The following is a 117012-nucleotide window of genomic DNA, read 5'->3' as shown; positions in this document are numbered from 1 at the left end:
CAAAGTGCTGGGATTACAGGTGTGAGCCACCGTGCCCGGCCCTAATTTTTATTTTTAAAATAGCTTTATTGAGGTGTAATTCATATATAATAAGCTGCACATATCTAATGTATACGATTTGCTGAGTTTGAACATATGCATACACCCCGAAATCGTCACTGCAATCACAGTAATAAACATATTCATCCCCTCCAAAAGCTTCCCCCTGCTCCCATGTGTGTGTGCCAGGGGCTAGTGGTGGGGGTCGCTGGTAAGACCCCCACCTTGACATCTGCTCTCTTACATTTTTTAGTGTACAATACAGTATTATCAGCTATAGGCACTACGTTGTCTTTTCTTTTTTTTAAGACAGGGTCTCACTCCATCACCCAGGCTAGAGTGCAGTGGTGTGATCATATCACCCAGGCTAGAGTGCAGTGGTGTGATCGTATCACCCAGGCTAGAGTGCAGTGGTGTGATCGTATCACCCAGGCTAGAGTGCAGTGGTGTGATCGTATCACCCAGGCTAGAGTGCAGTGGTGTGATCGTATCACCCAGGCTAGAGTGCAGTGGTGTGATCGTATCACCCAGGCTAGAGTGCAGTGGTGTGATCGTATCACCCAGGCTAGAGTGCAGTGGTGTGATCGTATCACCCAGGCTAGAGTGCAGTGGTGTGATCGTATCACCCAGGCTAGAGTGCAGTGGTGTGATCGTATCACCCAGGCTAGAGTGCAGTGGTGTGATCGTATCACCCAGGCTAGAGTGCAGTGGTGTGATCGTATCACCCAGGCTAGAGTGCAGTGGTGTGATCGTATCACCCAGGCTAGAGTGCAGTGGTGTGATCGTATCACCCAGGCTAGAGTGCAGTGGTGTGATCGTATCACCCAGGCTAGAGTGCAGTGGTGTGATCATGGCTCAATGCAGCCTTGACCTTCCGGGCCCAAGACATCTTCCAGTCTCAGCCTCCTGAGTAGCTGTGACCACAGGTACATGCCACCACACCCGGCTAATTTTTAAACTTATTCTTGTAGTGTTGGGGTCTCCCTGTTTTACTTAGGCTGGTCTCAAACTCCTGGCCTCAAGTGATCGTGCTGCTTCAGCCTCCCAAAGTACTGGGATTACAGGCATGAACCATCATGTCTGGCAAAAGTTTTGTTTTGTTTCATTTTGTTTTTAAGACAGGGTCGGGCTCTGTCACGAAGGCTGGTGAGCGGTGGTGCCATCATAGCCCATTGCAGCCTCCAGCTCCTGCTTTCCATGGAATTTCGAGGGAAAAACCCTCTCATTCCTGTTGTCTAGTTGGGCAGGATGTCCTTTTGTTCCCCAGAGCTCTCTTAGAGGGGGTGCTCAGAGCCCCCCCACCACACAGTGGGGAACTGCACTTTTACAGCCGCAGATTTTTATGGGGGGAGGATAGATTTCAAAAACTTTTTTTTTTTTTTTGAGATGGAGTTTCGCTCTCGTCGCCCAGGCTGGAGTGCAATGGCCCGATCTTGGCTCACCACAACCTCCACCTCCCGAGTTCAAGCGATTCTCCTGCCTCAGCCTCCTGAGTAGCTGGGACTACAGGCACACGCCACCACGCCTGGCTAATTTTTGTATCTTTAGTAGAGACGGGGTTTCACCATGTTGGCCAGGCTGGTCTCCATCTCTTGACCTTGTGATCTGCCCGCCTCGGCCTCCCAAAGTGCTGGGATTACAGGCGTGAGCCTTGGCGCTCAGCTGAGATTGTGTTTTTTTCTTGCCTTTTTGCATGCCTTGCAATTTTTTGTTGAAATCTAGACATACAGTATCAGATAACAGGAACTAAGGTCAAGAGGCCTTTAGTGTGAGGAGGGTATATTTCATTGTACATTTATTGATTTATTTTAAAGGCTTGTTTTATTTTAATGGCTGATCCATGTAATAACGGAGGCCACTATATACAGACAAAGGGGGAGCTTTTATTTCTTGGCCTTTTCCTCCTGGGACAAAGTCTTGATGATCTCCTCCTTCTTGGTCTGGAGGTGCTCTTCACCGAGCTTGCATGCTTCCTTGGTCTTAGACCTGTGGGCCTCAGCCTGGTCAGCCAGGGGCTTCTTGCGGGCTTTGTCTGCCTTCAGCTTGCGGCTGTGTTCCATGAGAATCCGCTTGTGTTTGAACACATTCCCCTTCAACTTCGGGTACAGGCTGTGATACATGTGGCGATCAATCTTCTTAGATTCTGAGCAGCTGGCACAGAATCCTCATTCTCCTCATCCACGTGACCTTCTTTGGCATTCAGGGATTGGCTGTACCCCTCTGCTTACCTATGCCCAAGTGCCTGCCCTTCCGGCGGGCCAAGGTGCTTTTCCAGCATTGAGCTTGGGAATGGACCGTCACAGGCTTGCGGTGATGCAAGATCAGCCCATCTTTGATCAGCTTCCAGATCTGCTGACGGGAGTTGGCACTGGGGATTTCATTGGTCTCATCGGGTCCAACCAGACCTTCTTCTTGCCACAGTGGAGGATACTAGAGACGAGCCTCTTCTGAAGTGTGAGCATACTCATGGCTGCAGCTGCAGCAGCAAAAAGAAAGTGCTCGATCGCATTTTATATTTATTTATTTAAATTTTTTGAGATAGGGTCTTGCTGTGTTGCCCAGGCTGGGGTGCAGTGGCATGATCAAGGCTCACTGTAACCTCTAACTCCCAGAATCAGGTGATCCTCCTACCTCACCCTTCTGAGTAGCTGGGACTACAGGCAAGTGCTACCAAACTCAGCTAATTTTTTTGTAGTTTTTGTGGAGATGGGGTTTCACCATGTTGCCCAGGCTGGTCTTGAACTCCTAGACTCAAGCGACCACCCACCTCGGCCTCCCACAGTGCTACGATTACAGGCGTGAGCCACTGCATCCGGCCGAGGCTGTATTATCCTCTTTCTAGGAGCTGGATAGTGTTAGGTGTTTGCTGCGGCTGCAGTTGCCAGAGGCTCCACGTCTTCTACTGTCCTCATTGTTGGGAGGTCTGAGCCTTGAGTTCTGCCGCCTGTGACTCCCATGATTGTACCCCAGCTGTGGGTGTGGTGAGGTGTGGGAGAGAGGGAACATTCTGTCGTCAGTCCTATCTTGGGCCTGGGTCTTGGGGCTGTGACATTCACAAGTATCCCTGCAGGGGTGTCACTTTTCCCGCCTGCCACTTACTACCTTCTCTGGCTCAGGTTCCTTCCCGACCTAATTCCTTGCAGCCTGGCTCCTGAGCACTGTGCTTGTTCTTTGCGAAGCCTGGAGGGGGATGGAGGGCGCTAGAAGGAGAATTCCCTTCCCCCACCTGGGATAGGCTTTGGCAAATCTCTTCCCCCTGGAATGGGGCCTTGGCTAGAAGGCTTTGAGTGTTTCACAAGGATCTCTACCCCCACCCCAGCCAGAGCCTGTGGGATTTTTTTTTTTTGACACAGAGTCTCGCTGTCTCCAGGCTGGAGTGATCTCGGCTCACTGCAAGCTCCGCCTCCCGGGTTCAAGTGATTCTCCTGCCTCAGCCTCCCGAGTAGCTGGGACTACAGGCGCACACCACCATGCCCAGGTAATTTTTGTATTTTTAGTAGAGACGGGGTTTTCACCATGTTGGCCAGGATGGTCTCGATGTCTTGACCTCGTGATCCGCCCGCCTCGGCCTCCCAAAGTGCTGGGCTTACATGCGTGAGCCACCGCGCCTGGCCCGGGATCTTTCTTCGACAGAATCAAGTGGGATTCCTGGAGGGAAACCCATGAAAGTGTGGGGGACCCCCTAGATTGAAGACTCTAGGACTTTGTCCCTGTGATGCCAGTCCACACTCAGCCTCTAGCAATTAATCCGAGTTCCCATCTGTGTTCCCAGTTAGGGCTCCTGTGGCTTCTGCTCCGGGTCCACAGATGTCGCTGGGATTCTCCAGGTTCTCCTGTCTCTCCTGACTCGGGTGGAGCTTTGCCTTTGCAAACTCAGTTTTCTGAAACCTCAGAGAACGTCAAGAAAAGTTTCAACTGCAAGAAAAGTCATCAATTTTCAGTTTGTCCAAGTTTTTTTTTTTTTTTTTGAGACCGAGTATCGCTCTGTCACCCAGGCTGGAGTGCAGTGGCACAATCTTGGCTCACTGCAAGCTCTGCCTCCTGGGTTCACGCCATTCTCCTGCCTCAGCCTCCCGAGTAGCTGGGACTACAGGCGCCAGCCAGCATCCCTGGCTAATTTTTTTTGTATTTTTAGTAGAGACGGGGTTTCACCGTGTTACCCAGGATGGTCTCAATCTCCTGACCTCGTGATCCGCCCACCTTGGCCTCCCAAAGTGCTGGGATTACAGGCGTGAGCCACCGCGCCTGGCCATTTTTTTTTTTTAATTTTAATAACAAAATAATGAGAGAGGTGACTTTCAAGTTTTTTTTGTTTGTTTTTGTTTTTTTTTCAGGCTGGAGTACAGCGGCACGATCTCGACTTATTGCAACCTTGGCCTCCCAGGCTCAAGCAATCCTCCTACTTTAGCCTCCCAAGTGTTTGGGACTGCAAGCACGTGCCACCATGCCTGGCTAATTTTGTAGTACTTTTTGTAGAGATGGGGTTTCGCCATGTTGCCCATTGCACTACAGCCTGGGTGACAGAGCAAGACTCTGCCTTACAAAAACAAAAAAATTAATGACAGGCAAATAACCACAGGTCCAGGAAACTCAGAGAACACCAATCTGGATAACTAGCAACAAATCATCACAACAAAAATACCAGAAACAGAAACACACACACACACACACACACAAGCAAAACAAATAAAAAACACACACAGAATCCACACCCAGCCACAATATATTCAAACTGCAGAAAGCCAAAGAGAACGGATACAAGTCCAAGTGGCATTTATTTCTTCTTTTTTTTTCTTTTTGGATGGAGTCTTGCTCAGTTCACCCGGGCTAGAGTGCAGTGGCATGATCTCGGCTCACTGCAACCTCCACCTCCTGTGTTCAAGTGATTCTCCCACCTCAGCCTCCTGAGTAGCCGGGACTACAGGTTCGTGCCCCCACGCCTGGCTAATTTTTGTAGGTTTTTGTTTTTTTTTTTTGAGACAGAGTTTCACTCTGTTGCCCAGACTGGAGTGCAGTGGCGCTATCTCGGCTCACTGCAACCTCCGCCTCCCATGTTCAAGTGATTCTCCTGCCACAGTCTCCTGAGTAGCTGGGATTACAGGTATCCTCCACCACGCCCAGCTAATTTCTGTATTTTTAGTATAGACGAGGTTTCATCATGTTGGCCAGGCCGGTCTCAAACTCTTGACCTCAAGTGATCTGCCTGCCTCGGCCTCCCAAAGTGCTGGGAGTACAGGCATGAGCCACCATGCCCGGCCTCACACCCTGCTAATTTCTGTATTTTTAGTAGAGACAAGGTTTCACCATGTTGGCCAGGCTGATCTCAAACTCCTGAGCTCAAGTGATCCTCCTGCCTCAGCCTCCCAAAGTGCTGGGATTACAGGTGTGGGCCACTGTGCCCAGCCTGAACCAGTTTTATTACAGCATATCCAAAACAACAAGGTAAGCAGTTCAAAAACTGTCATCATTGACAACTGCTTATTTGTTTGAATCAGGATCACAAGGTCAAGAGATCGAGACCATCCTGGCCAACATGGTGAAACCCTGTCTCTACTAAAAATACAAAATTGGCTGGACATGGTGGCATGTGCCTGTAGTCCCAGCTACTCGGGAGGCTGAGACAAGAGAATTGCTTGAACCTGGGAGGCAGAGGTTGCAGTGAGCCAAGATGGCACCACTGCACTCCAGCCTGGGTGACAGAGTGAGACTCCTTAATAAAATAAGATAAATAAAATAAAATAAAATAAAATGGTTCAGAAGATTTTAAAAAAAAGTGTAGGAGGAATTTTTTGTCTCAAAGTTGAATTGCTAGGTGGGGCATAGTAGCTTACACCTGTAATACCAGCTCTTTTGTAGGCCAAGATGGGAAGATCGCTTGAGACCAGGAGTTCAAGACTAGCTTGGGTAACATGGCGAGACCTCGTCTCTACAAAAAAAAAAAAAAAAATAGCTGGGTGTGATACACCTGTAGTTCCAGCCACTGGGAGGCTGAGGCAGGAGGATCACTAAAAAATAAAACTAAAAAAATATAAAGTTGAATTGCTAACTAACCATTGCCAGATATAAACAAGTATAAACAAGTGCCTCTCCTAGACAAGCTCCATGCAGGGAGAAGTGACTTTGCCCCATCCCCCAGGGCTGAGCACAATGCCTTGGGTACAGCTGGTGCCTCAACACTATTAGTTGGATTTTATTTTATTTTTTATTATTTTTTTTTATTTTTTGAGACGGAGTTTCGCTCTTGATGCCCAGGCTGGAGTCCAATGGTGCGATCTTGGCTCACCACAACTTCCGCCTTCCAGGTTCAAGCGATTCTCCTGCCTCAGCCTCCTGAGTAACTGGGATTACAGGCACCTGCCACCACGCCTGTCTAATTCTGTATTTTTAGTAGCTCAGGCTGGAGTGCAGGGGATCGGTCTTGGCTTACTGCAACCTCCACCTCCCAGGTTCAAGTGATTCTCCTGCCTCAGCCTCCCGTGTAGCTGGGACTACAGGTGTGTGCCACCATGACGGGCTAATTTTTTTGTTTTTTGTTTTGTATTTTTAGTAGAGATGGGGTTTCACCATATTGGCTAGGCTGGTCTCGAACTCTTGACCTCAGGTGATCCGTCGACCTCGACCTTCCAAAGTGCTGGGATTACAGGTGTGAGCCACCGCACCTGGCCTAGTTGTGGGTTTTAACTGCACAAGAACCATCATTGGCCATGGCGAGACCATCTATTTGCTGAACCTTGCCTGGCATCTGAGCATGGAATTCCGTAATGAACTGAGAAATGAACTTTTGGGCACAAGAGCAGATGCCCACAGGCATGACTTCAAAGACCAGTGTTAGAACATTCCGCAATGGCAATGTGCGCAATGAGGACGCACCTGCTCAGAAATGAGTTAAGGTAGTAGCACAAGTTGACCTGTTATGCATCTTCGATGGTGATATGGTTTGGATTTTTGTCCTGGCCAAATCTCATGTTGAATTTGAGGAGGGGCCTGGTGGGAGATGACTGGATCATGGGGGAGGATTTCCCCTTGCTGTTCTCATCATAGTGAGCGAGTTCTCATGATATCTGATGGTTTGAAAGTGTGTGGCATTTGGGCAGGGCACGGTGGCTCACACCTGTAATCCCAGCACTTTGGGAGACCGAGGTGGGCAGATCATGAGGTCAGGAGTTCGAGACCAGCCTGACCAACATGGTGAAACCCCGTCTCTACTAAAAATACAAAAATTAGCCAGGCGTGGTGGCTCATGCCTGTAATCCCAGCACTTTGGGAGGCCGAGGCGGGTGGATCACCTGAGGTCGGGAGTTCGAGACCAGCCTGGCCAACATGGAGAAACCCCGTCTCTACTAAAAATACAAAAATTAGCCAGACATGGTGGCACATACCTGTAATCCCAGCTACTTGGGAGGCTGAGGCAGGATAAACGCTTGAACCTGGGAGGCGGAGGTTGCGGTGAGCCAAGATTGCGCCACTGCACTCCAGCCTGGGCAACAAGAGCAAAACCCCATCTCAAAAAAACAAAAAACAAAAACAAAAACAAAAACAAGAAAGTGTGTGGCACTTCCTGCCTTGCTCTGTCTCTCCTGTTCTGCCATGCTAAGATGTGCCTGCTTCCCCTTTGCCTTCCGCCATGATTATAAATTTCCTGAGGCTTCCCAGTCATGCTTCCTGTATAGCCTGCAGAACTGTGAGTCAATTAAACCTCTCTTCTTCATAGATTACCCAGTCTCAGGTAGTTCTTTATGGCAGTGTGATTGATTAAATGTGATATAAATTACAGACCAATGGTTTTCATGAATGTATATGCAACAATCTTAATAAAAAAGTAAACCAAACCAATTATATATAGATAATATGTATATCTATATCAACTGTATCTATCTACCTATCATCTATCTATCATCTATCTATCTATCATCTATCTATCTATCCATGTATCTATCTATAAAATAGATAATCCATTACAACCATTATGAGGTTTATTCTAGGAATGCAAGGCTGGTTTAACATTTGAAAATCAATCAGTGTAATTCATTACATTGAAGTGAAAAAGGAGATAAATCATAGATGATCTCTACAGATGCAGAAGAAAGCATTGAAACAATTCAACACCTATTCATGACAAAACTCTCGGCAAACTAGAAACAGAAGAAAACCTCCTTATCAGATAAAATGTATGCCAAACATACACTCTGAGGCTACAAACAAGACCAGAATGACAACTCTCATGGCTTTCCATCAACAAGATACTGGAGGTGTTGGCCAGAGTAGTCAAGCAATACAAAGAACAAATGGCATAAGGATTGGGAAGGAAAAAAATAACACCATCATTATTCATAAATGATCTGACTGTGAACACAGGAAATCCAAAAGAATCTACAACATTGTTAGGTTGTCAATTCTTCCCAAATTGATCTATAGATTCATTGCAATCCCAGTAGAAATCCCAGCAAATTTAAAATATTTTTATGGGGGTTGGGAGATCGACAAGTTGATTCTAAAATTTGTATAGAAATGCAAAGTGCTGGGAGTAGCCAAGACAATCTTGAAGAACAACAAAGCTGAAGGATTTACTGTAAAGGTACAATAATTAAGACAGTTTTGTTGGGAGGCCGAGGTGGGCGGATCACAAGGTCAGGAGATCAAGACCATCCTGGCTAACATGGTGAAACCCGGTCTCTACTAAAAATACAAAAAATTAGCCGGGTGTGGTGGCGGGCGTCTGTAGTCCCAGCAACTCGGGAGGCTAAGGCAGAAGAATGGCATGAACCCGGGGGGTGGAGCTTGCAGTGAGTCGAGATCGTGCCACTGCACTTCAGCCTGGGCAACAGAGTGAGACTCCATCTCAAAAAATAAATAAATAAATAAATAAATAAATAAAATAATAATACAGCTTTGGCCAGGTGCGGTGACTCAAGCTTGTAATCAAAGCACTTTGGGAGGCCGAGGTGGACGGATCACGAGGTCAGGAGTTCGAGGCCAACCAGTTTGAGACCAGCCTGGCCAACCCCGTCTCTACTAAAAATACAAAAATTAGCCCAGCATAGTGGTGGGCACCTGTAATTCCAGCTACTCAGGAGGCTGAGGCAAGAGAATTGCTTGAACCTGGGAGGCAAAGGTTGCAGTGAGCCGAGATTATGCCACAGCACTCCAGCCTGGATGACAGAGAGAGACTCCCTCTCAAAAAAAATTTAAAAAAAAGGAAGGAAAAAAGAAAATGCAGCATATAATGTACTTGAGTGCATGGTGTTTTTAAAAAACATTATGGTTACAAATTGTTTTTAAAAATGTTTAAGGCCGAGTGCAGTGGCTCACGCCTGTAATCCCAGCACTTTGGGAGGCTGAGGCAGGCAGATCACCTAAGGTCAGGAGTTCGAGACCAGCCTGGCCAATTCTGCTAAAAATACAAAAATTAGCCAGTGTGGTGGCACACGCCTGTAGTCCCAGCTACTCGAGAGGCTGAGGTAGGAGAATCGCTTGATCCTGGAAGGCGGAGTTTGCAGTGAGCCGAGATCACACCACTGTACTCCAGCCTGGGCAACAGAGTGAGACTCTGTCTCAAAACAAAACAAAACAAAACAAAACAAAAAGTTTAAATGCATTTAATATTTAACATGTTTTATTGAAATGTGAACCAAACAACCATGAAATCCTTGACACCAACCTACCATAATTTGGAAACCACTTGTGTGGTCCAATTCCAAGGAAAGAAAACAGATCAACAGAGCTGATCTACGCAAGTCACAGAAAGTCATCTGTCCAAGTTGGGAACAAAAGCGAGGTCTGTGGGTTCCCTTTGCCTGAAGGAAATTGTTGATCGTTCTCTCCCCTTGACTGAAGAAGTGGAGTTAGGGAAGAACCTTTCTTTCCTTTCTTTTCTTTTCTTTTCTCTCTTTTTTTTTTTTTTTTTTTGAGGCGGAGTCTTGCTCTGTTGGCTGGAGTGCAGTGGTGCCATCGCTGCTCACTGCAAGCTCCGCCTCCCAGGTTCACGCATTCTCCTGCTTCAGCCTCCCAGTAGCTGGGACTACAGGCGCCCGCCACCAAGCTCGGCTAATTTTTTGTATTTTTAGTAGAGACAGAGCTTCACCATATTAGCCAGGATGGTCTCCATCTCCTGACCTCGTGATCCACCCGCTTCGGCCTCCCAAAGTGCTGGGATTACAGGCGTGAGCCACCGCGCCCGGCCTCTTTTTTTTTTTTTTTGAGACAGAGTCTAGCTCTGTCACCCAGGCTGGAGTGCAGTGGTGCGATCTCGGCTCACTGCAGCCTCTGCCTCCTGGATTCAAGTGATTCTTTTGCCCAGACTCTCTCTAGTAGCTGGGATTACAGGTGCCTGCCACCACACCCGGCACGTTTTTTGTACTTTTGGTAGAGACAGGGTTTCACTATGTTGACCAGGCTGGTCTCAAACTCCTGACCTTAGGTGATCCACCCACCTTGGCCTCCCAAAGTGCTGGGATTACAGGCAAGAGCCACTGCACCCAGCTTTTTTTGGTTTGTTTGTTGAGACAGTGTCTTTCTCTGTCACCCAGGCTGGAGTGCAGTGGCATGATTACAGCTCACTGCAGCCTCGACTTCCTGGACTCAAGGGATCCTCTCACCTTGGCCTCCCAAGTAGTTGGGACTACAGGCATGCGCCATCATGCCTGGCTAATTATAAATTTTTTTTTTTTTTTATAGAGATGGGGTCTCACTCCGTTGCCCAGGCTGGCCTCAAACTCTTGGCTCAAGCGGTCCTCCCGCCTCGGTCTCCCAAAGTGCTGGGATTACAGATGTGAGCCACCGCACCAGGCTGGTTGCCAGTTTTTGAGTGCTCATTAAGAACCAGGTGTGAAGCGCTTTACTTGTGTGCCATTGACTCCTATCATAGCCCCACAGGAGGGCAGGTGGCTACCAGCCCCACACTTAGGATACCAGAGGTTAGGTCATATGAGGTGCAGGCAGGACTCAGACCCAAGTTTAAGCGTCCACACATTCATGCCTCACACCCTGCTGCCTTAGGTAGGCTGAACTCGCCAGGCGCCACTAGAACCACGTTAGGCATTCCTTGCACATGTGCCTAGCTCTGCTCATGTGTGGGTGTGGCAAGGCAGGCCCGTGTTGCAGCCAGGCTAAGGTTTGAGGAGGCCTCAGCAAGAGTGTAGCTCTCCACTGAAACCCCAGCAGAGTGTAGCACGAACTTGGCATGGAACCGGCCCCTCTGTGCCTGTGTGAGTAAAGACAGGTTCCAGCCTCTCTGAGCCCTCATCTGTAAAATGGGGAGCATAGTCCTGGTTACCTCTCAGGTCACATGTGCACAACCATGGTATGACTCTGATCAGAACCTATTTAAACCTGTTTCCTTGGCCGAGCGCGGTGGCTCACGCCTGTAATCCCCGCACTTTGGGAGGCTGAGGTGGGTGGATCATGAGGTCAGGAGTTCGAGACCAGCCTGGCCAACATGGTGAAACCCTGTCTCTACTAAAAATACAAAATTTCGCTGGGTGTGGTGGCGGGTGCCTGTAATCCCAGCTACTCAGGAGGCTGAGGCAGGAGAATTGCTTGAACCCGGGAGACAGAGGTTGCAGTGAGCCGAGATTGCGCCACTGCTCTCCAGCCTGGGTGACAGAGCGAGACTCCATCTCAGAAAAAACGAACAAACAAACAAACAAAACCCTATTTCCTCATCTCCAAAATGGGATAAGAGTCGGATTTTCCTTATAGGAAAGTAAGAGCCAGTGGATTCTAGTTGTTCATGGTAGTGATATATAAACTCTCTGCAAACACTGAATCATCAAATACTAAACCCTTGTTCCTAAGGGAAATACAAGGCAAGGTTCCTGCAAGCCAGTGTCCACACCAATCCATAGATAACCTTTTATATTTTATTTTGTTTTTTTTTTTTAATTATTCTTATTTTTTCAGACGGAATCTTGCTCTGTCGCCCAGGCTGGAGTGCAGTGGTGCAATCTCGGCTCACTGCAACCTCTGTCTCCTGGGTTCAAGCAATTCTCCTGCCTCAGCCTCCTGAGTAGCTGGGATTACAGGCGTGCGCCACCATACCCAGCTAATTTTTGTCTTTTTAGTAGAGACGGGATTTCACCATTTTGGCCAGGCTGGTCTCAAACTCCTGATCTCAGACAACCTGCCCACCTCAGTCTCCCAAAGTGCTGAGATTACAGGCATGAGCCACTGCGCCCAGCCTCTTTTTTATTTTTTTAAGAGATGGGGTCTTGCTATGTTGCTCAGGCTGGAATGCAGTGGCTATTCCCAGGCACGGACATAGCTCACTACAGCCTCGAACTCCTGGGCTCAAGTGATCCTCCTCCCTCAGCCTCCCTAGTAGCTGGAACTACAGGCATGCATCAGCACTCCATAATCTTGTTTTATGTGCGTTTCTGTTTAAAGACCCCTTATTGGCCGGGCACGGTGGCTCACGCCTGTAATCCCAGCTGTTTGGGAGGCCCAGATGGGTGGATCATTTGAGGTCAGGAGTCTGAAACCAGTCTGACCACGCTGAAACCCCATCTCTACAAAAAATACAAAGAAATTAGCTAGGCATGTTGGTGGGTGCCTGTAATCCCAGCTACTCGGGAGTCTGAGGCAGGAGAATTGCTTGAACCTGGGAGGCGGAGGTTACAGTCAGCCGAGATCGTGCCACTGCACTCCAGCCTGGGTGACAGAGCAAGACTCCATCTCAATAAATAAATAAATAAATAATATAAAAAATAAAAAGAAATACTCCTGACTTAATATGTATATTGTTCACCTATTAACATTGAACTCGTGGCCAACAGAACTGTAACTCAGGCCTGCAAGAAGCAGAATGCATGTTTTGTCTCCATCAGCTACACCTCAGCCTTCCTATGCTTAGGAATGCTAGATGGCCCTTTAGTGCCATGCTTGGGGGCCACTTTAGACAGTAAAACTGTCAAAAAAGAAAAAAAAAGGCACAAAATGCAAAAACTGTGGCACTAAGTAGACTGCAAGGAAAAGTGATTACTTATGGCACGAGAGCTGAAACCAGAAGGCAGAGTGTCGCCTTTTCCACCTCAGCTAGGAACACGTGCATCCAGTAACTCACGTTTTTCACCTTGAATGACCCGCAAATGCTCTAGTTGGGGTAGATTTGGGGGTTGCAAATACATTTTGGTGAGTAGGTGAATTTGCAAATATGGAATTGAAAATGATGATTGACTGTAGTGCACTTTCAGGGCTGGCCATGTTGATACTCAACCCTAACTTTTAAGACCTTCTCCCATCCTGCCAACCATCTCCCTTGGTGGTGACTACAAAAGACAGTGCGCCCCCAGGAGGCAGTGGTCACGCTCTCCTCTGAAGCCCCAGCCAGAGTGCAGCATAGAAACTGGCACAGAACTGGCCCCTCCATGCCCGTGTGAATAAAGGCAGGTCTCAGCCTTTGACTCTGAGCCCTCTTCTGTGAAATGGGGAGATTAGGCCTTTCTACCTCCCAGGGTGCAGAGACCACCTTGGAAGCAGGTACCTGGAAAGGGCCAGGACCCCCTTGGTAGATGCTACAGAAACACCTTCAAGACAAAGGACAGCCAAGATGACCATTGTTTCAAGGGCGGTGAGGGTTGTCTTTGCTTCCCCTTCCACCCTACCCAAGATACAGACCCAGGGCCGGCAGCCCCCTGCGGAATTGAGTGTCAAGCCACTTTCTGGCCATTAATCTCTAAGCATCTATCAGGCCCATTTGCTTCAGCCCATCTTAAAAAACCCCAGCTGGGCCCTAGTGGACCAGAAGTGGGGCTGGGAGACAGTGGGGCTGTAGCCAGCTAGAAGCTGCGGCTCTGGGGTGACCCATGTTCTCATGGACCAGGCACTGCACTGTGCCATCTGTGCCCCAGCTGACCCTACTATGGGGGCTCTGGAACATCATGGGTGGTCACCACTTTCGAGTGATCCCGGAAAGATGGTGCCTCCTACCTGATGAGAGGCCAGGGGTACTGATTGAGGCCCACTGGCTGAGAACTCCTCAACCCCAGCCCAAACTTCTGGGTGGGGCTGGGATCGGCTCGGCAGGGTCCTTGATGAATCCTGAACTTGGGAGGCTGGCAGAGACCCAGTAGGCATGGGCGGTGGGGGGTGGGGGTGGGGCATGCATTCAGAAGACAGACTGGGCAACCGACCGCCCCGCCTCCCCGACCCCAACCGCCCTTACAGTGATGACCATGCATCTTTCTTAATGGAACACAACCGCTGAACTTGGTACATTTCAAGTACTTTAGCCTTCCAGTACACCAGACTGCTGATGAAAATCATCTTCCTTGGGCGCCATGTTAATGAGAGGCCAAATTTCATATGCTTGCAAACTTTCCCCCCTGCCTCCTGTCGTACTACACCCCCTCCCCCCAATAAAAGATTGCATCAGAGAGAAAGAGAGATTTCCATAATTTATAGTATGGGCATTTCACTGGGGACAAGCGCTAATCTGTACTTACCGATACATTTAAGAAAATGCATCCTCCGCAAGCCTGCACCATTTATGACTCTTGGCACAAACCACAATGCTCAGTCTTCAATTAAGGGACACCTTAGGGTTCATTATCACACAATCGCTCCCTGTGAACCATGCCAAATGCTGTTTTGGCACAGAGCTTGGAAGATGAATTAGAAGGAAGTCTTCTCTGTAATGCCCTCTCCCGAATTCCCATTACCGTCATCAGCGTTTACGCCCTCCTCCCACTCAGCCCCCTCCCCCCACTTTCCAAGTGCCTTTTACTATTCAATTTCTCAACGTCAAACTGGATTCTCTAGAGGTGCAGTTAAAAATGCCACATCTCCTTTTTGTCTTCCGGCTCTCAACAGGCCTGCCATGGCCGCAGATGGGCTGCCCTCCACACCCCTTTTCGGCCTGAAGGAGCCACAGATGCTTTTTTCCCCTCCTGTCAGAAGCTTGGAGTACAGACAAGGGGCCAGTATTGGCCAGGCACACCCCAGCAAGCCCTGTTCAGGATCGAAACAGGTCTCTGCATCTAAGTAGAGGAGACCCGCACAGAAAGACTTGAGGGCAAAGGCAGGGCCCGCTCAGACATGAAAGCAGACACTGCTCAATGCCAGTCACCCCAACCAACAGGACAGAAGGAAAAAAAAGGCGAGGGCTGATGCTCTCTATTCCTTAATGCCCTTCCAAGTCTGAGGCCCACACTGTCGCCACGAGTCCTAAGACCACAGGACTGTAACTTAACACCTCTGGGGAAGGACACCCCGTTTGTTTCTTCATGAAGGGACAGGACATAATGAGGACGTGTGCTGACGCTTCCCCGCCCTCCTGGCAATCTGGCGTCCCACCGTGGGCACGGGGCTAAGAGCGAGAAAGCCCCACCACCAGAGCCACAGGTGAGGCTGGGGACAAGGAGGCGGGGGATGCAGGCGGCAGCAGTCAGGGAAACCACGCCGCGCCTAGGGCAGCCCACCTACATTTGTAGGCGAACGTGTGTGCATGGCACACAGGGAAGGGGAGCGGGCGGAGGGCAAGGGGCTGCCCAGTCAGTCGCAGAAGCCTGCTGACCCACCGCACACCCTTCAATGCATCTCCCAGCTCCATCCGATGACACTCCCGTACTGACTTCTCACTTAGAGACGCCTGGCTGTGACAGGGAAGGGGAGCTGAGCCCAACCACGGCTCTCAAGTCAAGCTGTCAAATCATACAGAGCCATTAAAATAAAATTAGCTTAACCGAACTAGCTAGACATCTAGGCTGTGCACCAACGAAGGCGGGCAGACGCAGTGCAAGATGACGGGCGAGGCCCGCAGGAATCCTCTTTCCCTCTCGGGTGGCCTCGGGCAGGGGCAGAGGGATGAACCGGCGAATGGAAAGCAAACAGGCCAGAAAGACTTTGCCCACAAGATGCCTTGTGGAGATTTTATTATATAGAGTGTAAAATGAATTGTCAGTCAAATAAAAAGAACGCTTTGTTTTCTTAAAAACCCCATGCATAACATTTTCCAATTGTCTTTTTTAATAGTTAGACATTTCAAGCATTATAAGAAAAATGAGGAGAAAAAACCAGAAACTGTAACTTCAGTACATTTCAAACGGAATGTCCCTCAGGTCAATTAGAAATGCAAGAAAAAATAGCTTCAATTCCGTTTTTTTTCCTTTAAAAATACATGTTATCTGTACAAGATACACTACAGTAAACACTGGAAATCATATTATCCCTTTCATTAAATCAAAATTATTTAATTCATAATGTGGTTAATACTAGATTTATTTATTCATCTAGTTAATCTGACAAAATATTAAGAAAATATTTAAAAGAAAAAAGCAAACAACACCTTGGAATTAAAAATAGTTATAACTACATTTTTATACGGTTTAATGTTCCACAGTGTGTTAAAAGTTATATTGAATTTCTTAATATTAAAAATAACAGTATTTATATTTCTGAGAGAATAGAGAAAGGTTTTTTGTTTTGTTTTAAAAACAAGCTTGGAGGTCTTAGATACACAATTGCAACTGGTAATGGAGACATAAAAAAAGTATGCTAAACACATGAACACATTTTTATATTACCCCTTTCGAACTCTAGAAATTATACAAACCCTACAAAATGCCCCTCCCAACCCCTGTTGGACAGCAATACAATTATCTGTCTCAATTCAGAATTCACATCATTCATTACAATACATAATAGTTCAGTTTTTTTAAAAATGCAATAAAACCAGACAGCCAAGATACGAGAAATTAGAAGTAAAACATTAAATGAATTTACACGTTTAAGAATACTTAAATACTGCTTTAAAATTTTTAAAAAGAATTTGTTACATACCACCTAAGACTTCCAAGCCACTTTCTGTTGCAACAGAAAAAACTGCAAATAAAAAGGACACGAAACAAAACAAAACAAAACCAAAACCATCATGTTGAAATGTCACAGCTCTGAGGCACATTCTGGTGCCTGACTTTGTAGGTATTGCTCCAAAAAGAATCCCAGAGCTTATACATTTGAAATAACAAAAATAATGAAACAAAAATGATCAGCAATTTTTAGTAACTAATTTTCCCGATTTTTAGAAAAATTCCGTTAATCTAAATATAGTGTTTCACAGAACAAAACAACGGTTCTTCATCAAAAGATTTGCAAATGTAAAAACCTCTGTTACAAATAGGTTTTCTTTGACAATGATTTTGAGGGGAGAGTTGGGACGAGGACACTGTCCTACTGCTCCTGTGGGCGGAAGGGAAGAAGAATTAGTCCGTGGTGGCAGGTTCTCAGGTCTGTGTGCCAGTAAGGAGGTGACAGGTCACCCTCTCCCCTCTGGCGCCACGCCGGCACCGACACACACAGACAGGGCCGTGTCCCAGCACCTCCCCGGGGTCTCGCGTCACGGGAGCTGGGCCAGACAAAACCTCTGCTGAAGAGGAGGTCTTGGGCTTCTCTCTCCACTAGGGACTTGGGGCAGGGAAGAGCGGACAGTGGGAGCCACGCTTCTCCTCCGTCGCCACCAGCCCTGACACCTGTTTCCCCAGGACCAGACCCAGACGGCCAATTTGGCAGTGAGAGGCCCAACCAGCTGAGTCCTGGGCCAGGAGGTAACTGAAATGCTATCCATGAGGACCTGACTGGCATCAGGTGGGAAATGCGCCCTGTGGGAACATTTGGACGTCTTCCCTTCTTTAATAAGAAATCCGTTTTTGGCCTCTGAACAGAACCCTCTAGGTTGTGCACAGGAGAGGAAAGCTGGGCTCTCCCCCCCCTGCCCTCTCACTGCCTCCTGCTGCTGCCCGGGCATGGCTGACGGCCTGGCCACTCCACCCTCCTCGAGAGCAGGCGCTGGAGCGCACCCTCTGCACTTGCTCCTTTACAGTTAGGGAAAGTGAGGCTTAGAGGAAGAGAGAGACTACTAATCAGCCCTGAGGTCTGGGGCCTGGACTTGAGGAAAGATCAGGCACTTCCTTGTAGGGGCTGCACCCCCAATCCTGCCACTTGGCCTAAACTTTTTTTCTCCGGAGCGAGGAGGGACAGAGGGGCTGGAGCCGGGCTCTCAGCAGATGCAGCCTCGCTGAGGAGCTATGGGGCCCAGAGGTTCCTCCTAGCCCAGCGCTCTCATCCTGGGGTCAGGAAACACAGGAGGCTTGGGAGCAGGGGCTTGGGGCTAGGGAGTGGCGGCAGTGCTGGTGATTAGCTACAGACCTGGCTGTGGGCCTGCGCCTGCCCTAACGTCTGTCCGTAGAAAGCGACCTGCTGTCTGTAATATTCTGCCCAGGCCATTGTGTAGTCCGGTGGGGAGCTGGCCTGAGGAGCAGCGCTGGCGGCGTGACCTGGTTGACAAAGGAGGAAACACAGGTTATCGGGAGCGGAGGTGCACTGGGCAGGACCCTTCCCAAAGGCCCTAGGCATCTGCTCTCCCTCCGGACAGCTGGAAGGCAGGGAGGTCTGGGAGGCGGGGCGGTGAGGCTGGTGCTGCAGGAGCGCTTGCTACAAAAGGTGCTGTTAGCCTCTTGTTGCCCGGCCCCTGCTATGCCTGTGAAGACCAATCCTCACGCCTGCCTTCTCTCTGCGGAAGCGCATTCTCTGCATCTGCCTGCCTGCCCCTTCAGCTCCCAGGGCCCTGTGACAGACAGAGAAGCGGGGATCCTGGGGTGGGGGTTGGGGAGAACGGGAGTGCCCAGCTTGGGTGCCTGTGATAGTGTCCAAATCCTGTGAACAGCTTCAACACAGGCCCAGGGGTCTGGGAATTGGGATTTGGGGAAGACTGGGCAGCTGAACTTATAGCAGGTCCTCTGGTGACCATGACTCAACACCCCCACCTCCAACCCCTAGAAGAGCCATGAACCTGGCGATGATGCCAACACCAGGGGGACCATTTCTCTGGTGGCCTTCAACCCGATCTCTTCCAACCAGCAAGAAACATCCTCCAAACACAAGGCACATGAGAAACCTCTTTAAACAAGCCCCCAGTCCTCCGGTCTAGTAATCGTGGGATATATCCCGAGAGTCTGGTCCTGATTTTATGTGACTCCCCAAAGACCTTTTGCTTGTTGGGTCCCTCGCCCTGCTCTGAAGGCTGGTTTCATTTCTGGTAGTTAGAAAACGGGCCTACTTAAGAGGAGAAACTAAACACCCAGCTCCAATGCCCAGGTAAGGCCTTCTTCCCTGAATCTCACCACCTCTCCTCATCTGCCCTGAAGCACCAAGACAGAGAACAAGATGCCTGGTTGGTCTGTTTGCCAGCCAGGTGGCACCCAGCTGGAATCTTTCGGTCCCTAAGGAGACCAGACGCCAGCTGAGCCCACACTTCCAGGTGCCACGCCCACCTCAAGTCCTTTGGAGCCCAGCAGGCGGAGAATAAAGAGGAGGGGATGGCAGGCCTGTGCCGAGTCGCAGGGCAGCCTGTGGTCACTGACTGACTATGCCCAGACCCTGACAGAGAGAAGCAGGCAGGTACGGGGTGGAGGACGGAGGCAAATAATGAGATCAAGCCACACAGGGAAGGCATTAGGGAAAAAAGAGGTGACAGTGAGCCTTGGACTCTGAAGTCTCTGGGCTGGAGGGGACTGTGCTGCCGGGAGCCACAGGTTAGGAGGGCCGGGCACTCACTCTGTTTTTTGTAATAGTCTTCCCAGGCCTTGCTGTAGTTGGGCTGGCTGCTCTGCGGCTGGCTCTGCTGGCCTGTGCAAAGAACATAAAAGCAGTCAGGCCTTGCGGGCTCCTCACAGCCTCGGCCCCAGCCCGCCAGCTGCAGGCCCTGCCCTGCACTCCTCCACTTCGCTCCTGGCCACACACGGCTCCGCAGCCCTGCCTGGGAAGGAGATGGCAGCTGGCAGGGCTGGGAGGAGAGGTGTAACTAAGATCACTGTAAGGGTGGGGCTGGGCACACGGGGCAACTAGCAAGGCTACCCTGACTCTCTTCAGATGGGGACGTGAGCTGTGGGTCCACAGATGGGGGGCTTGAGGGCCACAGCCACTTCTGTTCTGAGGCTCCCCAATCAGCCTTCCAAAGGACAGAGACTCCAGAGGCTGCTGACCACTCTCTTCGCGTGGCCCTCTGTTGAAGGCCCGGGGGCTGTGCCTCTGGACCAGCGGAAGTGGAGGGGCCATGTGGACCAGGGGTAGGCAGCACCAGTGGGCTCCTGGACGCTGTCCAGCCTCAGGCCGGCTGGGGTAGGGCAGAGGGAAAGGGGGTGCATGTGTTAGGGTGGTCCAGCCCTTCTCTTTTATGCAGGACCCTGGGTTCACCCTCTAGGCTATGTGGGCAGTGAAGACTGGGGGAGGCGGAGAAACAGCCAACATGGGGGAACAGAGCCTCAGCACCCTGCCACGCACAAGAGGGGGTTCAAAGACTTGACCACAGTGGCGGGTCAGGACCTCTCCTTCTGCCCAGGCTGGGGCTGGCTCAGGTGTCCACCTGCCAAGGCCCACAAAAGACCCCCTCACTGTCTTGTCTCCTGTAAGGATTGCAGCCTGAAGCAGGGAGGAAGGGCGAACCACTGCAGAGAGCACGCAGCCAAATGCTTTCGCCACTAGTTCACTTTGCTGCAGACTGAGGAGCAGTGTGGGGGAAGAAGCAAGCAGCCGGAGGAAGGAGGGAAGGAGACGCCCCGCTTCCTCCCACAGGGGCAGGGCAAAAGCGGGACACAGGCAGCAAACACTCTTCCCTCAGATGCGGAGGGTGCCGGCAAGCAGGACTTCGCTGCCAAACAATATTTCACCAACCCAAACCGGTTCTCAACTGCAAAACCCCTGAATAAACAAAAAAAGCCAAGCTCCACAACATGAGATGAAGGCTGCCCAAGGGCGGCAAGACCACTGGGTGCCTCCTGCGCTCTCCCTTCCTTAGCCCACAGGCCTCTGCCAGTTCCACCCGCCAGGGGGCCGTTTCCCCTGAAGGCCTCCCAGGCCTCAGTGTCCCCAGAGTCAATCCTGGCCACCTTGCTGCCTGGAGGATTCTCTCAGACTAGAACAGCAGGTGAGGAGCCGAGGAAAGGAAACAGGGTCAGCCCCCGTGGCCAAGCGAGCAGAGGGAAAGGGGATGGCTGGTGGGATCTGGGTGCCGTGTGGGTGCTCACCGCAAAGTGTTCTAAGATATTTGAAAGGTTTCATAATAAGATACTGGGGAAAAAAGGGAAGAAACACAACTATACAACTTCAGAGCATGCAAGTACTTTAGAATTCAAACCCAAACCCTTGATTTTACACGTGGCAGAAGTGGAGCTCCAGAGAAGGCAGGGCGTGCCTAAGGCCACACAGCACTGGCCTCAGGACTCTGTGTAAAGCTGAAGTGGCAGAACCCCAGAAAGGGGGCTCAGGCCCTCCGAGCCAGGCTGTGAGGCAGGGCCTGTGGCCTGGGTGCTGTGAGAATCTGCAGACACTGAAGAAAGCCTTTCCAAACACAGGACAGAAACTCCAGATGGGTCAAAAGAACCTGGATCGTACTAAGGTTAAGGGTTCTGCTCTGCTTTGTGAAGGCCACGCCAGAGGGGCTAGACCAGCTCTGAAACCCAACAGTGGTTCCTGAAGCGGCTGTGGGGACAGAGTGGGCGGCGGCTTTGATTCCCACCAGGACTTTCTCCTTCACAAGCAGTCTCCCTGGAGAGGCGGGATGCAGCAGAAGTCATTCCCTAGCTGTTTGCTTCTGAAAAGTTCAGGAGATGGAAGCCTGAGAGGGGAGAGGAAGGCAGCCACCCAAGGCAGGGGGAGGGAGTTGGGGGGCCAGGAGCCAGCCCCCCAGGGGGTGGAGAAGAGGAGGAGCAGAAGCTGGCTCAACCCATCCCCACCCATGCATGGGGAACAAAAGTGACAGAGGCCCAGAGCTCTGAGGACAGGTGGGCCAAGAGAGGGCCAGCCCAGAGTCCTTTCTCTGAGCATGCGCAACCCCTGGTACAGGCCTGCAGGAGGGCCCAAGCCCCACCCAGAGGGCTCCTTGTCATTTGGGGAGGGGTATCCTGGGCCTGCTGGCTGAGTTGAGCGAGGGCGTTTTGGCCCCAGGACTTCTGTGGGCCGCAGCCTTTCTGGAGGGCATGCACTCCCCGCCCCGAGTCACTTACTTGGGACCTGCTGTGTGGGCTGCTGCCACGCCTGGTAGGTGCTGCCCCAGCCCTGGGTCAGAAAGGCCGGAGGACCACTGTGGATGACAAGAGAGTCACTCGTTCCTATAGGGGGCAAGTCACCCCTGTCGTCTCCCTCTTCACTGCTCACCTCCCTCATCCCAGCCAAGCATCACCGGACCCTTGCCTGTCGGCAATAGCCAAGTGACCACCCTAGTCCTGTCTGTCCCAAACTGAGTCACAGCAGGTCACCTACCTCACCGGGGTGCTGTGGGGGTTCCCGTTCACCTTGGCAGCCATGTTTGGGAAGCACCCGGAGCTCCTTGGAGGAAAGGTACTGGGAAAAGGTGAAAGAAACAACAGACTGAGCGCCTCACAACAGATGGCTCGTCCCCTCCCCGCAGCCCCAGGGCACTGAGGGGGCGGTCGGGACAGAAGACCCTCTGCCCTCTGAGAGGCTCCCACCCCATCGCTGAGGTCAGTGAGTGACAGGCCGGAGGGACCGCTGGTGAGAGGAAAAGAAACAAGTCCTGCCCATGCCCAGAACTTCAGGCCTTGGCTGGCACTCCCTAGAAGTAGCTGGAAAGGACAGGGGATCTCTTGGGAGCGAGTGAATTCTCCCAGGCAAGACTGATGCAAAAGACTCACTTTTGATGAGGTGGGGCAGGTGGCTGGCTGAATGGACTCTGTCCAAAGGCTCCAGGTGCTCCGAGATTGGTCCCCTGTGGGGGCACAGAGGGAGCTCTCAGCCGCTGTTGGCTGCACACCTCTTTCCTCTGCCCAGGCCCACCCCGAGGGAAAGCCCAGCTTTTGGGGGGATGGAGTCGAGTGAAGTAAGGACACCTACACACTCACACTAGCCTTCCTTCCCACAGCAGGCTGCGCTGCAGAAATGGCTTCTGCCCTCCAGCGACCAATACCACCACACAGCCAGTCCTGGCACCACCACAACTGCCCTGGTATCACCCTGGGGGTAGGGACCAACCTGCTTGACTCTCCCGTCAACTTAGGCTGGCCCAAGGCTCTTTCTGCCATTCTACGTCCCCATTGAGGTGAGCAGTGGCCCATCTGTCCTCCATCAACACTCCCTTTCTTTATCTGCCTTGAGGTGCCTGAAACTAAAGCCAGAGTCAATGAAAGCTGCCTGCTGGGCTGGCCGCCAGGGCAATGCCAGCAGAGTCCCGGGGCAGCGTGGGGGGAGGCTGCCGCCCCAGCCGCTCATCTAAGCCCACAGGGGAACGGCTCTGGGGCCTCGGCTGCTGCGGCCTTGGTGAGTCCTGCCAGGCTTCCTTCATTGCTTCTGGGCCTGGCTCTGGCACTCCCTGGGTCTCCGACCCTCCCCTTCGGCAAAGCAGGAGGGGGCTTGCCCTCATGTGATGTGAGAACCCACAGGCACAAGAAGCACAAGGTGGCGGTTAAAGCTGGTACCTTGGACATCCAAAAGAAAACAGCTATGAGTAAGCCAGGTGGGGGAAGGGCCCTGTACGTACGCCAACTTTCTCATCTATGAGCTGCCTGGCCACCTCGATCTGCTGGGGAACCCCCCTGATGGTGAATCTCCGCAGGTTGGGGTCGCTGTTGGGAGGGGGGTTCCTCTGAAGCTCCACGTGCGCCCCTGACTGCTGGTTGATGCTTTTGATGTTCTCACCCCCTGTGGACAGCAGAACACAGGCAGAAGAATAAGCAACTACTGTGGCGACCCCTGAGGCTCTGGGACACTTGGCTCCAGAAGACGACTCGGGGGGATTTTGTGCACGTCAGCACTTGCCCTGACAGTAGAGAAGTACTCTCTATTTACTCCAAAGTGGTTCCAACTAAACCCAGGGCTCTCTCACTTGCAAAACTAGCTGTTTGGAGTGAAGCTGGACTTTCTCTCAAGGCCAAGCTGAGGCCACAGATGCCATGTGAAACCTCCATGTGAAGGTCCTGAGTGGCCCAGTGACCAGGTCTGGGCTGAGGCCTGTGGGTCTACACCATGGAGCTCATCCTTGGGGGCCAGCTGTGGGGCTCCCGCCCAGCCAGGGATGGCACTGCCCTTAGCACAAGAATGGTGAGCGAAGGTCCCCTCCATGACAATGGGGCCGTCAGCCTGGCTGTAGGCAACATTCTCCATAGGCCAAACAGATGACCACAGGCCCAACCATGCCTGGAGCCCACTCAGGCCTTCAGTATCCCACCCTGTCACTTCTCAAGTCCCTGCCTCCTCCATGGGGTGACGGTCTAGACAGGCAGTGCAAGGATGGGGTGGAGGTCACAGAGGCCTGGGTGGAGCAGGGCTAACGAAAATTTAGTTGGTCTCTTTCAAAAACCTGCAAGAGAGTCTCAGTCTCTTAATGAAATTTGCGTAATAAAAGCTCCAGCAGCGTAACAATAGTTGGATTCTTCTTCTGAAATTCACAGAACTTGCGGATCTGCTCTGCTCAACTCCGCGGGGGATGGAGTGTTGCTAGGAGGAGCCAGAATACAAGGATAACTTGGAGCACAGTTTGGAAAAGTGGAGAAAAAGGTAATCTGCTCCAAAGCTGGTATAGGGCAGCAGTGAGCCCGGGCGATCAAAAGCAAAGGCCAAGGGCCAGTGTCGGCCCCTCCGCCATGCCCACCGTAAAAAAAACAGGCCCTAAATGCCATGTGGCACCTCACCAAGATACCGTCCACAATCCTCCAAACACTCCAAGCTCCCCTCTACCTACTGCCAGAAAAGCCCTGTCTCAACAGCCTGTCAGGCCAGTCGGGAGGGGACGCTAAAGGCAGACACAAGAGCGTCTTGCCAGGACTCTACAGAGGTCAAGGAATGAAAAAGGCAGGTGGTCCTTCCTGAAGGCAGCAGGGGCAGCCCTTACAGGGGAGAAAAGACGCCAGGAGACATGGCATGCAGATAAGGTCGCATGCAGAAGAGGCTGGTTAAGTTTAGGGTGGTTTTAAATGTAAAAAACAACCAACAAAACCAAATGTTGTGCTTGTGATTTCCTTAAGGTACTGCTGGAGTTTCAGAGAAGCATCCCTGCATTTTCCACCCTGGCCAGACCCGCCTGTCTGGGGACACACCGGGCCAATGCCCACAGCTCTGATTTCCTCTGGGCTGGTGCAAGCCCCTCCTAGGGGACCTTTACCTCTGCCCTTTACTTGGAGGCCATGGATTTTATCTTCTCTGCGCCATGAAAAGCAGGCTCCTAGGCAATGTTTTTTGGGGAGCAATAAAGAATAGAGACTTGGCCAGGCGCGGTGGCTCACGCCTGTAATCCCAGCACTTTGGGAGGCCAAGGCGAGCAGATCACCTGAGGTTGGGAGTTCGAGACCAGCCTGACCAACAGGGAGAAACCCCGTCTCAATTAAAAATACAAAATTAGCCGGGTGTGGTGGCGCATGCCTGTAATCCAAGCTATTCGGGAGGCTGAGGCAGGAGAATCCCTTGAACCCCAGAGGCAGAGGTTGCAGTGAGCCAAGATCACACCACTGCACTCCAGCCTGGGCAACAAAAGCGAAACTCCATCTCAAAAAAATAAAAAAGAATAGAAACCAAAATGGAGACCATTTCCATAGGCACACCTAAGACTCGAGGGAACCCTACCAGCCTCCACCCAGATCCACTTGGTCTGGAGGCAAAAGCACAAGTACACGAGTGTCTGCGACTGAGAATCCTGTGGTCCCCAGACAGCCGAGGCCCCGGCCCTCCCCACTGTGCCCTGGGACCCTCATCCCCAGGCCTTGGGCACATGCTAATAAGATGAGGAGGCGCCACAAAACCTTGTGGGGCCGGAAGGAGTTAATTTAAGTTCATCTTCCTTCAAAATGAGGTCACTAGCTTGGCACATGGTGGCTGTCTATAGACTAATTCAGCAGCCCACTCCATTCTTCTACCTGATGGGGGGCAGAAGTGCCCCACCAGTGGCCCCCCAGCTGGACGTGAAATCGTAAAGCAATTAATCAAACCTGCTAAAAGGCCTGGCTGACAAGAGCAGGCTGGCTATGCTATCTGTCAATGTTGCTGTGTTTATCATGGAAATCCAGCAGGGGCCAGGGAGGCTCTGCGTCTGTCCAGGCCAGAGGCCAAGGAAAGCTGGGCCTGACTGCGTGGGGCTCCTCTCTCTTGCCCAGGCGCCCATCTCAAGGAAAAGAGATGTCTCACATGGGCACTGAGCGGGTGTGTGTGTGTGTGTGTGTGTGTGTGTGTGTGTGTATGTGTGTGACATAGAAAGACCCTCCCGTATCCGAGACGCTAATTAGGCTTCTTTAGGCTGCTACTCAAGCATGGGACACAGACCAGTTACTGCTTCGTTCTCATCACTGTTTTCTAGGAATCACTCAGGATGACTTTGTGGAGGACCAACTACGAGGGGCTGCTCTGTGAGCACCAAGGGTTCACTATGAGAACCTGTCATGGTGAGGCAACAACGCTCAGTCAGGGTTTAGAGACACAAGCAAATGAAAACTTCGCTGACAAAATGGTTTGCAAAAGGCCAAGAAATCTAGATCTAGCTAATCGTCAACCTACAGGCATCAACTAGCTGCAGTCTCACAGCGGTCAGGCTGACGGCCTGGGTAGTGTGGGACTTCTGGCAGCATCTGGCGCAGGCTGCAATATCCCCAAACACTCACCAGCCTGCACACCTGCCGGCAAATGAACACGAACCCATATTGTTCCTACCCAACTCTGAGTGGTTCAGCATCTAAAAGACAACACAGTTTCTTGCATTTTGCAAGAGCATAAGCCCACAGTGCCTGTGAGCAGGGACGAGCGCAGCTCCTGGGAGGTGAGTGTGGAGGGGCTCCCACCTGCCCAGCTCTGGAGGTCTCTGCTAGTGAAGCATCCCCAAGTCCTGCCTATCCAATACGAGTGCCCCTCAAGCAGCTAAGAGGTATTTGGTGATCAAAGAAATTTAAGAAACTCTGGAGAGACGACTGTTTTCCCCACATGCTGTCAAATACCTCATGAAGGCAAATACGAAACCCAGTGACAACAGGAGCCCCCGCTGGCAGTGAGGCCTGGCTCAGAGCCCCACGGAAGCCGAGCCCTGCTGCCACACTGGGAAAGGCCCCACAGCCTCGGCCCTGGTCTCAGTAGCCTTTCTGGGTCCCAGGGCTAGCTAAGATGAACTGCTGCCAATGGCTGAGAAATGTGGCTGCTCTCTCCTGGTTCTCAGTGAAGGACAGGAAGGAGCTACAGTAGCCATGAATGAGGGTTTCTTCCTAATGTTCTCCAAAATGCCCAGAAAAAACTAACAAATCAATGTTTATTTCCCTCCACAGAGAGTCCGTGACTCACGGTAAATATGCAGAAAGGATGAAAACCATTTTCACATGTTATGCGGATCAAGACCAAATACTCAAACCTGGTAAGGGAAAGAAGTGACACACTGTCGAGAAGGAATTTTCACTGAGGATACTGTCTCAACTGTCCCTCTAAGTTCCTTAGAGGTGAGTTAATTGCCAATCAGTCGACTGACAAAGGCCCCCCATCTTGCACAAGGTATCTTTTCACCAAGCTAAGCTGCCCTCAACAGGCAGGGAGTTTACTGCTGTCTCTTCATACTCACCAGAAAAAATACACTTTGCTCCTCACAACAGGCCCGTCAGCAGCCTCAGAGAACCATGCCAAGCAGGGTTTCAGCAGAAGGTGGCTACTGCCTCCAAACCGGGCAGCCCCAGCCTGCAGCAGCAAAGGGACTTCACCAAAGGTTCTGGAGGTCCTGTGACCTGCCTTCCCTCAAGCCAAACAGCTGAGGGGGGATGTGAAACCCCAGCTGCCTCTTACCTTTGCCTATGACGAGGCCACACTTATCGGCTGGCACTGTGTATGTTATCTCCTGGACGCCACCAGGGGCTCCCACGCTCCAGTCGCCACGGCCACGACCTCTTCCTCTGGCTGCTGCCAGGCCTCCAAAGCCGTCTCTTTCCTGGAAAGATCACAGGGCTCTAGTGACCTCTGCCACTGCCACAGCACCACTGCTCCTCTCTTTTCCAGGGAGGAGGTTAAGTGACAGGATGTAATCAATGCCACCCATTAGAACCTAGCACCTTTCCACACTTCCCATTCTGAAGGGCTCTTTCAAGCCAGAATTAACACCCATCACAAGTGTACCTGGGGAGGACCTGTGCAGATGAACACACGCCGTTACATAAACAGCTCAAATGTATCCAACAGAAACAGGCAGACACAAACTCCAAGGCCGAAGCCCAGCGGCCTTTCTCCCTGGAGCTTTCCTCACTGGACCCCGATCTACAGGCATCAAGAGCTGGTCTCTCCCTTGCAGCTGAGGCCCCCCTTTCCTGCGGCGGACACATACTGGGCCTATGGGAAGCCAGATGTGCACAGCCTGCTGACCCTCCCCGACCAGGCACTGCTATGAGTCACAACACCTGGCACTCCAATCAGCAAGAAGGATAAACGGATTTTACTCAGTTTCAGAAAACTCCTTGGCTGTTGTGCCCCCAAGCAGCAGCAGCAGCAACAGGTTCAAGAGTGACCATTCAGGGCTACTTCAGAAGGGAGGAACAGAGGGAACCTGCCAGGGCCTCCTTCCCATGCGGGGCTGGAGAAGTCTCTGAATCATTCTCCCACTGTTCACCCAGCAGAGAGAAAAACCTAAATCTAACAGCTGACAGAGGAAGAGCCCTTTCATTGAGACGGCAGCAAGTCTCATTCCAGCCGCTGTCCGCTGAGTCATTTTGGAGCTGCAGTATTTAAACTCTCTTAAATATGGAGGGTGAACCTGGTCAAGCTAAGAGCTATTTCATGGAAGGGAGAAGCTGTACAGACTTTTCAACACACTGAAGAAATGCTGGGCAAAACCTGCTCATGTTGATTCAGAGTAAACTGAACGTTTAACCCAGAATGTAAACCAGTAGAAAGCTGAGACAACTGGAGTGCTTTTCCCCCACACTCTGCTTTTATGAGAGGCAACTGCCAAGTAAACACGGCAATTTTAGAATTGATGTTCACACATGCACACGAGGCACAGTCAACTTTCTGGGTATGCCACAGATCTCGAAGAAAAGGTTTTCTCCCAAACATCTCACAGCCTCTGCAGCGCAAGGTTCATAAACTTTTTTTGTTTTTTTTTTTTTTTTTAAGACAGAGTTTTTTCTCGCTGCCCAGGCTGGAATGCAACGGCGGGATCCTGGCTCACTGCAACCTCTGCTTCCTGGGTTCAAGCAATTCTCCTGCCTCACTCAGCCTCCTGAGTAGCTGAAACTATAGGTATGCGCCACCACGCCCGGCTAATTTTGTATTTTTAGTAGGCACGGGTCTCACCATGTTGGTCTTGAACGCCTGACCTCAGGTGATCCACCCGCCTTGGCCTCCCAAAGTGCTAGGATTACAGGCGTGAGCCACCACGTCCAGCCAATTTTGTATTTTCAGCAGGGATAGGGTTTCACCATGTTGGTCAGGCTGGTCTCGAACTCCTGACCTCAGGGGATCCGCTTGCCTCGGCCTCCCAAAATGCTGGGATTACAAGAGTGAGCCACTGTGCCTGGCCAAAGTTCATAAACTCTTGCTACAAAAAAAAGGATGTTAGAGATCATTTAGAGCAGGGGTGTTCAATCTTTTGGCTTCCCTGGGCCACACTGGAAGAAGAATTGCCTTGGGCCACCCATAAAATACACTAACACTAATGATAGCTGATGAGCTTAAAAAAAAAAAAAAAACCACACACACACACGAAATCGCGTAGCATTTTAAGAAAGTTTATGAATTTGTGTTGGGCTGCATTCAATGCTGTTCCTGGGCTGCGTGCAGCCCACAGGCTGAACGAGCTTGATTCAGTGGCTGTTTTATAAACTTGTCTAATCTTAAGAACTGCCTGGGTCTCTAGTGAAGACCCAAGACCCTCCCTTGGAAATGCTGATTCAGTAGATCTGGAGTGGGGACCTACACATTTGTAATTTGAGTAAGAACCACCAGATGGCTCTTAGGGGATCACATGGAGAGCACTGCCTCGTGCAAAGCACCCTGAGTCTGCTGCTGGGAACACCAGACCCAGAGGTTCAAAGGCTGCTCCAAGGTCACATGACTGATGGCAGAGCTGGGACTATAATTTCCAATCTCTCGATTATTCTTCTGTTCTGGTCATTCTCAAATGTATCCTCAGTCCTACCATCAGTTACAGGGGTTCCTAGCACTGTCACACAAGCTGGCTCACAGTCCAAAGATGTGCATGAAATCAAGTGCATGAAGGCAGCTTTAGGACTCTGGAGGACCCTGAAGTGCCTTCTACCACTAAGACTGGATTTCACTAACACAGATTAACATTAAATACACTTGATTATTTGAAACTTGGCGACCAATCTCCATGGTATTTCCCCACATGGTTTAAATAGCCAGAAACTTACTGTGTAAAGGCAATCTAGATGGTGAGGTAAATAAAGGCAGAATAATTAATGAGCAGAAAAAAATACCAAGAAGGCAGGAAAGAGGCTGATGTAGAGAAACTGATGGTTTCCCATAATGTGACTTGAGACGCCTCAGGGTGACAGCTCTATGGTGCTGCACCGAGAGCCCCGGGTAGCACTTTCCACTTCTGCAGCCCAAACACTCACACTCCGCAGAGGTGGACCCACCTGGGCTGTAAGAATCAGCTCGCTGATGATATGCGCTGCATGCTGACACCGATCCGGAGGGCCCATGACCTGGGCAGCTCTTTCTGGACTAATCCCATCATCTGAGATGTCAGGTGAGACGCAGGATTAGAAAAAAGCCCAACGTTAGAAGCAAACAAGGATTAATCTGATTCCCAATCAATATTCTTACCCATGGTGCCAAAAGGGGCAACAGGAATACTGCCAGCTGCAGGGACTCTTTCGGAGTGATGTGGGTGATAGGAAAATGTGTGTAATTATATTGTTTCGCACGTTTCAGTTCAATGCTCAATTCTTATGCAATTATAGCCATTTAAAAAATGTATCATTAAAGAACTAAAACAAAACTTGACTTTAAAAAAGCCAAGGGAGTCAGAGCAGAGCTATGGCAACAGCTTCCAGAGAAGAGCCTGTCATGTTTTCCTCTTTTCAGACCACATCGAAAATTTTGCTCATTAAGGCAAATTTATAAAATTTAAAAATTTGTCCTTTATTCTAAGATGTTTTGTCTTTGTATGTGGTTTTAAATTATCTCCCATTTAATAAAATCAAAATAATATATATATTTTTTAAAATTTTACTTGGCAAAATCAAAAGCTGACATACTATGCATTTATGACATACTATGCATACACTCCAAGGAGAAAAAAGAAAAAAGGCCTGGAAATCAAAGGTGACCGACATGTATCCGGGGAGGGAAAAGAAGGCTGGGAGAAGAAACTGAGATTGGTAATCTGGTAGCAGAATGTTGCAAGGATGAGAAAGGTGAAGTATACATGAACCAATAGCCAAGCCCTTGTTTTGTAAGGTGTTTTATCATCCTTTTAACACTAAGGATTTTTGAATCATCAAACCCACCTGGTTTAAACTGAATCCTCACACCAGCATCATTCTGGATCTTTTTGATCATTTCCCCGTTTCTTCCTATTACAATCCCCACAGCAAACCTAGGCACAGATACCTAGGCACAGAGAAACCAAACCACATCAGAACTTTTCACAAACCTGTCTTTTTAAAGGGCACCTTTTTTTTTTCTTTTTGAGTCTGAGTCTCGCTCTGTTGCCCAGGCTGGAGTGCAGTGGCACAATCTCAGCTCACTGCAGCCTCCGCCTCCCGGGTTCCAATGATTCTCCCACCTCAGCCTCCGAGTAGCTGAGAAAACAGGCGCAGGCAACTATGCTCGGCGAATTTTTGTATTTTTAGCAGAGATGGGGTTTCACCTTGTTGGCCAGGCTGGTCTTGAACTCCTGACCTCAGGTGATCCGCCCACCTCGGCCTCCCAAAGGGCTGGGATTACAGGTGTGAGCCACTGTGTCTGGCCAGGACACTTTTTTTTTTCTTGGAGATGATTTGTGGAGTCTTGCTCTGTTGCCCAGCCTGCAGTGGCACGATCTTGGCTCACTGCAACCTCCACCCCCGGGGTTCAAGCAGTTCTTCCTGCCTCAGCCTCCTGAGTAGCTAGGATTACAGGCATCCGCCACCATGCCCAGCTTATTTTTGTATTTTTTAGTAGAGATGGGGTTTCACCATGTTTGCCAGGCTGGTCTTGAATTCCTGACCTCAAGTGATCTGCCTGTCTTAGCCTCCCAAAGTGCTGGGATTACAGGCACGAGCCACCACGTCCGGCCCAGGAAACTTTGTTTTAACACGTAACTTAGTTTTTTGTTTTTTTGTGTTTTTTTTGAGACGGAGTCTCGCTCTGTCTCCCAGGCTGGAATGCAGTGGCGCGATCTCAGCTCACTGCAAGCTCCGACTCCTGGGTTCACGCCATTCTCCCGCCTCAGCCTCCCGAGTAGCTGGGACTGCAGGGGCCCGCCACCATGCCTGGCTAATTTTTTTATTTTTAGTAGAGACGGGGTTTCACTGTGTTAGCCAGGATGGTCTCAATCTCCTGACCTCGTGATCCACCCGCCTCGGCCTCCCAAAGTGCTGGGATTACAGGCGTGAGCCACCACGCCTGGCCGCAACTTAGTTTTTATTATAGTGCATTCCTGGAAATGATATAATAAAGGACATTTTTCCCTTTTAGGAATAATATTGTGGTTGAACTGCATTCTTTTTTTTTTCCTTTTTTCTTTTTTTCTGAGATGGAGTCGCCCAGCTCTGTCACCCAGGCTGGAGTGCAGTGGCGCCATCTACGCTCACCGCAAGCACCGCCTCCCAGGTTCACGCCATTCTCCTGCCTCAGCCTCCCGAGTAGCTGGGACTACAGGCGCGCGTCACCACACCCAGCTAATTTTTGTATTTTTAGTAGAGACAGGGTTTCACCACATTGGCCAGGCTGGTCTCGAACTCCTGACCTTGTGATCCACCTGCCTCTGCCTCCCAAAGTGCTGGGATTACAGGCATGAGCCACCACGCCTGGCCTGAACTGCATTCTTAACTGTTAAATGCATCCAATTTGAGATTTGATCAAAATGGTTATAAAAATGAATAAGCCTTATAGATAAAAGATGAAAAATAGTAATTTTGCCTTCCAATAAACACACCATACACACTGTTACCCAGGCTGGACTTGTTACCCAGGCTGGATTACAGTGGCGTAACTGTAGCGCACTACAGCCTCGATCTCCTGGGAGGAGTAAGCCTCCCTCCTTAGCCTCTAGAACAGCTGGGACTATAGCAGTGTGCCACACTGGGCTAATTAAAAATTTTTTTTTTGTTGTTTTGGTAGAGGTGGTGTCTGGCTATATTGCCCAGACAGATCTCAACCTCCTGGCCTCAAGTAGTACTCCTGCCTAAGCCTCTCAAACCACTGGGATTACAGGCGTGAACCACCATGCGTAGCCCTAGTGGTACTTTAAAATGTATTTTTTTCCTTCATTTTTCTTTTATTGTGGCTAAAATATACATAATATTTATCATTTAACCACCTGTAAGTACACAATTCAATGACATTACATACATCCACAATGTTGTATAACCATCACCACCATCCATATCCAAAACATTTCATCATCCCCAACAACTCTGTATCCATTAAACAACGACTCCTCCTTCCCCCAGCATCCGACAGCTTCTACTACTTTCTGCCTCTGCATCTGCCTCTTCTAGGTGCCTCAGATAAGTGGAATCGTACAATATCTGTTCTGTATCTGTCTTATTGCACTAAGCATACTGTTTGTAAGGTTCATCCATGTTGTCGCATACAACAAAATTTCATTCTCTAGGATAGATTCTGACCCCATTGCAACCTCATCAATAAATACAGGCTGCCGAGTTTGATAGAATCATGAGATACATCACCAAGAAAACCTGAACTTTGGTTTTTACCTGGGCAACTGGTTAACCTCTAAAGCAAAGCTTCACAACCAAGCGAAACGGCCCCATGGCCTGAAGTGCAGCAGCTCCCCTCACTGCAGGCTCTGCTGCTCCCGCCCACCCTCACACCCACCCTAAGAAGCCAGAGAATTCTTAAGGTTTTGAGACAAAAGTTAACTAACTTGCTCAGGGTCAAAGAGCTAACAAAAGTGTGACCTACAACTTTAGTCCTCATCTCATTTGCCTACTAACCTGTAATTTAAGCATACCTCTATACTGCCTCCTCCCATTCGAGAGTTGAAATCACCACGTACACCCCGAAAGTCAGCTTGGTCTTTTTCTCGGATAATCTCTAGTACCATTTCTCTTGCTTGCTGCATAAACACAAACAAAAAGCATTATGAGAAAAAATTCCTGAAAAAAGATACATCACCAGGTGAAATTTCAAGATCAAACCCTCTTAACTTGGGTTTAAAGGCACTCAGCTGTAGGACAATTCACTTATTGCTTATGGGACATGTAGGGGATGTGTGTATCGTATCTTAAGTGATGTGTTCTTTCCACTGCCCAAATGTCCACACAGGCAAGGGTCCACCTTCTATAAAAAGCCTCAGTTGGGTGAGCACATCTGCGTGTGGTCAGAAATGGATTCCTATCACCCCTAGGTGTTTTTAAATTTTTAAATCTTTTTCTTTCGGATCAATGAAGTGGATTGACCTAGGTGTTTCTTGATGCCATTTCTTTCTAGCAGGAAGGGGTGTCTAAGAGCGCCCACTGAAGGCAGGTCCATGAGACAGAGAACTTTGCCCAGGCTTTACAACACAGAGGCACTCCAGTAAGTTAAAAAGAAAAGGCTGAAAGCCAAATACATTGCTTGAAACAAACAACAACAACGACAAAAAAAGGGCAAGCCTATCTTATTTCTATAACCTACTCGTGAGACTTCCTTGTGGACGTCACTATATCCCAGGCAGATTCAAGTGTCCTTCTCCCCAAAACACACACTTGGCAAGTCTATCGCTGCATGTTGGCCAACCCGTGCCAATACCAGCCACACAGGAATCTGCGCTAAAGACCTACTGTACCTTACAACTCAAGGGAATGTGAGAACTGTGTCTAGGAAGAAACAAAACAAACCCGTCAGCAATTTAAATCTTAGGACAATCTTAGGACATTTGGAGAAATCTGGACATGTACTGGATACCAGATAATGTTTCAGAAGTACAGTTTTCTTAGGCCTGGTTATTCTTAGGAGACACATGCTTAAGGATTTAGGGGTAGTGTTATAACATCTGCCACTTCAATGGTAAAGAAACACACACACATACACACACATATAGCAAAATGTTAGGCAGGTTGAAGAGATATATAGGTGCCCTAAGTACAGCAGGCTCCATCTCCTAAATGAAAAAAAAAAAATGAAATACACAGTTTTAAAATTTAAAAATCACTAAAACCCGTTAAGTTAAAATTATTTTCCTGCAAATTTATGGGACATTAATGATGTATTCTTTGCTTGGGGTTTTTCCCTACAAAAGACACCATCAAAGGCTGTGACAGAAAAAGAAGGCCTCTGAGGGAGGGCAGCCAAGAGGCAGGCACTCTGTGGCCCCCCCCCACAGGCCTGGATCCAACACCATCACAGTACTGGAGCCCACGGCCGGACGCTGAGCAGGGTGGGGAAAGGCGAGAGGCAATCTGGTTCCTTAAATGCCCAACTGTTCACACTGAGAGAAGGCTGGGAGCTCTGGAGGAGGCAGCGTGTGGGGACTCTGGCCCAATGGAAGTGAACGACCGTATCACTGACTGGAGGAGTCCCCAGGCAGAACCATGCCCACCACTGCCCTCACTCCTGTTCTAAAACTGTTATTGTACAGGTGTGCCTTGACCAGCTTAGCTGAAGGATAGGGTTCAGAATTGGTGGCAATATTTTGCCAGGGACTGGAAACTTTCACTGATCAAAACCCAGTGCTCCCAGAGAAGACCCATTCTTGATGGTGGCCTGGCTCACCAAGGAGCATCACCCCGGAGCTACTCTGAATGTGGCAATGCCAAGACAGGCTGCAGGTGGCAGAAAAAAGTACATCTGTGTTTCACTGAGGACAGACAAAAACCCTACACCCTCCGCCCACTTGAATTCCTGCTACTAGCAAGAGTTGGAAGGACAGAACTACCCCAGGGGATAGAAAACCAAGTCCCTTACTGCTTCCAGCCAGCGGGGCTGTCCCGCCTGGCAGCTCGGGGCGCAGGACTCTTGCTCGAGGGTGCCCAGGCACTTGGGTGGCTCTGGTGCTCACCCTGTGCTCACCTCCAACCTTAGCTGAAGGGCTTGCAAAATAAATCCAGAAGAGAACAAGCAAGTAAACGCCAAGCAGAGCCTGCATCTCAGCTGACCCCAGGTCAGCAAATCAAAACTGCACCTGGAAGGATGACGTGGGGGAAACAAAACAAAAAACCAACTGTCCCTGAGCCGTGCCATCAGCAAAAGCTCGGAAATGTTCTGCACACGCACAGTCCAAAACAGTCACCACCAGCCTCAGGTGTTACTGGGCATTTGAGATATGGCCAGTATAAATGAGGAGCTCAGTTTTTATTTAATTTGAGTGAATTTAAATAGCCACAAGTAGCTAAGGACTCTGGTTTTGTGCAGCACAAACCTAGATTCTTTCCATCACCAAACTTTGTTAAGGAGAACAGTTTACCTTCAATAACAGAGCAGCCAGTTTCATAATTCCTTGAGGAAGATAAAAGCTCTAGGGTACCACCAAGTGATAGCCCCACAGCAGGACTCACCTACCCATGGCTCTTTCCTACCTGTACTTTAAATGCATCTCCAGTGATACGAAGAGGCTTGTCTGCTCCCGTGGGCAATGGGCCATCCTGGATCATGACCATCTTCACCCCTGTCCGCTCCTGTGGGGAACACACACCGGCACAGCCCTCATGAATAATGCAGGGAAGCACAAAATCGGACCCAGTCACACCCACAATAAGTCCACATCCCACCTACCACCAGGGACTGCCTTCCAACCTGGGCCATGAAGCTGGCTTCTGTGACAGCAGACATATAGGTCGGGTAAGACCATGTCCAAATGCGAGATGTAAAACCATCTCCTAAAATGATTCCGGTCCCTGGAGCATCTAAGCACTAAGGAGCTACTTTTACTGAATGCCAGGCACTTGGCACACACTCCATTTATGTGATTAGAACTTCTGCGGAACTGACAGTCAAGTCCTGCCATCTTTCTACTTTAGCACATACGGCCCTAGGTCTAGAGCTAATGAGTGGGGGACCAAAACTGGGAGGCTGGGATCCCAAATGATAAACTCCCTGAGTCTACATTAGGACACCATCCTTACAACCAGGACCCAAGGACCGGGTTATGAGATGGCACGCAAGGGAAGCCACAATCCTTTACTCGCAACTGCAAAATCCCTTTTCTGAAAGAAAGTTTACTTATAATTCATTTGGCAGCAAAACTGAACTCATGTCAGTGTATTTTTTGCCTTTTCCTGAGTGTGAGTATTATTCTATTTAGCTACAGAAATATGCATTTGATTTCAGGGTACAACCCCAGAACTTGCTGGGAGTGTCAAATTCTGAAACCTGTTTGGTCCCGAGAGTCTCAGATGAGGGATTCTGGCACTAACATCAGCTAATGCTCATGGAACATTCACTCAGTAACAGGCTCTTATATAAAAAGAAAAGAACGGCTATTATTTTAGCTCCATCACAACAGTGAAGCCTGCACTTGCCCCTTTTGACACACAAAGACCCTGAACCTTCAAAAAGTAAATGAACACATTTAAGATCAATCAATTAGTGAGGAAGAATGCTGGGTCAGAGCCTCTGACTCCAAATACTGCACTTTTATCTGAGATGCTGTCCTATGATGATAAAAGCAGCCCTCACAGAGCTCACTGCCAAAAAGGCTGCTCAAAGTTCACAGGGGCCCCTGATAGGGCACACCTGCCCCAGTACTTGGCATCATATTTGGCATCAGGCGTGGCCGTGGTGTATGTTCAGAAGCTGTCTGTCAAATGGAGGAAGGAAGCCTCAGCACAATGCTGCGCAAAGGCAGCCCAGCCAGGGAATGCCAGCCGTGAGCAGATCTCCTGGGCCAGGAAGCTGAAGACCTGCTGCGAGCGGCCGCTGTGCTCCGTGCTCCGGGCTCACACACCTGCAACTGCTTGATTGTTTCCCCTCCTCTGCCGATGACCAGACCCACTTTAGATGCGGGAATGAGAATCTCCTGGATTGTGCTGTTGCTGTCTATGTCATTATGAAAGCCAGGTCCATTTCGACAGCGGTCCACAATCTGTCCCAGGAGCCGTTTGGCTTGTCTTTGGGAGGGAAAAGAACCACAAGAGAACCAGCATTAAATGGAGGCTCTAAGTGTGCAAGACAGGGAAATAGCACTGAGGGAAAAACCTGCGGGAGTCAGGGCAGCCCTCCATCCAGCTCCAGCTCCTGCCCCCACAACCCGGAGGTCTCTCTGCCATCTGCCACGCTACCGGGCTGGAATTTAAAAGCAACACACACCACAGTACCAACGCTGCGACACAGAGCCTTGCCTCCCCTTTCAAGCCTGCCCTCTGCTCATGCTTGTGTCTCCACAAAGGTGTCGTCTCCTATTAGGATGCCGGCTGCTCTGGAGGCAGAGACCATCTTTCATCCCTTCACATCTCTCTGTTCCCCCATCCAGCATGACCCTTCTCACAGAGTATACTCAATATACATTTGTTAAATAAATGCAGGCAGGAGAGAGCGCCAGCAATGAGAAAGATGGGAAGAAAGCAAGCAAGGATTAGTACTCACTGTCTGAACTCCCATACTCCACGCTGCTTCTTCATAACCAACAACACTGCTCTATGACTTTTAAGCTAAGGCTATGAATCCCAGTTTGGTTCCAAGAGGTGGGAAAGGGGGAGGCGGTGCTGGATGCAGCTGTGCACTCACAGACACCTGCTTTGGGCTTTCCATGGCAGCCAAGTTGGGACCCTGCGTGTCACGTGTCCTGCTATTTGTGTTGATTTCTTGGGCAGCGGGGGAGGGCAACTGCAATGTTGTGACAGCACAGCCCAGACCACCAAAGTCATCTGCTGTGCCAATTTCCTTTTCTGCACCAGAATTTCTCCTGGTTGTTATTTCTCGTATTGATTCTCTAAATTGCCACACACAATCTGCTTTTTGGTTTCTCTAATGGAGAAGAATTCAGCTACTAAACAGGCTGGCTGTGCTGCTCATTGAAGACAATGAAATTTGTTTCCTCCTAAAGTTATAATCCCACTGCCTCTGCTCCTTGGGTAGACAGGAAGCAGGAATGGTTAGAAGAGTAGGAAGAAAGAAGAGAAAGGCAGGAAATAGATGTTGCCTTTTGTAGTCTTGAGCCTTTGTGTACAGAATCAGCTTTGTGTATCTTCCCAGTTACAGCAGCTTTTTAATATTTTGCTTGTGTACTAGATTAACCTGTGTTGGAAGAAAAATGCTTTGACTCCAGCAAACCATCCAGCTTGCCCTGTAATGCACACCTGCCAGCGATATTTATTATGGTTCACTGCTTGCAATGTGATGGCAGAACAAGAGAATTTAAGCTCATCTAGACTCCCTGAGAAATGGAAACAATAAAACAACCCTACCTATTGAGTCAGATATAATCTTAGCACCCTTGTCCCCAAATGCAGAACTGCTCCGTAGATTGAAGGACAGCGAGCAGGCTCTAAGTCAGTATGTTTCCCTTTCCCAGGAGATTCTTGGATTTATGACACCTGCACCTGGTATAAGGTTCTGAGTATGTGAGTAACAGGGTAGGAAAGCAATGTTAGTCTTAAGGCTGTTGCAAGGGCGCCAAAAGTCAAGACATCCTCTGGCCAGTCCGTACGGCCCTCTGAGTAGAGCAAAGGTCACGAAGAGTTGATTCATTTGGTTCACAAATATCAGAAGGGTAACGGGATCAGCCTCCAGCCAAAAGACCTGGTACCAGGATTCTCAGTGGCTCACCAAGTGACTGGCTTACTAATCCAGACCTGCTCAGGTAAAGGAGGTGTTAACAAGGAAGAAGTAAGTTGATTAGAGCATTCAGGTGGGGTGAATGTACACTCCTGAGACCCTGGTTTGAAGTAGATGTTATGACAGCTGTGGGGTTTAGAACAAAGGTGATATCTCGTGTATTTAAGGTAACAAAAACCCCTGGCACAGTAACCTCCCAGATTTTTTTCCTGTGGAATTATCTACCTGTGTGGCCAGACTGCAGCACAGACTCACAGTGTTCAGTAACAGTGTTGCCCTTCCATTTCTCCCCATTTGGGGAAGGAGGAAGAAGAGTGAAAGAAAAAGTAAATAAAATAAACTTACTCAATACTTTCTGGGGTTCCGGTAAGTACACAGGGCCTCTCTGGAATCCCAGAACTCTCTATAAGAAGAATCAAGAAGATGAGGGGTGTTGGTGGGCACCGGGCACATGCACCTCTGCCTCTGTAAGGCTCTCTCTAGGGCTGCTTCCTACGCCAGCCCCGCAGAGGCCCAGGCTCCCAGAAAAAGACAGTTTGCTTCCACTTGTGGACAGAACATGAAGCTGGTAGCTCCACCCTAGATTCTCGAAGTAGAAACAAGTCCCACAGGGGAAGCTAGAAGGACATGACAGAGGTCTGTGAGTTGGTCCTGATTACCCATCTCAGCTTCACTTCTGACCCACTCACATGCTAGTAATTGTTTCAGTCACTTTATCGTGCTATTCCTCAGTTTCTCCATTTGTAGTTTAATGGTCATTTGTCTGCACACGGCAAATAAGCTAGTACTCTAGGAAGGAACTTCATGACATGCACATCAGGACCATACCACTTATTGCATGAATGTCCCAAGAGATCAGTGACATCTATGTGGAACTGGGCCATTTAGAGAAACACATTACTTTCTAACACCACACGTGATGCCTCATTTTGTTCCTAAAAAAATTTGCTTCTTAAAATCCTTCCTCAAAAAAATGAAAGAGAAATAGCTAACAGGAGTTACTGCCTTCAAGACACTGTAATAAGTATCTTTTAAAAGGACAAACATTTTTCTAGTCAAATGTCCTTCAAACCCCTTCCTTTGCAATGGAAAGAGGTCAAGCTCAAATTAGATGACAAAACCATAAATAAAAAATTGTTCTTCACTCCATCTCTCTCCATGTTGCATGGTCAAAAGGGACCCAGCTAGGAAAGGTCATAAGACATGTTCAGTGAGTGCTAATTCAGCCAGGACCCCCAGCTATCCTCTTCCCACAAAGGGAAGGGACAGTCTCATCCACGGGAGCCTCCCCTGATGCACGCAGTCAAGGAGTGACCCCAAAGCCATAGGATTCCTACAGGCCCCACTATGCCACTATGTCTGGCATAACATTCTGGTGCAGAAAACATAGGTCCTAGAGTGGCAGGTGTTTGGGAAGGGGCCATGTCTGGCCACAGAGCTGAGGGAGGGTTTACCCCAGAAGCCAGATAGGAGGCCTTATCTCCGGGCCCACCTTTGCTCTGATCCTTCTGGTTCTCATTTAGGAGTCCAACTCCCAAAGTGCAAGGAAAACACCAATCGCATATACTTACCCAAGCAACAAGCAAAGTACTGAATCTGGAAAGTTTTGCAAAATACTGATTTCTATAAAATTGATATCTATTTTTAAAAAGCCCTTACCTGAAGCAATCTGAATTTTGCAACCAGATTCTGCTTGAATCCGTGAAATCTGCTCACCTCCCCTGCCGATAACTGAAACAAATTGAACAGGGTCAGAATACACGCCCCTATTCCATATTTCACTATGCATGAATGACTGAATTAATTCCACAAACTGTGACCCTTGGCTCACAATACTACACATCGAGTTGGCCCCCGTGAGCGCATCTCCACTCTTTGGGCATGATGGCAGCAGAAAGCCCGTGTGAAACAGCCTACAGGCAGAGGGGATTCGAGCTGAGGTGAGGAGAGGTGGGGAAGGGGGGGACATCCACGGCCCAGTGCTCTGGTTTCTCCCTCAGCCTGAAGAGACCTGCAGCATTTCAGAGCTGTGGGGAATGGCATGTGCAAAGCATTCTACTACAGTTGATACTCACAAGAGAGATTAAAACAAAAAGAACATCCTGGCAAAGCAGCTCAGAAAAAAAGAGAGAGAAAAAGAAGAGACAGGAATCAGGGAAAAAGTAGACAACATGGATACTTACTAAATCCAACCATTTTGTCAGGCACTTTGAATTCTTCCGTTATTACCGTCCTAAAAACAAAGAACATTTTGGAAAAAATACAGAATACAGACTCTTGCAGCCATTTTAGGTCCCCAAACTGCCCATACTGGCAATGTTGCAAGATAAAAGCTTAAAATACATCAGGCCAATTTGGCCAACAAATCCACCACCATCTACAAAGAGTGTCACATAGTGAACCCTCTGGTCAATCACTCCTCCCAAAGATCTAAGCCTTTCATCTCCTTGTGTCAGAGGAAGAAACCTCCGGGTTTTCATGAAACCATCACCTCCTCTAACAGCTGCCTTTTCTTCATACAGCACCTCTCAGTGTTGCCTCATTCTGCCTGGTTAGTTGCTCTCTAACCAACGGGTCATCAATCCCAGGTCACTGAAAGGTCCTCTGGGGTTTTGGGAGATGTTTAGACTTCTATTGTGGAGTCCTTTCTAGATGAAGAGATATCCAACTTTTCTTCAACATTCCTTGTTTCCCAATCTTTTTATTGTTTTCTGGCCTCCCTTCTAATTTATGGATGTTTTTTACGGTGAGACGCCCCAAATGGAACCAGTATCTGATGGAGGCGTAATCAGTGTTGACCAGAACAGAATAATTACCTCACTTACTCTGCAAGGTACTTCTGTTAAATGCTATCCCATCCATTATATGCCTTTTTTTTTTTTTTTTTTTAAACTACTACTGCACTGGCTTTTTTCAATAAACCTTCAAATCTGCCATACAGTGTATTGTGGACAATGTCCAATTTGCCCAACACCCCAGAAAGCAATTAAATCTCAACATTTACCTTGGGAGGATGCTAAATGCAAGTAGTTAAAAAAAAAAAAAAAAAAGGCAAGCATTTTTAAACATCTCTCACACAGCTGGATTTTTACCCATCACAGAAAGGACTGAATAAATGCATATTTTTAGGGAAAGTGCATCATTTAAAAGAAATGCAATAGCATAAATAGCACTTGCCACTGTATCATTTTCATGGGAACAGTCTTCTCCCTCCCTCCTTGAGGGAGTTTACACCCTCAAGCTTATGAACAAGACGGGATTCTCTCCACCTCTTGGGATATATGTGTTCTCCCCAAATCAGGCAATTCATTCCCAGCTTCCTAATCAGTAACACCATGGATGTGAATGCCAAGCCCTGATGTCCCAACGCGTCCTGCAGCAGAAACCAGGTCCCTGTCAGGATGTGCTTCCTGACCCTGTTATGAGGGATGACAGGGCTCTGGTACGTGTGGCCAGGAGGCTGCTGCTCACACCATGTGTAGCATGATCTGTCTATTCTGTCTACTCTCAGAAAATATTACCTGGGAATTGACTAGAGGGGCTTCAACACTACTGCAATACAAAACGTCACGAAGCCCAGGCAGCCCTTGGCCCTAAGGAACAACTTTAGCCAACTCTGAGGAAGAAACATTCCAAGACGAACTGCTCTGGGTTTCCAGGAAGAAAACATTCTAATCTAAATGCAAGGCTGAAACTTGTCCAAGGTACAAAATATAAACACCTTGGAAAAGAAAATCCTGACTAGTTATGGCTTTATAGGAAAGTCAGCATTTGATACTAATGATCATCTCATTTAAATTTTTCAATTCATCAACAAACAAAACAAAACAAACAAAGAAACAATAATAACAACAACAAAAAAACCTGGGATAAAACTTTTGTTTAACTGATGACTGGTGATTTCTAGAAACTTCCAAAATCTAGGCAGAATACAAGATGACAGAATTGTTTTGCTGATAGAAGCTTAAGGATATGTTACAGCAACAGATACATAGCACAAAATTCATCCTTCCAGAAGAGAAACTGTGGCAGTTTCTTGTATATTTTTTCCTGTTTGAAGGGTGATACACTATGACCACACATACCCCATCTTACGATTGGCCTTTGTAAAACTCAGGGCTCTTTCTGTATCTCTCTAAATCCTCTATGTTTGACAGAAGGCTATGAGGGGACACAGAAACAGAGAATGAGCTGGGCTGAGGCTCTCTGGCAAGTCCCTACCACTTTGGAAGGATGGAACTCTGGCTTCTGGCCTCCTTGCCACGCACTAGCCACCCGCCCATACTCCCTGGGCACCCAAAGCATTCTCTTGTGAGTGTCTGACCCTCACACTTCGAGGTGTCTCTTCTCAGGTGAAGGGGCTGAGGATTAATAAAATACTGGCAACACCACAAAATCAGGTGGGAAAATCTCATTCTCTCCTTTTAAATTAAATGTACATTGGTAGAAAGAGCAACTCCAATCTTCTACAAGTATTTTAAGTTACTGCAATAATGGCTGATTGTATTAGTTTATCCCTGAGCTGACACTATCTTGGAAATGGCTAGCAAAAAACTCGAGTCTTAAAGAAGCCTAACCCATGCTTTTTCACACTCTCAACCTCTGACTTTCTAGCACTCTAGTACAGATGGTGGATCAATAAACAATTAGAAATGATCAATAAATAATAAAACGTAACCCACTGCTTACCTTTGATGTACCAAGGCCCCTAACTGGTTACCTACTGTGGCAAAGAGAAAGAGAAAAAAAAAATCAAAGCATTAGCACGGATAAACTAACTTCATCCTTACCATTCTTACCATTTCGGGGGCGGGGGGAAGAAAGGCAGAAAGAAAGCAAACAGTAATTTAGGCTCAGTGGCTGAAATGAATGCGTTATATGATATGAAACAGGAGGGGACATCTTGATCAACACAGTCTGTAACCCAGTGTCCAGCTGAACACAGGATAAGAAATTGATCTGTGTGTCCACATGCTGTGAGGCCTGGGAGAAAATCCTGCTAGCCTAAATCCCTCTAACTTCCTACCTCCCTCCTGCTCTGGATCCAAACTCAATGTAAAGATGGAAAGAGATCCTTCTTTCTCTTTTAAAAACAAATGAGAAGATTTACCCTCCTTGGATGCATTGTTAAGGACTGCTCCACAGCAGCTGTAGTCATGAGGAACATGCACATATGCTCCTCCCGGCCACGGGGGAGGAGACGCCCCCTGGTGCCCCCCTCCCCGGCCCCCCCACCCCCAAAAGCATAAGCATCTGAAGGAGAGGATCCGGCCTCCTCCCTCCACAGGCCTCGTCACGGACCCACCAGAGCAGTCCATGTGCAGCGGACACTAAGAATGAGCAACTGCCTTTCAAGCCCATTTCACAGAGACAACAGTGCCAAACAGCCTCTTATTATTAAAACCAAGTCTGTAATCACATTCCCACAAAACCACTTTAGCTACGCTTTTTGTTCCAGTTTCTCCTCTTTCAGCTATTGATGAGTGTCTCCTTCACCAGCCATCAGCAAAAATGATTCTGTAGTGTTTCTCTTTTGGAAAATGCAGCTCAGGAAACACAGTCAGCAGACAATGAAAAAGTACAAATCCTAAACATATCACAAAGAACCAAATGCACCTTACAAGATGCTAAAAAGGGCATTCAGAAATATGTCTTTGGGGAAAGTTATTCTAAGGACATGAGCTAAGTCGGAAAGGATCGATTACACCCACTTGAGGACAGAGAATGAAATGGTTTGACAACTGAACTCCATCTGAATCAGAACAGGGAGCCAACTGCTCTGCTTGTGCTCAAACTCACTGCTGTCATTCTCCGACTGGACAGTAAAGAGACAAAGGAAAAAAAGCAGACCATGACATTTAAAAACAAGAAAAAGCAAAGCAAAACAATGCTAGCAAAAAGTAAAAGAAGCTACTGAGTCAATACCATATTTCTTCTGGATCAATAACAAGATAATGGTCTACAGCCAAAATATTGACACTAGACACTATTAATCTGCTTATCTCAGGGATAAGAGAATTGTTTTTTATTGACTCTTAAAATTTTCTCTTTGCCTATCTGTTTGAATATAACAAACATTCTTGCTTGGAACAGGAAGTGTTCACAATTCCCATTTTGCATGAAAACTGGACAACCACCAGGTCAGGAAAGGAATCCTCACCACAGACTCAGCCCCTGAATAATGTTGGGGCTGAGACATTCCTGAGGGAGGTACGGTGGCCACGTAGGGCAGTGGGGAGGAAAAGAAACACACCAAAGGAGAATGTCAACGACAGAGTACCTGTGAGCTTGGTTAGCTGTTCCTATTTATGGGTCAAGCTCAGCTTCCCTGATTGCTATCAGAATTCCCCTCTTAGTGGGTAAAGAATCTACTGAAGCCAGAAGAACTAAAATGTCTTGAAATGATAAGAACACAGAGGAGAGGTGCTCAGCATTCCTCAGCTGGGGGAATAAGGCCGCACCGTGGGTTCTGGTCCACTGCGTTGTTTGGTAAAGGATGTCAAAGGGCCGATGTTCTTCAGAAATTTCTGTCTCAGCCAGAAAAGCCACAGAAACAAAGGGCAGTGCTACCATAAAGAACTTCCTGAGATTCACAAGAATATTCAGAGGACTCCTGTTCAAAAGCCGTTTGAAATTTTGTGCTCATCACAAAAATGGCAATTCCTTTTTGTTGGCAAAGTATGTGTTATAGGTGCCACGCACATGACACCATTCCTGCCAGCCACAGTGCAGGCACTCATAATGACCAGAGATGAAAATGTTCACACTATCATCCCACAGATAGATGGGCTGCTGAGAGCCGCATCACTGAGAGGAAATCAGGTTCAAGTCCAGAGTCAACTCCGAGCTGGCAGATGCTTAGGAAGGATAAATCATCTCCCTCCTCCATGCAAATGCTGGAGTCCACCCAAGGCTGAAACATGTGATTGCAGTTTCATTCCCTTCGGAACGTTCCCATTTGCTGCCTAAAAATGAAAACCAGCAGTTAGATCAGGGGCACTGGGTACTCATATGGACAACTTCTATGTCCAACTCCAGGAACAGGAACCTCTCCTCAGTCTTCGCAATGAGGAGGGGTCACACTAAGGAGGCAGATGGGAACACCTATCATGTTCAATTGAATGGAACTACACTCATTTTCCTGTAAAAAAGGAAACATGACGGGTAAAATCAGTCCTGTTTCCACTAATGGTGTGTGCTGGTTGACAATGCATCTTCTTGCTTCCAAAGGTCCCCTTGGAGCAATTCCAGCACATACAGGTGTAGTTCTCATTTCCCTTGTGCACTACATAATACGAACTGCCTGGGCTGTGAGTCATCCTACAATATCATAAATTCTTTCTGAAGAGTAATACTCTGCCAATTTTAATAATAATCTTAAAAAAAAAAGGAGGTCAGGTCAGGTGCTGTCACTCATGGCTGTAATCCCAGCACTTTGGGAGGCCAAGGCAGGCAGATAACTTGAGGCCAGGAGTTCGAGACCTGCCTGGCCAACATGGCAAAACCCTGTCTCTAGTAAAAAAAAAATACAAAAATTAGCTGGGTGTGGTGGTGCACATCTGTAATCCCAGCTACTCGGGAGGCTGATGCATAATGAACCAGGGAGGTGGAAGTTGCAGAGAGCTGGGATCGTGTCATTGCACTCCAGCCTGGGTGACAGAGCAAAACTATCTCAAAAATCAATCAAACAATAACACAAAAAAAGGTGATCAGACACATTTTTCCCTATTAGTGAAGAAAAAAAAGATTTCATTTTTTTTTCCTCCTCCGAAAGGAACAAAACAGCACTGGGAAATACATGCAACTTTGCAATACGCATCAGCTTTTTTTTTTTTTTTTTTCCTGAGACAGAGTCTCGCTCTTGTTGCCCAGGCTGGAGTGCAAAGGCGCGATCTCGGCTTACCACAACCTCTGCCTCCTGGGTTCAAGCGATTCTCCTGCCTCAGCTTCCCGAGTAGCTGGGATTACAGGCATGCGCCACTACGCCCGGCTAATTTTGTATTTTCAGTAGAGAGGGGATTTCTCCATGTTGGTCAGGCTGGTCTCGAACTCCCGACCTCAGGTGATCCGCCCGCTTTGGCCTCCCAAAGTGCTGGGATTACAGGTGTGAGCCACCGCGCCCTGCCATATCAGCTTTAATAGTTACACCCCCACTCCCACCCCAGCACAAGGAACAAAAATGCCAATTCCTCCTTCACGACAGCACAGCCAGCACAGGCTGGCACTCACACGGAACCACTGGCCAGAGGCAGGTGAGTGAGTCTGTTGGGGGTGGGGTGGGGGGAGAGGAATACCAGTTTTTATAACTGCAAAAACAAATAACCCAAATCTTTCTTTTTAGATTCTGAAAACAATCCTCCCTCCTCTGCCTCTTCTTTGGATTTGCAGTCTCCTCTGACTGACCAATGGCTTTCCACGCCCCAGCTCAGGTCAGTAACACACACTTAGCAGTGAGGATTCAGGGTGTTTTTAGAAAGCTTTTCCCCCAAGGGACACTACAAAGGCTTCCTGTGTTCTAGGCAGCAACTCTTGCTTCAGGGCCACAAAACGCTGATATGCTGAGTTCAGCTGAAAGTCCTTTGGCAAGCATAATTTATTAATTTTGCAAATTATTTTTTAAAAAGTGAAAGTAAATTCAAGTTTATCTCAATAATGTCACTCTTTGTTGTTGTTGTTTGAGACAGAGTCTCGCTCTGTCTCCCAGGCTGGAGTGGAGTGGCGTGATCTTGGCTCACTGCAACCTCCGCCTCCCGGGTTCGTGCGATTCTCCTGCTTCAGCCTACCAAGTAGCCAGGATTACAGGTGTGTGTCACCATGCCTGGCTAATTTTTGTACTTTTAAGAGACGGGGTTTCACCATGTTGGCCAGGCTCATCTCAAACTCCTGACATCAGGTGATCCGCCTGCCTCAGCCTCCCAAAGTGCTGGGATCACAGGTGTGAGCCACCGTGCCCAGCCAATCACGTCACTCTTACTTGTAGTTTACTATAAGCTTCTGTGAGTGGAAAGACCACCACCCCCAGCCACACTAGGTGCTTTCCTGGGCACCTCATCTGCGTGAACCCACTTGGTCCTACGAGAACCCACCTTTGAGGCAGCTACTGTCACTGCCATTCCCATCTTACTGAAGAGGAAGGTGCGATCACACCGCACCCAAGCCCTCAGAGTGGCATGCAGGGCGAGGGGCCTGTGCCCATGCAAACTCTGTACCCATTCATCTTCCCCTGTCCTTTAATTTTGTGGGTTTCAACACTTATCACTGTTTAATTTTGTGCTATTAACTCTCTTGATCATTCTTCATCTCACAAGTCAGTGCCTTCCAGGTGCTGAGCACTGTGACAGGACCTGAGGATACAACAGTCAACAAAGCCACCTTTGCCCTCAGGGAGCTTAGAGTCTAGCATGGAAGGCAGAAGGCAACAGATGAGGGGGCCTACCCTAGCCTCCAGGGACGTGTTGGGCCCTGCACCTTCTCCTCAAGAGCCTAAGAGGAAAAAGAATTCTATGATAGTATATTCATAGCCCTAAGTTTTACTTTCATTTACGCCAGTGTCATAAAATCAATATAGGCGGTCACAACCAGCTTTATTAAAAAAAAAAAAGAAATAGAAAACAGAATGTACCATATATAATAATGTATTTCATAAAACTTTCATTTCAGTCACATATGTGTTTTAATATGTCTGTACTAACTAGTTCTGATGGAAACAGTTTTTCTCATATTGGGAGTGGTATTTCTTTTTTTTGTTTGTTTGAGACAGAGTATTGCTCTGTCGCCAGGCTGGAGTGCAATGGCACGATCTCGGCTCACTGCAATCTCCACCTCCTGGGTTCAAGCGATTCCCCTGCCTCAGCCTCCCGAGTAGCTGGGACTAAAGGCACGCACCACCATGCCCAGCTAATTTTTTGTATTTTAGTAGAGACGAGGTTTCACCTTGTTGGCCAGGATGGTTTCAATCTCCTGACCTCGTGATCCACCTGCCTTGGCCTCCCAAAGGGGATTACAGGCATGAGCAACCGTGCCAGGCCCAGGAGTAGTATTTCTTAAAGCTTGAAAATAACATGATATAACCCTCATGATAATCTGATGAGGCAGGTATCATCAGGTCCACTGTACAGATGACGAAACATAGGCTCAGAGACGTTAAGGAACTTGCCCAGGGTCAAACAGCTAACAACTAGCAAAGCTGGGATTCACACCTTGATCTATCAGACTCTGAAGTCCACATGTTTAAGTACCACACTATTATGGCACATGAGACAGAGACCCAGGTTCAACCTCCCTTCTGTCACTTACCATGTATCTATCTGGCCTTGGGCAAACCACTTACTTCTTTAGACACTGGTTTCCTTATCTACAACAATAAGGAGTTTAAGCTTCAGGTTCCCTTCTAGTTGTGATCTTAGGCGACCCCCTCTCCTCCGACTCAATCCCTAACCACTGGCAACCACTAATCTGTTCTCCCTTCCCAAAAGGTTACATAAAGGGGATCATGCAGTATGTAGTTTTTTGGGATTGGTTTCTGGCACTCGGCATCATTCCCTGGAGATTCATCCAAGCTGCTGGATGTACTCAGCATTTGTTCCGTTTTACCACTGAGTAATATTCCACGGTATGGCTGTATCGCAGCAGAACCATTCGTCAGTTGAAGGACACGTGGGCTGTTTTCAGTTTGGGACTATTATGAATAAAGCTGCTATGTGAACAGGCTCTTGTGTGAACATTTTCATTTCTCGGGGATAAATGCCCAACAGTGCAATTGTGGATTGTGCATAAGTGCATGTTTAGTTTTGTAACACTCCAAAACTGTATTCGAGAGAGGTTGTACCATCAAGTTGAATTCTGGAAACCTATGACTCCTCTTTTAATTTGGCAACTACTTTTCTTCCCTATTAACAGCTGCGAAGAATGTAACAGGCATTGTACATGAGCTTGAGTTATATTTTTGTCACAACATTGATGCTGCAGGTTTAGCTCATTCATTTTTGTGGAAAATGTCTACTATTTTACCTAGCTGGCTAAGCCAACTGTCCACCAACCAGTCACATGATACTTTGCCAAGGGAAAAAATCTCACTGCCTTTTTCCAACTTACACATATGTATGTACCCATGTGACTATCAACTCACTTCTGAATTATAATCCTAAAATGCATAGATGGGTGAAGGGAGGGAGGAAGAAACAAATGCAGGTGGCTGAGGTTGGGGGGTAGGGCACAGAGCCTTTGCCAGGAGTTGTCAACTGCATAAAATCAGACCCTGTCTCCTTCACTATTTGTTTTTTTCTGGAGACAGAGTCTTGCTCTGTCGCCCAAGCTGGAGTGCAGTGACGCGATCTCGGCTCACTGCAACCTCCCGGGTTCAGGCCATTCTCCCACCTCAGCCTCCCGAAGAGCTGGGGCTACAGGTGCACGCCACCACATCCAGCTAATTTTTGTATTTTTAGTAGAGACTGGGTTTCACCATGTTGGCCAGGCTGGTCTTGAACTCCTGACCTCAGGTGATCCTCCCGCTTCGGCCTCCCAAAGTGCTGGGATTACAGGCGTGAGCCACCATGCCCAGCCTCCCTTCACTATCTCTTACCAAGGCTCTACCCTTTGTTACCTTGGGATTCTCCATTCAGAATTCTTGCCTGGCCCCACTGCTTGGGGATTTTTCCACCCCCGGTGACTGCCCACTGCACACTAAAAGCGGCGAATGGGAGAAGGGGCGTGGCAGGAAGGGCATAACCTTCCAGGGCAGATGTGACTCTCAGAAAGGCCCATTTTAGGGAAGAGGGCAGACAGGAGGTAAGGAGCTGAAAAAGGAACCTGGGAAGCCTGCCCATGTCCACCCGCCCCTGGAAAGCCTTCATCTGCCCTTGATGATGACTGCCCAACCACATCGCAGCCTCACTTTACCTCTTCCCTCTTCACAAAAGGCAAACCTTCCTCCTAACCCCTCCTACTCTCAGGAACTAGGTTTTGGTCTTGGCTTTTCATCCCTCCAGTATCTGTCATCATCCCCCATTCAGGGAAAGTATCAACACCTCTGAGATTCACTTTCCTCTTTCCAGAGTGGAGACTGGTGCCTGCAGCACCTGCCTGGGGTGCAGGTCACAGGCAGGGGTCCGGGCATCATGGCTCTCACCACCCGCTAGCACTTGTAGCTCCTATCTCCTGTCTCTCCTTGAGGTCTGGGATTTTCAAATGTCTTTTCCCCCTCATTCCTTTTTTTTCCTCCTTCCTGTCCTCCTTTTCTGTCCTTGCCCTATGCCATAAGTACTGAAACAAAGCTTGGAAAGGATCATAGAAATAGTCTATTTCACTCTTCCTGCAAATAATTCATTTGACAGTACGCCCAAGAATTCGTCCTTTACCCCGTAAGAATACAGCAGTTCCCCCTCATCCATGAGGGATACGTTCCAAGACCCCTGGTAGGTGGCTGCAGCCATGGAGAGTACCGAACCCTGTATACACGACATTTTTTCCTATACATTGGTGAGTGGGTAGTGTATACAGTGTGGATACACATGCTACTCAGAATGGTGTACAATTTAAAAATTAGGAATTGGCTGGGTGCGGTGGCTCACGCCTGTAATCCCAGCCCTCTGGGAGGCCGAGGCAGGTGGATCACGAGGTCAGGAGTTCAAGACCAGCCTTGCCAACATGGGGAAAGCCCATCTCTATTAAAAATACAAAAATTAGCTAGTTGTGGTGGCACACGCCTGTAATCCCAGCTAATTGGGAGGCTGAGGCAGGAGAATCACTTGAACCTGGGAGGCAGAGGTTGCAGTGAGCCAAGATCGTGCCACTACACTCCAGCCTAGGTGACAGAGCAAGAATCCGTCTCAAAAAAAAAAAATTAGGAATTATTTCTAGAATTTTCCATTTAATAATTTCGGCAGTGGTTGACCGTGGGTAACTGAAACCATGGAAAACGAAGTCATGAATAAATGGGGAACAACTGTATTATCAAAATTAGAAAGTATGGTATATAAAAGGTGCTGTTCTTCAGCAGGTCACGAAGTAAAAAGAATAAAAAGGAAAAAAAAAGGTGCTACATAAATAGCACAGATGAGTCTTTGAGTGAAGAGGCAGGCATAGTTTCAAAGCCCCTTGCGTGGCCTTCCCCCTGCCACCCCAGCGGTGAGGACAGTGCTGTACTCTCCTGAAGTCCTGGTTTTGGTGCCACCCACTACACAGAACGCAGGGGGAGGATGACGCCTGCTTAGTTCAACTAAAAAAGCTCCTTAAAACGCTCCTGAGGAAGAAAACTGGAAAGGCTTCGATCTTTGATCAGGAGAGATACAGAGGGGCAAATGGGAAGTGACTTCTCTGTCTGTCCATCAGCTCTGGGCAAACATGAGAAAGCACTTGTTTCAGGTGGTCAGGGCAGTTGGACAGTGAACCATGAGACGGGAGACTTGTTTAAAGAAACTGGGGGAGGGGTACTCTCTATACACTTCCCTAACTAAAGATGAAGAAAATGTTTTCATCAACTGATGAGGCTGATTTTAGTTGAGGGCTGGCAAATTAAGCTTGAGGGCCAGCTGCCTGTTTCAGTGAAATATCTTACTGGCTCACAGCCATGCTCTTTGTTTATATAGATGCTACCGCTGTTTTTGAACTCCAATAGCATAGCTTAGTAGGTGGGATACATAGCCTGCAAGCTTAAATTTATTTTCGTTTGTTCTGAGATCACTATGTTGCCCAAGCTGAGTGCAGTGGTGCGATCACTGCTTACTGTGGTCTTGACCTCCCAGGCTCAGGCAATCCTCCCACCTCAGCCTCCTGAGTAGCTGGGGCTGCAGGCATGCACCACCACACCCAGCTAATCTTTTTTCATTTTTTTGTAGAGATGGGGTCTTGCTATATTGCCCAGGCTGGTCTCAAACTCCTGGACGCGAGCAATCCTCCCACCTCGGCCTCCCAAAGTGCTGGGATTATAGGCATAAGCTACCATACCTGGCCCCTAAAATGCTTACTATCAGGTCCTTTATAAAAAAGCTTGTTGCCAGGTGCAGTGCAGTCCCAGCTACCCAGGAGGCTGAGGTGGGAGGATCACCTGAGCCTGGGGGGTAGAGGCTGCAGTGAACCATGAATGCCCCACTGCACTACAGCCTCAGCTGGACCCTGTCTTTTAAAAGACCCTGTCTTTAAAAAAGAAGAAAGAAAAGCTTGCCAACCTCTAATTTAGATTACATTTAAATTTGCACTTCTAAATCACTTAGCTAATACTATTGTCTTAAATTTGGAACTTACTTTTCCCAAAATTTAAAAATGCTAATCGTAGGAAACACGGGAGAACTTGAGCATGAAGAGTCCACGGGAAATGAAGCCAGTCTCTATGGCCACATCACGTAGGCTCTGCTAGGAGAGGTGCATAGTGGGACCCAGTAACCGCAGAAGGAAGGATTGGATGTTGTCTGCCCTGAGCAGAGGGCAAATACACTGCTTTAGAAATTCAGAGAAGGGTATGACTTAATATTCCCTGGTCAGGTGGGTGTGTGAAAAAGGGAAAAGAGGGGGAAAAAGGGAGGGAGGGAGGGAGGAAAGAAGGAAGGAAGGAAAGAAAAGGTAGAGAGAAGACCAAGAGGCTAGGTGGCATGTGGGCTGAGCCCTGAAGAAAGTCAAAAGATAAGGAAGAGGACAGGTTTCTAGGAAGAAGTTGGCTGAGCAGGAGTTGGGCAGATTAAGAGCTGGGTGAGGGGAGAGAGAGGAGACAGGCGGCCAGGCTGCTGCACAGGGTGCACAGGAGGAGCCAAGCAGGGAGGGCAGGCAATGGCCAGGTTGGAAGATCTGCACCTCCCTGGCTACTGGAGGAATGAAACTGGTTGGACTGACTGCAGCGAGAGGCTCCAGTTGAAGCATGAGAGAAGTACTGGATGAAAAAGGTGCCACAACTGAGACCAGAAGGCAGATTCCTGAACTGGTGGGGTGCCAAGGATGCATATCAAAGACTGCTGGAACATGTGGGTGTCAAGATGAAAGACAGTGAAGGTTAAAATGACCTGATCCAAAGCTGGAGGGTGGTGGAGTGACTGGTGACTGCTCTTCCCAGGGAGAGGCATCCAGGCAAGCTTTCAAACTGAGCTCTAAATTCTGCTCTGGGTTCTAAGCAGGCTCATGAACAGCGTTCTGACAACTGGCTCAAAACTGCCACTCCCTGAAACACAACTAACCCAAATCCCTTTCTATATCAGGAACAAATCCTTTCCCTTGTTCCACTGCCTAGAACATTAAAAAAAAAACTTTACATATATATATATATATATAGAGATAGATAGATACACATACACACAAACACACACACATACTTATATATATGTGTATATATGTATGTATATATGTATATCTATATATGTATATATGTATTTTTTGGGATGGAGTCTCACTCTGTTGCCCAGGCTGGAGTGCAGTGGTGCGATCTCGGCTTACTGCAACCTCCGTCTCCCAGGTTCAAGTGATTCTCCTGCCTCAGCCTCCCAAGTTGCTGGGACTACAGGCGCCCACCACCAGGCCCGGCTAATTTTTTGTATTTTTAGTAGAGACGGGGTTTCACCATGTTAGCCAGGATGGTCTCAATCTCCTGACCTCGTGATCTGCCTGCCTCGGCCTCCCAAAGTGCTGGGATTACAGACGTGAGCCACAGTGCCCGGCCTTATTTATTTTTCGGAGATACGGTTTTGCTATGTTGCCCAGGCTGGCCTCGAATGTCTGGGCTCAAGCTTTCCCACCACCTCAGCCTCCAGGGTAGCTAGGATTACAGGTGTGAGCCACCACGCTGGGCATCTCTACAAATTCTAAGAGGAGATGGCCATTGTTTTTAGATGTGGGAGCCTTTGGGGGAAAATTCTTTAGACTCACGTTGAGGATTTTAAGGGGACAGCACTCATTTGATTGTAAAAATTCTTGTGTATTTACAAAGTGTTTATGACCACAAAACAGAAAATCCACCCCAGGGCCACTGGAACTAAGATAACCATTTAAACTACTTATCCAAAATAGTACGCTGTGATCTTTTTATATTTGACTGGTGTTAGTGATTCCCTAGGCCAAATAGGGATGATTGCATTATCTGCATTTTTGCCTTAGCAGAAAGCTGTAATGCAAAGTAACCTTTTTACCTTTTCCAGGCAATCATACTTTGGTTCCTCTTGAGACAGCAACGTAAAAACAAAACTAAGTTGTCTGCCTCTGTGCACACACCTCACTAACGGACAGTGTCTCTTTGGCCCAGTGTTTCCAGAAATTGAGATCAATATATTTCACAACTCATTCAGCCTTTCACAACAATTTCACAATTCAGTCTTGTTTTTTTCACCCACTGCCTGGTGCTGAAGGGTTGAAACTTGTGCTTGCAGTGAGCAGGTATCTGCTGCATCCTCTGCATAATGAATACCTAAATATTTGCAAATGAAACTCTCTAGCATCTTGCAGACATTTTTCTCCCATTAGTCCATTGCACGTACATTTGAAAGAAATTAGCACTAATAAAGAGATTATCAGTATTGATAAAGAGAACTGGGTCACAGGCAGATGTAGCTGACTTGGCCAAGATCACCCAGTAGGTCCAGAATCTCACTTAAAACCTCGGGTTCATTATTATATTGCGTATTTTCACTTCTTTGTTTTGATAACCATATTTTTTTCCATGTCTACCTTTTGGGGAATAAGTCTTTACAAACAGAAAATGACCACGGTTTATCTTTTTCTTCCCTCTAAATATGAAGCCCTCCTATAGCAAGAAGGAAAGTTTCTGTGTCGTGCTGAATCTCTCATCCTCCCTGAACACCTGGTCTTAGGTAACAACAGGCTGTATTTGAAGAATAAGGAATTTCCCTCAGGCTTCTTACATTCTGCATTACAGCTCGATAAAATTAATCCTGTTTTCTGTTGAGCACTGTTTAAATAACAGGATTACACATATTGTTTTTTTCTCCAAGCTGTTCTCCACGTGTAGAATTTGAGTTCTGCGTTGATCTCAGCATCTGGGGACTGCCACAGCCCCTTTTTGTCAGTTGTCTTCTGGTAGGGGTAAGGTCACTGGGCCACTCTCTTAAGAGAGAGAATGTGAATAAGCAGATCGTGTGAAGGGAAGTGATGTTCATGTTTACCTGGCCACCTTCTAGGCTCACAGTCTTGCTGATGGTGTGATGAAAAGTTTAGAAAAGCAGAGGCAGACCAAGCAGCCGGAATTCTGGCACATTTTTCTTAGCAATAAAGATTTCCAAAGGCTGTATAGCTGTTTGTTTGGTTTGGCTTGGGTTTTCTTTGACAGAGGCTACCAGATCACTTCTTTAGCAACATGAACTTTCTAACTTTCCCTTGAAGCAGGGTTCTTTAACCTTTACGAGGTTAAAGTTCAGTCCTCTAGAACTTTTTGGAGGTGTTATTTGGGTCTATCTAAAAACACTTCAACTCAGCCATAAAAAAGAATGAGATCCAGTCATTTGCAACAACATGGGTGGAGCTGGAGATTATGTTAAGTGAAATAAGCCAGGCGGAAGAAGACAAAAATTACATGTTCTCACTTATTTATGTGATATAAAAATCAAAACAGTTGAACCCATGGAAATAGAGAGTAGAAGGATGGTTACCAGAGGCTGGGAAGGGTAGTAGGGGGCTAAGGGGACTCGGTGGGGAGGGGGGTTAATGGGTACGAATAAGACCTACTATTTGATAGCACAACAGGGTGACTATAGCCAACAATAACTTAATTGTACATTTTAAAATAAAGAGAGTAACTGGATTGTTTGTAACTCAAAAGATAAATGCTTGAGGGGATGGATACCCCCATTTTCCATGAGGTGCTTATTTCACATTGCAAGCCTGCATCAAAACATCTCATGTACCCCATAAATATATACACCTATGCACTCACAAAAATTACAAATAAAATAAAATACTTCAACTCTTAAGTTAACTAAAAAGAACCTTAACACAGGGTTTATTCAGGACACTGAGATTTGCGAACAAGTCTATGAACTGGAGGATTTAAAAATGTACTGGGAGGTGTGGTGGCTCATGCCTGTAATCCCAGCTACTTGGGAGGCCGAGGTGGGAGGATCACTCGAGCCCAGGAGTTCAATAGCGCCACTGCACTCTAGCCTGAGCAGAGTGTGATCCCATCGCTAAGGGGGGATTAAAAAAAAAACAAGAATTCCTAGAGACCAGAGAAATGAGTCATGGCCAATTATATTTTTCTATGTACATAAAAACATGCACTTTTGGGAGAAAAGATTATATAATACATACTGTTCTACATCTTCATTTTTCACATAATAATACATCACAGAAATATGTACAAACATAAATGATTGGGTACATAGTGACAGAAAAAGAACACAGAGAACACACCGACTCACTCAACTACGTGCAAATTCATGTCAATCTAGTGTACTTCACTATCTCTTCTATAGTAACGGAGACAAAATATGATAAAGATGTCCCAGCTCTCTAAAGAAACACATCTGATAGATACTCTGCCAGAGTGCTGGGGATGGGCACTTCTAAGTGTTCTCAAATTCTTTTTGGGATGGAGTAGGGTACATAAACCAGCCAACAAAACAACAAATAAACGAATTAAAGCAAAGGGATGCTTCTAGAAAAAGCCTGACATAAATGGGAATGGTGAAAAAGCTGGCAGCTAGACTGCAGAAAGGTGACCATTCTTCTCTTTCTTTAAGGTCAAGATGTAGCCACAGCTTCCCTAGAGCCATGCACCAAATCGTAGCTTTTCTGTGGAGAAAGCGGGAACTTCAATTCCCATGCGCACTGAAAAACGGAGTTAGGCTAAATCAAACAAAATTCTCAAATAGGTCAAATTACTTCCAAGCTGATGCTCAGGGGCCAAGTCTTTATCTCAGAGCCCAGTGAAAAGATTTCTGTATTATCAAGGCAAACAGGAACTCAAATGCTGAAGAACTGCTGAGAAAAATCATCCTAAATACTTCCCTTCAACCATTCTTCTCAACAGAGTGACACTTCAGAGAGTCGTTAAGGTAATGGCTGACAAATTCAAATTTAACTGGCAGGTTCACTACCACCTGAAAGGCAAAGATATTTCTGGCAACTTACCTCCATCATCCAAGGGCCGTTTTTGTACTCCATATCCATATACTGAGGGGTCCACTAGAGGTGTGGAATTATTCAAGTGAGGAATTGAATCAATTTTAGCAGCAATCTACAGAGAGAATCAGATTTAAACACTCAGTAACAAACCATGGCTCTATCTGAGGGAGAAAGACAAGTGTCCTCTTTAAAGGGCTGTTATCCCATTTCTCCCCGACCTTGATTAATGGAAGGCAGCACCGCAAGAGCACAAATACTTTTCACTGTTAAGTGAGTTTTCTTTCGGTCTTAATAACATGTCTTTAGAGTACTTTCAAAAATGTGTCTCTACAAGCAAATTAGTATTCTTTTTTTTTTTTTTTTTTTGAGATGGAGTTTCGCTCTTGTTGCCCAGGCTGGAGTGCAATGGCGTGACCTTGGCTTACCGCAACCTTTGCTGCCCGGGTTCAAGCGATTCTCCTGCCTCAGCTTCCCAAGTAGCTGGGATTACAGGCATGCGCCACCACGCCCAGCTAATTTTGTATTTTCAGTAGAGACGGGGTTTCTCCATGTTGGTCAGGCTGGCCTCGAAATCCCAACCTCAGGTGATCCGCCCGCCTTGGCCTCTCAAAGTGCTGCGTTACAGGCGTGAGCCACTGCACCCAGCCGCAAATTAGTATTTTTAAGTCACCACTTAATATATAGGCATGTCACATCTTAAGAAGAAAAAAAAAAAGGAAAGCCAACAATTGAAGAACTTTCTTCAAAAAGTTTAGCTTTTCTCACAGGGTTCGCTTATGCAACAAATTCCCCAAGAAAGGCCTCATGTGCTCATATGTGACAAACGGGTCTCACTCTGTCATCTAGGCTGGAGTGCAGTGATGTGATCATTGTTCACTGTACCCTCAATTTTCCAAGCTCAAGTCATCCTCCCACCTCAGCCTCCCAAGCAGCTGAGACTACAGGTACGCACCACCACGTCCAGCTAAATTTTTTTAAATTTATTTTTTTTTTTTGAGATAGAGTTTTGCTCTTGTCACCCAGGCTGGAGTGCAATGGCACGACCTCAGCTCACTGTAACCTCTGCCTCCTAGGTTCAAGTGATTCTCCTGCCTCAGCCTCCCGAGTAGCTGGGATTACAAGCATGCACCACCATGCCTGGCTAATTTTTGTATTTTTAGTAGAGACGGGATTTCACCACGTTGGCCAGGCTGGTCTCGAACTCCTGACCTCAGGTGATCTGCCTGCCTCGGCCTCCCAAAGTGCTGGGATTACACATGTGAGCCACAGCGCCCGGCCTATTTTTTAAATTTTTAATACAGATGAGGTCTCAATATGTTGCCCAGGCTGGTCTTGAACTCCTGAGCTCAAGCAATCTTCCTGCCTCACTCTCACAAAGTGCTGGAATTAGCACTTTGGCTAATCCCATGGCTCAAAGGTGTGAGTCATGGTGCCCAGCCTGACAATGCTTTAGGAATACACCCATCCTATAAACTTGAATGTCTATAAACTGATGTGTGATCTATAGAGATGTAACATAAGCTTGTCTTTACTGGAAGTGTCCAAACAATTTCAGAAGGATTCCTGCAGCAGAGAAAGGGAGACGATCTCTAAGAGCTATTTCAACTTGTAATATTTATTATCAGTGAAAGGACAGAACATAGCTGTTAAAAATTTCCCCCCAGAAACAAATGGTAGGCAGAACTTCTTACTTATCTACTTATTCTCAGCAGGAAATTACATGTGATCTTCATAATAAAGCAACTCTTTCATTTAACCAAAGGAATATTTACAGCAACTGCTCTTGATGTTAGTCCCTCAGTTAAAGTTAATAAACAGGGGTCTATCAAGGGGCAGCTAGCACAGCTGTGCCCCAGAGCAAAGTCTTCAGTGGTAGTTCTGAGCTAGTCCAAATGTTCCCAGAAGTCTCACACCTATTGAGACCAACAGAAATTACCTGAAACAAATAAACAACCAAAGACAATCACGATACTGAAAAACAAATGCAGGATTTAAACAGCAGACATCATCCCTTACATTTATGAGTTCTGTGATGTTGAGGCAAGTCTCCTTCCTCTCTGCATGATGCCCCAGGGTAATACCATATATTTCACAGTTTTTGAAAAGATAATAAGATTCCTGAAGGCAGAGGAATACTTGAACACACGACAAATACTAGGGTTGTAAAACAAGGCAATTCACCCAACAAATGTTAAGTACCTACTGTGTGATGGGCTTTTTGAGGCACTGGAGCTTTTGTGGTGAAGGAGAACCACCAGGCCTGGTACTTAAGAGTCAGCAGCTGGGGGAAGTTAAAGGTAAACCAGGTAATCAATAAACTGATCATTTCAGCAGGTGATAAGCATTACCACAGTAAGAGAAGATAATGTCACACAGAGCGTGCTTAGGAAGCTGCTTTAAATGGGGTGAATGGGCAGGCCATTGTGAGGAGTGACATCTGAGTCCCACGTGATGATGAGGAGCTGGCTACATAAAAATCTGAGAAAGTATGTTCTAGGCAGAGGAACTTGTACAAAGGCCCTGAAGCAGGAGCAAGCTTGGTAGGCATGAGCCTGGAAAAGAAGTCAATCTTGCCAGTGTGGAAGGAACTAGATATGTTCCAAAGGTGGGTAGTTCACACTGGACCCTTTCAGGTCATAGTGAGGAGATTGGACTTTATAGGAAGGCTGATGGGCAGCTACTGCAAGTCTTAAGCAGGAGAGTAACATGCTGATTTATGCTTCTAAAAGATCTCCAGCCAAAAGCATGGTGGCTAGCAAAGGTAACTCCAGCACTTTGGGAGGTCAAAGCAGGATGACTGCTTGAGGCCAGGAGTTCTAGACCAGCCTGGGCAACACAGCAAGACCCCCATCTCTACAAAAAATAAAAAAGTAGCTGTGCGTGGTGGTGCGTTCCTGTAGTCCTGGCTACTGAGGAGGCTGAGGCAGGAGGACTGCTTGAGCCGGGGAGTCTGAGGTTACAGTGAGCTATGATCAAGCCACTGAACTCCAGCTGGAAGATGGAGCGAGACCCCATCTCCTTAAAACAACAACAGAAAACAACAAACAAGATCCCCTTGACTGCTAGGAGACAAGATAGGAAGAAGGAAGGAAGGAAAAGATAGTCTAAGCCAGACTCAGCCTTAGGAGATATTACTGTAGTCTAGGCCAGGGCTTGGCAATCTACCGCTGGTGAACCACTTGCCTTTGTAATTAAGAGTTTTGTTAGAACACAGCCACACTCATCTCAGAGTGAGATTCTTGACTCAAAAGCAAAACAAAAAGACAAGCTCATATGACATTATCCCGGCTCCCTTTAAATGACGCCTCTGGGCTTCCAGATCTTTTACCTTCCTTATTTTATTTTTGAGATGGAGTCTTGCTCTGTCGCCCAGGCTGGAGTGCGGTGGCGCAATCTCAGCTCACTGCAACCTCCATCTCCTGGGTTCAAGCAATTCTCCTGCCTCAGCCTCTTGAGTAGGCTGGGATTCCAGGCATGTGCCACCATGCCTGGCTCATTTTTATATTTTTAGTAGAGACGGAGTTTCACCATGTTGGGCAGGCTGGTCTCGAACTCCTGACCTCAGGTGGTCCACCCTCTTCGGCCTCCCAAAGTACTGAGATTACAGGCGTAAGCCACCGTGCCTGGCCCTTTTCTCTTCCTTCTAAAGTAGCTAAACTGTATTCCTGAGTCCTTGGCCTGCCTTCTAATGTATGTAGTAGTTTCATGTCATTTTTTCCTCCAAAGCCGCCATGATAAAAGTGTTTCGACAGCTTCCTATTCCTAATTTAGATTAAATCAACAAGTGTTCTTCCAAAATGTGACTGAGCCTTTCAGGTTCCTTCTTAATTCATGCTTACTTCATTACCTACAATTTGGGAAATTTCCACTATGAGAGAAGTAGTACAGAATAACAGTTGAGATACAGCGCTGAAGTGAGGAAACTGCATTTGAACCCTGGTTAAACAAATGCTGGGTATGAGTTCAACATTACAATGTATAAATTACATTTATACTACGGTGTAGACTATGTTACATTATCCTGTAAAGAAGCAATATACTCCTTCATTCTTCCACATACTACCTTGTTCCAAAAAATGATTTTAAATGCCTAACAGAATTAAAATGTAATGAGTGCTACTCTGCTAAAACCGCTTTAAATATGCTATCTCACTTATTCCTCACCATGATTCTCTAGGAGGTTCTTGGCTCACTGCAACCTCTGCCTCCTGGGTTCAAGAGATTCTCCTGCCTCAGCCTCCCGAGTAGCTGGGGTTACAGGCATGCGCCACCATGCCTCGATAATTTTTGTGTTTTTAGTAGAGATAGAGTTTCACCATGTTGGCCAGGCTGGTCTCAAACTCCTGCCCTCATGATCCGCCCGCCTCGGCCTCCCAAAATGCTGGGATTACAGGCGTGAGCCACCGCACCCGGCCTTATTATTTCCATTTTAAGACAATAAAAACTGGGGCTCAGACATTGAGTGACCTGCCCAAAGTCACCCATCTTATAACTGGCAGAAACAGGCTGCTCTATTTTATTCCTTTCTTAATAAACTTGCTTTCAGTTTACCAAAAAAAAAAAAAAAAAAAAAAAAAAGTGGCAGAAACAGTATTCAAACCCAGGCCTTCCTGACTCTGCAGTCCAAGTAAATAGTACATCGAAGGTTCAGTGATACGGCAAAAACCATAAAGGAGGTACACAAATCATTAAAGTTAGAAAACATTAATTTTCTATTTTCAATTAATTATTCCCAGTGCACATTTTCAAGACTAAAATTCTCTGACCACTTGGCTGCTCCCTTCCCTCCACTTAATATTTTCATAAACATATCTCAGTTCCCAAGGACTTAAATAAAGCCTGATTTCCAGTGCACAGAGCCCAAGCAATTCTTCACATAATTGATCATTTTAAACAGTAGTTACTTAAGGGAAGTGAGGTACAGTCCTCAGTTCATAATGCTGTAGGCCAGGAGATAAAAGCCAGGATGGTCCACAAAACCAAGGCCACTCTCCTCCTTATGTGCAAGCGTGACCTTGAGAGGACTCTGCTACCAATTTTCTACCACACAAGTTATTTTTCCCCTTTTTAGGGGGAGGCAAATGGGTTATCTCACTACCCATGCTATTTTAAGCACAGTGATAAATGAAAAATAAATCAACGTCACAGACACTTAACTACCAGTAGTTACTGGGAACTCAGGGGAGGAGAGTACTGGACCAGGAATCAGTCAACAGTCCTGATTTTCCAGCCACTTCTTCCCGCATGTGACCTTGGGCAATACCTTTAAGAGCCTTGCTCCTTGGTGTCTTCACCTGTAAAATGCAGAGGCAGACTAAACCAGTGTTTTCCCAAGAAAAATGCACAAGGTGATCTTGGGAGGTACATAGATGAATGTTTTTAAACTTCCATTGTTCTTACAATTACCTTCTATGCATGACAAAGTTTTCCACTTATGATACTGACTTATTCCCTTTTAAAAAACATTTTAGAGGCATGTGTTCTCAGGATCTCCTTGGGGGTATGTCACAGGCTAAAAAAAAAAAAAAAAATTACATAGGCCAGGTGTGGTGGCTCATATCTGTAATCCCAGCACTTGGAAGGCTGGGGTAGGAGGATCGTTTGAGCCCAAAGTTTGACATCAGCCTGGGCAACATAGCGAGGCTTTATCTCTACAAAAACAAAAACAAAAAAACCTAGCTGAGTGTGGTGGTGTGAGCCTGTAGCCTTAGCTTCTTGGGAGGCTGAGGCAGGAGGATCCCTTGAGCCCAGGAGTTCAAAGTTACAGTGAACTATGGTTAAGCCACCACACCATAGCCTGTGTAAGAGCAAGACCCTGTCCCTTAAAAAAAAAAAAATACATATATATATGTATATATATGTGTATATATATGTATGTGTATATGTGTGTGTGTGTGTGTGTGTGTGTGTGTGTGTGTGTGTATGCATACATATTTAAAATAAACCTGGCTGGGTGCGGTGGTTCATGCCTGTAATCCCAGCACTTTGGGATGCCAAGGCTGGTGGACCACTTGAACTCAGGAGTTCAAGACCAGCCTGGCCAACATGGTGAAACCTTGTCTCTACTAAAAATACAAAAATTAGCTGGGCATAGTGGTGCATGCCAATAATCCCAGCTACTCAGGAGGCTGAGGCAGGAGAACTGCTTGAACCCAGGAGGTGGAGATTGCAATGAGCCGAGACCGAGTCATTGCACTCCAGCCTGGTGACACAGCAAGACTCCGTCTCAAAATAAATAAATAAATAAATAATCTAAATTTAAGAATATTAAATAGTCTATTGAAGGTTCAATGATATGGCAAAAATCATAAAGGTGGTACACAGATCACTAAAGTTAGAAAACATGACAATTAATTATTTCCAGTACACATTTTCAAGACTAAAATTCTCTGACAAGTTTCATAACCAAAGTAGATCACCTCATAAATCCAAATAACAAGTTGCAAATAGCCCAACTTCATACTTATTAGAACTCTATACCAATTAGAAATAGGCAAAGCCACCTGAATGCCATCCACATACGTGTCCCTGCTACTCAACAGGGATCCTGTTGATTGGCATGGATACAGCAAGCAGAGGTGAAGGCTCACACCAGCATCGAGGGTGTGGGACCCAACTTGCTTCCCCAGACCCTGCGTGGCACAGCCACCCAGAGAGGTCCTGCCTGGGAGAAAGGTAGGTTGGACTGCAAGACTCTACTCCCCACAGTGGCAAGAAACAGTATGCAGCCAGGGAAGTAGCCCCGTGGCAAAGAACAAGTTCCTAAGACAGGCTTGGAGTCATGGGCCCCAGGGGCAGGTCCCAGTCCTGCATCCCACTACCTAATGTTACAAAGAAGACAGTGCATCAAACATATTGCCTACTAAGTGCCTGACAGTGCCCTCATTTAATTGTCACAGTGACCTTCTAAAGTAGCTACTATTCTCCTTACTGTGGGACTTGGAACCAGTTTGCCTGGAATTGTATCCACACGGATAACAAGATAACAAATGTAAAGCACTAGAAACAATGCCAGGTGCACAGTAAGCAACCAGAAATGCTTGCTATTTTAACCTCTTATTGAAGAACAATGACACAGAAAAATACATGGATCATAAGTTTATAGCTCACTGAATTTTTGGACACTAAAATACCTATGCAACTAGCACCTAGATCAAGAAACATCACCAGGACCCCAGAAGTCTGCCTCATGCCCCCTTTAGTCACTACCCACCCCACCACCCAGGGTAACCTCCTAATTTCTAATACTATTGTTTTTAAAATTATTACTATCATCAACTATTTCTGCATACAGATGAGAAAACTAAGACTGAAAGAAGTTAAATAACTTGTCCAAAGCCAAACTAGTAAGTGGCAGAACCAGAACTTGAACTCAGACTGTCTGAACCTCAAGTTTGTCTCTTAATAATCACATCACAATGCCACTCCCCGGGAGTTTTGTGACCATCAAATGAAAGAACATATATAAGAATCCTTGCCTGGCACCCAGCACAACATGGGCTCGATGAATGAGAACTATTGTTGTCATCAGAGATGGAGCCCCGGCTGATCCTGCCCTGCTTACTTGCAATAACTGAAATAAAGAATTCTATGACAATTGAATAAGATGCAGCTCTTCTTGGGAGGTTTTCCTGACAACCTCATCTCTCCTATGCTTAGGCAGAATTAAATACTCCCACATTTGTGTTTGCAAATCACCTTATAAACTACATCTAAATAGCATACTCTCACTGAGTATGTTATGTTGGTTATACTGTCTCCCCACTATCAGAGCTGAGGATTGGATCTGTCTCCATCATCTTGGTATCCTTAAGACAGAGTCCTTAATTAGGAGCCCCAGGGTTTAGTTTTAGAGAATTCATGACTTCCCAAAATTACATCCCAAACTATTTAAATATTTCTGGGGAGTAGTTCAAAGTTTCAGGAGTCTCAGAAAGGTCCACGTTCTGAAAAAGTTAAAGAACTTCCCTAATGCATAGCAAAATGCTTGGCACATAGATGGTGCTCATTAAACACCTGCTAAATTTAAAGTGGATATGGAGAGGCCCACCTGTAGGCAGAATGCTAAGATGATCACTCTATGCTGAAATACTGTTCCAGGTGGGTCACTCCCACCAAAGGCCCTAAATGTGACACGCCCATTAGCTTTCCCTTTCCATTCCATCGAATTCCACCAACAATCCTCCAATGATCTGTTTAAAGACTGATAGGCTGGGCTCGGTGGCTCACACCTGTAATCCTAGCACTTTGGGAGACCAAGGCGGTGGATCATGAGGTCAGGAGATCGAGACCATCATGGCCAACATGGTGAAACCCCATCTGTACAAAAAATACAAAAATTAGCTAGGCGTGATGGTGCACGCCTGTAGTCCGAGCTATTTGGGAGGCTGAGGCAGGAGAATCACTTGAACCCGGGAGGTGGAGGTTGCAGTGAGCCGAGATCATGCCACTGCCCTCCAGCCTGGTGACAGAGTGAGACTCCATCTCAAAAAAAAAAAAAAAAAAAAAAAAGCCAGGTGTGGAGACTCACGCCTGTAATCCCAGCACTTTGGGAGGCTGAGGCGGGTGGATCACGAGGTCAGGAGTTTGAGACCATCCTGGCTAGCACGGTGAAACCCCATCTTTACTAAAAACACAAAAAATCAGCCAGGCATGGTGGCGGGCACCTGTAGTCCTAGCTATTCAGGAGGCTGAGGCAGGAGAATGGCGTGAACCTGGGAGGCTGAGCTGGCAGTGAGCCGAGAAGATCACGCCACTGCACTCCAGCCTGGGCAATGGAGCGAGACTCCGTCTCAAAAAAAAAAAAAAAAGACTGCTGCTTCAGCCACCTCTTTGAGATGAAAAACCACCCAACTACCTCTGCTAAGGAACCAAGTCCTTCCTAAAATGCAGAGGGCATGGGTCCGTGAACTACTGCATATATCAACTATGTGCACCTCTGAGAAAACTGCTTTATCTCCCTCTGGGTCATTATTTTCAAATATAAAATGAGAATTAATAGCCCTTATTAGCTGGGCATGGTGGCAGCTACTGGGGAGGCCGAGGCAGGAGGATCGCTTGAGCCTGAGAGGCAGAGGTTGCAGTGAGCCGAGACTGCGCCACTGCGCTCCAGCCTGGGTGACAGACAGAGATCCTGTCTCAATTTATAAAAAAAAGAGAGAGAGAGAATTAATAGCCCCGGTCCTGTCTTACCTGGTGGAAGACTGAATTCCACAATAAGATAAAACCACTTACAAACTTGTCTTACTTATCTTTGTACTGGCTCAGCATCCAGCAAGGGGCCTTGGACTCAGCAGATCTTCAATTAATTGTAAGTAATCTAAATCAAATCACTACTCCTAATCACACTACTCAGTCTTGCAAGTGATCTGTAACCATCTGGTATTAGAATAAAAATGTAGGCTGGGAACGGCGGTGCATGCCAGCTACTTGGGAGTCTGACGTGCGAGGATCCCTTGAGCCCAGGAGATCCAGGCTGCACTGAGCTGTGATCGTGCCACTGCATTCCAGCCTGGACAACATAGCAAGACTTTGTCTCAAGAAAACCCAAAACCAACAAACAAAATCTTTATAACGAAACTCCAAATGCAGAGCATTTTCAATTGGGATGATTCTAAGATAAAGTTATCAGAATAAAGACTACAGAGAAAATAAGGAGAGAGAGGGGAGTATGAATAGACAGCAGATACAACATGAGAAAGCACAAATAACATGGTGAGCTTTTTCCAGATCCAATTAGATGGACGCTCTGAATGTCTAAGGGTTTGAAGGGACTGCTGAAATTATCTAGCTCCACGTTTCCTGACGTTTGATGCACAGAATGTGATTTGGTTCCATGGAAAGAGGGCATGAAGTGATCTAACTTCAGGACATTTACAAAACACACCCTAAACCCTGTAGGAGTTAATGCACATAAGCATGTTAAAGGTTCTGAGAAGTCCTACAGTAAAGAAGCCAATTCACCTTTATTTAATCTTGTATTCCCCAAACTTAACTACCCAAGATTTCTTTTCCACGGAAGATCTTTAAACAGCCTATAGATCAAATGCTAGGAAAGGCCAACCCAGCCCAAGGTCATGCATCGGCTTAAAGGCGACTCAGACCTCCTACCTCTCCATCCAGAGCTCTTTCCATTAGAAATTTCAAATAAAAACCAGAGACGACTGACTCACAATTTACAAAAAAATAAGTAAAAAACTGTCAATTAGGCATCCCAAAGAACAGTATAAAACAATAGCAAGATGGCGGGAATGAAGACAACCCGGAGAGTGTGAATGCCTCATGTCAAAAATGCAACAGCTACTCAGCTCCTACCAATTATCGCTGTGCAGGCTGTGGGAGCAGTGTGGCCAGATCTTTTCTAGGGAAACTAGAAATCTTTTTTTTTTGAGACAGAGTCTCACTCTGTCGCCCAGGCTGGAGTGCAATGATGCAATCTCCACTCACTGCAACCTCTGTCTCCCAGGTTCAAGCAATTATCGTGGCTCAGCCTCTCAAGTAGCTGGGATTACAGGTGCATGCCACCACGCCTGACTCATTTTTGTATTTTAAGTGGAGGCAGGGTTTCACCATGTTGGCCAGGTTGGTCCCATCCTGCCCTCAAGTGATCTGCCTGCCTTGGCCTCCCAAAGTGCTGGGATTACAGGCATGAGCCACAGTACCTGACTGAAACTTTTTTTCTTTTTGAGATGGAGTCTTGCTCTGTTGCCCAGGCTGGAGGGCAGTGGCACCATCCCAGCTCACTGCAACCTCCACCTCCCGAGTTTAAGCAATTCTCCTGCCTCAGCCTCCCGAGTAGCTGGGATTACAGGCATGTGCCACCACGCCCAGCTAATTTTTGTATTTTTAGTAGAGGCGGGGTTTTGCCATGTTGGCCAGGCTGGTCTCAAACTCCTGACCTCAAGTGATCCACCTGCCTCAGCCTCCCAAAGTGCTGGGATTAGAGGCGTTAGCCACCATGCCCAGCCCGAAATCTCGCTTTTTTTTTTTTAAATGCAAAATCACTCTAGTTTTTTGTTTTTTGAGACAAAGTTTTACTCTTCACTCAGGCTTGAATGCAACGGCGCAATCTCGGCTCACTGCAGCCTCCGCCTCCCAGGTTCAAGCTATTCTCCCACCTCAGCTTCCTGAGTAGCTGGGATTACAGGCGCCTGCTACCACGCCCAGCTAATTTTTGTATTTTTAGCAGAGACGGGGTTTCGCCATGTTGACCAGGCTGGTCTCAAACTCCTGAGTTCAAGTGATCCGCCCACCTCAGCCTCCCAAAGTGCTGGGATTACGGGCGTGAGCCACCGTGCCCAGCCAAAAATCACTCTAGTTTTTAAGCGTTGGTGCTGTGTGGGTCAAAGAAAGCATGCCTGCAGGCCCACAGTAAGTCTTCTATAGCTCACAGGCCACAAGTTTGAGAACTGTGGTCTAAGTAAATTTCTATCTATGAAATAACTGGTGCTTCAGAAGAAACCAAAGTTTGGTAATACACATGGGCTATCAGATTTTAAAATAAAGACAGCCAGGCATGGGGGCACGGTGCCTCATACCCACCCCAGCACTTTGAAAGGCTGAGGTAGGAGGATTGCTTGAGGCCAGGAGTTGGAGACCAGCCTGGGCAACATAGTGAGACCCTGTCTCTACCCCAAAATAATTATATGATAAATTATCACATTATAAATGTTCTCACCTGCAAATGAGAAAAGCCTTAGAGACAAACAGTGGAATATATAGTTTATTTACTATCTACTTTCCAATACCCAGTGTGAAGTTCAGCACTTCCATTAACATGTGGTGGCGCATGCACACTCAGTGACGTCACCAAAACCCTTTAAGGAAGACTCACTCTGCCAGGTACTCTACTGGGTCCCAACAATGTAAAGCTACAGGAGCGGCCCATGGATTTCCTGCAGACACTAGTTTCCTTCGAGTGTTTACGAAAGCTAAAATGAGTGTACAGGCAGGAGTTAGTCCCTTGTGAAATGCTGACTTGAGCTATTCAATCACTGGACATGTACAAGACAGTCTCAGTGGAGTACCATTTAGATCTCTTGAGTGTTCAGTACACTTGACTGAACCAGGAGTCAAAACCATGTGTTAAATGAGCCTTGCAGGGCGAACCCACTGGCCAATGAATGGAGGCTTTTTTTTTAATGGTAGATATACAGTGTTCTCTTAAAAGGAAACTTAGTGCTTGTTCTAAAAAGTCAGAATCTTAAAGCATTAAAGTTCTAAATCAGCCCAGGATATACAGCACACATCCCAAATTATCTACTGCTCAGGCTTAAAGTGTGAAACAGCAGCACTGGGAGAGATTTTCAGGAGGACTGTGGAACTTCTGAGGCCCCACACCAATCAACAATTCCCCAAAATAGGTGCCAGTGAAGAAGAGGTTCGGGCCTAAAAATCTGTCAAAAGGTTACTTTCTACTGATTCTACAATGGCTTGGTCACACTCATTTGAGTGTAGTGCCACCATGATGCTGAACTCCATGAAGCACCATTTAGACTGCATTCTGTATCAACATTATACGCTGTAGTTATACAATCCAGAGGCATTGAGTGGGTCTATCTAGATCAAAACAGATCTAATGCTTTGTAAAGTCCTAAAAAGTATTAGTAGTTTCTCGGAGAACAATTTCTATTTAGGCGATAACTGGCAGACAGCTAGCTGGTCCAGCTTGTGGAAGGCTGCTGTCAACCTATAATGCACTGTGGCACTATCCTAACATGGGATTGCTCATGCATGATGACAGGTGCTACTAAATTATCAATGGTAGACTTTCTAGGAACATTTAAAAATACTTTTTAGGAGAATGGAACAACATAAACCAGACTTGGATCTACTCATCCAGAGGTCCCCTTGTAACCCAGGCAGACAGTCAGGATAGAAGTGCAGAGGACGGCCGTGGAACAGGATGAACTACTCAGGATTTTGTCTTATCTGAACTAGTTGAAGAAACACTACTTCTGCTAACCAGTCAATGACTTGGGAAAAGTAGACAAGATGTTTTTTAATATCCAGCAGTTTTTAGATCTTCATCCATGGAACTGAGTGAGATCACATTTCTTTTTTTTTTTTTTTTTTGAGACAGCGTCTCGCTCTGTCACTCAGGCTGGAATGCAGCAGAGCGATCACAGCTCACTGCAGCCTTGATCTCCATGCTCAAGCTAGCCTCTTGCTTCAGCCTCCCAAACAGCTGAGACTGCAGGGGTGGGCCACCACATCCAGCTAATTTTTTAAATTTTTAGTAGAGACAAGGTCTCGCTATGTTGCCCAGGCTGGTATCAAATCCCTGAGCTCAAGCCATCCTCCTACCTCAGCCTCCCAAGTGCTGAGGTTACAAGCATGAGCCACTGTGACTTGCCCAGATCACATTTCTACTACCCTATAGAATGGATGTAAATTACCTGCTTGTGCCAAACATTAATTCACTAGACTTCACACTGCTGGGGAAAATGTTTATATTTTATTTGACATCTTCAGAGACTTCTTTTCAATCTAAGAATACCATGCTCAGAGTAAACTAACAACTGATGCACTTTGCTGCAAAGAGCCCAAAGGATATACACGGAGGCTTCAAGATGTCAGAGGGAAAGCCTAGTTGATAAGGTGTTGGACTTCACACACCAGACTTAATAGAAACTGCAGGTTCAAATCCCAGCAGGGTCAACTGAGACTCTATTACGCTCTGCTAGAAAACTGAGCATGAGACACTTTACTGCTCTTTGACAAATTTAAGAGGGCCTTACAGACTGTCTCTGGGGTTTATGAGGAGACATAAAAGGGGAAAAAGCTTTGTATTTAAATAAATATACTGTCTTTTAGTTCTGTTTAATGGGGAGAAAAATCACATCTCTGTAACATGCTGTGTACATAACAAAGAAACAGAACTATCACCTTCCAGATGCCCAAATGAGATCCTTTTAGTAAGTTTACCATCAGCATACAGTATTACAGATTTCTAACATTCCATTCTTGCCCAATGCAAATCTACATACAATAAACCTAAAATTACCGACCAACCTGTTTTTTTCTTTAGTTTTTAAAGGCCATCAAATCCTTGGAGATAGTATGGACCTCCAGCTGTTAACATTCAGAAGGAACACACTTACAGCCCTGTCTCCATTGGGCTTATTACTGCTCCAGTCAATGGTGCATTTCAGAGCTGAGAACAATTCCAATGAAGTTTTCACTGCTAGTAGTAAACACCACTGCTTCAACAATCCACATTAGGTCAGCATTTAACAGAGGGTCTCCCTCTGGAGCAGGTTGTCCAAGAATATGAGTTCAACCACTGGCTCAAGAGAAGCGGAATGTCTTCTCAATGGTTCAAAATTCACTTTATGTTCAACTACACGCCTTCTGCAAACTGAGGATCTGAGCCCTTTAGGGCAGTGACTATAATTCTTCCCGGACACAGAAGGCCAACAAGGTGACTGTCACACATCAGCACAGAGCGAAAGCCATTACATATTAGTAGCCAGTGAGAAACAAGGTTCAGGACCCTGTACTGTAGAGGAGAGCACTGTAACACGCCAGCAAGCAGAGTGGTGGAAGGGGAGCTGGGTGGCATGTTCATCCATTACAGCCATGGGTGGATCTGAAGTCTAAGTAAGATGGATACTCACTACTGTACTGGTTGGCACCTAGGCAGTAAAGTAACAATTCATCAGATAAAATTTTAGGTGGAACCACAGGTTTGGAAAGTTCTGGGATCCAATATAATGTCTATAGGAGCATCAATATATAACATGAAAAGTCAGTATCAGGGAAACAGGTAGGGTTCCCTCCCCTGGAATACTGGAAAGAGATGTAAAGACCATATCTTCAAGCGCCCGAGTGAAGACCTTCTTCTAATACAATGACTCCTGTAGCTTTCTGTTAGGAATCAAGCAGTAATTAGTTACAGCCCAACTTTTAAAGTATCAGTGCGCTTACAATTACATAAGAAGAGAGGAGGACATAAGACACTTAAGAGAGGAAGTTTAAGTGTTAGGGCTAACTTGTAAGTAAGTTTTAGATACAACTGAAGAACACGTTCTGTTCTAAGTACCATGCCAGAAGCCAATAAGTATTTTTGGCAGGTCCCATATTCATTCTCTGGGGAAGCCTGGAGCCTTTTAAAACCCAGTTAATTTAACTCTGACAAAATGCACGACATTGTCAGAGAGTAAAGTTTCAATGTCGGAATGAGGCCATATCATTCTCCCCAGCAGAGGCAAGCATGCCATGAGAAATTTCTACATCTTGGGGACCACCCCCACACATGTAACACCTCCCTCTCTCACCTCTCCAAAGAGCACCCTCACATATAAGATGCCCTCAAGTTCCTTCTACTCAACAGAAAGTCTAAAGACGACGTTCCCCAAGTTTTAACAAGCTACTGGGCGTGAGACAGCTGCTTTATGTCTACACCCAGATCCTCCCCGTGGGCTTTCCGGACCCCTCCCCTCGAGAGGTTCAGAACCCCGCGCTAGCTACACTGTGGGTCCAGGCTGGCCGCTGGGGCACGATGGGGCCAGACGCTCTAAGCAAACCCTTTCCCAGCGACTTCAGGCACCTGGGAGACCCGCCCGACAGGCCGGGCCTGGGCCTCGCAGTGGCGCCTTATCCCCCCAGCTCCTCCCGGTTGTAGGAACCCCACGGAACGGCCCGGCCCGGCTGAGACGTCGGTTCAGGCTGCCTCCCGCCCCCAGGCCCGAACCCCTCTTCCCCGCCCGCCAGGCCCCGCCTCGGGATCTCGTGCTCCTGCCAGCCGGCTGCGCCCGTACCTGCCGGACCCGGTGCAGGGCATCCACGAAGCCCTCGGCCTTCATCCCCACAGGAGCGCTCTGCCCCTGCACCAGCTCCGCCATTACCGCCCCCGCCGCCGTCGCCCCCGCCGCCGACGCCGCCGACGCCGCCGCTCGGCTCCCCGGTCCGGCCTCCCGCTCCGCTTGGGGACCCGTAGCCGGAAAAGGAAAGTCGCCCTACTTCCGGCGGAAGCGAAAGCCGGGAAGGTCTCAGCTAGAGGAGCCGCGTCTGCGGGGCGGGGTCAGGGCACGTGACCTTCGACCGATCGGAAGTGGGGGCGGGACGGCAGCGCCGGGGTGGGCTCAGATCGCCAGACAGCCGTCGGTCTCCAGGGTCTGGTCGCGACCCTTCCCTTCCCGGGCGGGATTTGGTCCAGGATCGTCGATGGCGTCGACAGGTCCCCGAGGCTCGGATGTGGTCCCGAGGTGTCCGCTGTCGGCCGTTTGGAATCTCGGAGGGACTGACGTGGCTCTCCCAAGACGGCACCCCGAACAGTCGTGGTTCATCAAAAGCCTGGTCCTGGGCAGCCCCTCCCTGAAATGGCTGTTGGTTGGGAATTTGGGGGCTGAGCGCTTTGAAAGGGCATTGGGACAGCATCACAGAATGTCAGTGCCCCACATTTGCGGGGAGTCCCGGGCCCCAGTTCTTACACTGCAATTTGCATGAGGATGGGCCGCCGCCACTTCCGCCTGGGGTTGCCTGGTGACGCCCCCAGGAGGGACGCGCCCACTGAAAAGCCAGCGTGGTGTCCTCTTAACACGGTCCTTCACAAACTCTGGGACTCTGGGGGTGCAAGAAATACCACAGGACCGTCATTACTCGCATACCTGCTGAGTCACAACTGCATTGCAGGAGGCTTCTTGGAACGCCTATGTAACTTTCATGGAAGTGACCAGGTATAGATCTTCTACAGCAAGGAAGGAATCTTAGTGCTAGAATTCAGTTGAGCCTTTGAGTTGGCTTTTCTTATAAGTGAGCAAACAAGTAACAAGGTTTAGGGGGCGCCCATTTTTGTGTTAGCATGATTGCCCTCGTGTTGAATATTTCCCAAGCCCTATTATGATAAGGAGTTGGACTTAATGAAGAACCATGTTGTCAAACATCTTATGCCCATCTTGAAGTTGTGAAGGAAGATGAGCACCAAGAAAAGGAAATAAAATCCAATATGGGCCGGGTGCAGTAGCTCACGCCTGTAATCTTAGCAGTTTGGGAGGGCAAGGCAGGCAGAACTCTTGAGCCCAGAAGTTCAAGACCAGCCTAGGCAGCATAGTGAGACCCCGTCTCTACAAAAAATATAATTAGCTGGGCGTGGTGGCATACACCTGTAGTCCCAGCTACTTGGGAGGCCGGAGGGGGAGGATCACCTGAGCCCTGGAGGTCAAGGCTGCAGTGAGCTATGATCCCGCCACTGCAGTACAGCGTGGGTGACAGAGCAAGACCCTTTCTTGGGGAAAACAGTCCCATATAACTTTCCTTGATGACCCCACCCTCACCACCCCTCACTGTGTCATTATGCCAAGAGAGCTTTGGGCATTCTGAAGAAGTATGAGGAATACTTGACCAATAACCAAAGCATAGTTTTTTATTTGTTAATGACTTCTCTCCTAGACTGTCAGTTACTTTAGAGCAGAGACTTACTTTTCCCTGTATTCCTAGGGTTTGGCACATAGTAGGTGCTTAGTAAACTTATTTTGCATTCAGTAATGCCAAGTAGAATAATTAATAGATTATGGCAAAATAAAAGAATTTGGAAAAATTGCAAGATTGAAGATCACTTTCAGGAAAAATGTTCCAACCCCTGTTCAAAAGTACATAGCTTGCTGTGTTGTTGAAGTGCCAGCATGAGGAGGACCATTCCAACACATCCATTTATTGCCCATTCTGGGTGTGTTGAGCGTTTTAACTTTGCTATGCTTGTAAAAATCAAGGAATGGCAATGGTATCAACTTTCATGAACACAGTCGTTCAACTGAACCAAGTATCAGTGATAACTTCTGTTTTGAATTTTAGAAATATATCTCTGAGGTTAGAATGTTGATTCATGCATATTCCAGCTGGCTTTCCCTATGAGTATAAATAGGGAAAGCAAGGCTATTGGCCCAAATGTAAGTTATATTCCAAGGTTTGGTCCAAAGACCAGAGAATCCCTAAGTAGGAAGACAGAGTTTTGTTTCCCCTCTTTTACTGGTTGAGTAACTTTGAGCAGGTCACTTATACTTGGGGGCACAGAAGGTGAAGATGACCCTGAGCTTGTCATGTCCACTGTTAATTGTTCTGCTAACACCCTAGACTTCATCAGCTTGTTATAGCACTTATCGCAGTTGCTTTTAAATCATCATGCAGTCATATGTTTATTGTCTGCCTTTTCCACTAGAATAAAGCCTCTGCTGACATAAGGTGTATGTTTGTCTTGTTAATTGCTCTCCCTACCACTTAGCACCAATGCCTGGCATTTGGTTGGCTCTCGGTATTTGTGAAATGAATGAATGAGATGATCTTGTCCAAAGAAGACAGGGAAAGATTCTTAGAGGTTAAAAAAGAAAAATTCGGCCGGGTGTGGTGGCTCACACCTGTAATCCCAGCACTCTGGGAGGCCGAGACGGGCAGATTACCCGATGTCAGGAGTTCAAGACCAGCCTGACCAACATGGTGAAACCCCATCTCTACTAAAAATACAAAAAGTAGCAAGGCATGGTGGCGGGCACGTGTAATCTCAGCTACTGGGGAGACTGAGACAGGAGAATCGCTTGAACCCAGGAGGCGGAGGTTGCAGTGAGCTGAGAATGTGCCATTGCACTCCAGCCTGGGCAAGAAGAGCAAAACTTTGTCTCGAAAAAAAAAAAAAAGGCCGGGTGCAGTGGCTCACAGGCAGATCACCTGAGGTCAGGAGTTCAAGACCAGCCTGGCCAACATAGTGAAACCCTGTCTCTACAAAAAATACACACACACAAAATTAGCCAGGCGTGGTGGCGGGTGCCTGTAATCTCAGCTACTCGGGAGGCTGAGGTGGGAGACTCACTTGAACCTGGGAGGTGGAGGTTGCAGTGAGCTGAGATTGTGCCACTGCACTCCAGCCTGGGCGACAGAGCGAGACTCAGTCTAAAAAAAAAAAGAAAGAAAAGAAAAATCCACATACTGTGGTTGTGACTAGTTTTGCAAACCATTCCTATTGATAACATTGCAATGCCTCTAGATACTAGAAGCCACGCTAAAATGAAACTGTATCAACGAGGAGAGTCTAGGTTATGCTACAGTAACAAGCCTTAAAACCTCAGTAGCTTACAACAATACAGGTTGTTTCTCACTGGATACATGAACACGGTGGTGCCTCCACTACATGTCCTGTTTACTCTTCAGCCAAGGCTGATAGCAGCCTCTGTCTGGAACATTAAACTTTATCAGGGCAGAGGAAGAAGCGAGTGACAAAGCACGAACTGGTTTTTAAAGCTTCTGCCTCAAATGCTAGGCACTATTTTTGTTCATGTTTTATTGGTTGAAGAATGTTTGCCTGTTGTCAATAGGATGCAGAAGTATGAAGCATACATTGGCTTTTAAAGCTTTTGCCTAGAAGTGAGTGGCATATGGCACTTCTGCTCACATTTAATTGGCCAAAGCAAGCCGTGGCCAAGCACTGATAAAGTGGCAGAGAAATATAGTCCATCTCCAGGGAGAAACAGCAAATATGTTTGAATAGTAACATGATTTTTCAAATAAATCAAGAGAAAAAAATAAGCATGGAAAATGTTGTACAGTAGATTTTAAAGGATATAACATGGGTGGTTTCCAGAATTCGTTAACTACCCTAAAGACCCTCAGCATCTGGTCATTTGTAATTTGGGGAAGCTTTGCATTGCCATCCCAAGATCTGCGTTGTTTATATCTCTGAGGCAGAAATAGCTTATAGCGATAAATCGTGAGTGAAAGCATTCTCCATTTAGAGATTTTCACAGGTCCCCAGACCAGACCTTTTCCAATGTCAAGTGTCCACTGGAATTTCAAGTGCAGACTAAGGAGCATGTCAGCATGAAATCTGAAAATTTAAAAATAGAATTATTAAGACTCTCCAACACTGACTGAGGGATACAGGCATGCCCTGGAGAAACAGGAGTGATCAATTATTGGAATAGTGCTGTTTGTCTTAGCATCAGAGAGTAAATTAGAATCTACCTTTAATAGGGAATGCATATGTATATGTATATATGTAATTGTCACTTAGTGATGGGACTATGTTCTGAGAAATGCATCGTTGTGTGAACATCTCAGAGCATACTTACACAAACCAAGATAGTATAGCCTACTACAACACCTAGGCTATATGGTGTAGGCTATTGCTCCTAAGTCACAAACCTGTACAGCATGGTGCTATATGGACTACTGTAGGCAGTTGTAACACAATGGTAGGTATTTGTGTATCTAAACATAGAAAGGATACAGTAAAAATACAGTGTTATAATCTTTTTTTTTTTTTTTAGACAGAGTCTTGCTCTGTCTCCCAGACTGGAGTGCAGTGGCATGATCTCGGCTCACTGCAACCTCCACCTCCCGGCTTCAAGCAATTGTCTCTGCCTCAGCCTCCCAGGTAGCTGGGATTATAGGCGCCCACCACCACACCCAGCTAATTTTTGTATTTGTAATAGAGACGGGGTTTTGCCATGTTGGCCAGGCTAGTCTTGAACTCCTGACCTCAGGTGATCCACGTGCCTCGGTCTCCCAAAGTGCTGGGATTACAGGTGTGAGCCACCGCGCTCGGTCTAGTGTTATAATTTCATGGAACCACCGTCGAATATGCTGTCCATTGTTGACAGGAATGTGACTGTATATCTCCCCGATTCCACCTTTGGGCTCGTACCACCCTGCTGGTACCATAGAGTAGTGCTACACCCTCAAGTAAGTTCAAAGAAACTTAGTAAATTTGGCTAGTAAATTTTTTGGGACCACACTTGTCCAAAACAATCTATTCGGCCTTCACACTTAAAAAAAAACATTATTTTTCAATAGACAGGGCCTTACTATGTTGCCCAGGCTGGTCTTGAACTCCTGGGCTCAGGCAATCCTTCTGTCTTGGCATCCCAAAGTGCTGGGATTATAGGCATGAGCCAACTCAGCTGGCCCCTCAAAATTAATGATGTAGCTAGTTATAGAGCTCTGGATTGTAAATAATTCTCATTTAGAAGACTGAAGGCATCTCTTATTGTTTTCTAGCATCTCATATGTATATATATACATATATACATACATATATACACATATATACATATATACATATATACACATATATATACATACATATATATATACACATACATTTTTTTTTTCTTTTTTTTTTTTTTTGAGATAGAGTCTCACTCTGTCACCCAGGCTGGAGTGCAGTGGTGCAATCTTGGCTCACTGCAACCTCCTCCTCCTGGGTTCAAATGATTCTACTACCTCAGCCTCCCGAGTAGCTAAGATTACAGGCGTGCACCACCATGCATGGCTAATTTTTGTATTTCTAGTAGAGACGGGGTTTTGCCGTGTTGGCCAGGCTGGTCTCCAACCACTGACCTCAGATGATCCACCCACCTTGGCCTCCCAAAGTGCTGGGATTACAGGCATGAGCCACCTCGCCTGGCTCCAATATTTCTTTAAACAGTTTTATTGCTGGGCGTGGTGGCTCACGCCTATAATCCCAGCACTTTGGGAGGCCCAGGTGGGAAGATCCCTTGAGCTCAGGTGTTTGAGACCAGCCTGGGCAACATTGTGAGACCCTGTCTCTAAAAAACAAAACAAAACAAACAGAAACAACAAAGTGCTTGTACCATTTTTCAGTTTTTTTCATTCTTGTAAGCAACATGTGGACATTCCAGTTTTCCAGTTTCTTTACCTACTTGACAACATTTGAGTCTGGTCAGCATTTTAAACTTTAGCTTTTTTTTTTTTTGACAGGGTCTCGCTCTGTCACCCAGGCTGGAGTGCAGTGGCGCGATCTCTGCTCACTACAACCTCCGCCTCCTGGGTTCAAGCAATTCGTCTGCCTCGGCCTCCTGAGTAGCTGGGACTGCAGGCATGTGCCACCACGCCCGGCTAATTTTTGTATTTTTAGTAGAGACCAGGTTTCACCATATTGGCCAGGCTGGTCCTGAACTCCTGACCTCGTGACCTGCCACCCACCTCGGCCTCCCAAAGTGCTGGGATTACAGGTGTGAGCTACCATGCCTGGCCAACTTTAGCCATTCTAATAGGTGTGTTGTAGCATCTCATTGTGGTTTGAATTTGCATTTATTTATTTATTATTTAGTTATTTTTCCAAGACAGAGTTTCACTCTTGTTGCCAAGGCTGGAGTGCAATGGCAAAATCTCAGCTCACTGCAACCTCTGCATCCCAGGTTCACACAGTTCTCCTACCTCGGCCTCTCAAGTAGCTGGGATTACAGGCACGTGCCACCATGCCTGGCTAATTTTTTTTTGTATTTAGTAGAGACTGGGTTTCACCAGGTTGATCAGGCTGATCTCGAACTCCTGACCTCAGGTGATCCACCTGCCTCGGCCTCCCAAAGTGCTTGGATTATAGGCATGAGCCACCGCACCTGGCCTGAATTTGCATTTAATTAATAACTAATGCTGTTGAATATCTTTTTCTATGCTTATTTGCCATTTGATATTTTGTTTTGCTTTGGTTTTAGCAAACAACTCTGCTAATTTATTTGCCATTTGTAGATGTTCTCTGATGAACTGTCTGTTCAAAAGTTTTGCCCATTTTAGAAGTTGAGTTTTTAAAAAATTTGGGGACGTTGAAGGTTCTTTATATACTGTATACAAGTCTTTTATAAAATATGTGATTTGCAAATATTTTCTTTCAGTCTGTGGCTTGTCTTTCTATTATTTTGTCTTTTGAATAGAAGAAGTTCTTAATTTCAATGAGGCCCAATTTATCAATGTTTTGTTTTATGGATTGTACTTTTGGTATCTTATCTAATAAGGGAACCATCTAGCCTAAGGTTACAAAGATTTTCTCCTGTTTTCTTCTAGAAGTTTTATAGTTTTAGGTTTTACATTTAGGCCTATGATCCATTTTGAGTTAACTTTTGCATCAAGTGTGAGGTAAGGGTCAAGATTCTTTGCTGTTGTTGTTGTTGTTTTGAGACAGGGTCTTGCTCTGTCGTCCAGGCTGGAGTGCAGTGGCACAAACATGGCTCGCTGCAGCCTCAACCTCTGGGGCTCAAGCAATCCTCCCATCTCAGCCTCCCCAGTAGCTGGGAGTACAGGCATGCACCACTACACCTGGCTATTTTTTTTTTTTTTTAGTAGACATGAGGTCTCACCATCTTGCCCAGGCTGGTCTTGAACTCCTGAGTTCAAGCAGTCCTCCTGCTTCAGCCTCCCAAAGTGCTGGGATTACAGGCATGAGCCACCACACCTGGCTTCATTTTGTTATCATAAGGATGTCTGATTGTTTCAGTACCAATTGTAAAAGGGACTATTCTTTCTTCATTGAATTGCCTTTGTACCTTCGTTTAAAAAAAAAAATGAATTAGCCACAAACGTGTAGGTCTGTTTCTGGACTCTCTATACTGTTCCATTGACATGTGTACCTATCTTTTCCCCAACACCATACTGTCTTGATTACTGTAGCTTTACAGTAAATCTTAAAATCAGGTAGTGTAAGTCCTTCAACTTTGTTCTTCTTTTTCAAAATCGTTTTGGCTATTCAAGTTCCTTTGTCTTAGCAAATAAATTTTACAATTATCTTGTTGATATCTTAAAAAACAAAAATCTAGGCCAGGTGCGGTGACTCATGCCTGTAATCCCAGCACTTTGGGAGGCTGAGGCAGGTGGATCACCTGAGGTCAGGGGTTCGAGACCAGCTTGGCCAACCAACATGGCAAAACCCTATCTCTACTAAAAATACAAAAATTAGCAGGTCGTGGTGGGGTGAGCCTGTAATCCCAGCTACTTCGGAGGCTGAGGCAGGAGAATCACTTGAACCTGGGAGGCGGAGGTTGCAGTGAGCTGAGATCACACCACTGCACTCCAGCCTGGGTGACAAGAGCAAGACTCATTCTCTAAAATAAATAAATAAATAAATAAATAGTCTGTTGGGATTTTGATTGAAATCATGAATCTATAGATCAGTTTGAAGAAAATTGACATCTTAACAATAGTGTGTCTTCCAATCTATTAACATTATATATCACTCTATTAATTTTGGTCTTTAATTTCTGGCCCAGTGTTTTATAGTTTTTAGGGTACAGATCCTGCACATATTTTGTTGGATTTATACCTAAGAATTTCATGGCTTTTGGTGCTGTTGTAAACGATATGTTTTAACATTTTGATTTTCAATTGTTTATTACTGATGTATAGAAATTAATTGTTTTGATTTTGGTTCTGAGACAGTCTCACTCTGTCACCCAGCCTGGAGTGAAGTAGTGCAAACACAGCTCATTACAGCCTCAACCTCCCCGGCTCAAGCAATCCTCCCATCCCAGCTTCCAGAGTGGCTGGGACTACAGCCCCGTGTCACCATGCAATGGTTAGTTTTTTTTTTATTTTTCAGTAGAGACAGGGTCTCACTATATTGCCCAGGCTGGTCTCAAACTCATGGGCTCAAGCAATTATCCTGCTTGAGCCTCCTAAAATGCTGGATTATAGGCATGAGCCACCACACTCAGCCTAATTGTTTTTTAGATTGAACTTTTATCCCTAAACCTTGCTAAACTCACTTATTAGTTCTCATAGCCTTTTTGGGTCGATTTCCTGAATTTTTTTCTTTTTTTTTGAGATGGAGTTTTGCTCTTGTCGCCGAGACTGGAGTGCAGTGGTGCCATCTCGGCTCACTGCAGCCTCCCGGGTTTAAGCGATTCTCCTGCCTCTGCTTCCCGAGTAGCTGGGATTACAGGCACCTGCCACCACACCCAGCTAATTTTTGTATTTTTAGTAGAGATGGGGTTTCACCATGTTAGCCAGGCTGGTCTCGAACTCCTGACCTCAAACCATCTGCCCGCCTCGGCCTCCCAAAGTGCTGGGATTACAGGAGTGAGCCACCTCACCCAGCACCCCCCCCCTTTTTTTTTTTTTTTTTTTTGACACAGGTCTCACTGTCGCCCAGGCTGGAGTGCAGTGACGTGGACACATCTCATTGCAGCTTTGGCATCCTGGGCTCAGGAAATCCCCCTCCCACCTCATCCTCCTGAGTAGCTGGGAGCACAGGTGCATGCCACCATGCTCAGCTAATTTTTTAAATTTCTGTAGCAATAAAGTCTCGCCATGTTTTCCAGCCTGGTCTCAAACTCCTGGGCTCAAGTGTCTTTCGCCTCAGCCTCCCAAAGTGCTAGGATTACAGGTGTGAGTCACCACGTCCGGCCTGCAAAGATTCTTGGCTTCTACTCTGCTTTATGGCTACTCTGCCATCCAATTTGTGATTTGTGCCTTCTAGGATTTTTGTTTGTTTATTTGTTTGTTTGTTTTTGAGATAGAGTCTCGCTCTGTTGCCCAGGCTGGAGTGCAGTCATGTGATCTCAGCTCACTGCACTCTCTGCCTCCCAGGTTCAAGCGATTCTCCAGCCTCAGCTTCCTGAGTAGCTGGGATTACAGGCACCTGCCACATTGCCCGGCTAGCTAACTTTTGTACTTTCAGTAGAGATGGGGTTTCAACATGTTGATCAGGCTGGTCTTGAACTCTCAACCTCAAGTGATCCACTCGCCTTGGTCTCCCAAAGTGCTGGGATTACAGGCATGAGCCACTGCACCCGGCATAGAAATTGTGTTTTGTTTTGTTTTGTTTTGTTTTTTGAGACAGAGTCTCACTATGTCCCCCAGGCTAGAGTGCAGTGGCGCGATCTCTGCTCACTGCAAGCTCTGCCTCCCGGGTTCACGCCATTCTCCTGCCTCAGCCTCCCAAGTAGCTGGGACTACAGGTGCCTGCCACCATGCCCGGCTAATTTTTGGTATTTTTAGTAGAGATGGGCTTTCACCGTGTTAGCCAGGATGGTCTCCATCTCCTGACCTCGTGATCCGCCTGCCTTGGCCTCCCAAAGTGCTGGGATTACAGGCGTGAGCCACCGTGCCGGGCCAGAAATTGTTTTTTAATAATGTTTTTTCATAGAGATGAGGGTCTTACCATGTTGCCTGGGCTGGTCTTGAATTCCTGAGCTCAAGTGATCCTCCTGCCTTGGCCTCCAAAAGTGCTGGGATTATAGGCGTGAGCCACGTATCTGTATTAGTACTCCTTGTCAGCTGTTGTTCTCCCTCCTATGCACTTTAATGCTGTAGTTTTTTGTTTGTTTGTTTGTTTGAAACAGAGTCACCCTGTATCCCAGGCTGGAGTGCAGTGGCCCAGTCTCGGCTCACTGCAACCTCTGCCTCCCTGGTTCAAGCAATTCTTCTGCCTCAGCCTCCCGAGTAGCTGGGATTATAGGTGTGTACCACCATGCCCAGCTAACTTGTATATTTTTTAGTAGAGACAGGGTTTCACTACGTTGGTGAGGCTGGTTTCAAACTCCTGACCTCAAGTGATCCGCCTGCCTTGGCCTCCCAAAGTGCTGGGATTAGAGGTGTGAGCCACCGTGCCTGGCCGACACTGTAGCTTTTAAACCTTTAATATTTTTACTTTCATTTTTAATATTTTGTTTTCCCCTCATCCCTGTGATTGCCTGGAGATATTTTCATTGTAATGAGGTATTTACACAGAAAAGTTACTCACATATATTGAACAGGCTGTTATAAATAGGATCAATTCTGACCAGATGATATGGCCTGATTTTCTACCTTAGGCCTCTAGGTGGTCTCTCAAATCTACCCTCAAAAAGTCTGAGAACATTCATCTATACCTTTATTGCAGCAAGTAATGGTGGTGGCTGACAGGTGCCTCAGGCGGGGTTATGCCTGTGAATACAAAGCTCACTGGCTTGTGGGAAAAACTCAGTCAAAGAAACCCTTGCAAGATTGGAAATATGCCCTTCAGATCGACCAGCCCCAGCTATTGTATTTCAGTTTTATTTTGTGTATGATCTGGGAGAATTTTCACTTCGGATTGTGAGAAACTTACTCAAGCATGACATTTGTCAAAAACTGGCTTCATATTAAATGCCAGGAAGCATACAGAAATGATTACTAAATATTTCATGCAAAATATGTATTGATAGCCAGGTGTGGTGGTGTGCACCTGTAATCCCAGCTACTTGGGAGGCTGAGGTGGGAGGATCGCTTCAGCCCGGGAGGTGGAGGTTGCAGAGAGCCAAGATCACGCCACTGCATTCCAGCCTGGCCAACAGAGCCAGCCCCTTTTTCAAAACAAACAAACAAACACACGCACACATACTGAGCACTTACTATGAGCCAGCCCCTGCTAGACTGGATGTTACAAGATGTCAGAGGTCATTTCTGGTGTGCTTGGCACTACAGTCTCTGTCCTAGTAGACACATATTAGATGCTTAGTGAATGTAGACAAAAACAAATCATGTGTGAATGAATTTACCACGTTCTGAGGCTAAAAAGATGAAAACAATGTCATCTTTTGAACATTTCTTCTCTTTGAGCTTCTGCTTACGTATTTATTCCATAATGCCTGCCTACTAACTAGCTTGTACATGCTAAACCCCACTATCTTAAATTACTACTCTCATTCTCCTGACTGCCAGACCCCTGGTGGAATCATACAAAAAGTGTCCTTCATTTTCCAGTTCCCAGACTTCATTCCTACCTAGATTTTCCCATTCAGAATTCTAGATGGGTCTGGGGACACATTGGGGTTGGATTATTCATTCTGGGAAGGCAGGAGGTCATCTGGCTTTAGGGGTTACAGTTTCTCATTTCCTGTATTAGATAGAAATCTTATGATTGTCTGAAACAAAAATTATTGCTGATTGACGTAAACAAAAAAGGGATCGGGGCTGGGTGTGGTGGCTCAAGCCTGTAATCCCAGTACTTTGGGAGGGCAAGGCAGGTGGATCACCTGAGGTCAGGAGTTCAAGACTAGCCTGGCCAACATGACAAAACCCCATCTCCACTTAAAAAAAAAAAATACAAAAATTAGCTGGGCGTGGTGGCAGACACCTGTAATCCCAACTACTCGGGAGGCTGAGGCAGGAGAATCATTTGAATCTGGGAGGCGGAGGTTGCAGTGAGTAGAGATCACACCACTGCACTCAAGCCTGGGTGACAGAGTGAGACTCCATCTCAACAATAACAGCAACAACAAAAAGGGATCTGTCTTACACCAATGTTCATAGCGGCATTATTCACATTTGCTAAAAGGTAGAAATAATTCAAATGTCCATCAACAGATGAACAGATAAATAAAATGTGGCATATAGATACAATAGAATGTTATTTGGCCTTAAAGAATGAAATTCTGATATAACATGGGTGAATCTTGAAAACATTATGCTAAATAAATTAAGCCAGACACAATAGAACAAGTGTTGCATGATTCCACTTATACGAAGTACTTAGAGTAGTCCAATTCATAGGGACAGAAGGTAGAATAGAGGTTACCAGGCACTGGGAGGAGGGAGGAAATGGTAAGTCATTGTTTCATGGTACAGAGTTCCTGTTTGTGATGAAGAAAAATTCTGGAGATGGATGGTGGTGATGGTTGCATAACAATACCAATGAATTGTACACTTAAAAATGGTTACAATGATAAATTTTATGTTGTTATTATGATGATTATTATTGAGATAGAGTCTTGCTCTGTTGACCAGTCTTCCTGGGTTCTAGCGATTCTCCTCCCTCAGCCTCCCGAGTAGCTGGGACTACAGGTGCCCACCACTAAGCCCAGTTGATTTTTTTTTTTTTTTTTTTGAGATAGAGTCTCACTCTGTCGCCCAGGATGGAGTGCAATGGCGCGATCTCGGCTCGCTGCAACCTCTGTCTCCCCGGTTGAAGCGATTCTCATGCCTCAGCCTCCCAAGTAGCTGGGATTATAGGCACCTACCACCACGCCCAGCTAATTTTTGTATTTTTAGTAGAAATGGGGTTTCACCACATTGGCCAGGCTGGTCTCGAATTCCTGACCTTGCGATCCTCCCGCCTTGGCCTCCCAAAGTGCTGGGATTACAGGCGTGAACTACCACACCGGCGGAATTTTTTTTTTTTTTTTTGAGATGGAATTTTACTTTTGTTGCCCAGGCTGAAGTGCAATGGCATGATCTCGGGTCACTGCAACCTCCACCTCCTGGATTCAAGCAATTCTCCTGCCTCAGCTTCCCAAGTAGTTGGGATTACAGGTGTGTGCCACCATGCCCAGCTAATTCTGTATTTTTAGTAGAGATAGGGTTTTACCATGTTGGCCAGGCTGGTCTCGAACTCCTTACCTCACGTGGTCCACCTGCCTTGGCCACCCAAAGTACTGGGATTACAGGCATGAGCCACTGCACTCAGCCAATTTTCTATTTATATTTTACCACAATGAAAAATATATTCACCTCAGGAAATAAAACTTTGGCTGGGTACAGTAGCTCATGCCTGTAATCCCAGCACTCTGGGAGCCTGAGGTGGGAGGATCACTTGAGTCCAGGAGTTTGAGAACAGCCTGGGCAATATAGTGAGACTCCATCTCTAAAAACAAATTTTAAAAAAAAGTAGCCCGGTGTGGCAGTGCCCACCTGTAGTACCAGCCACTCCACAGGCTGAGGTGGGAGGATCACTTGAGTCCAGGAGTTTGAGAACAGCCTGGGCAATATAGTGAGACTCCATCTCTAAAAACAAATTTTAAAAAAAAGTAGCCCGGTGTGGCAGTGCCCACCTGTAGTACCAGCCACTCCACAGGCTGAGGTGGGAGGATTGCTTGAGCCCAGGAGATGGAGGCTAGGGTGAACCATGATCATTCTGGGCAACAGAGCAAGATGCTTTCTCAAAATAAATAAATAAATATATAAATAAAATAGAATTTTGAGGAGTGGAAAGAAGGCTGGGGATGTGCTGGAGTGATGCTGGGGAAGCTTGCGAAATGCATACCACAGACGGTCTGAGGTTGGTGCGTGGGAAAGGCTGGCCAGTCAGGAAGTGCTCTCTTCAGCTCTCTCCTTGGTAAATCTCATGTGCCTCTTTTTTTTTTTTTTGAGACGGGGTCATGTTCTGTCACCCAATCTGAAGTGCAGTGGTGCGATCTCAGCTCACTGCAACCTCCGCCTCCCAGGTTCGAGCTATCCTCCCACCTCAGCCTCCTGAGTAGCTGGGACTACAAGCACGCCTCAGCAAGACTGGCTAATTTTTCTATTTTTAGTAGACACGGGTTTCACCATGTTGGCCAGGCTGGTCTCGAACTCCTGACCTCAAGTGATCCACCTGCCTTGGCCTTCCAAAGTGCTAGGATTACAGGCGTGAGCCATGGCGCCCGTCCTTGTGTGCCTCTTTTGGCCTCATCCTTCTTTCCTGTGGCCAACCTGCTATTTTTGTTCCTCAGCCTGGATGATGGAATATTGGAGCAAACAGCCCTGCTTAGCCTCAGATGAACTTAGGAGTTTACATGACTTCATTTTCAGCCTCTGAAGAGAAACTGACTTTGCTCTCTCAGTTCTAGAATCCCAAGGCAAGATTCCGATTGGCTTAGAAAGGTCAGATATCATCCCTAAACCAATCAAGAGTGGCCAAGTTTGGAGCCCCATCAACCATGAAGTTGGAATGGAAGGGCAGAAGCATTCTCTCCAAATGCACTGTGTTGATGCAGTGTTTACCCAGCAGACAAAACAGTCCATGTCTATGACGGAGTTACACAAAGAGAAAGGATTGGACTCGTATTTGTTCATTTTCCTTTTGAGGTGCAGAATTACTCTCTCTCTCATCCTCTTGTCCTTTCCATCATCTTTGTGAGGCGAAGTAGGGGAACATCAGATCCATTTTATAACAAAGAAAGTCAGGCACAGTGAAGTCAAGTGACGCATCCAGAATCCTGGTAGAAATTATTATTATTATTTTGAGACAGAGTATTGAATTAGTCAAGCTGGAGTACAGTGGCATGATCTCAGCTCACTGCAACCTCTGCCTCCTGGGTTCAAATACTTCTTGTGCCTCAGCCTCCCAAGAAGCTGGGAATACAGGTTTGTACCTCCACATCCTCCCAGCTAATTTTTGAATTTTTGGACGGGGTTTCTCCATGTTGGTCCAGCTGGTCTCAAACTCCTGGCCTCAAACAATCTGTCCACTTTGGCCTCCCAAAGTGCTGGGATTACAAGTGTGAGCCACTGAGCTTGGCTTATTTATTTATTTTTTTTAAGACAGGTCTCACTCTGTCACCCAGGCTGGAGTACAGTGGTGTGATCATGGCGCACTGTAGCCCTGACCTCCTGGACTTAAGTGATCCTTCCACCTCAGCCTCCTGCCTTGGCCTTCCCACGTGCTGGGATTACAGATGTGAGCCACCATGCCTGGCCTACCCAGAGAGAGAGAAAGAGAGAGAGAGAGAGAGAGAGAGAGAGAGAGATGTCAGCATTATTCACAATGGCTCAGGCACACTGAGGAACTAGCCATAGTTACATAGCTTTCTTTTATATGGAAGGCTGCCCTTTAATAATATCATATTAGTTTTCTATTGTTGCATAACAAATAACCACAAATTTAGCAGCTTAAAACCACACAAGTATATTGTCTCACAGTTCTGTAGGTCATAAGTCATGCCAGAGTGTAGCTGGACTCTCTTCTTTGGGGCTCACAAGGCTGAAATAAATGTGTTTCTGGGGCTGAGGTTCCATCTGAGGCTTGGGGTCCAAGCTTATGTGTTTTTTTGGCAGAATTCCTTTCTTGCAGCTGTAGAATTTACGGGAGCAGGGTGTTCAGGAGCAGCAGGAGTGAATGCTTCCCTCTGACACTTCACCTTCTCTTAAAGGCTCACCTGATTAGGTCAGGCCCATCCAGAAGAATCTTTCTTTTGATGGAGTAAAAAATCAACTGATTAGTAACCTAACCACAGGAACAAGATCCCATCATATTTACAGATCTCACCTACACTCTAGGTGAGAGGGTTATGCAAGGCGTGTACACGAGGGGACAGGAACCCGGGGGCCATTTTAGAATTCTGCCCTACCACAGGGACCAACAGAAGTTTCTCTTCTGAATCGCTTGAACCCAGGAGGTGGAGGTTGCAGTGAGGCAAGATTGCGCCATTGCACTCCACCCTGGGTGACAAGAGCGAAACTCCGTCTCAAAAAAAAAAAAAAAGTTTCTCTTCCATGTGATGTATTAGACTGGTGGAGCTTGGGGGAATAGGTAGGGTAAGCAGCCATTCAGGAGTGAAGAGATTCCTGGAGTGTGGAGCTTTTCAGTGCTAAAACTAGGAAAGTCTTGAGAAAATTGGGATGAGTTAGTCAAGCAAGGAGTAGAAAAAAACAGACCCAGCCAGGTGCGGTGGCTCACGCCTGTAATCCCAGCACTTTGAGAGGCTGAGGTAGGCGGATCACCTGAGATCGGGAGTTTGAGACCAGCCTGGCCAACATGGTGAAACCCTGTCTCTACTAAAAATACAAAAAAAAAAAAAAAAATTATCAGGGTGTGGTGGTGTATGCCTGTAATCCCAGCTACTCAGGAGGCTGAGGTAAGAGAATCGCTTGAACCTGGGAGGTGGAGGTTGCAGTGAGCCACAATTGCACCATTGCACTCCAGACTGGGCAACAAGAGCAAAACTCTGTCTCAAAACAAAAACAAAAACAAAAACTAAAACTAAAAAAGGACCCATAAAAGGCCACCCATGGCTGGGCATGGTGGCTCATGCCTATAATCCCAGCACCTTGGGAGGCCATAGTGGGAGGATCAGTTGAGCCTAGGAGTTTGAGACCAGCCTGGGCAACATGGCAAAACCCTGTCTCTACAAAGGGGGAAAAAAAAAATTAGCCAGGCATGGTGGCACACCTGTAGTCTCAGCTACTTGGGAGGCTGAGGTGGAAAGATCACCTGAGCCAGGGAAGGCTGAGGTGCAAGTGAACCATGACTGTACCACTGCACCCCAGTCTGGGTGATATGGTTTGGCTGTGTCCCCACCCAAATCTCATCTTGAACTGTAGCTCCTATAATCCCCAAGTGTCTTGAGAGGGAACCAGTGGGAGGTAATTGAATCATGGAGGTGGTTTTTCCCAGGCTGTTCTCGTGATAGTGAATGAGTCTCGTGAGATCTGATGGTTTTACAAAGGGCAGTTTCCCTGCACACACTCTCTTGCCTGCCACCATGTAAGACGTGACTTTGCTCCTCCTTCACCTTCTGCCATGATTGTGAGCTCTCCCGAGCCATCTGGAACTGTGAGTCCATTAAACCTCATATATATATAAATCACCTGTCCTGGGTGTATCTTTAGTAGTAGCTTGAGAACAGACTAATACACTGGGCGACAACTAGACCTTGTCTCAAAAAAAAAAAAAAAAAAAAAAAAGACCAGCCTGGCTACCTTAGCCATCCCTGATTGTTGCTTTGGGTGTTTCGGAAGAGAAGAGAACTGGAGAGGGGAATAAAGCAATGTCAAAGGAGGGAACAAGTGTGAGGGAGGGGAATCATAAAATGAAAAACAATGTGGATTGTATCCCTATGGAAGTTGGGATGTAGCCATTTAGGAGTGGCTTAAAGCTACTAAATAGGCCAGGCAGGCCAGGCGTGGTGGCTCATGCCTGTAATCCTAACACTTTGGGAGGCTGAGGTGGGCGGATCACCTGAGGTCAGGAGTTCCAGACCAGCCTGGCAAACATGGCAAAACCCCATCTGTACTAAAAATACAAAATTAGCTGGGGGCAGTGGCTCACGCCTGTAATCCCAGCACTTTGGAAGGCCGAGGTGGCTGGATCACCTGAGGTCAGGAGTTCGAGAGCAGCTTGACCAACATTGTGAAATCCTGTCTCTGCTAAAAATACAAAAATTAGTCGGACGTGGTGGCATGTGCCTGTAATCCCAGCTACTCAGGAAGCTGAGGCAGGAGAATTGCTTGAACCCGGGAGGCAGAGGCTGCGGTGAGCCAAGATCGTGCCACTGCACTCCAGCCTGAGTGACAGAGCGATATTCCATCTCAAAAAAAAAAAAAAAACAAAAAAACAGAATTTGATGGGCATGGTGGTTCATGCCTGTAGTCCCAGCTACTTGGGAGGCTGAGGCAGGAGAATTGCTTGAACCCAGGAGGCAGAGGTTGCTGTGAGCTGAGATCGCACCACTGTACTCCAGCCTGGACAACAAGAGTGAAATTCTGTCTCAACAACAAAAAAAAAAATGCGGGTGGGTCACGAGGTCAGGAGTCTGAGACCAGCCTGACCAACATGGTGAAACCCCGTCTATATTAAAAATACAAAAATTAGCCAGGCATAGTGGCACATGCCTGTAATCCCAGCTACTCAGGATGCTAAGGCAGGAGAATAGATTGAATCCAGGAGGCGGAGGTTGCAGTGAGACGAGATTGTGCCATGGCACTCCAGCCTGGGTGACAGAGCGAGACTCTGTCTCAAAAAAAAAAAAAAAAATGACTACTTAGGGATTGTTGCACTAAACTTCCATTCATCCAACAAAGGCCCTTCCTGTAGATGAATTAGATGATTATTAAGGCCAGGGCCTAGAAACGGCCCTTGCCTTCAATAATCCATCCCCCAGCAGGGGAGATGCTATCAGGAAAAAGATAGCTCAGAAGAGGACTGCAAGTGAAACCCAGGGGCGAGCTGCAAAGGATACAAGACAACAAGCAAGCCATAAAGAAGCCCGCTGTAGGAGTCTACTACTGGAAAACAACAAGAGTTAGCAGATAAAAATAGGCTGGGGCAAGCTGGGTGCAGTGGCACATGCCTGTAATCCCAGCATTTTGGGAGGCTGAGGTGGGAGGATCCTTTGAACCCAGGAGTTCCAGACCAGACTGAGCAACACAATGAAACCTCATCTCTACAAAACATTTAAAAAATTAGGCCGGACATGGTGGCTCATGCCTGTAATCCCAGCACTTTGGGAGGTCGAGGCAGGCGGATCACCTGAGGTTAGGAGTTTGAGACCAGCCTGACCAACATGGTGAAACCCTGTTTCTACTAAAAATACAAAATTAGCCTGGCGTGGTGGTGCATGCCTGTAATCCCAGCTACTTGGGAGGCTGAGGCAGGAGAATCGCTTGAACCCGGGAAGTGGAGGTTGTGGTGAGCCAAAGTCACGCCATTGAACTCCAGCCTGGGCAACAAGAGTGAAACTCGGTAAAAAAAAAAAAAAAAAATTACCAGGTGCAGTGGTGCATGCCTGTAGTCTCAGCCACTGGGAAGGCTGAGGTGGAAGGATCACTTGGGGCTGGGAGGTTGAGCAGTGAGCCATGATTGTGTCACTGCACTCCAGCCTGGGTGACAGACCAAGACCTTGTCTCAAAAAAGAAAAAAGAAAAATAAAATAGACTGGGGTGACTGGGGTGGCAGTGGTACAAGAAATGCCTATTGCCCTGAATTCATTGGGGCTGGGGGCCTCATTGGTAGTTAGGAAAGAGAAGGCCATGCTAATAGTTCTAGAACAGTGACTGTCCAAACACAGGCCACAGTCTCTATTTGTTATCCAGAGGTTATGGGATTTCTTTTTTTTTTTTAAGATGGAGTCAGGAGTTCGAGACCAGCCTGACCAACACGGAGAAACCCCCGTCTCTACTAAAAACACAAAAATTAGCCAGCCGTGGTGGCACATGCCTGTAATCCCAGCTACTTGGGAGGCTAAGGCAGAAGAATTGCTTGAACCCGGGAGGTGGAGTTTGCAGTGAGCCGAGATCGTGCCACTGCACTCCAGCCTGGGTGACAGAGCAAGACTCCATCTTAAAAAAGAAAAAAGAAAAAGCCCAAATTTGTTGTCATCTCTTGAAGAATCCTTGCCTAAATTAAAAGGATGAGTAAATGTACAGGTGTACCATTTCCCTTTTGATTCCCACAGCTCCCAAAGGACTCCAGGCTCGAGGAAACAGGCCTTGACAAGGGCCAGTGCTGAGGACAGGCCCAGGCCTGCACTGCCTTTTCATAAACATGCCTCGCAGAGATGCCCCCTCCCACTAGCCACGGTCCACTTCATGCTTCAGTGAAAGAGAAGGATGTTTTCTTTCCTTTTTTTTTTCTTGAGACCGAGTCTTGCTCTGTCACCCAGGCTGGAGTGCAGTGGCACAGTCTCAGCTCACTGCAGCCTTTGCCTCTCAGGTTCAAGCGATTCTCCTGGCTCAGCCTCCCGAGATGCTGGGATTGCAGGCGTGTGCCACAGTGCCCGGATAATTTTGTATTTTTAGTAGAGATGGGGTTTTGCCATGTTGGCCAGGCTGGTCTCGAACTCCTGACCTCAAGTGATCTGCCCACCTTGGCCTCCCAAAGTGCTGGGATTACAGGCATCTGCCACTGTGCCTGACCTGTTTTCATATGTTAGAACCTGAGACTTGTGGATGTTTCAGGCGGAGAACGGATTGTGGTTTGTTTGCCAAGATAAACTATCCTGGAAGAAGTGGTAAAGGTGAAAAAAAAAAAAGGAAAAAAAAGAGAGATAAACCAGATAAGCCTCTGGAGAGCACAGGGGAGTGTCCTGAAGACAAGTATCCAGTGACCAATGAGTAGTTTGTCCAATGCGGGCCTTCACCCCTGAGGTTTGTCTGCCCAGCTTCCAGATCTGAGGTCCTTCCCTCCTTTTCCTGCTGGCATTGGTAAATTACAAGATGTGTTACTGAGTTAAAAAAAGCAAGATGTAGAATGATATGATCCATCTGATCCCTTTGTGTGAAAACAAATCAAATGCACACAAACCACACTGTTTACTTCAAAGGATAAGTGTATATGCATGCAAATACGTAGAAAAATGCCCGAGGCAGCTGCCACAAAATAACAGAGAGAACCTCTGGAGAGCTGGGAATGGATGTGGGGATGAGACAGTGAGCAAAACAGACAGTCACAGGACTGTCATGTTTAAATGTTTAAAATGTCTTTTTTTAAAGTTTAAAATCATGTTTAAAATTTTTTTAAAGAAGTAGTAATATTTTGTACATTATTTATGTGATTAAAAATCTTTTTTTTTCTTTTTTTTTGGAGACAGAGTCTGGCTCCATTGCCCAGGCTGGAGTGCAGTGGCGTGATCTCGGTTCACTGCAACCTCCGCCTCCCGGGTTCAAGAGATCCTCCTGCCTCAGCCTCCTGAGTAGCTGGGACTACAGGCGGGTGCCACCACTCCCAGCTAATTTTTTGTATTTTTAGTAGAGATGCGGTTTCACCATGTTGCCCAGGCTGGTCTGAAACTCCTGAGCTCAGGCAATTCACCCACCTCAGCCTCCAAAAGTGCTAGCATTACAGGCATGAGCCACTGTGCCCAGCCTAAACATCCATTTTTAAAAAGAGCTTAATCTTTAGTTCATAATGAGGATACAAAAGCTGGGTGAAAATAGCTTAGCCTTGAACACCACGGGTTGAACTGCACAGGTCCACATGGATGCAGAGTTTCTTTCACCTCTGCCACCCAGGAGACAACCAGAGCAACCCTTTCCTTCCTCCCCTCCTCCTTAGCCTACTCAATGTGAAGACAAGGATGAAGACCTTTATGATGATCCGATTCCATTTAATGGATAGTAAATATATTTTCTCTTCCTCATGATTTTCTTTCTCTTTTTTTTGAGACAGTGTCTTGCTCTGTCACCCAGGCTGGAGTGCAGTGGCCCAATCACGGCTCACTGCAACCTCCACCTCCCAGGCTCAGGTGGTTGATCCTCCTGCCTCAGCCTCCCGAGTAGCTGGGACTACAGGCTCGCATCACCACACTAATTTTTGTATTTTTTGTAGAGATGGGATTTCACCATGTTGCCCAGGCTGATCTTGAACTCCTGGGCTCAAGCAATCCACCCACCTCAGACTCCTAAAGGGCTGGGATTACAGGCATGAGCCACTGTGCCCAGATGATTTTATATTTTTTCTCTCTCTTTCTTTCTCTCCCTTTTTCTTTCCTTCCTTCCTTCCTTCCTTCCTTGCTTCCTTCCTTTCTCCTTCTTTTTTTGACAGAGTTTCACTCTGTCGCCCAGGCTGGAGTGCAGTGGCACAATCTTGGCTCACTGAAACCGCCGCCTCCCTGGTTCAAGTGATTATTCTGCCTCAGCCTCCTGAGTAGCTGAGATTACAGGTCTGTACCACCAAGCCCTGCTAATTTTTGTGTTTTTTAGTAGAGACGGGGGTTTCACCATGTTGGCCAGGCTGGTCTCGAACTCCCGGCCTCAGGTGATCTGCCTGACTCAGCCTCCCAAAGTGCTGGGAATACAGGTGTGAGCCACCGTGCCTGCCCATGATTTTCTTTTTAAGGTGGAGTTTTGCTCTTGTCGCCCAGGCTGGAGAGCAATGGCACGATCTCAGCTCACTGCAACCTCCGCCTCCCGGGTTCAAGCGATTCTCCTGCCTCAGTGTCACGAGTAGCTGGGATTACAGGCACCCGCCACCTCGCTCAGCTAATTTTTGTATTTTTAGTAGAGACAGCATTTCCCCATGTTGGCCAGGCTGGTCTCAAACTCCTGATGTCAGGTGATCCGCCCACTTCGGCCTCCCAAAGTGCTGGGATTACAGGTGTAAGCCACCGCGCCCATCCCCAGACAATTTTCTTAATAGCATTTTCTTTTTTCTAGTTTAATGTTGCTGTATAAATACAGTATATAATATGTAGGGGCAGGACTGGGAGCAGTGGCTCACGGTTGTAATCCTAGCACTTTGGGAGGCCAAGGCTGGGGGATCGCTTTAGCTCAGGAGTTTGAGACCAGCTTGAGAACTGGTATCACCAACAGGGTCAAGGGCTGCGACGCAAGGACTAAGCCACCAAACTGGAAATATTTCCACTCAGTGGCAGAGACCACAGTGAGGCCAGGCAGCTTCTATCTTGCTCTTCCTGTTGCTGCCTCAGCCTGACTCCTGCCTTCAGCAGGAGGGCACTCCCATCCCAGCTGGGCCAGGTTTTTGTTTTTTTTTTTTCCTCACTCTGTGGACCTAGGCTGGAGTGCAGTGGCGTGATCTCGGCTCATTGTGCCCTCAACCTTCTGGGCTACAGCAATCCTCCTGCATCAGCCTCCTGAGTAGCTGGAATTACAGGCGTGCACCACCACACCCAGCTAGTATCGTATTTTTTTGTAGCGACAGGGTTTCCCCATGTTGTCCAGGCTGGCCTCAAACTCCTGTACTCAAGCGATTCTCCCACCCCAGCCTCCCGAAGTACTGGGATTTTAGGCAAGAACCACCGTGCCCGGCCTCCGCCTGAGGATTTTCAGAGTAGGTGGAGGGGCCATGAAGGCAGATCATACCCTACCAGGGCCCAGACAGTTATCACCATCCTTCAAGAGAGGCAAGAGGGATTCTGCCATGCCTAGTTCTGCTGCACTTTCCCCATCAATGTCACAGAAGTGCCATGGAGGCTGGCATGGTGGCTCACATGTGTAATCCCAGCACTTTGGGAGGCCAAGGCAGGCAGATCACTTGATGTCAGGAGTTTGAGACCAGCCTGGCCAACATGGTGAAACACCATCTCTACTAAAAATACAAAAATTAGTTGGACATGGTGGCACGCGCCTGTAATCCCAGCTACTCGGAGGCTGAGGCAGGAGAATTGCTTGAGCTTGGGAGGCGGAGGTTGCAGTGAGCCTCTGCACTCCAGCCTGGGCAACAGAGCAAGACTCCATCTCTAAATAAATAAATAGAAGTGCCATGGGGCCAAAGGATTCCCTTTGGAAACCTTTGTGAAGGGGTCCAGGTTGCTGATCCCTGGTGTTTAGTTCTCACTAGGAGGTCACAGAAGTGTCAGATAACCCAGCACACGTAAAAATTTTAAAAATTAAAATAGAAGAGGATCTCGCTATGTTGCCCAGGCTGGTCTTGAACTCCTGGTCTCATCTCTTGATCGCCTGGAGGAACTCAAGGCGATCCTCCAGCCTTGGCTTCCCAAAGCACTGGGATTACAGGCATGAGCCCTGCACTTTGCCAATCCACCACACTTTACCCCTTTGGTGGCTTCAAAGCTGTGCTTTTAGGAAACATACAGCATTGAGGTGCCAGGCTGGCATGGGAGGGTGACCTTTGAGATGTTCCTGCAGGCATGACTGGCTCAGGAGAGAGAGCGGCAAGCTAAGTGGGAACAGATTTTGTTGCCCAGTTACACTGCTACCTGCTACAGGATGGTTCCTAAATTGGTGCTCTGGTTACTTTTTTTTTTTTTTTTTTTTTGAGATGGAGTCTCACTCTGTCACACAGGCTGGAGTTCAGTGGCGTCATCTTGGCTCGCTGCAAACTCTGCCTCCTGGGTTCAAGCGATTTTCCAGCCTCAGCCTCCAGAGTAGCTGGGATTACAGGCACCCATCACCACGCCTGGCTAATTTTTGTATTTTTATTAGAGACAGGGGTTTCGCCATGTTGACCAGGCTGGTCTCAAGCTCCTGATCTCAGGTGATCCGCCTGCCTCGTCCTCCTAAAGTGCTGGGATTATAGGTGTGAGCCACCGCACCCAGCTGGTTACTCTTACTAAGTAATAAATTACCCCAAACGTTAGCACCATAAAACAAGCACTCTATTGTGCTTACTTTGTGGGTGAGGAATTTGGGAGAGCTTAGCTGGGTGTTTCTGGCAAGGGAGCATCTCGTGTGTGGGGCTACAATCAGATAACTGGAGCTGGAATAGCAGGGGTGGGCCGAAGCTGCTGTTGGCGGGGCGTCTGGGACCCCCGGGGGCTAAGTGAGCCTCTGTCTGTCTTTATGAATGTCAGGTCCTCTTTCTGTGGCCTCACCACACAGCAGCCTCAGGGCCTTGGACAGCTCGCATGGTGGCTCGAGGCTTCTTCAAGAGAGGTAGTCTGGCCAGCAAGGTAGACACTGCCTGCCTCTTGGATGTTGCTTGGGAAATCACCTCTGTCTTCCTGTACTGGTTGCAACAGACAACAAAAGCCCATTCTGATTCAAGAGGAGGGGACACAGACATTGCTTTTTCATGGCAAGAGCATCAGTCACCTTGTGGGTAAGCCCGTGGGATAGGAGGGAGATGCTGTTGCAGTTATTTGAAAATGCAATTGCTCACACCTGCCAAATTCCTAAACAGTAACCTTAGCTGCCCTCTGGGTTGCTGTCATCCTCAAGGGAGTGGGCAGCCTGCACAAGAGAGGTTTGGGACCCAGGACTGTGAGTGAGGCACCACCAACTTTTCGGAGTGAGGTTACTGGATGCAAGAGCTGGCTTTACCCACAATCATGAGGATATAGTTCATAAAAATGGCAAACCTCCAGCCGGGCATGGTGACTCACGCCTGGAATCCCAGCACTTCGGAAGGCCAAGGCGGGCGAATCACCTGAGGTCAGGAGTTCGAGACCAGCCTGACCAACATGGTGAAACCCCATCTCTACCAAAAATACAAAAATTGGCGGGGCTTGGTAGTGCACACCATAGTCCCAGCTGCTCCGGAGGCTGAGGTAGGAGAATCGCTTGAACCCAGAAGGTGGAGTTTGCAGTGAGCCAAGATCCCACCACTGAACTCCAGCCTGCTTGGGCAACAGAGCAAGATTCTGTCTAAAAAAAAAAAAAAAAAAAAAGCTAATCTCTATGCTAAGCACTCAGCTACAAACACTGCATGCGCGCATCTTCGTTACTCCTCACACTGACGCTGGGAGGCAGGACCATTAGTATCCCCATTTTATTTTATAGCTAAGGAAACCGAGGCTGGGAGAGGTTAGGGACTTACAGTTAGTGAGTGGCTGAGACAAACACCTGGGTGCAGGCAGTGTGGGTGAGTGGCAGAGAGACCAGGAGGCGAGGAGAGCCAATCGAGAATGCCCTGCCAGCAGCTGGGGTGGGGGAAGTTTTAAAATGGCCACAAATTCCCATGAAGAGGTAGAGTCTACACCCCCTTCCATTGAATCTGGGTGGACTTGTGACAACTTCAGCCAATATAGCAAAGCAAACGTGACAGTGTGTAACTTCCATCCCCGATGAGGTCATAAAAGGCAGTGCAGCTTCCTGCCTTGTCCGCTGGGACCCCTGAGCTGCCGTATTGGAAATCTGACTACTGGAGGCCGCCACGCAGTGAGGAAGCCCAAGCTACGTGACGAGGCCATGTGTAGGCACTTCAGTCATCTGCCCAGCTGAGCTGAGGCTTCAGACCATCCCAGCTCAGTGCCTGGCATTCAGGGAAAGATGCCACCACAGGGTTTTTTTATCTCTAGGCATTGAAGTTGCCCCCCAACCATTCCAGTATTCCCAGCTGGATTCTCAGACACTGCGGGGCAGAGCCAAGCGTTCCCCTGTGTGCTCGGTCTGAATTTCGGATCTGTAAATCCGCAGGCATAGTAAAACGGTTGCTACAATAGTCCTTGGAACAGGGTGCAACTAGGGCTCAGTTTTTGTGGGAGACCTCTGAGCTACTGTGTGGGGGCACCCCTAAGAACTGCCCACCTCCTCCCTCTCACTGATTGAGGGTCACTCCTGGGGCACTAATTTGCTGGCATTTCGGGCTGGCCCCTCATGTGGGCCACGCATGCCTGCCCCAGGCAGAGAAGGGAAGGAAGCCCCCAGGGCAGGCATGGGACCTATCTTGTGGATAACCTCCGGAGGTGGCTAAGCGGGTAGGGTTGGGTGAAACAGAGGCTGCACAGGGATGAGGTCAGGGTTTGAACCCTGCATCCCCTGCCTCCACGGAGCCCAGTGTTGCCTTTGAACTTCTCTGGGGACAACAAGAGGCCCCAGAAACCCAGATAGGAGAGAAGTCTCCGGACTCAGGTCAGAGTGGTTTTGTGACATCTTTTTTTTTTTTTGAGGCAAGGTCTTGCTCTGTCACCCAGGCTAGAGTGCAGTGGTGGTGTCTTGGCTCACTGCAGCCTCAACTTCCTGGGCTCAAGAGATGCTCCTTCCTCAGCCCCCATCCCCAACACCGAATAGCTGGGATTACAGGTGCCTGCCACCACAACCAGCTAATTTTCAAATTTTTTTTTTTTTTTTTTTTTTAGATGGAGTCTTGCCCTGTCGCCCGAGCTGGAGTGCAATGGCACTATCTTGGCTCACTGCAACCTCCGCCTCCCAGGTTCAAGCAATTCTCCTGCCTCAGCCTCCCAAGTAGCTAGGATTACAGGTGCGTGCCACGACACCAGGTTAATTTTTTGTATCTTTAGTAGAGACAGGGTTTCACCATGTTGGCCAGGCTGGTCTCGAACTCCTGACCTCATGATCCACCCGCCTCGGCCTCCCAAAGTGCTGGGATTACAGGCTTGAGCCACAGCGCCCAGCCGAATTTTCATATTTTTTGTAGAGATGGGGTTTCACCATGTTGCCCCGGCTGGTCTCAAACTCCTGGGCTTAAGTGATCCACCAGCCTTGGCCTCCCAAAGTGCTGGGATTACAGGCATGAGCCTTTACACCTGGCCCTGTGACATGTATCAACGCTCAAGAACCAGGCGGTCCACCAGCACATCCTGGGGCCTCCCTTTTCCCATCCACGGCCGGTCAGCATCTATTCCAATCCCTGCCTAAGCAGAAAGCAGGAAGCAGACCAAGGTCACATTCCAGGATATGCTTTGCATATTCGCCCCATGTCTGTCTCCCCTACCAAACCAGAGCCTCCTGGTGGGACAGGAGTGGGGGCTTCCATTCCTGGGGACCCTCCTGGTGCCCAGCTAACAGTCCTGCCTCTAGCATCCAGCTGGCAGTTCTCTGCCTGTCTTGTTAACCTCTGTAGTTGTGACACCCGACTCTCCGTAAGTGCTCCGTAAATTATTTTCAGCAGGCTGGGCGTGGTGGCTCAGGCCTGTAATCCCAGCACTTTGGGAGGCTGAGATGGGTGGATGATCACCTGAGGTCGGGAGTTCAAGACCAGCCTGACCAACATGAAGAAACCCCCGTCTCTACTAAAAATACAAAATTAGCTGGACGTGGTGGTGCATGCCTGTAATCCCAGCTACTCGGGAGGCTGAGGCAGAAGAATCGCTTGAACCTGGGAGGCAGAGGTTGCCGTGAGCCGAGATCATGCCATTGTACTCCAGCCTGGGCAACAGAGCAAAACTCCGTCTCAAAAAAAAAAAAAAAAAGAAAAAAATTCTTTTCAGCAAAGGATGAAGTAGGTGCTTGACTGTTTCACATGTGAATAAATAAATGTATAAGTAAATAAATGCAGACTTCTCTGAGACAGCCCAGCCCACACAACCTCTCCTTCTCTCTGGAGGTCTCCACATTTAATGCCTACAAAGAAGGCAAGTCTATCCATCTATTCTCTGGTTTATCTGACGTGGCCTTGGCTTTATCTCTGAGCAGGAAGGCACCTCAACAGCAGCGCCAGCTTCTACACCAGATGAATAATTATAGAAACTCAACAGTTCCCATTTTTATCTCCCGCCAATGCCTTCCAGGTGAAAGTGCTGAAAAAATTTTCTGGTTTTTTCAAGATGAGTTGCTTTTTTTTTTTTTTTTTTTGAGATGGAGTCTCGCTCTGTCACCCAGGCTGAAGTGCAGCAGTATGATCTCAGCTCACTGCAACCATAGCCTCCCGGGTTCAAGTCATTCTCCTGCCTCAGGCTCCCAAGTAGCTGGGATTACAGGCATTCGCCACCATGCCTGGCTAATTTTTTGTATTTTTAGTAGAGACGGGGTTTCACCATGTTGGCCAGGCTGGTCTCAAACTCCTGACCTCAAGTGATGCTCCCGCCTCGGCCTCCCAAAGTGCTGGGATTACGGGTGTGAGTCACTGCACCCAGCTGAACTCTTGTAAACCTAATTCGGCTAAAGTTTTTCTTTTAACACTTGCTAAGGTAGTCGGCGTATGCTAAGGAACACGCTACCCACAGAGAGTGAGTCTCCCCAAGGGCTCGGAACAGCGCTGGGTGCTTGGAGAGCCCCGGGTAGTGATCTGTCATCATTGTCCCACAGCTCCCTCCCGCTAAACCCCAAGGGTCTTGTACCTGCTGGGTGTTCAGTAAATCCCAGATGCCTCATTGCCCTGTGTCTGGAGTTGGGGCCAGGGTTCCCATTCCAGAACTTCAGTCTCTAAACACTGGCTCCTGTTGGTCTCTTGTCATGAAATACTCTGGCTAGTGGCTCTTGGCCTCCGTGGCCTTCCTCCTCGCTGTAGCTGCAGCCTCAGCCCCGCCTCCAACCCCAGTGTGAAAAAGACGTTCCACTCCCCCCGCAGGGATCCGCAGCCTGTGGTGATGCCCCAGACCTTACGTTCAGAGTTCTTATGCACGGGTCTGAGGAGCCCTCCTAGGATTTGGCTTCAGAGGGCTGGAGAATCCCCTAAATGCCATCATCTGGACGGTGCTACACTGCCTCCTCTGTCTAAATTTCTGTGCAAGTGGCACCAATACCACAAAAAATTGCACCTGCTAGACAGCCATGCCTTCCTAACATTTAGGAGCTCCTTGGGGAAGAGCTGTGTGACTTTGGATGCACACCTTAACCTCTCTAGGCCTGTTTCCTGCTTTACCGATCCTGGGCCCGGCCTGCTGGTTATGGTATACAGCAGGTGCTCAGCCATGGGGTCAGGGCTTGGCCCACCCTTCTCGTGAGTCTTGAGAGCCGAGGAGCTACTTCTGAGATCATATCTCAATGGGCAGCATGGATTTGATTCAGGGAAGGCATGCCCCACTGAGCCCCGTGCTCTATGTGGAGGCTGGAAGTCATTCGGCTGGGAAATCGCTTGTCCTCAAGCCCAAGCCCACTCACGGAGCTGAGCTACCGTGAGGGAAATTGCCCTAAATGTGAATCCACCTACGAGCCCAGGGAAAGTGATTGTGATGCTCATGAGCGAATTGCGGTAGCCCTTTCGTGCACAATGTTTCAGCTTGTCTGCCTTCCAATCACTCCTAAATAATATGTTTTATCTGGTGTGACTGCTCGCCAGGGCCCTGCTCCACCCGGCACTAGCAGCCAAAGCATGACATTTAAAATCACATCTGCTTTTCATTCATAATGAACAAAATAGGTTTCAGACTCCCACAGCCGGCCATCAGGCACTGAGGAACCGCCCTCTCCATGATGGCTTCGGGTCACTGACAGGGCTGTCGCTGAGCTGGCACCAGCGTGAGCCAGAAACCTGTGCCATCTGCCTGAAAGAAGGGATGAACAAGACCGGGCGTGGTGGCTCATGCCATAATCCCAGCACTTTGGGAGGCCGAGGTGGGCAGATCACCTGAGGTCAGGAGTTCAAGACCAGCCTGGCCAACATGATGAGACCCCCATCTCTACTAAAAATACAAAAATTAGCCGGGCATGATGGCATACACCTGTAATCCCAGCTACTCAGGAGGCTGAGGCAGGAGAACGGTTTGAACCTGGGAGGCAGAGTTTGCAGTGAGCCGAGATCGCACCACTGCACTCCAGCCTGGGCGACAGAGTAAAACTCCACCTCAAAAAAAAAAATAAATAAAAATAAGAAGGGGATGAACACAGTGGCCAGGTGGCTGGATGGCACAGCCTCACAGAGCGGCCCTGGGTTCAAATCCTCTCTCCTCCACTTCTGGGCAGTTTGACTTTCACCATGTTGCTTGTCCTTCCTCTTTGTGCCTCATTTCCTCATCTGTGCAAGAGATGGTAAGATCTCTGCCAACCAATGGCTCCCCCAGGCTTCTCCCCAGCAAGAAACCAGTCAGGGGAATTCCTGGTTTGCCCTCTTTTTATGACATTGACTTCAAATATCAGCTTCTGGCCAGGCACAGTGGCTCACATCCCAGCACTTTGGGGGGCTGAGGTAGGAGGATCACTTGAGCCCAGGAGTTTGAGACTAGCCTGGGCAACACAGCAAAACTTCATCTCTACATAAAACACAAAAAATTAGTTGGGCGTGGTGGAACACACTTGTATTCCCAGCTCCTCAGGAGGCTGAAGCAGGAGGATTGCTCGAGCCCAGGAGGTCAAGGCTGCAGTGAGCCATGATCGTTGCACTCAAGCTTGGGTGACAGAGTGAGACCCTGTCTCAAATTTTCAAAAATGTCAGCTTCTTAAAAAAATTTTGTTTTTGGCCAGGCACGGTGGCTCACACCTGTAATCTCAGCACTTTGGGAGGCCAAGGCAGGCGGATCACGAGGTCAGGAGTTCAAGACTACCCTGGCCAACATGGCAGAACCCTGTATCTACTAAAAATACAAAAATTAGCTGGGCATGGTGGTGGGCACCTGTAATCCCAGCTACTAGGGACGCTGAGGCAGGAGAAGCACTTGAACTCAGGAGGCAGAGGTTGCAATGAACCGAGATCGCACCACTGCACTCCAGCCTGGGTGGCAGAGCAAGACTCTGTTTCAAAAAAAAAAAAAAGTTGTTTTTTTTTTTCAGTATCTCAGTCATGGCATCAAAAGCCATCTTCTGTAGGTGTATGCCTATGTCCATAGCAGTATGACTCACGTAGCAAAAAGGTGGAAGCCACCCAGTGTTCACTGATGGATGAATGGATGAATGGATGAATGATATGTGGTCCATCCATACAATGGAATATGATTTTCGGCCTTAAAAAGGAAGGAAATTCTGACACATGAACCTTGAAGACATTATACTAAATGAAATAAGTCACACATAAAATGACAAATACTATGACCTCACTCACATGAGGTCTTTGGAGTTATAAAATTTATAGAGACAGGCCAGCCATGGTGGCTCATGCCTGTAATCCCAGCACTTTGGGAGGCCAAGAAAATGCCAGATTGGTTATAGCTCGGTGTTTGCCTTATTTGAACATGGTTTGAACAGTGGGTACATTTGATTGGCCAAAACTTGGTGATTGGTACAAGTGTAGGCTACTGTCTGTTTATAATTCCATTTAGGTTATACTTTATGACGTACAGAGAAACCTTTAGGCTGAACTTAAAATACGTAAGGAGGCAGCTTTAGGCTAACCTGGTTTAATGCAAGTAATCTCACAGTAAGAGCTTGTTTCCTGCTCACATCACAGTCCAGTATGAGGAGAAGAGTTGGGTATGGGATCTGCTCCACGAAGTCATGCATGCACCCAGGGTCCAGAGCATGAAGGATGGTGCAGGATGTTTTAGGAGCCAGGACCAGAAGTGGTGACATCACTTCCTCCTTATCTTTCATTGGCCAGAACTCAGCCGCATGGCCGTACCTGCTTGCAAGGGATCCTGGGAAATGCAGTCTAGTTGTGTACCTGGGAGGAAAAGGAGACCTTTTGGTGAAAAGCAGCCAGGACTCGCCACTGGTAGGAATCATTAGTATTTCTTTCTTTTTTTTTTTTTTCTTTGAGACAGGGCTTCACTCCTGTTGCCCTGGCTGGAGTGTGATGGCATGATCTTGGCTCACTGCAATCTCCTCTTCCCAGGCCCAAACAATTGATTCTCCTGCCTCAGCCTCCTGAGTAGCTGGGACTACAGACACGTGCCATCATGACCAGCAAATTTTTGTATTTTTTGTACAGACGGGGCTTCGCCATGTTGCTCAAGCTGGTCTTGAACTCCTGAGCTCAACTGATCTGCCCACCTCGGCCTCCCAAAGTGCTGGGATTACAGGCATGAGCCACCGCGCCCGGCCAACCATTAGCATTACAAGTAATGACAAAACCCAGAATTACTTTTGCACCAACCTAATATTTCGATTTTGCAGGTGAGGAAACTGAGGCTTGGAGAAGTTCAGTGGCCCAGCTGGGAGGGGGTAGTTTTGGAATTCAGCTTCAGGCTCTCTGACTCCGGAGAGCATGCCCTTAACCACTGGGCTACGCTGCCTCTCTGGAAGTGAGTGCTGAATTGGATAGATAGGTATTAAATGCCCATTGGGGCCCTCATGGGGGCAGCATGTATGTTTTCAGAGTGAGGAGGTCAGATCCAAACTTCCTGGGTTGTATCCTCAACTCTGCCTCTTACCAGCACTGGGATTTTGGGCAGGTCAGGTGACCACTCTGTGCCACAGTTTTCCCTTCTGTAAAATGGGGACAATAAAGTACCTATCACACAGTGCTGATGTGAGAATCCATACAGAGCCCTGGGGGCAGGGCCTGGCAGATGGCAATTGGACCATTCGCAGTGTGGGTTTATGGCAGACACTGGGGACACAGGAGTGACCCAGCCTGACTCCTCCCAGGTAATGTCACTCACTGGTCAGACTCCTCCACTCCTAGAGAAGAGTCCTGGCCTTTTCTAAGCCTGTCCCTTCTCTCTCCCAGGAACGGCAGGGGCAGGGGAAGAAAGCAGGGCAAGATAGTAAAGCCACTTCCTTCTTTAACCCGGTGTCTGAGGGATTTTGTCCGCAGCTCATCCTGCTACAATAGGAGACAGCCAAGCCGATCTCACGGAGAACCCACTTGGACCAAGGAGGATGTACATTGAGAAGCAGGGGCCCAGTTCTCTACCTCGTCCATGGGAGCCCTTGTTTGGTGATGGCAGCCCCAAGGTGACTGCTTCTCCTTCCGCCTCTGTCCCAGTGTGGACGTGTTGTCGCTCACCTCCTCATTTAAACAGCACTTGCTGGCCGAGCGTGGTGGCTCACACCTGTACTCCCAGCACTTTGGGAGGCTGAAGCAGGCCTGAGGTCAGGAGTTCGAGACCAGCCTGGCCAACATGGTGAAACACCGCCTCTACTAAAAATACAAAAATTAGCTGGGTGTGGTGGTGCATGCCTGTAATCCCAGCTACTCAGGAGCCTGAGGCAGGAGAATTGCTGGAAACTGGGAGGCAAAGGTTTCAGTGAGCCAAGATTGTGCCACTATACTCTAGCCTGGGTGACAGAGTGAGACTCTGTCTCAAATCAAACCAACCAAATAAAACAAGCAAACAAACAAAAAAAAATCCAGTGGCTTCTCAGGGCGAGGCGCTGGTACCTCTGGCTCCTGCCACCTGCCCGCAGCTCCTCCTTCAGTCCTCGATCCCGTTTTCTGCACGCCAGGGTGCTCCATGAGGGCCGTTAACCAAGGAGAAAGAGCTGAGAAACCAGGAGCTGATGGGCCCGTTTTGTCACTCAACAAACTGGTCAAGGAGGCCCATGAGGGGCAGGCCCTGTCCTGGGCCCCAAAACCCACAGGTGAGTAAAGCCAGGCCCATCCCCAGAGAGTGCTAGAAGGAGCAGGAGAGAGAGTGGGAAGGGGAGCCAGGAATGGGAGGAGAAAGGTGTCTCAGCCCCTCTGCTGCTTTCTCTGTAACCAGGGTGTGCATTTAACAAAGCGCATCTCATCCCATCTCTTTCCTGCTTGAAATCCCTGCATGGGCTGGGCGCGGTGGCTCATGCCTGTAATCCCAGCACTTTGGGAGGCTGAGAGGGACTGATCATGAGGTCAGGAGTTCAAGACCAGCCTGGCCAACATGGCAAAACCCTGTCTCTACTAAAAATACAATAAATTACCCAGGTGTGGTGGCAGGTGCCTGTAATCCCAGCTACTCGGGAGGCTGAGGCAGGAGAATCGTTTGAACCTGGGAGGTGGAGGTTGCAGTGAGCCGAGATTGCGCCACAGCACTCCAGCCTGGCTAGGCAACAGAGCCAGACTCTGTCTCAAAAAAAAAAAAAAAAAAAAAAGAAATCCCTCCATGGATGTCCTCCCCGACTCTCCACCGCCCTGCAGGTAATGTCCCTGATTCTACATACTCCACCCCAACTGCTGCCACTTTCAAACTCCACGCACCCGACTTGCTCAATTACAGCAATTCTCAGACATGCTGTTTCGTGTCTCCACGTGTGTTCGTTTGCTAGGGCTGCTGTCATAAAGTACACCCGCCGGGGGCTTAAACAGCAGAGCTTTCTTGTCTTGCAGTTCTGAGATTGACAGGATCTGAGATCAAGGTGTCGGTGGAGTTGGTTTCTTCTGAGGTCTGTGAGGGAGAGTCTGTTCCCTGCCTCTCCCCAAGCCCTAAGCTTCTGGTGGTTTGCTGGCCATCTTTGGCATTCCTTGACTTGTGAAGGCATCACCCTGAGCTCTACCTTCATCTCCACACAGTGTTCTGCCTCCATGTGTGTGTCTGTGTCCAAATCCGCACACCCCCCCCTTTTTTTGGAGACAGGATCTCACTCGGTTGCACAGGCTGGAGGGCAGTGGCGCGATCTTGGCTCACTGCAACCTCTGCTGCCTGGGTTCAAGTGATTCTCCAGCCTCAGCCTCCCAAGTAGCTGGGATTACAGGTGTGTGCCACCACACCCGGCTAATTTTTGTATTTTTTAAGTAGAGACAGCATCCATTTGCTTGTGAAAAGCTGGGGCACTACTCCTCGGTGAAGACTTTATCTTCATCTGCTTCTGCAGCTCTAACAAAATACCTCAGACTGGGTAATTTATATAAAACATAGAAATGTACTTTCCATAGTTCTGGAGGCTGAGAAGTCTAAGTTCTGGTGCTGTCATCTGGTGAGGGCCTTCTTTTTTTTAATATATATATTTATTTTGTGTAGAGATAGAGTCTCTACACGAGAGACCTGTGTAGAATGTGGACCGGCTGATCTCAAACTCCTGGGCGCAAGCGTTCTTCTTGCCTCAGCCTGCTGAGTAACTGGGACTACAGGCATTTAGTTGGCTGCTCTTATGCTCAGCTAATTTTTAAGATTTTTTTTTTTTTTTGAGACAGGGTCTCTCTCTGTTACCCAGGCTGGAGTGCCACGGCGCAATCACAGCTCACTGCAGCCTCCACCTCCTGGGCTCAAGTGATCCTCCTGCCTCGGCCTCCCAAAGTGCTGGAACTACAGGTGTGAGCTACTGCGCCCAGCTTGGTGAGGGCCTTCTTGCTTCATCCTTACATGGTAGAAGGCAGGAGGGCAAAAGGGCAGGATCCTCCTCTGTCAAGCCCCTTTACAGAAGGGCACCCAATACCTTTCACAAGGGAGGAGCCCTCGTGGCCTTGTCACCTCTTAATGGCCCCACTTCCTGATACTGCCACATTGGCAACACCTGAATCTTGAAGGAGACCCATTCAAACCATGGCAGAGGCTGGGTGTGGTGGCTCATGCTTGTAATCCCAGCACTTTGGGAGGCCAAGGTGGATCACCTGAGGTCAGGAGTTCGAGACCAGCCTGGCCAACATGGTGAAACCCCTTCTCTACAAAAAATACAAACATCAGCCGGGCATGGTGGCGGGTGCCTGTAATCCCAGCTACTCCGGAGGCTGAGGCAAGTTAATTGCTTGAACTCAGGAGGCAGATGTTGCAGTGAGCTGAGATCGCGCCATTGCACTCCAGCCTGGGCAACAAGAGTGAAACTCCGTCTCAAAAACAAAAAACAAAAAAACAAAAAAAACCCATAGAAGACCTCTCAGTAGCTGGGCTAGAAGGGCCCGTCCCTCCCCGTGCCCCCCTGTGCTTGCACAGTGCTGACCAGCACATCATCAGATACTCTGCACCGTCCGCCTGCTTTTTTGTCTCCTGGAGCCCACTAGGTTGTCGTCTCCTCAGGGGCAAGGATTGTGTCTTACTCACCTTGGTGTGCCCAGCAGCTTGGCAGGGACAGCTCACAGGAGATGGCCCTGGACTGAAGCCCATGGAGTGAATGCACTGAGGAGGCAAGAAGGATGAGGCAGAAGGTAGAACAGCTGAGGCTGGGCGCGGTGGCTCACGCCTGTAATCCCAGCACTTTGGGAGGCCGAGGCGGGAGGATTGTTTGAGTCCAGGAGTTCAGGACCTGCCTGGGCAATAGAGTGAGATCTTGTCTCTACACAAACAAATTAAACAATTTTTTAAAAGATGGAAAAGCCAGAGAGAGTGGGGAGGGAGGGAAGTCACTGACACTTGCCCCTCTGGATCTCACCTGCCCCAGAACCTCCCTTTGGTAGGGAAATGCACATGGTTCCCACGGCTCTCCTAGAACCTCAAGACTCTTCTGAGGTCTGGATTTTCCCTAGTGGGTGGTCGACGGGGGCTGGCAGCTCGGGACCAGGAAGAGAGAGGTGGGAGTCCCGGGGGCTCAGGCGGGTGGAGGTGGGAGCGTGCAGGAGTGGGCGCAGGCAGGGCGGGAGCCAAAAACCAACAGTGCCAGGCCCAGCCTTCCTCAGGAGCAAACCACAGTCCTTAAACACTCCCCAAACACACTGATGATGTAAATCTGGTTTTAAAATCATAAGAATAATGAGAAATAAAAAGAGTGAGCAGATGCAAGAGGGAGGGAAAGGGGGCTCTGCCAGGGCCCCCCCCCAAGGGGGAAAGCACGTGGAAAAATTGAAATTAGTTGTGACAGCTGAAATTCTCTACTCTACAGTCGACATTTTGACAGGGTACTTAAAAAAATAATAAGAAAAGGGAAAGTGGTTTGGGTCGCCCAAGGAAGGGGGAGAATGGGGGATTTCAAGTGACACAAGACGCATAATTCAAGCTTCTTAGATTGCAAAAGCTCTTCTTACCTAAGGGGCCTGCTGCCTTTATTTTTATCCAAATGGCTCAATTACCGCAAAGCCCCACAGAGAAAATTACGGATGTTTGCCTCTATTTTTCTCCTCTTGTCTCGACAACTGTAGATATTTTGTTTTCCTTCTTTCTCTCTCGCTCTCTCTCTTTTTTTTTGGTGGTTGGCAGGGTGAAGAGAGAAGGGGGGTGTTCAGATGGGCTCAGGGGCCAGGGGCTTTTGAATTGCTCCTCAAAGCCCGCATCACACACACACACACACACACACACACACACACACCCCTCCCACAATCCTAGGCCACACACCACAGCTGGTCTTTTTTGTGCGTCCATTTTGACATTTGTCCTTTCTGTCTTCTGCTGTTCCTTTCCTCTCCTCCCCTCCCCTCCAGTCTATCCTCTTACTTCCTGCAGCAGCAGCAGCAGCAGCTTTGGGCCTCTCCTCTGCCCAGCGGGCACCCCTCCTAGCAGCTCTCTTCTCATCTCAGCTATTTCCAAACCCTGCAATAGACACAGGGAGGCACGGAGGTGCCCATTTTCCAACCTTCTTATTGGCTCTCCGTTTGTCATTTTCGGAATTGGCACTCTGGGGAGCCAGGGCTGGAGGCTGCAGCTCTCACTCCTGCCCGCTCTGCCAGATGAGGGGTCCCAGCCTTGCAACCTGCCGCAGGCTCCAGAATGGTCTCTGGGAGCACTAGGACTGGGAGGAATGGTGTCTGAGCATGAGGTCCTGGGCCTCGATGCTGGGGACATGCAGAGGAGGGGGCTTCTGCCAGTCCGAGTTACCTCTTATGCACCTCTCTCCATCCCACCGTCCCTGGCCTCTGTGCCGTCCTCATCCACCTCTGCCCTGGGTACTGCCGTCCATTACCTCCCTGCACCCCTTGGGCCTCTCCCACCAGGCCACACCCCTCCCTTGCTTAGAACCTCCATGACTCATTGACCTTGGGATACAACCCCTCACTGGCCTCGGATCAAACCCAAATCTCTCCCCGTGGCCCACAGGGCCCTGTGGACCGGCCCCACCTCCTCTCCAGCTTCATCACGAATTCTCTCTCCCAATTCACAGCTCCCTCCTGCCTTGGGCCTTGCAGCTGTAGGTCCTCCCCTGCCCTGCTCTCTCTCTCTCTCTCTCTCTCCACCCACTTAACCCTCACTGAGCATCACTGATGCTCCGTCACTTCCTCAAGCAGCCTCCCCCACCCATCAGGTCAGGCTTTCATAGCACCTGCATGGGGACAGGGAACAGCCAATAAGAGCCCAGCTGCAGGGTCCTGGAGACATGGTGAGGCAGGTGCAGCAGGACCTGGGTGATGGAAATGGAAACAGGAAGCATCCAATGTTTATTGAGTTTATTTTATTTTTTTTAGATGGGGTCTTGCTATGTTGCCCAGCCTGGAGAGAAGTGACCCAATCATGGCTCACTGCAGCCTTGAACTCCTGGGGTCAAGCAGTCCTCGTGTCTCAACTTCCTGAGTAGCTGGGACTCCAGTTGTGTTTTAATCACCATGGCTGCCACTGGCCATCAGCCTGTCTATCCCTGTCCGTGTGCCTCCACCCTCCAGTAATTCTCAATTTGGTGGCAGGCACCTCTACTAGCCTGCAAGCCCCCACCCCACCTCACAAGTTTGTAGCTATAAAGGGCACACATCATAGGTGCTCAATAAATAGCTGGTGATGGATGCAAAAGCCCTGGGACCAGGCCCTTTCTGGGGACCACTAAATTCTATGCCCACCAGCCCCCTCCTATGTTGCACCTGCAGGCGCCTTAGCTGCAGGCAGCTGCCAACAGAGCAGGAAAACCAGTGCAGTGCATGGCATTAGTGGGGCCCCTGGCATTGTGGTTTACTTCAAAGGCTTCTGAGGCAAAGGGCTGGGTGCAAATTCCAAGCTCAGTGCTCTCTTGCTGGGTGATTTTGGGCAATGCATTGAACTCCTCTGAGCCTCAGTGCCCTCACTTGTAAATGAGGGAGATGTTGGGTTTGCGGGGGACTAATGTATGTACATTGCTGAACGCCTTGTGTCTTGAGCTTGCATGATTATTGAATTAGCTATATTCATTGTCCTCTTGCCTTCCAGAGCCAAGAGGGATCCCTGTTTGCCCCTCCAATCCATCATGCACTCAACAACCATTTCTCCATTCACTGGGTACATATTTTATGGAGTTTCTATCATTTTCCAGGTATGGAGATACAGCAGTGAATAAATCAGATGGAAAGCCTGCCCCTGACAGCTGCCATTCTGAGGGATCCACTTCCTGCAATGTCTCACTGACTCCTCCCATGGCTCTTGGCAGTAGAGACCATTATTGTCCCCACCTTACAGCTGGAGAAACTGAGGCTCAGCAGACTTGATCAATTTCCCCAAGATCATTCACTTACTGGCAGAACCAGGACTTGAACTCAAGCCCTTGGGATGCCAGAACCTGAACTTTCAACTTATGATCTTTTTTTTAAATTGAGATGGAGTTTCACTTTATTGCCTAGGCTGGTCTCGAACTCCTGGGCTCAAGTAGTCCTCCCACTTCAGCCTCCCAAGGTGTTGGGATTACAGGCATGAGCCAACACACCTGGCCTCAACTCTCAACTGCTAATCTATAATGGTAAGGCTTCTCCAGAAAGATTTTTCCTTTTTTCTTTTTCTTTTTCTTTTTTTTTTTTTTTTTGAGACAGAGTCTCACTCTGTCACCCAGGCTAGAGTGCGGTGGCGTGATCTTGGCTCACTGCAACCTCTGCCTCCCGGGTTCAAGCAATTCTCCTGCTTCAGCCTCCCGAGTAGCTGGGATCACAGGCACCCGCCACCATGCCAGGCTAATTTTTGTATTTTTAGTAGATACGGGGTTTCACCATCTTTGCCAGTTTCACCATCTTGGCCAGGCTGGTCTTGAACTCCTGACCTCATGACCCACCCACTTTGGCCTCCCAAAGTGCTGGGATTACAGGCGTGAGCCATCGCGCCTGGCCCAGAGAGACTTTTCTAAGTGCATTTCAGATTGGGTCATTTCTTTGCATAATCCTCCTCAGTGGCCTCCAAACTCCTGGGCTCGGCTCAAGAGTTCTGCAAGTCCTGACCCCGCCTTCATCTTCTGCCTCCTGTCTCCCTTGAGCCCCATCACCCTGGCTGGGTGTCTCCTTCCAGCCACACTGGTCCTTCCTGTCCCCAGACAGATCTGCTCTTTCTTACCTCCAAGCCTTGGCATGTGCTGTTCCTTGTGCCCAGAACACCCTTCCCCTCCTCTTTGCATGGCTAATCCTCCTCCTCCAGGTCTTGGCCAGACCTCCCCTTCCCAGGGATGAGCTCCCTGAGGCTGTGAAGCAGCCCCACCTTCATGCTCCCCCATGCGGGTCACAAGGGGACTCATGACCTGTTTCTCCTCTAGCTTGTGAGTTCCCCCAGGCTGGTGCCTGCTTCTGCCTTTTTCAAATTTATACTCCAAGCACACTGCAGGAACTCAACACTTACTTGCTAAAGGAGCAGATTAAAGAAAAATTGTAGAACCTGCTCTCCTGGCCCCCTCTTTTCACCCAAGCTGCAGAAGTGAGCAATAGCCACGTTTTTCATGATAAATGAAGATGGGAGCTCCTTCCTTCCTCCTTCCCTCTCTTCCTCCCTTCTCTCTCTCTCTCTTTCTTTTTCCCTCCCTGCCTCCCTCCCTCCCTCCCTCCCTTCCTACCTTTCTCTCTCTCTCCCTTTCTTTCTCTGTCTCTCTTTCTGACAGAGTCTCACTCTGTCACCCAGGCTGCAGTGCAGTGGTGCAATCTCGGCTCACTGCAACCTCTGCCTCCCAGGTTCAGGCAATTCTCCCGCCTCAGCCTCCCCAGCAGCTGGGATTACAGGTACCCGCCCACACGCCCGGCTAATTTTTGTACTTTTAGTGGAGATGGGGTTTCACCATGTTGGCCAGGCTAGTCTCAAACTCCTGACTGCAGATGATCTACCCGCCTCGGCCTCCCAAAGTGCTGGGATTACAGGGGTGAGCCACCTCACCCAGCTTGAAGATGAGCACTTCTTAACAGAAGTCTTGACTTTATATAAACTTGCCGTATCTGGGGAAATACTCAAAATCAGCATCCTATTAGAAAAGGCGTTTGACAGCCGGGCACACGGCTCATACCTGTAATCCCAGCGCTTTGGGAGGCCAAGGTGGGCGGATCACCTGAGATCAGGAGTTCGAGACCACCCTGGCCAACATGGTGAAACCCCATCTTTACTAAAAATACAGAAACTAGCCAGGTGTCGTGGCAGGTGCCTGTAATCCTAGCTACTGGGGAGGCTGAGGCATAAGAATCGCTTGAACCCAGGAGGTGGAGGTTTCAGTGAGCCAAGATCATGCCACTGCACTCCAGCCTGGGCAACAGAGCGAGACTCTGTCTCAAAAAAAAAAAAAAAGGTATTTGAAGAATTTTTTCCTCTTTAAAAAAAAAAATCAATGAACTCCCTGTGTAGAGAGAATATTTCATAAAAGCCCCACCAGCCACACACTTCCAGAGAGAAGGCAGAGCTGTGAGGCAGAGCTGCTCCTTGGGAGAGGCGCACACTCTACATCCCTCCCTGATCGTGGTACTCCATGTGGGTTTCTGCTCAGGCGAATCCAACGTCAAGGTTGCAAGATAACGCAACTGTTGTGTAAAATGTGAGGCAGGGTCCAACTCACCGAAGCTGCTGTATCAAACCACGCAGCAGAGGTGAACCCCAGAGGTGAACAGCAGAGACTGGGAATGAGGGTACCTGAGATGTCAGATGTCTGATGGGCCTCCAGGATTAGAAAAAGAACCATGGCCACCATAGCAGCCACCACCAGAACCGGTACCCCAGGCACTTCTTCCTCATTGAGGCTTCACAAACATACATTTTTAATTTTATTTTATTTTACTTTAAGTTCTGGATACATTTGCAGAACGTGCAGGTTTGTTACATAGGTATATATGTGCCATGGTGGTTTGCGACACCTATCAACCCGTCATCTAGCTTTTAAGCCTTGCTTGCATTAGGTATTTGTCCTAATGCTCTCCCTCCCCTCGGCCCCCACCCCCCACAGGCCCCAGTATGTGATGTTCCCCTCCCTGTGTCCATGCGTTCTCATTGTTCATCTCCCACTTATGAGTGAGAACATGCGGTGTTTGCTTTTCTGTTCCTGTGT

The 117012-nt window shown here is 47.8% G+C and overlaps 1 protein-coding gene, 2 long non-coding RNA genes and 1 pseudogene across 7 annotated transcripts; all 4 read right to left on the bottom strand.

Moving 5' to 3' along the window:
- Positions 1-1922: 1922 nt before the first annotated feature.
- Positions 1923-2516, bottom strand: LOC100439986 (large ribosomal subunit protein eL19-like; annotated as a pseudogene).
- A 13356-nt stretch (positions 2517-15872) lies between these two features.
- On the bottom strand, positions 15873-74891 carry FUBP3 (far upstream element binding protein 3). 5 transcript variants are annotated; one of them, XM_002820305.5, is made up of 19 exons: positions 74694-74890; positions 58939-59044; positions 44569-44602; positions 42063-42112; positions 41539-41610; positions 40225-40282; positions 38051-38213; positions 36684-36782; positions 34139-34243; positions 31467-31569; positions 30591-30691; positions 27784-27925; positions 23522-23682; positions 22680-22753; positions 22288-22368; positions 22032-22108; positions 19585-19656; positions 18178-18305; positions 15873-17211 (listed from the first exon to the last, which is right to left on the bottom strand). In XM_002820305.5, the coding sequence occupies exons 1-19, from the start codon at positions 74775-74777 to the stop codon at positions 17203-17205; spliced, it is 1719 nt and encodes a 572-aa protein (XP_002820351.1). In that variant the 5' UTR covers positions 74778-74890; the 3' UTR covers positions 15873-17202. The 5 variants fall into 5 exon arrangements, with proteins under 5 accessions (XP_002820351.1, XP_009243238.1, XP_009243239.1 ...); XM_009244963.3 differs by having other exon boundaries at positions 44569-44599; positions 74694-74870; XM_009244964.4 differs by lacking the exon at positions 19585-19656 and having other exon boundaries at positions 74694-74891.
- On the bottom strand, positions 59051-74658 carry LOC134759742 (uncharacterized). Its single transcript, XR_010136455.1, has 3 exons — positions 74211-74658; positions 72946-73800; positions 59051-61213 (listed from the first exon to the last, which is right to left on the bottom strand). It is a non-coding gene; the product is annotated as an uncharacterized LOC134759742 (long non-coding RNA).
- A 31550-nt stretch (positions 74892-106441) lies between the features above and the next one.
- Positions 106442-111145, bottom strand: LOC129048028 (uncharacterized). The gene is made up of 2 exons (XR_008510028.1): positions 110955-111145; positions 106442-106720 (listed from the first exon to the last, which is right to left on the bottom strand). It is a non-coding gene; the product is annotated as an uncharacterized LOC129048028 (long non-coding RNA).
- Positions 111146-117012: the final 5867 nt, after the last annotated feature.

The sequence above is a fragment of the Pongo abelii genome, chromosome 13, assembly GCF_028885655.2.
Source record: "Pongo abelii isolate AG06213 chromosome 13, NHGRI_mPonAbe1-v2.0_pri, whole genome shotgun sequence".
NCBI classification, from domain to species: Eukaryota; Metazoa; Chordata; class Mammalia; order Primates; family Hominidae; genus Pongo; species Pongo abelii.
Note: the sequence above shows the minus strand (reverse complement) of the source record. Positions and strands in the feature narration are given on the sequence as shown.

Coding starts and splice junctions, on each gene's coding strand:
- FUBP3 (XM_002820305.5), bottom strand. CDS start 74,777: ATGGCGGAGCTGGTGCAGGGGCAGAGCGCTCCTGTGGGGATGAAGGCC. Junction 38,214..40,224: donor GGAACCCCAGAAAGTATTGA/GTAAGTTTATTT, acceptor TCCCTCCCAAAG/ACAAGCCAAACGGCTCCTGG. Junction 27,926..30,590: donor AGCTGATTCTTACAGCCCAG/GTGGGTCCACCT, acceptor TGATCTTTCCAG/GAAAGAGACGGCTTTGGAGG.